Source organism: Arachis hypogaea, chromosome 2 (genome assembly GCF_003086295.3).
Source record: "Arachis hypogaea cultivar Tifrunner chromosome 2, arahy.Tifrunner.gnm2.J5K5, whole genome shotgun sequence".
Classification (NCBI taxonomy): domain Eukaryota; kingdom Viridiplantae; phylum Streptophyta; class Magnoliopsida; order Fabales; family Fabaceae; genus Arachis; species Arachis hypogaea.
In genome coordinates, this window is record NC_092037.1 from 2,634,097 (window position 1) to 2,769,900 (window position 135,804).

Here is a 135,804-nt window from a genome sequence, read left to right on the forward strand (position 1 = left end):
TGGTGTGTATAGGGACCAGATGTCTACTCGCGGACGCGGACGCGGGCGAGGTAGAGGCCGAATAGGCAATGCCATGCCTGAGGCATCAGGAAACACTCCTAATCCTATAGACTTCATGGCTGCATTAGGCAATATGGCAGCAGCAATGCAAGCAACAGCTGAAGCCCTGGGAAATCAAATTAATAATGGAAATAATGGCAATAATGGTGAGAATGGTCCTATGTCACTACATTCCTTCCTGAAGGTTCACCCTCCAACTTTCAGAGGGACCTCGAATCCGACTGATGCTGATAATTGGATACAGGCCATTGAGCGAGCATTACAGGCTCAACAGGTTCCGGATGAGCAGTGGGTTGAGTTTGGGACCTATCAGTTGCATGGTGAAGCTCAGCACTGGTGGCAGGGCATGAGGCGCATTCTGCAACCTGATGGGATTGTGATATCTTGGGAGTTGTTCCGAGATGAATTCTATAAAAAATATTTCCCCACTTCAGTTAGAAATGCCAGAGAACTCGAACTGCTTCAGCTTAAACAGGGACAGATGACCATCACTGAGTATACCAGTAAGTTTGAGGAATTGTGCCGCTTCTCACGCATCTGTCAGGGAGCTCCTGAGGACTTTGCTGAGTGGAAATGCATAAAGTATGAAGGAGGCCTTAGGAGTGACATTCAGAGCTTTGTGGCGCCTATGCAGATTCGGGTGTTTTCTGAGTTGGTAAATAGGAGCAGGGTGGCAGAGGATTGTGTTAGAAGGGCTGCAGCAGAAAAAGGGGGTCTGAGGATGCCATTCCAGAGGACCACAGGGAGAAATTTTGCACCCAGAGGCAGACAGTTCAAGCGTGGTAGCTTTGTTCCTCAGAATAATCAGGGGCAAGGCAACTCCAGGAGGCCTAATACCAATGCTAGTCAGGGAAGGAGACAGGGTAAGCAGCCACAACAGGATATGAGTTGCCACAGATGTGGAAAGTATCATTCAGGACAATGTAGGTTTGGGACTGGAGTCTGTTACTCCTGTGGGCAGCCGGGACACTTGGCTAGTGGTTGCCCCGAGAAGAAGAGATATGAGACAGGCAGGGTGCAGCAACCAGGAAGGGTATACACTACTTCTTCTATAGGCGCTGAGGGGTCAGAGGCATTGATCCGAGGTAAATGTGAGATGGCGGGTAAAACTTTGAATGCTTTGTTTGATTCTGGAGCTTCACATACTTTTATTGCATTTGAGAAGGCTGATAAGCTAGGATTGAAAATAGTAGTACTGGGGTATGATTTAAGGTATATAATGCTACCCACGAGGCTATGGTGACTAGATTAGGGTGCCCCCAAGTTCCTTTTCGAGTACAAGGGCGTGATTTCGTGCATAACTTAATTTGTTTGACGATGACTGGTCTTGATCTCATTCTAGGATTGGACTGGTTATCCAAGAACCGCGTTCTATTAGATTGCTCGGCGAAAACAGTGTATTTCATGCCTGAAGACACTGAAGGGCCGGTTGTAGTGAATAACTACTACTTGAATTCCATGATGGTGAACTGTTCTGGGGCTGAATGTCAGGGGATATTGTTGCTAGCTGCGGGTGTTTCGGGTGATGATCAAGATTTGGAACAAATCCCAGTTGTGTGTGAGTTTCCGGAGGTGTTCCCTGATGATATTAATGAATTTCCACCGAAACGGGAAGTTGAGTTTGCTATTGATTTAGTACCTGGGGCCGGACCAATCTCGAGTGCTCCTTACAGGATGTCGCCTCTAGAAATGGCCGAATTGAAGTCTCAACTGGAGGATCTGTTGGGTAAGAATTTTATCCGACCAAGTGTATCTCCGTGGGGTGCGCCAGTATTATTGGTGAAGAAGAAAGATGGAACCATGCGCTTATGTGTTGACTATAGGCAGCTGAATAAGGTTACAGTGAAGAATAAATATCCGCTGCCAAGGATTGATGACCTGATGGACCAATTACAGGGAGCTGGCGTGTTCTCCAAGATTGATCTACGATCCGGATACCACCAGATAAGGGTTAGAGATGAGGATATCCCAAAGACTGCCTTCAGAACGCGCTATGGCCACTATGAATATACCGTGATGTCCTTCGGACTAACCAACGCTCCGGCGATATTCATGGATTACATGAACAGAATTTTCCATCCATATCTGGATAAGTTTGTTGTTGTGTTTATTGACGACATTCTTATCTATTCTAAGACTGAGGATGAGCATGCTGGACACTTGCGAACAGTGCTACAAATTCTGAAGGATAGGAAGTTGTATGCCAAGCTATCCAAGTGTGAGTTCTGGAAGTCTGAGGTGAAATTTCTTGGTCATGTGGTAAGTAAACAAGGAATAGCAGTGGATCCCGCTAAGGTTGAGGCGGTGATGAATTGGGAGCGGCCAACTTCAGTGACGGAAATCAGGAGTTTCTTAGGCTTGGCGGGTTATTATCGAAGGTTCATTAAAGGGTTTTCACAGCTCGCTTTACCCTTAACGAAGCTGACCAGGAAGGATGTTCCTTTTGTGTGGACTCCCGAGTGTGAGGAGAGTTTCCTTGCCTTAAAGCAGATATTGACTACCGCCCCTGTATTAGTGTTGCCTGAGCCGAGAGAACCATTCGAGGTGTACTGTGATGCATCCTTGAAAGGTTTAGGATGCGTGTTGATGCAGCATCATAAGGTTGTAGCTTATGCCTCACGTCAATTAAGACCTCATGAAAGAAACTATCCGACTCATGATTTGGAACTTGCAGCCGTTGTCTTTGCCTTGAAGATTTGGAGGCATTATCTCTATGGAGTGAAATTTCAAGTCTTCTCGGACCATAAGAGTCTGAAGTACCTGTTTGAACAAAAAGAATTGAATATGCGTCAGAGGAGGTGGATGGAACTTCTGAAGGATTATGACTTCGAGCTAAACTATCATCCGGGAAAGGCGAATGTAGTGGCGGATGCCTTGAGTAGAAAATCCCTATGTGCTGCTTGGATGATGCTGAGAGAGGAAGAGTTGTTGAGAGCCTTCGAAGGATTGAAATTGGGAATCAGAGAAGAGTTTGGGACTTTATGCTTAAGCCAATTACAGATCTCAAGCGAATTCAAGGCTGAACTGATAAAGGCTCATCAAAACGACCAAGAATTGTATAAGATTTTGCCGGCGATTGAGAAAGGCAAGCAATGGAGAGTGTCAGAAGATAGAGATGGATTGTGGAGGTTCAAGGGCCGGATAATTGTGCCAGATGTTGGGGATTTGCGACATAACATATTGAAGGAAGCTCATAAGAGCGGGTTCTCCATTCATCCTGGAAGCACTAAGATGTACCAAGACTTAAAAACGATGTTCTGGTGGCCAGGAATGAAAAATGATGTAGCGTTACATGTTTCTAAATGCCTAACTTGTCAGAAAGTTAAGATCGAACACCAAAAGCCAGCAGGAACCCTTCAACCTTTGGAGATTCCACAGTGGAAATGGGAGAGCATTGCTATGGATTTTGTTTTGGGCTTACCAAGGACTCGGACCGGTTGTGATGCTATTTGGGTGGTTATAGACCGATTGACCAAATCAGCTCATTTTCTGCCTATTCGGATAAGTTGTTCTATGGAGGAGTTGGCGCGCTTATATATAAAGGAGATTGTGAGGTTACATGGCGTACCTTCCACCATTGTATCGGATAGAGATCCTCGCTTTACATCACGGTTCTGGGGTGCATTTCAGCGAGCTTTTGGCACTCAATTGAGCTTAAGCACTGCCTATCATCCTCAGACGGATGGCCAATCAGAAAGAACAATCCAAACCTTGGAAGACATGTTAAGAGCTTGTGTTTTGGATCAACCGGCGAGCTGGGATCGATATATGCCTTTGGTAGAATTTGCTTATACAATAGCTATCATGCAAGTATTGGAATGGCTCCATATGAGGCTTTGTATGGAAGAAAATGCCAGTCTCCATTATGTTGGTACGAAGCAGGAGAAAAGAGCTTGATAGGACCTGAAATGGTAAGTGAAACCACTGAGCAAATAAAGAGAATTCGGAGTCGAATGCTTGAAGCTCAAAGCCGTCAGAAGAGCTATGCAGACCGAAGACGGAAGCCTCTAGAATTTGAGGAAGGAGAGTACGTCTTCTTGAAGGTTACTCCAACCACTGGAATAGGGAGGTCCATCAAAACCAAGAAGTTAAATCCCCGTTACATTGGGCCGTTTGAAATCCTGAAGAGAATTGGACCAGTGGCGTATAGGATCGCGTTACCACCACATCTTTCGAACCTGCATGACGTGTTCCATGTATCGCAGCTTCGTAAATACACTTTTGATCCTAGTCATGTCCTAGAACCGGAATCAGTCCAAGTGAGAGAAGACCTGACGCTTCCAGTAACTCCGGTTAGGATTGATGATACCAGCACCAAACGTCTCCGCGGAAAGGAAGTTTCTTTGGTGAAAGTAGCTTGGAGTCGGGCAGGTATTGAAGAACATACCTGGGAGCTTGAATCAGAGATGCGAAAGGACTACCCACACCTCTTTTCAGGTAACTCCCTCTGAATTTTGAGGACAAAATTCCTAATTAGGTGGGTAGGATGTAAACCCCGCTAAAATCGGTAAATTATTAGTTAATATATTGAATTTTAATTAGGAAAGTTAAAAATACAAAACTAATATTAAAATAGGATAGAGCTCATCGAAACGAAAATTTTGATACCAATTTCGATAATTTGGCCCAAAATCGGACCGGAAGGGCCGAACCGGTTGAACCGAGGCCCAAACCGGACCCATGGGTTCAACCGGGCCCCTAACATAAATGAAGCAGCAGCTTCATCTTCTCCATTTCACCACAGCAACGAAAAACACAGCAAGGGGGAGAAGAGAAGAAACCTAACCCTCACCATTCCTTCCAACTACCATAACTTCCTCATCCGGGCTCCGATTGCCGCACCGTTCGCGGCCACGCGCTCAGCGCGTCGAGCTCTACCTTTCTATCCAAACAATTTCTCTGGTAAGCCTTCTATTGAGTTCAGAATCTCTATCCCTCTTTCTTTGGTAAACTTGAAAACCTATAGTGAATCTTGTCCAATTTTTGTGTTCTAGGTTCAAGTTAGATTCCGGAACTTGTGGGCTCAAGCTATTGAGCATATGGGTATGGTAAGAACACCCTAACCCTAGCTCAATCTTGTTTTTGGTAATAGAGAACTGAATTGGAACATATATATGTGTATTAGGTGTAGTTTAAGAGGGTGTTTATGCATTGAACTTGAATTTGGATTACTTGGAGCTTTGTTGGTGACAAGGCTTGCTTTGGGGCTGTTTGATTGAGCTTGAAGGGGCTGTGATTTTATGTTGAGAAGCTGCCTTGGGTGAATTAAGTGATCGGCCAAGGTATGGTTTAAGTTTCGCACGTTTAATATTTACGGTGTTGTGAAAACTTAGGTTAGAGGAACCATAGAATAAGTTGGATTGTTTGTTGTATTTAATGATTAGCCTTGTAATGTTGTTAGAATAGATTTGTTAGTGAATTTATATATTAGAATTATGAGGTGTGAAAGCTATTAATGGTGTGCTCTTATATTTATTTATGATGGATTAGAATTGGTGTTTGTTAATAAGGATGTAGAGTTGTGTTGTGGTGGTATTGTATATGCTGTAACTAATTATGTAATGATCGGAATTGCATGAGACCAAGTTTGGGCTAAACTTGGGAATATAAGGAACTAAACTGGAAATTTTGGGACCTTTTTGTTAAATATACAATTTATGGCAAATTTTTAAAGTTAGGTTGTTAAATCTGTCCAGCAGCAGAAAAGATCAAACAGGCAGCAACTTGTTTGTCTTGCTGCGACTTTTACGAGTTGAGTTTTGGAGCGAAACCAATTTTGTTATAAAATTTGATTAACTTTCTTTAGTTCTCTAAAATTTCAGAATTTCAAGAGTTGAGGATTGGGAGCTGTGAATTTTTGAATATTGGTGGTCAAAACTAAAAAGAAACAGATTTCAGCAAGCTATGCATCAACTTCCAATGCTTGTAACTCTTAGAATTAAATAGAAATTGGGTTGCAACCAAGACACACTTGTTTTTAGATGAGCTAGGGGTTCTCAAATCAAAATTTAGCTTAATTGGAGTTTTGTAATAAAAGTTATTCCAATTGAAAGGTACTAAGCTTGTTGGTTTTTAAAACAGATTTTGTCTCATTTTTACTTAACTTCCAGGTAATGTAACTTTTTCATTAAAAATGGTATTGACTCAGAACCAATTGAGAAAGAAACCTGGATGAGTAAATTTTAACTAAATTAATTTTCAAAGTCATTGGATTTAACTTGGATTTTATATTGAATTTTGAATATCACATGCTGCTGCTGTTTTTCTGGTTTTATGCACTGCAGAGCAGTCACAGATTTTCCTTTATTCCTGAGGCTAGAAAAATCAGAAAATTATGATATTTAGTTTGTTAGAAAGCTTATTTCAATATGAACGCCTGGACATAAAGTTTGTGCAATTCCGAGTTCATTTGCTATATTAAAAACAGAAAAGAAAATAGAGTGTCGAGGATGTCTTAGTGATAGTCATGAGTTCGAGAAGTTAAAGTTCAATCCTCGTGTGATGTGATTGATTTAATGTTAGAGTTGGATTGATTTTAAGATTATTCGATATTAAGAAGGATGATAAGAGTTTGATAAAAAGTTTGGTCAGGACCCGGAAAGGGTAATCAAGTTGAATTATAAGGGAATGACGATGAAAAATGTGAAAGGGAGGTTGTTAATAAAGGAGTTAATATGCCATGGCTTGATGAATGATTAAATAATGATTATGACTATGAAATGGCTTATGAATAATGCTATCTGAGATACGAGTTCCCTGGGTAAGAGCCGTGGCTCGCCACCACGTGTTCCAGGTTGAATCTCGATACTCTGTTGACCCTACGTCGTAAGGGTGACCGGGCACGTATAAATTCCCGGGTATGGATAGCCCCCATTGAGTGATTATATGATGATTGAATGTGAACTCTATGCATAGACTCTTGGGGATGCGCGACGGGGGACAGTCTAAGGTTTTCGGACTTGTCGGGTTGGCTGGATAACCGACAGATGGGCCCCATCAGCCATAGGACAGGCATGCATCATATGCATTTGTTTGTATTGATTGCTATGCATTTTTGGGTATGCCTAATTGATATATATTACCTGCTATTTGTTATACTTGCTATTTGTACTATTTGATTATTACTTGTGCGTGAACTTGTTTGGTTGCTTGTTTCTGTTACATTCTGAATGATGAAAGGATGGAGAAAACGGAGGAAATGGTTTGATGTTAGGTTAAGCTTGAACTTGAGTAAGTTAGGCAGATTTAGAATACCTACCCCTGTTTATGGCTTCTGTTTAGTACTTAAGTTGGATAATTGAATAACGGAGTTCTAGGATTGCCTATGGCATTCTCAGGACCGTATTTCTTATACGCGTGGCACTTTTACCATGCTGAGAACCTCCGGTTCTCATTCCATATTGTATTGTTATTTTTCAGATGCAGGTCGAGAGGCTCCTCGCTAGGCGTCTGGATTCTGGAAAGCGAAGTAGTCCTTGGGTATATTTTGGTTTCTATTTGTATATATGTATGTATATGTGTAGCTTACTCTCCAAGTAACTTATGTATGCTGCTCCTCTTAGAGGTTGAGGGAGAGATAGGAGTTTACTTTGGTATTTTGGTATATTTTGGGGACACTTATGTATGTTTATATGTATATATGTATCCTTCGGCCAGCCTTAGCTTCGCAGGCTGAGTCAGAGGCTAGTTATGCTGTTCCTTGGCTTTTCTTTATCCCTTCGTTTATTGTTTTATCATGTTCCTATTAGGTTTCTTAGCACGCAAGTAATCCTATTCCTTGAGCGTTGCGCTTTTTATTTTGCGATTTTTGTTTACCCGCTCTGTTTCAAGGCTCCTAGTATATTATTTCTTTCAGTATTATATGTATATCCTTACTATTAAAGGTCTGTAATACCACACTACCTCTGTTCTATGACTTAAGCATAAAACACTGTGTAGTAGGGTGTTACAGCTGGGACGTAAGCTGTAGAAATTTCTTTTTTAACCTTGCTTTGTTACTGCCTCCAAAGAATGCCCCAGGACTTTGGTTTGAGTCTTGGGGTTTTCCTTTTCTGTTTGTTCGCCTGTACCATATTAGTCGAGTTGTTTTGCCCCTCATCTGAGATTTTTTTAGTAATCCTATCTTCTTTTCTTATTGTAGGATTAGTTGGCCTCATGTCTTCTCGCAATAACGTTGTAGAGATGTCTTCCCAGGTTCCTGAGGGCATGACCGATTGGGTGGACTCAATGGTTCTTATGTGTGTCTCTTTGGTTGATTCCGAGTTTTGTGCGCAGCTTAGGCAGTTTCTTAGAGTCTGTAGTAATGTTGGTGATGAAAAGAATTATGAACTAGTCCCTCCCTCTTCTGAAGAGAGAGTTTGTTTCTCTACTCGGGTTGTTAGAGATCGCCCTTTTTTCTATGCTTATGACTTCTTCTTTGGTCAGCTGGGTATCACCCTTCCTTTTACTGAATTTGAGACCAACCTGTTATGGTCCTGTAATGTTGCTCCCTCTCAACTTCACCCTAATTCCTGGGGTTTCATAAAAATTTTTCAATTGTTGTGTAATGGTTTTGGTATTCCCACCTCGCAATCTCTCTTCTTCTATCTATTTGTTTTGACGAAGTCTAGAGTAGTAAAAAAGAAGACAGCTTGGGTCTCCTTTCGATCTTCCTAGGGAAAGAAGGTCTTTTCCATGTTTGACGAATCATTTTGTGATTTTAAAAACTACTTTTTCAAAGTTCGAGCTATTGAAGGAGCTCGGCCCTTTTTTCTGGATGAAAATGATGAGCCCGCCTTTCCCTTAGAATGGCAAAAAGATGTAAGAGTGTCCAGATACACGTGGAAAATGTTGGATGAAGCTGAGCGAGCTTTTGTGACCGTCTTGGAAGAACACTGGGGTCAACCTCCCCATCTTAATACAAAGAAATTTTTAACCAATCCCTCTCTTCTTCAAACTGAGCTGGGTATTTTGCGTTCCTGATTTTTCCTTTATTATCCGTTTATATTGCTCGTAAATGCCTTTCCGACTTGCAGCGTAATTTCTTACTGTTGTGTTTTATTTGCAGAGGCAATGAAGAATAATGAATCCATGAAGGCTTTTAAAGGAGCACAGAAAGCGACTGCTACTAAAAACATCTCGGCCAAGGCGGCCGGGGAGGGATCTTCCCAAGTGCGCGTGAAGCCGTCCATGCCGAGTTCTCCTGGGCCGAGGAAGGTGATCCCCACTCCCCGAGTTCGTCTGGCTGACCCTCCCCCGACTTCTGCCGCTCCTTCTGGCGCTCCTCCCAATAAGAAACAAAAAATAGCTGAGCCTTTCAACCTTGATGCTCCCGACTTTAATGCAATTGAATTCGTGGATCAGCAAATCGGTCCCTATGGTGCCCTTCCCATGGACGATGTGTCCATCCTTCGCCATTTGGAATTTATGACCCGAAACAGCGTTAAGATGGCGTATTTGGGGGCTGTTCTGTACCGAACTGCTCAGAATCTTCCTCTCCATGCCACCAAAGAATTTATGGAGGAGGCAAAGCAAGAGTTTGACTGGATGAAGGGGCTGAAGGAGGAGCTCGAGGTAAAGGTGGCCAAGTTGGAGAAAGATCTAGAGAATGAAAAGGCGAGCTCCCTTTCTCTGGCATCTTATGCAAGGCTGGCCGAGGACACGACACTGATGCATAAGGATAGTTATGTTACGTCTTATCGGGAGGTGATGCGCCTGAGGGGGGAGCTGGAGAGTGCCCGGGAAGATTAATCTGAGCTTCAGGGTCATCTCGTTGGCAGTGTGACTGCTGCTTATGAGAACCTGAAGGAGCAAGTTCGGGTTATTGCTCCCGAGGCCGACCTTACCCTCTTCAGCCTGGATAACGTTGTCAGGGATGGCAAGATTGTCCCTGATGATGAGGATGATGATGATGTTGAACCTCCCCCTGTGTCCTCTGCCAAAGTGTCGACCTCTTCAAATCCTCCGGTTGTGTCTGATCCGGATTGCCAGATTCTGAACCAGGAGGATGGAACTGTAGATGCTGTGCCTATTCAGACTCGCCCTCCTTCTCCTTGTCCTGATGCTGCCAAGAAGGCTCCTGATATTTGCTGATTTCTCTCTGGATATTTATGTAGCTGGCCCGGCTTGTGGGCTCTTAAACTTTTATTGTTTTGTTAATTGCTGACACTTTCTAGTTGCTTGCCTAGCAACTTTTACTTTGAAAGACAAAAGTAGATTTGCTAGCTTTTTGAGGTAAATTTTGGTGGCCTCTGAAGCTTTATAAATTTGTAGATTATATCATGCTTTTTTGCACTTGACTTGGTATCTCTTCTGGTTTCTGAGAGTGTTGGAACCTTGCGGCTCGGCCTCTTTGGATTGCTTTGTACTTATTGTTTGTAGCTTGGGTCCTTTGAGGTTGTGGTTGTGTGGGTCCAACTTGTTTTTCGGTTTTCTCGCTTTTGCTTGTATTTTTAGCACTTCATAACCGATTTCTTTACGTTGGTGCTCTTTCCAGTTATTTTTGTAGTCCTCTTTTTGAATCTTTGCCAGATCTCTTTCTAAGGACTACTTTTATAACTTGGTTTTGTAGGAGGCCGACTTCTTTACGTCGTCCTCTTCTAAGTTATTTTTGTAATCCTCTTTCTTGGACTTTTGTCAGGTCTCTTTTAGGGATTACTTTTATAACTTGTTTTGTAGGAGGTCGACTTCATTACGTCGTCTTCTTCTAAGTTATTTTTGTAATCCTCTTTCTTGGACCTTTGTCAGGTCTCTTTCAGGGATTACTTTTATAACTTGTTTTGTAGGAGGTCGACTTCTTTACGTCGTCCTCTTCTAAGTTATTTTTGTAATCCTCTTTCTTGGATCTTTATCAGATCTCTTTCAGGGATTACTTTTATAACTTGTTTTGTAGGAGGTCGACTTCTTTACGTCGTCCTCTTCTAAGTTATTTTTGTAATCCTCTTTCTTGGATCTTTATCAGATCTCTTTCAGGGATTACTTTTATAACTTTTTCATTTTGGGCTGACTTTGTCATGTCAAGCCCTTCTAAGTTAAAGTAATCCTCTTTAATAGGGTTGGCCAGACCTCTTTCCAGGGTTTACTTATAACTTGGGTTGACTTGGTCCGACTTCTTAACGTCGGCCAGTCTTTAAGTTATTATTTAGCAATCCATAAGACCTCGTCAAGTTCTTTTTCCGGATCACTTTCGATAACTTCTTACATTATTCTGTGTTCATCTTTGCCAATTTGTAGAAGGTGGTTGTTATCTTTAGATCGTCTTTTAGGTGAATCGCGTTTTCACCTTTATCGGACAATTATCTTTTATCGTGATCGTGCAGTGAAATTGTTTTTCACTTTCTGCCAACCTGTTGCTTTATAATCGGACGATGAATGCTTCAGATTAATGCGTCTTGAAAACTTGTAGAATATCTAAAATATATTTTATTCAAAGAAAAGTGAAAGTATATACACGTGGGAATTTTCATCCCTTTGAATCTCAACTAGGTGCCTCATTAAAAAACCTTTTCAGGAAAAAGAGTGCATCCTATGATGAGATTCTTTCTAGCTATAGTACCTTCTTAGGTTGCAGGCGTGCCATGATCTGGGGAGCTCTCGTCCGTCGAGTTCGGACAGTCTGTAGGAGCCTCTCCCAAGTACCTCTATGACTCGGTAGGGTCCTTTCCAGTTTGCTGCCAGCTTTCCTTCTCCTGGTCGAGTTGTTCCAATATCATTTCGGATTAGGACGAGGTCGCTCTCAGCGAAACCTCTTGGTACTACCCTTTGATTATATCTGGAAGCCATTCGACGTTTGAGTGCTTCTTCCCTAATCCGAGCTCTTTCTTGGATTTCAGGGAGTAGATCGAGCTCTTCCTTTTAAAGTTGGGAGTTGGCTTCCTCGTTGTAATGAACCACTCTGGGCGATCCTTCTTCAATCTCTACTGGGATCATTGCATCCATTCCGTATGCCAACCGAAAGGGGGATTCCTTTGTGGTAGAATGTGGCGTCGTTCGATATGTCCATAGGACTTGTGGAAGCTCTTCTGCCCATGCTCCCTTCGCGTCTTGTAATCTTCGTTTTAACCCGGCCAATATGACTTTGTTGGCAGCTTCGGCCTGTCCATTGGCTTGCGGGTGTTCAACAGAGGTGAACTGGTGCTTTATGTTCAAGTTGGCTACTAATATTCTGAAGCCTGCATCTGTGAATTGAGTGCCATTGTCTGTGGTGATGGAGTGTGGAACCCCGAACCTTGTGACAATGTTTCTATATAGGAATTTCCGGCTTCTTTGAGCAGTGGTGTTGGCTAGGGGCTCTGCCTCGATCCACTTTGTAAAATAGTCTACCCCTACTATGAGGAATTTAACTTGTCCTGATCCCTGGGGGAAGGGTCCAAGATCAAGTCCCCATTTTGCAAACGGCCAAGGTGAAGTTACGCTGATGAGCTCTTCTGGCGGGGCGATGTGAAAGTTGGCATGTTTCTAACATGGTGGACACATCTTTACAAATTCTGTAGCTTCTTTCTGTAGAGTTGGCCAATAAAATCCCGCCCGGAGTACTTTTTTGGCGAGAACTCGTACTCCAAGATGATTGCCGCAAATGCCGGCGAGCACTTCTTCTAGCACTTCCCTTGTGTTGGAGGATGGCACACATTTTAGTTATGGTATTGAGATCCCTCTTTTGTACAGGATGTTGTTTAAGATAGTATAGTATTGTGCCTCTCTTTTTAACCTCTTTGCCTCCTTTTCTTCTGTGGGGAGTGCTTCTGTTTTGAGGTAGTTAATTATGGGCGTCATCCATCCTTGATCCCGACCTGTTATGGCTAGGACCTTTTCTTCTTCCGCGATTGACGGGTTCTGTAGCATTTCCTGGATGAGGCTTCTATTGTTGCCTCCTAGTTTGGTGCTGGCTAGTTTTGAGAGTGCGTCAGCTCGGGCATTTTGTTCGCGAGGTATGTGACAGGTCTTGTATTTCCCGAGTTGTCCGAGCTGTTTCTTGGTTTTATCCAAATACCTTTTCATGGTGGGATCTTTCGCTTGGTAGCTCCCTGTTATTTGTGAGGTGACTACTTGTGAATCACTGAAGATGTTGAGTTTTTGAGCTCCAACCTCCCTAGCCAGCTTTAAACCAGCTAGTAACGCTTCATATTCTGCCTGGTTGTTTGAGGCCGGGAATCCAAATTTGAGGGAGAGCTCAACCTGGGTTCCTTGGTTGCTTTCTATTATCACACCTGCGCCGCTTCCAGTCTTATTCGAAGAACTGTCCACGTAGAGATTCCACTCTGTGGGGGTTTCTATGGTATCTGTGAATTCTGCGATGAAGTCGGCCAAGTACTGTGACTTGATGGCTGTCCGAGCTTCATATTGGAGGTCGAATTCGGATAACTCGACTGCCCATTGCAGAATTCTGCCTGCTAGATCTGTTTTTTGTAGTATCCTTTTTATGGGCCGGTCGGTTCAAACCTTAATAGTGTGAGCCTGGAAATACGGGCGAAGTCGTCGAGATGTTAGTATGAGAGTATATGTAAACTTTTCTATTTTTTGGTAGTTCAGCTCGGATCCCTGTAGCGCTTTGCTAATAAAGTAGACGGGTTGTTGCCCACTTTCGTCTTCTCGAACTAGTGCTGAGGCTATTGCCCGACTTCCTACCACGAGGTATAATATGAATGGTTCTCCTTCTCGTGGCCGAGATAGGAAAGGTGGTCGTCCCAAGAATTCTTTGAAGTCTTGGAAAGCTTGCTCACATTCTGTTGTCCATTCGAACTGCTTTCCCTTCCTTAAAGTGGCATAGAAGGGGAGAGATCTTATCGCTGATCCTGCTAAGAATCTAGATAAGGTTGCCAATCTCCCGTTGAGTTGCTGCACTTCTTTGACATAGGTTGGGCTTTTCATGTTGAGTATGGCTTGACATTTATCCGGATTTGCTTCAATTCCTCTTTGGGTGAGCATAAAGCCCAAGAATTTTCCCGCTTCTACTGCGAAGGTGCACTTTGCAGGGTTCAGTCACATGTTATGCTTCTTTATAGTGTTGAATACTTGGGCCAGGTCAGTCAATAATGTCTCTTCACTTTGTGTTTTTATCAACATGTCGTCTACGTAAACTTCCATAACTTTTCCGATGTGATCTGAAAAGACTTTATTCATCAGCCTTTGATAAGTAGCTCCTGCATTCTTAAGACCGAAAGGCATCACTATGTAGCAGTAATTTGCTTTTGGTGTTAAAAACGAGGTCTTTTCTTGATCTGGCGGATACATGGGAATTTGATTATATCCGGAATATGTGTCCATAAACGAGAGGTATTTATATCCGAATGAGGCATCCACTAGGGCGTCGATACTTGGGAGTGGATAAAGATCTTTTGGGCAGGCTTTGTTGAGATCTGTATAATCAGTGCACATTCGCCAGTTCCCGTTTGATTTTTTCACCAAGACGACGTTAGCTAGTCATAGTGGGTACTTTACTTCTCTTATGAACCCTGCCTCCAGTAGTGCCTGTACCTGTTCTTCCACAGCTTGGGATCGTTCTGGCCTGAGTTTTCTTCATCTCTGCTGTACCAACTGAGATCCTGGGTAGACTACCAACTTGTGACACATTAGCTTGGGGTCTATGCCTGGCATGTCTGCGGCTTTCCATGCGAAGAGGTCGACATTATTTTGCAGGAATTGTACCAGTAATTCTTTTGTGTCTCCTCTCAGGATCGTGCCAATATTAGTTCTTTTGTCCGAGGTGTCTCCGATCTGAATTTTCTCTACTTCACCTTCGGGTTGTGGACGGAGTTCTTTTCGTCTCTGAACTCCCCCAAGATCAATTGTATGGAACTCTTCTCCTTTGCCTCCGAGGTTTAGACTTTCGTTATAACAGCGGCGCACCATCTTTTGATCTGCTTTTATTGTAGCTATCCTTTCTGTAGTTGGAAATTTCATGCATAGATGCGGAGTTGAGACTATTGCGCCAAGTTGATTTGGTGTTGTCCGACCTATTAGGGCATTGTAGGCTGAACTCACGTCGACCACGATGTAGTCTATCTTGAGTGTCCTGGATTGGTTCCCTTTTCCGAAGGTTGTGTGTAATGACACGTATCCCAGTGGTTGTACTGGGGTATCTCCCAGCCCGAATAGGCTGTTTGGGTATGCCTTAAGCTCCCTTTCTTCTAAACCGAGCTTGTCGAAGGCAGTTTTGAATAAGATGTCGGCGGAGCTCCCTTGGTCTATTAATGTACGGTGGAGATTGGCGTTTTCCAGTATTATGGTGATGACCATGGGATCGTCGTGTCCTGAGATAATACCAGATGCGTCTTCCTTAGTGAATGTGATTGCAGGGATGTCAGGTGCTTCCTCCTTTCCTTCGACATGATATATTTCTTTGAGATATCTTTTGCAAGATGATTTAGAAATTCCTCCCCCTGCAAATCCGCCGTGTATCATATGGACGTGTCTTTCTGGTGTACGAGGTGATCGCTCAGTTCGTCCGATATCTTCGTCCCTTCGTCTTTTTCTTTGGTCATCATCTCGGGTGGCCAGAAACCGATCTAATTTTCCTTCTCTCACCAATTTTTCTATGATGTTCTTTAAGTCGAAGCACTCGTTGGTGGAGTGCCCTCGGACTCGGTGTTATTCACAATATTCATTCCGGTTTCCTCCTCCTCTTTTGCCTTTGAGGGGCCGAGCTGGGGGTATTTTCTCCGTATGACAGACTTCCTTGTAGACATCGACCAGGGATACCCTGAGAGGGGTGTAATTATGGTATTTTTTTATTTTCTCCCCTTGTCGATCTTCCTTCTTTTTGGATTCTTTATCTTTATCTCGGTAGGGGGCTCCAGATTTTGAGAATTCTCCCAACCGAGCATTTTCTTCCATGTTGATGTATTTCTCCGCTCGTTCCTGTACTTCGTCTAGAGATGTAGGATATTTCTTTGATATAGATTGGCTAAAAGGCCTTTCCCGTAGGCCATTGATGAGACCCATGATGGCGGCCTCCGTTGGCAAGCTTTGTATGTCCAGGCATATTTTGTTGAATCTTTCCATGTAGTTGCCGAGACTCTCCCGATCTCCTTGCTTGATCCCTAGTAGACTGTGGGCGTGCTTAGCCTTGTCTTTTTAGATGGAGAATCTGGCCAGGAACTTTTTGGCCAGGTCGTCGAAGTTTGAGATGGACTTTGGAGGTAGGTTGTCGAACCATCTGATTGCTGTCTTCGTGAGAGTGGTTGGAAAAACTTTGCAGCGAACAGCGTCTGAGGCGTCGGTGAGGTACATTCTGCTTCTAAAGTTGCTGAGGTAGTGGTTGGGATCTATAGTGCCGTCATACAGAGTCATATCCGGGAGTTTGAAGTCTTTGGGAATTTTGGTTTTCATGATTTCCCTAGTGAAGGGATCTTGCTCTTTGCATGAATTCTCCTCAGGGGCGATCCGAGTAGCTTTTGCTTTGAGATCGGCTTCGAGTTGTAAAAGTTTATCTTCCAATTCTCGACGCCGCTGTACCTCTCTTTGTAGATCATTTCCGACTTCTCGTTGTTGCTGTGTTTCTTTTTCAAGTTACTTCAAACGATCTTGAAGTGCTTCTATTACCCCCGGATTGTATGAGTTTTTGTCCCCGTTCGATTCCGGAGTATCTTTTAGCGTAGTGTCTGCGTTCTTGTGCGGCATCCTATCTTCCAAACCTGAATCGTGGTCGTTGTCATGGTCGTCCGCCATGGTGATGGGATGACTTCCAGGTCCCCGCCAACGGCGCCAATGTTCCGACGGTTACCTGAAACTGGAGGTCGATCTCGGATGAGACCTTCTGTACTGGTCGGTACCGATGTGTCCGGCTGATAGGAGATGACCGGAGCAGTCGCGTCCGACTTGTTGGCTTGACTACCCTTCTGATCCACGGCCACCGGAGGGTGGGGGTACCTGCGAGAGACTCCGATGCTTAAGTTAGCACGGGTATTAAGCAGGTTTTTTAGTAGAATCAGAGTATGAGTTATACCTGGGTGCTCCAATGTATTTATAATGGTGTGGAGTGACCTTCTTTAGATAAGATAAGTTAGTTATCTTATCTTATCTTTACCTTTGAGCTGAGGTCAGCTTATCTTCAAGGAAACCGCCCTTTTCTCTGTAGTCTTAGGCTGCCTTTGGATTTGGGTCGTGTTCCTCTATTTGGGCCCTTCGTTGGGCTTCACTGTCGATTTGGTCGAGCTCTTTGAGAAGAGGTCGGATCGTCTGACCTGAAAAGGTCGGTCGGCTTGTCGCTAAACATCCCGGGTCGGACAGCTTGACCCAGGGTATGAACGGTAGTCATGAAACTAAAGGAATTAAAGCAAAGGTAATTAAACTACCCCTGTTGTCATCTTCGGCATTGCCATCAACAACAACTAGGTTCCAAACTACTCCACTCTCCATAACTGGTCAAGGATCTTTGGAACACCTCTTCTGGACCACCTTCCTTGGAGTTAAAAATCCGCCTGTTCTTCTCAAGCCATACATTCCAAATAACTACAAAGAAGCACATCATCCACCTATTTCACTCCTCCTTTCTGTTTATGACGCCTGTCCAGCTCTCAAAATGTTCCTTTAGTGAGCCCGAAATAGACCACGCTCTCCCAAAATCAGAAAGCCATCGACACCATACCTGCCAAGTAAACTCACAACCCAGGAACAAGTGCTAAACATGTTCAACATCTCTTTTACATAATACACATATGTTATCTCCATGCCTAAGTATTCCAAATCTATGTAGTCTTTCTTTAGTATTTACTCTTCCTACCAGAACAAACCAAATAAATAACTCCACTTGTGGTGGAGCCAAACCTTTCCATATGGTTCTGGTGAAGCTGAAGCTGGTGAAATCCTCTGGGAGAGTATCTGATTGCACCACCTACACAAAAGAGTTAGTTGAAAAAATTCCCTCCCTGCCAAACTTCCACACGACTCTGTCTTGCTTATCACTTGCTAGTTTAATAGGCCTTAAAGACTCATGCAAACTATCCAATAATTTCAACTCCCATTGATATAAACCTCGCCTCCACTGGAAGTTCCAAATCCACTCTATCCCATCCCAAAACCCACAATTCTCTATAACAGATCCTTGCTGGTTTGAAACAGAGAAAAGTCTCGGGAACCTCAACTTGAGAGAACCGCCCTGTAGCCAGACATCTTCCCAGAATCGAGTCCTCCTGCCATCACCCACCTCCATAGACAACCCAATAACCATCTTCTCCCTAATATTACTATCCTTTAGCTGCAACTGACATATGTCCTTCCATGGTCCCCCTCTAGTGGGCAATGGCTGAGTTGATAACAGCATATTAGGATTCAAGTCGTAGTAGGAGCATACAACCTTCTTCCATAAAGGACACTCCTCCTGCGAAAAGTGCCACCACCACTTAAAGAGTAGAGCAGAGTTTCTAATCACTGCATCACCTACCCCCAAACCACCCTCCTTTTTAGGGGCCTGAACCACTTCCCACTTAACTAGTGCTATACCACTCCTACCTTCCTCCTTGCTCCATAGGAATCTTCTCTGTAATGATATCAACCTTTTTGCCACGGCCTTCGGCATCTTATACAGGCTCAGGTAGTACATTGGCAAGCTATTCAACATAGACTTTATAAGGACTAGCTTACCCGCTTTATTCAGCACCTTAGCCTTCCACAAATTGAGCTTTTCCTCAACCTTGTCAATTATCAGTTTCCATGTCTTGACCAGCCTCGGGTTTGCTCCTAGAGGAATGCCAAGATATCTGACTGGAAGGTTCGCCTCTTTACATCCCAATAAGCTGCACATGTTGCCAGTCCGATGCTGTTCACAATTGATTGGGATTAAACTGGATTTATCAAAGTTAATCGTTAACCCCAACATTATCTCAAAGCACCTTAACAATCTGGCATAATTCCTGATGGTCTCCTCCTCCGGTGGGCAGAATAAAATAATGTCATCTGCAAACTGGAGATGTGACAACTCTATGTTTTCCTTTCTAACCAGCAGCGGCAAAATTCGTCTGTTCCTCACTGCCTCCCCTATCATTCTGTGCAATACATCCACTACCAGAACAAACAAGAATGGGGACAGTGGGTCACCTTGTCTCAAGCCTCTCTCTATCTTGAACGGTTTGGATGGGGAACCATTTATCAGAATTGCCATGGACGCTATACCGACACACTCCCTAACCCATTCTCTCCATCTCCACCCAAATGTCATCTTCTGCAGCACAATATCCACAAAGTTCCACTTTACCCGATCATAGGCCTTCTGGAAGTCTAATTTTATAATTGCCGCCTTCTTCCTCCTCATCTTCAACCATTGCACTGTTTCACACGCAATCAGTGCCCCGTCGTGAATTTTCCGACCTTTCGCAAATGCACTTTGAGTCTCTCCTACTAGGTCTGGCATCACTGATCTCATCCTTTTGACCATCACCTTGGAAATTACTTTGTATATACAGCCTACCATGCTGATCGGCCGGAGGTCTTTGATCTCCTTTACTCCAGTGTACTAGTCCTCTTATGTAGCGCTTGTCCTCTTTTTTCTTTATTGGTTATTGTTAGAGTTGTTGTTTTCTACTTTATGTCGTAGCTAGGTCCTTGTGAAGGCATGTTCTTTATGAATTGTTGAGTTGTATGCACTTTCTACTGTGTTGTTTGTTCCATCTTTGCATGTATGTTCTTCTTCCGAAACTGTGTCTTGAATTTGTATGGTTTTCTTTCTCCTTAATCTCTTGATGTGCATTTAGTTTTCCAATGACATCTATAATAAAAAGAATAAAAATGTGTAGAAGTTTTTTTTTTGAATAAGTTATTTTTAATAAGAATAATTGAAATAGTATAAAGTGAAATTACCTGTTAATATTTCTCTTTAACCCACTCTGTCAGACAATGTCTCAAGTGATACAAATTCAAAATAATGTTGGAGAATGTTCAAAACCAAATCTTTAATTTTTTTTCACAACAGTTATGAATAAAAAGTTTGCTTTCATTGTACCTTTAATTGGTCTATACAAATCATTTGCATGTTCTATTTTCAAATTTTTATCGTATAAACTTTTCCTTCTTGTAACAAATGTTTGAATTTGTTCATCATATTTTTCTTCACAATTACATGAAGAGGTGTTCCCTACCGTATTAGTAAATCATAGTTAATAATTATCTAAAATATTGATTACGTTTTTTTAAGACATTAGAAAAGGAACAATGAATAGCATATTAAAAAAAAGTATAATTTTGACGATATTAAAATACAATTATATATAAAGTATTATAAAATAATATAAAAAGTATCAAAAGCAAAAATAATTAAAGTATTTTTTTGTAAATTCAATTTAAAAATACAATAAATACGTTTGTTTTGTACCTTTTTATCTAATATAATTATTTCTAAGCAAAGTAACTCCTCTTCATTTGTGGTTGTGGGTGTTAATGTTTTTCATAGACGAACAATGCGAACTTTGATAAACCAATTGTTTATTTGTTTGGTGATATTGTCCAAAAAATGATACTCCATTGAGTAAATTTGAGATGTTGTGTTGTTCGAAAATATTTTTTTGTGCTAAATTTGATGTTATTTGAAGGAATAGTAATAAGAGACTTATATAAGTAGTTCAAATAGTATGGAATTTGAATATTTGTAACGTGAAATTTATTATGATTAATAATATTATTATGACATTTGTAATATGGATATTTATTACATTTAATGATTTATTTATAGAAATGAATAAATTAATTATTAGGGTTATAAATTTTTTGTTATTGTTTATAACGGTAAGATATAATAAATATAGTAATATATCTTTGTAGGTTACAAATTTGGTTAGATACTATTAATTTCTAATTATTGTTATTGGTAATTTTGCACCCTAATTTGTATATATTTTTGTTACTTGTATATTCTTTTGTATTTTTTTTTTGTTGATTTGGAAATAATAGTTGATTTGACAAAAATTGAGTGGTTGATTCTAAAGTTTTGCCAAATAAGCAATATTGCTGACATGGCATTAGTAGGAGGAGAAAGATGTCTTAAAAATAATGTGGATAAACTTATTCATCTACTTTTATATATTAAGAATAGATAGATAGATGTTTATAACAGTAAGATATAATAAATATAGTGATATATCTTTGTAGGTTACAAATTTGGTTAGATACTATTAATTTCTAATTATTGTTATTGGTAATTTTGCACCCTAATTTGCACATATTTCTATTACTTGTATATTCTTTTTGTATATTTTTATTTCTTTGTTTGCTAATTTGGAAATAATAGTTGATTTGGCAAAAATTGAGTGGTTGATTCTAAAATTTTGTCAAATAAACAATATTGCTGACATAGCATTAGTAGGAGAATAAAGATGTTTTAAAAGTAATGTAAGTAAACTTATTAAGAATAGATTCTTTAATTTTGGAGAAAAAGATTTGATTCTAATTGAAATAATGAGAAAGTGACATGTGACACATTTTGATTATAAAATTAGATATATATAATAGATGTTTGGGTGTTATGCCTTTGACAGGTTTGAATATACCATATAACTTTCTTTCATTTTATCTGCTTTTTCTATCGCCTTTTTCTTTTCATTAAAAGAAAAAAACAAAGAATCAAGAAAAACTAAAAGCTAATTCGACCTTACTCAACTCAAGAATATTGAAAATAATGCAGCAACTATTTTTCGACGTAAAAGGTTTCCAACTTTCCATAGATATTAACTTACAACATAAAGCTTAGGATCATTTTTGTTATTTATGCTTGATATGTAATAACAATGACAAAGCAAGAAAGAAAGACCAAAATAGGAGAAATAAAGGGATAAGAGTTGGTGTTTGAAGTTCCACAATTGATTTTAAAAAAGTCAATATTCAACAGAGCTGAAATTTGGAGATTCTTCACTCACAGTTCTTCAATTTGAAGTGCCTTTTCCTATTAATTTAATCTTTTGGATGATCATTTTCTTATGTAGAATGGTTGTGCATGTGTGGTCAGTGCTTTCGAGTTCTGAAACTTCTTTATTTTGCTCCTTTGACTTGAATAATAACAAAACTTTATTTTTCTGCCTTCTCTTTAATATTTTGCTGCTATTATCTATTGCCATAGTGTGTCTATGTTATGCCTTGTGGAAAAAATAATTGTACAACGTTAGTGTAAATTAAGCATCTTGCCTCTGGAGTCTGGACCAAAAATATATAACATTATCACAAGAAGGAATCTTTATGATCAAAACAGAATAATTTTTGCTGATTCAACAAAAGGGAAGAATCACACGCTATTACCATGCATTATAAAGCTTCTAAGAAAAAGTTTTAACTGTGCAACATAATTTTCACAAAGATAACAACTCCATTGGTCACACATTAAGCTAGTCTGCTGTACCTTCCAAAGAAGAATTTTAACAGTTAGTTATAGCTTGTATATACCACTTTCTTTGGTAAATTCTCTCGGTTTTATCTGTATTTCTCTGACAAGAAGATAATGTTTACATCCAGCAATCCAATAAAAGAATCATCATGAGCGCCTAATTCTGTAATTACATATACTTCTATACATGATTAAATTTATTAGTCCCAAAGCATCACATATTTAACAGTGTACAGAGTTGTTTTTTAAAGCAACTTCATAGATAAGCTAGCTATCATCACGTGAAAGCGTGAAAGCCAATGTCTATTGCCAACATATTTTAACCTTATATTATTACCATAATACCATGATTGATATGCAGATTCATACTCCTTAGTTTTATATAATTCCCACAAAGACTAGTGTCCATTGGTCACAGTGAAACCACACCACTAATATTTTTGCTATTTAACAATGTGTTGGTTCCTTCAAACAAGAATTTAACTAATGGAGTTAATGCAGAGCCAGCTAAGCACTCCACTGATACCGAATTTTTTATAGTTACCTTGGAGACCGATACCACGTAATATCATGTAGGACACCTTCTTTGAAAACTTGTTTAAGAAAACCCCTCAATTGAGTTCACTACACCCTGCAACCATTGTTCTCTTACCTTTCTCTGCAAATCCATTCACTTTTCTGTTGTTGTTGAGATCATACCATGGCTGGTGCACTTGTTGGTGGAGCTTTTCTTTCTGGCTTCATTAACGTTGTCTTTGACCGGTTCCTTACAACTGATGCTGCCAACTTGGTCTTGGGCAAGAAACTTGGCCCTGACTTGGTTGAAAGGCTGAAGACTGCTCTGTTGGGTGCTGAAGCTCTTGTTGCTGATGCTGAGTTGAAGCAGTTCGGTAAGCCATTGGTGAGGAAGTGGCTCGATAGTCTCCGGGATGCTGTTTACTGTGCTGAGGACTTGCTGGATGCTGTCCTCCTCAAAGCCACCACTCAAAAAAATGCATGTTCTTCCTGGTCCCTTAGCTTCTTCAGCAACCGAGATAGAGATGACACGGTAGACAAGATGGAAGGGGTGGTTAGAAGAATTGAGGATCTTGGAAAACAAAAAGATTTCCTTGGTCTTGAAAAGATTCCCACTGGTAGCTCATCATGGAGGACTCCATCCACTTCTCTTGTAAAAGGGAGTGTGTATGGCAGGGAGGATGACGAGAAGGCCTTAGTCCAGATGCTGAATGACAACAATGAGCATGACTTGTCTGTGATTGCTATTGTTGGCATAGGTGGGGTTGGTAAAACAACTTTAGCCCAATGGCTGTACAACAATCAGGAGGAGTTCATGAAGGGATTTGATCTGAAAGCATGGGTTTGCGTTTCGGAGAAGTTTGAAGTTGTTGAGACTACAAGGAATGTCATAAAGCAGATCCATGGAGGTACTTGTAGTCTCGATGATTTCAATTCACTTCAAAATGCTTTGAAAGAAGAATTGTCGAATAAGAAGTTCCTTATTGTTCTGGATGATGTTTGGAGTGATGATGGTGACAAATGGAGTAATTTTACGACCCCTTTCCAATATGGGAAGAAGGGAAGTATTGTTCTTCTGACTACTCGTGGGAAAAATGTTGCTCTAGCAGTTCAGAACTGTCGCCCTTATTTTCTGAAAGGGTTGTCAGAAGACTATTGTTGGTCAGTGTTTGCTAACAATGCATCTTTTCCAGAATCAAATGGGAGTGCAGCACTTGAAGAAATAGGCAGAAAGATTGTCAAGAAGTGTGATGGCTTGCCATTAGCTGCAGAAACACTTGGTCGCTTGTTACGTACAAAGCATGATGTTCAGGAATGGGACAAGATACTAATAAGTGATATTTGGGGATTTTCTGTGGAGAAGAGTAAGATTATTCCAGCATTACTGATAAGTTATTTCCATCTTCCTCCATATTTAAAGCGTTGTTTTGTTTATTGTGCTTTATATCCCAAGGATTATGAATTTGAGAAAGATAAATTAATCCTTATGTGGATAGCAGAAGATCTTTTACCACCACCAAAGAGAGGAGAGAGTTTAGAAGAAGTTGGTTGTGAATGTTTTGATGAACTAACTTCCAGATTATTTTTCACGAAGAGTGGAGACTTTGGTGATTATTTTGTGATGCATGATCTGTTGCATGACTTAGTGTAACAACCCTGATTTTCGAGTACGCGAGATCTTTTCTGAAAGTACGGAGAACTCTGGAGGATCAGTAAGGGGAGAAGCTCTGATATATTATCAAGTATCTCAATCCTAATTGTCATTATGTCATCTTTAAGCTAGAACCTTTTATGAGGCAAGCTCGATAATGCAGTTACGAAGAACATAGTTTTTGAACCGTATCGGTTAGGAGTTTTGATCCGGTTTTTTTCGTAAATAGTCTCAGTTTGACGAACCGGACTCGATTCATGAGAGAAGAGAGATAATAGGGTAATATCATCATTATATGAGTATTAGAAGCTTCTTGAATGATATTATAAGGTTCCCTGGTCAGTTTTAGTTAAAAACAGAAAATCGGTTTAACTGGGTTCACAGTTTACTGGTGCAGCTTAGCACCAGCACTTTCTGATGACTTTGGCGATGCCAAGGCATCATTATTCATGTTTTATTCTTACAATAAATATGTTACTAGTGTCATTTATGCTAGTAGCTCAGAAAATAATTTTTAGAGATGTTTTTGCAAGTGTTCTGATACACCTAGTTTTAGTAGTTATACACCTGAGATATTTTAATATTATTTTAATCCACCTCCAAGCCAACCAATCACAACTCACCCTACACCCCCAAAACCCCCAAGGCTGGCTCATTTTCACTTTGTGGCCGAAAATAGGTAGAGAGAAAAAGAGAGAAAAGTTCTTAGTTCCAAATCTTCAAAGCTTGATTTCTTCTGAACTAAAACTCAAATCAAAACTCCGATTTCACCAAAATGATCCTCTCTTCTTTCTCTACATAACCATGTGACTTATCAAGGCTGGAAATAAGGTGAGATGGCTGTCTCCCTCCCTCTTCAATTCGGTTTTCAAGGAAAACCATGTAAACATGTGTTTTCTTGATGTGATTTAGGAGGAAAAAGTGCTAAAGGACCACCTGAAAGCCTAACTGAATTAGGAGCAGCAAAACCAGGTAGGGTGTCACGAAATTAATCTTGATTATTTGTGTTTGAGATGTGTGAATGTTGTATTATTTGGCTGTGCTAAAAATTGGTTGCATATATGATTTACTCTTGGTGAAAATTTGGTGAAATTTTGATGAAATTTGATGAAATTCAAGCTATGAATGTGTGTTCTTGTGGCTGCTGAAAAAACGAACCCTAGGCCCTAAATTGAGGTTCAATTTGTGTTGAAATCATGTGGAAAAGATGGGGTTTTAGTGGCTGGGAATTTATTATGAATTGTAGTAAAAATCGGTTGCTGAAAAGACTGAAAAACGGGTAAAAACAGAGAAAGAATCTGAAGAATTTATGAAGAACATGAAGAACACTTTGAGTGTGGTGAAGAACAATGAAGAACACCTTTTTGATTCATAAAAGGGCAAGGAAGTAATTATTTTGGTGTTTGAGGGGTTATTTTGTAATTTCTGAAAGTTAGGATGGTTAAAGTAGAAATATTAAAAGTTACGGGTGGTAAAAAGTGAATTTTAAAGGTTAAAGGTTAAAGTAAAGTTAATTTTCGAAAATATATTAATAAAATAATAAATAATAATAAAATATTAAATAATAATATTTAATTAAAAATAATATTTTAATAAAAATAATAAAATAATGCGAAAAAGGCAGTTTTCTGTAAAAGCTTTAGAAAGACAACTTTAAGTGCAGAATCTCATAGTTACCTTCATAAAACACTTAGGGAGTGGTAAAAACATATTAGCGAGGCAAAGATAAAAGAAAGATAAAAAGTTAAAGGAAAGATAAAAACCAAAGAAAAGTCTGTAAAGTCTTAATAACAGAAGAACAGACATAGACTAGCGAACGAACTAGGGCAACATAGTTAGTCCTTGAGTTGCGACTAGGGTTAGGTATTATATGAAAAGTTAAACTGTTTCAGTATAGACTTAATGAACCTATACTTGGGACAGGCAAACTATTCATACCGAGATTTACATAAGCTTTAAATACATACGTTAAGCAGAGAAAAGAGTAATCAGAGCAGAGTAAAGAAACACAGAGAACAGAGTTACTAGAGCAGAATAAAGGGATACAGAGAAAAGAGTAATCAGAGCAAAGTAAAAAGACAAAGAGAAAAGAGTAATGTGATAAAGAGAAATGGTTCGAGTTACGATGTTGTAAAAGTAAAAGCTGTAGAGTTTGTATAGCATGATTGAACAGAGAAAGAAAGAGGTACAGCATAAGAATGTGAAGGTGATGATGAATAATGAGAATGTTAATGAATGATGATAATGAGAATGATTATGTAAGAATCTGCTGCAGAGAGGCAGTCAGATAGATGGTGGTACGACCACTGAGAACGCTTTCCTGGGATACCTTGCTATAATGCTTTGCTGTAAGACAGAGGTTGCTTACAGAGGTATCAAGATGAATGTGCTCCTGTAAGACAAAGGTTGCTTACAGTGAGTGTGTTGTTGCTCCTGTAAGACAGAGGTTGCTTACAGTGAGTATGTTGTTGCTCCTGTAAGACAGAGGTTGCTTACAGTGAGTCTGTTGGGCGTATATCGGCTAATAAGTTTTGCCCTGCAAGACAAAGGTTGCTTGCAGTGGATACCCTGCAAGACAAAGGTTGCTTGCAGTGGATATTGCCAACAGGAAAGCCTTATCCAGACAGAGGTTGCTGGGTAACGTCGGGAGCGGGTATGTAACCGACAGATGAGCTCATTACCTGCACTAGGGCTAGACATGCATCATACTTGGTTGCACATTTACTCTGTTATGGTTGATTGTTTGAATGCATGTTTTCTTTGTTTGTATTCTATTCACTGTGTCTGTGTTTTATTTTCTTGTATTCTCTTGTTTGTGTTCTGCTTTCTATTTTCTCTATTTTCTCTAAGTTATCTGCTTCTTCCGTCCACTGCTTCTCGATATTCTGCTATTTATCTGCTAAACAACACGAAATTAATGAACTTAACTAATAACCCCGACCCTACTAAGAACTCCCCAGTTCTTACCCCTTCTCTCTCCCTTTCCCCTTCAGATGGAAGTAAGAGTACCTTACCGTAGTTCGCTGATGACCGTTCGCAAGAAGAGGATTCTGCTCTAGATAGTTTTCTGAGTCTAGGGTGAATATCGTTCTCTGCTTATATGTATATACTGTGAAACCAGCCAACGTCTACACCCCGTTCGTACGCGCACTTTAACCTAAATCCTGTGTACGAGATTCCTATTGTGTGGCTACTTCATGAGGTACCAGAGAGACGTCCTGTGGAAAAGTCTGATCGTGCAGAGGAGTAGCAGATGATGTTCTATCTTTTGATGACGTTCCTCCTGTCTTGAGTTGTGAGGACTTAGAACGTACTTTCCCTCGCTTTAGTAGTTTAGAGGGACTAGGCGAGTATAAAGTCTAGGCTAGCCTGGGTGCCAGCTTAGGGACTTCTTGAACAGGTCAGGACCTGGGATGTTGTATATATATATGTGTGTATATAGATATTATCTAGCTATATCTAGGGGTGTTCTAACTAAAAGTCTATACTCTAATAAAGGCTGGATCACTAAATGTTGTTAGCTGCTTGTGATGTAATTATGTGTGGTTGCTTATAACTGTTTTATCTGTTATTATTTGTGAATTGATTATAAATGATTATGTTTATTAATCCAAACGTTTTCAAAAAAAAAATATACACCTCGCAAATTAACTACGCTTTTAACAACGAATCAGGCTCATATGATAAATAATAGATAATAACTAGGAAGACAAATTGGTAGCGCTCAGTTTCTGGTGTGTCCTAGGCGTACTGAAAATTGGGTCGTTACACTTAGCAATATTCCTTGCTGGAGATTTCTATTGCAACTCAGAAGAACTTGGTAAAGAGGAGATAAAGATTCAGACTCGGCATTTGTGTGTAGATTTAAGTCATTGTAGCTCAAAACTTTATAATTCTATTTCTAAAGTAGAAACTTTGAGAACATTATTATTGTTTGGCGATTTCTCATCTCCCAACTTCAACATTGAAGCGGCAACATGTGAGATATTATCAAAGTGTAAATACTTGAGAGTTTTATCCTTTGATAAACTTGATGTGTTGCCTAATTCAATAGGAGAATTGATCCATCTACGCCACTTGGATCTCTCTTATACTCGTATAGAGACATTGCCTGAGTCTTTGTGCAGCTTGTGTAATTTGCAAACATTGAAGTTGCGCCATTGTTATGAGCTAACTACGCTGCCTAGTGGTTTTCATAATCTTTTGAGTTTGCAGCATCTTGATATTAGAGGAACTTCTTTGGAAGAAACGCCCAGAAAAATGAGCAAATTGAATCAGTTGCACGTTTTAAGTTTCTTTGTCGTCGGCAAGCACGAAGACAATGGAATCCAGGAGTTAGGAGGGCTAGTAAATCTTCATGGATCCGTTGAGATTAAGAAGTTGGAGAATATTGATGATGTGACAGAAGCAAAGAGTGCAAAGATAATGGATAAGAAGCACATTGATGAATTATGTTTGGAGTGGTCTTCAGGTGATGATTTGGTTTCAAGTACACAAAAAGAAAAAGACATCCTCGATAACTTGCAACCGACGAATGGGTTGAAAGAGTTGAAAATCAGGGGATACAAGGGTACAATATTTCCAGATTGGTTGGGGAACTGTTCTTACCAAAACATGACAAGTGTATATCTAGAGTCTTGCAAGAATTGCTGCATGCTGCCTTCACTTGGACAGCTGCCATCTCTTAAGTCCCTAAGCATTGAAGGTTTGGATCAGGTGAGGAGTATTGGCGAGGAGTTTTACAAGAATGAAGGAGATCATCATTCTTCGCATATTGCACCGTTTCCCTCACTGGAGAGTTTGCTATTTTATAACATGCCGTGTTGGGAGGAGTGGCACTTACCTGACTCAAAAGCTTTTCCTCAGCTTAAGAGTCTTGAAATATCAAATTGTCAAATGTTGAAGGAAGACATGCTTAATCAGGTATTCTTCAGAATAGTTTCTTCTTTGTCGAATGTTTCCAAAGTTCGCAAACTAAGGATAGACGACGACGACGACCTACGGCACATCGAGGCCATGTTTCTTGTTGGGGATAGTTTATCAATTACGGGACGTGAATCTGTGAAGGAGTCTGCATTTAAGGCAATGATCAGCATCAACCATCTACGTTGCCTCCAAGAAATACACATCCAGGGGTGTAGAAAACTAGAATTCCCCCAGCTACAGCAGCACAAGTATGATTTGGTAGACCTACAAATATATGAAAGCTGTGATTCACTAACCTCCTTGTCGTTGGATGTCTTTCCCAATCTCAAGAATCTCCAGATATCATGGTGTAGGAATCTGGAATCAGTGTCAATGTCAGAGGCACCACACGCTGCTCTTCAACGTGTCATCATCTATCAATGCAACAAATTAGTGTCATTAGCAGGAGAAGGACTGGCTGCACCCAACTTGACTCATCTTCAAGTCGCATGGTGCTCGAAGTTGGAGGCATTACCACATGACATGAAGAGTCTACTCCCAAGTCTACAGTCTCTCGAGATAGATGGTTGCTCAGACATGTGCAGGTTGGCAGACGGTGATTTGCCGCCTAACCTGAAAGAGCTTCATGTGCAAATTGGCGAGCAACAAATGAGGGATCCATCATGGATGCACAACTTGGACGCCCTCACTCATCTCACAATTAATGGTTATAAGTGCGACAACATAAAGTCATACCCAGAGGTGGGTTCGCTGCCTCACCTTCCCTCCCTTACCACTCTCAAGATACTTGGGTTCAATAATCTGGAGACATTGGAGTGCAACGAGCTTCTCCACCTCACCTCCCTTCAACAACTAAGCATTCATTGGTGTCCAAAGCTGGATAATATGGAAGGAGAAAAGCTGCCTCCCTCTCTCTTGCTACTCAAAATTCAAGACTGTCCTTTGCTGGGAGAACACTGCAAGAACAAGCATCAACTAATCTGGCCCAAAATTTCCCACATTCCCACCATTCAAGTGGACTTCAAACAAATTGTCTGAACAGAGATTTCTGAGCAGGTAATTCTCTAATCTTCATGATTCACACAAGCTACCACAACTAAATTCACACATGCACAAGTCATACCAAAAAAATGATAGCTTGATTTGTGGAAAGAAAACAGTTAAACAATGGTGTTTTTTCTTTGCCTAATCTTTATGTTTATGCTTAACCAAATTCATTGTACATATCAAATTAAATACGGCTATTAAAATCATTTCCGAGATTGAAAATGTACTTGTTTCTAATCCTTTTTTTTATCAGAGTTACCTATCGTGCTAGAAGAATCAAGGTAAAAGGAATCAGCATGAGGTATATAAGCTTTCAAAATAAAAGGATCAAATTATTGCTGTATAATCTTTTCTAACAGTAACTATTTCTTCCTTGTCTTGCTTGTATACAGAGATAGACTGTCCAACGTGCTATCTGAAATCATTGGTAACATATTGTACCATATCTAGCCTTATCATCAGCAAGAACTAGAAGAGTAAGTTGGGATTTATGCCTTCAACTGCTTGCTGGATTTGTAACTCTTAAGTTGAATAGATGGAGAGTTAGTCATATTATTATACACTCATCTAATGCCTTGTATAATTTCTTTTGAACACGCTATCGATAAACAGTTTCCCCAAGGTGAACTCGATTTAGCTAATGTCATTAAAAGGTCAAGTTGCGCATCAGACAACAATTTCATCTCTATCAACTTCACTTATTGGTGAGTATCAATCTTTTTTTTCTTGAAATTATTATTTTTAAATAAACTAGAATATAGGCATACCATGAATTTAGCCAATGGTCTTTATCCTGGTATGTGCAGTTTGGACATATATTAAGCTACTTAAGATTCTGTTCTAAAATGTCTATATTAAAAATCCTTTCTTTATAACTTGTAATATTATGGCAATCAAAATTATGCTTGTGATCACTTTATTTTCTATCGAACTGCACTTGACTTCCCCTTTGCAATCTCAATTTTTGGTGGCATTTATGTTTGTTAAATATCATTTCACTGCTGATCCTAAAATCAAAACAATGATCCAACATTACTGCAGTACTATGCATTTCAGAAAAATAGTGTAGAAAATAAAAACAACTGAAAGACTATAGAATGATAACTGTGTTTGGTTTTTGTGATGACAAATTCCTAGTCTTGAAATGTTATTAATTTGTGTATTAGTGTGTCAGGAGAAAGCCTCTGAGCTCTGCATGAGATACATTGAGGAATAAGCAGCAATACAGAAACATGGGAATACCCTTGCTGTCACTTGAGCAGAGAAGGTCAAATATTCTGAAACCGAAACAGTGTCAATTGCAGAAAAGGAGAGGGAAACTTGAAAGCTAAAATGTTGTGGATAGTTAGCTGCAATGGTCAATACAATGCATATATGAAGAGTCTTGATTGAGTATGATTAAGTTGTCCCTTTCAGCACATAATCTTTATATAAATTCAAACCATATTTACCTTACCTTCATTCAATCAAAAGAAGTGATTTCTGGTTTAGCTTCAGGTTGGTATAGTTACTCTATTCCTCTCTGCAATTTACTTCAGGTTGGAGAATATGGCAGGAGAAAAGCTTCCTTTTTCTGTTACTATTTCAAATTCAACACTGTCCTTTGCCCGGCAAACGCTACAAGAAGAAGAGTTATAGCTAAACTCTTCATGAAGGTAACATAAACTTGATGGTTCTAGAGGTATTGATCTTTGAAGCTGCTCTATCTCATATCGTTTCTTATGGGCATCAAGGGATAGATAACTGCTATGCTGGAGGATTTGCTTTCTTTCTGGTTTCAACCATTAAAATGCGCATTAGGCAGCTTTTGTGGCAATTGCAACTTGGTGAGCATGTAAGTACTTTTGTCAAAATTTTGCATTGCGGTATTATTATTTGGATGTCAATCTTTTTTCAAGCTGAATTTGTCCCTTTCGGTTCTGTTTTTGAAGCTAAAAAGGAATGCAACAATGTTGAACACATCATTGTGTATTTATCAAGCAGGTTCTTGTCATAGTCCTTCAACTTTGAGGTGTGATCGCTATCCGTGCTCTCTAGCCAAAAAGTTCGTAAACAACGGCTATCTATTGTATCATTGATTATGTTCTTGGACAAGAGTTCTGCATGTATGATTAGTATGTAGTGCTTGTAAGTTTTGAGACTTGTTTGTAGCTTTGATTTGGAAAATAGTGAATATTTTTACCTTCCCATGGGGTTTTTCCCTCTCACATTGAGAGGTGTTTTCCCACATTAAAATTTTATGTTGTGTTGTTCTGTCTTATCTTCAATAATTTGCTGGTATTAACTATTGCCAAAGTGTGCCTATATTATGTTTGGGTGCTTCAATATTATGCCTTTCACAGGTTTAATTTATTCCCACCATTCTTAGAGTGAAAAGTAAATTTACAATGTTACTGTAAAATACAATTAAGTCTATTGCCTAAGAACCATAAATATATAGGGTTCTCATAAGATTAGAAGACTACAAAAATTATATTAAGGTAGATGCTATATAAATAGTAGCTTAATGTTTCCAAAGGTGCACATGAGGAGGAAAAATCTTAGTTTCTAGCTTGGTTGAATATACCATATAACCGAAGGAAACCAAATTCAATTTGGTTGTTGTACTCAACTCAAGAATATTTATTAAGAACGCTGTTTATAACTAGAACTGAATATAATGCATCAACTGTTAATTACCTTGAAATGTTTGCAGCTTGCAGGGGTGTTTACAAGAACTAATAATCTCTTGGCATATACCCAATTTTCCTTGAATAAATGGAAGTTAAGAATCATGTTCTTCCAAAAGGAAATTCAGTTCATTAAGTACTTCCACGGCATTATCAGTTGTTAAAAATAAGAGTTGGCTTGGCTGATCAAGATCCAGGAATGTCACAAGTAGCGTTTCTTTTACTAGTAAATCATCATTAGAGGGTCACTAATGCTGTACTTAAACCATAGTAGCGTGTCCCAATTATAATCCAAGCAAAAATCAATATACCAAAAATAATAATGATGGTGATAATAATCAATATCTATAAACCACATTTCTCAACTTGGCTTCTTGTTGCGTTATGTTGCTGGAAACTTTTCTTTTATCATGTGTCTATTGCACAGAACATCGGAAGATGAAGATGTATATCAATAATCCTACCTAAAGATTAAACAAACAACTCCTAAGGTGAAATATATAAAGTAAGGAAAAAAAATACTATAAATGACAAAGTAGAAGTTATTTGGAAAATTGAATCGTTCAGTCTCAGAAAATTTTAATTCCATTGCTACATTGGAATCTCTGAGGACATCCTTGTATGTCAACGATTTGTTTAGCATGGAAAGCATAGCATCAAAGTTTAAATACTTGAGAGTTTTATCATTTGATAAACTTGATGTATTGCCTGATTCAATAGGTGAATTGATTCATCTACGCTATTTGGATCTCTCATGGACTAATATTAAGACATTGCCAGAGTCATTGTGCAACTTGTATAATCAACTTGTATAATCTAAAAACACTAATGTTGTATGAATGTACTAAGCTGACCATGTTGCCCAGTGGCATGCACAATCTTGTAATTTACTGCATCTTGATATTAGAAAAACTCCTTTGAAAGAAATGTCTGGAGGAATAAGCAAATTGAAAGAGTTGCAATTCTTAAGTGATTTTGTTGTGGGAAGACAAGAAGAGAATGGAATCCAAGAATTAGGAGGCCTTGTAAATCTTCATGGAACATTTGAGATTAAGAAGTTGGAAAATGTTGTTGAAGGCAAAGAAGCAAGGAATGCAAGGATAATAGATAAAAGGCACATTGACTACTTATTGTTGAAGTGGTGTTCAGATGATGGTATGGTTTCAAACACAAACAGAAAGAGATATCCTCGACAGCCTGCGACTGCACCATGGCTTGAAAGAGTTGGCAATTGATGGATACAAAGGTACAATATTTCCAGATTGGGTTGGGCATTCCTCTTACCAAAACATGACACGTGTATCCCTGGTGTATTGCAAGAATTGATGCATGCTGCCTTCACTTGGACAGATGCCATCTCTTAAGTCCCTGTGGATTCAAGGTTTTGATAAGCTCGAGCTTATTGGTGATGAGTTTTGATAATCTTTATCTTTCTCGTGCTACCACAATTTAAAGAGGAAGACAAGAATTAGTTGCCATGAAATAAAACTTCAAAGACAGGGAATATTATTTTTGTGTATCCAGAATTTTTGAGAATTTCTATAGATGTATTAAAAAATGGATGAATCAAATTTACTGTTTTTGCCATGTATGATTATGTGATGAGATATCAGCACATAATCTTGTACAATAGAAACCATATTTACATTACCTTCATTCAATCTACAAGTTCTTTCAATGTGGTAAACTGGACTAATATATAGGGATCAGAAGAGGAGATTTCTATTTTAACTTCAGGTTGGTATAGTTGCTCTATTTCTCTTTATAATTTACTTCAGGTTGGAGAATATGGAAGGAGAAAAGCTGCCTTCTTCTCTGTTACTACTTCAAATTCAAGACTGTCCTTCGCTCGGAGAATGCTGCAAGAAGAGTTGCAGATAAACTCTCTATGAAGGTAACTATAAACTTGATGGATCTATAGGTATTGATATTTTAAATTGCACTATCTCGTAGAGTCTCTTTTAGATACCAACTAAAAAAAATTTTCCAGGGGCCTGAGGAGATAGATGGATCTGTTTTCTTTATAGATTCAACCATGAAAATGTGTTAGACAGCTTCTATGCCATTGCAACTCGGTGAGCATGTAAGTACTTTTGTAAAATTTACCATTGTAGTATTATTATTTTGATGTCAAATTTTCCTAAAGCTGAATTTGTCTCTTTCAGTTCTGTTTTTGAAGCTAAAAAGGAAGGCAACAATGTTGAACACATCATTGTGTATTTATCAAGCAAGTTCTGATCATCTTCCTATGTGTGAGACCCAGGCAAAACAACTTTTGGAGTGTCTCTCTACATTCCCATTAGTATATTAACCTGATCAAGTGAATAATCAGATGGTCTAATCTATTCTCGATTAACTGGAGATTCTTAACTCATAGTTCTTCAATTCAGAGTTGTGATGGCAATCTGAGCTCTCTAGTGGAACTACCAGAAAGTTTGTAAACAGCAGCTGCTTTTCTGCTGAAGTTTTGCTCGTGTTTCATTGGTTTCATTTTGTTGATGTGTTCATATCCTTGTACAAAGAGTTGCGCATATAACCGAAGGAAACTAAATTCAAATTGGTTGTACTAAACTCAGAAATATTACTGAAAATAATGCATCAGCTATCAACCAGCTTTAAAATGTGGTACCAAAATATTCCTAGTTTTATATAGTGTCTGTCGGTGACACGAAAACAACACCATTTGCAAGAAAGGATTTAAAGAATGAGAAGTTAGAGCAAAGCCAAATAAGCACTCCACTGCTATGAATTTTCTAGGTTACTACCGATACTGTGTCTTGTTACTAAGGAATCAGTGATACCAGCAGAAGAAAAATTTTAAGAGTTAGTTATGTAACAATGTAGCATGCATATACCACTTTAATTTTGATGAGTTTGGAAAACTCTAAATTAATATTTGTGATGACTAAACATTATTAAAACAATTAATTACAAAATTATTAATTTGATCTTTATTTCATATATGCTTAATTAATAATTTTGTTGTGCAGATTTTATGCTGGGCCGAAACAAAAGAAAATCAACAAAGCCCAACTGTTGCATTATTGGTTCAGCTTTGTGTTTGTAATTAAAGCTAGTTATAATTGGGCCAGAATAAATATTATTTTTGCAAGCCCAAACAAATGCTTTCTTGTGTGCTTTCCATGCTTGATCCGAAATCAATTTATTAGGAAAGCAAATGTTATCCAAATGGGCCAGCTTTGATTATAATGTCACAAGGCCCAAATTCAATTTTGATGAATGTTTCCATGCTTTGACCGAACCCAAGAAGCAAAGAAAAATGGTTCAATGCTTCCAACGGATTCCATTCCTCACCTTGGATGGAATTCAAATTTAATTTAATGCATTGGAAACATAAGCAAGTGAGAGAAGATTGATTTGACTAAAGGCATCATTGCTACACGCCAACTAAGGGAAGTAAAAGCAAGCTATTTTCAATTAATTAGTTCAATCACTTTGAAATAGCTTTACTTCAGATTCTTTCTTCTCTCTCTCATCTCTTTCTCTCTTCGGTTATTGCACAGGAAATATTGGCAGCCATGGAAGCAAAAAAAGAGCTACCAAAAGGAGAGAAAGCAAGCCTAAAGACCATCAAAATGATGACAATAAAACATACCAAAATAAAAGTGAGCTGTGGCTAAGATATTCACCAAATGTGGATAGATTTGGTGAGATTATCTTGAGCCTATTATGCTCAAAAATGGAAGAAGAAGATTCGGCCAGCTAGAGGAGATTCTTGAAGCATGGCTTGTCTTTGATTCTGCTCAACCACCACAGGGAGTAGCTAAAGTGGCGAAGTGATGGTTGAAGGCAGAGATTAAAGCAGATGAAGTCATCATCATCATGAAGCATCAAGGGCCAGAAATCCATCTTGGAGAGGAAGCCAAGGATGGAGAGCCCGGATTGATGAAGGGTGATGATCAAGAAAAGACTAGAGGTAATTGCATGTTGGTTAATGCATGGTTATCTCTTCTCTCTCTGAGTGGCCGAACCGGTTCTGTGTTCGTTGAAGGAGGAAGAAGTTGGTTCGGTTTTGGCTTCAAGTGTGGAGGCTTTCCTCTTCTTTAAAAAGGGGGAACAACCACTGTTTGAAGCAAGGAGAAAATTTGAGAGTGCAAGGCACAGAGTTCTCAGAGCTACCTGAGCTAACAGTTTTCTCTTCTCCTTCAATGTATTCTGTATTGTATTTTTCTGTTTAATTTTGTCATGTCTTGAGTCTCATGGAAAAAAGGCAAACAAGTGAGGTTTGTATGAAAAAGCCATAGAGCGGAAAAAGACAGAGAGTGCAAAATTAAAAGAAAAAGCCATAGATGTCTTAGAGTTCCTTTGTTCATCTATGTTGTGTATCATGATTCTGTGGGAATCCCCTTGTAAGTTGGGTTAGCACTTTACAAGTTGTAATCAGATTGATTATAGTGAAATTCCATCATGTTTGTGATGGAGACTGGATGTAGGCTGCACTGCACTTAGCAGCCGAACCAGGATATATCTGGGTGCAATCTTCTTCTCTTTCTACTCCATTTCTGTTTTCTACTACACAGGAGCAAAAGCCAGAATTATCTCATGCCAAGTGACGAGACAAAACAAAGTTGCTCGTGTTAAGGGACGAGACAAAACAAAGTTGCTCATGTTAAGTGACGAGCAAAAACAGAAAAGTCTTCTCTGAAGTTCAGTAAGTGTTAGCACCGAAAAAGGGGGCTAAGATTCAACCCCCCCCTTCTCTTAGCCACTGAAACCATCAATTGGTATCAGAGCTTGGTCTCAAAGAGATCAAGCTTTGCAGCTTGGAGTAAAGATCCTCATGGCAGAAAACAGTGGCACAAATGTGTTGTCATACAATCTTGCTGAAGGTCAATCAAGCAACAGACCTCCCCTCTTCAATGGGAAAAATTATACCTATTGGAAGGAGAGAATGAAGATATTTGTACAAGCCGTGGATTACAGACTTTGGAAGATCATCTTGGAAGGTCCTAAATTTCCAACAACCACAAATGCTCAAGGAGTAATCTCTCTTAAACCAGAAGCAAGCTGGACCGAGGAAGATAGGAAGACGGTGGAGTTAAATGCCAAGGCAACCAATCTGCTCAACTGTGCTATCAGCTTTGAGGAATACCGACGAGTATCACGATGCACAACGGCAAAGGAAATCTGGGACAAGTTGCAAATCACTCATGAAGGAACTACCATTGTAAAGAAGACTCGGACAGACATGTTAAACAGGGAATATGAAATGTTTGCAATGAAGGAAGGAGAGTCCATTGATGAACTGTTCGAACGGTTCAATATCATCACTGTTGGCTTAAATGCTCTTGGAATCACACATTCAGAATCTGTGCTAGTGAGAAGAGTGTTGAGATGTCTCACAAAAGAGTGGGAAACAAAAGCTTTAATTATTTCTGAGAGTAGTAACTTAGATTCCATGACACTTGATGATTTGAGAGGAAATCTTCTTGCTTTTGAAAACTCTTATTTGAAAAAAGATTCAAAGAAGAAAGGAATTGCTTTTTCTTCTGTGACTAACCCTCTGGATGATGAATCCAGTGATAACTCTTCTGAAAATGAGTTTGTGTTGTTTGCAAAAAAATTCAAGAAAAAGGTGAAGAAGAAGGGACTGATGGCCACATGGGAAGATTTGGAAAATGACTCAGATGATGATGATGAAGAGTCAGAGACTAAATCACAGCCCTGTCTCATGGCAAATGAGATAGATCAGGTATCATTTCAAAACCCTGACACTAAAGACCTTCATCTTATGATAGACCATCTTTCTGGAAAAATAAGATGTTTTCTAACTGAGAATCAAGATCTTGAACAACAAAATTTCATTCTTAAAGCTGAAAATGACTTTCTCAAAGAAAAACTAAGAGAGGCCGAAACTGCTTGTGATCTTGTAGAAGAGAATAAGCAGTTAAAAGCCCAAGTTAGAAGCTGTGAAAGTGACCATTCTGTTCTTGCATATGTGAATTGTTTTAAGCAAAATGAAGAGTTGCTTAAAGAGGTTAAAAGACTTAAGGAAGACTTAGCCAAGTTCACCCAAAGTTCTAAAAATTTGAATCAAATCTTGGCTAGTCAAAAACCTCTTTATGATAAAGCTGGGTTGGATTTTTATAAATCTGAAAAATCACATTTTGAAAATATTGCTTCATCTTCGAATGATGTTAAGTATCAAGACCCAACTTCCTTTAACAAAACAGCAACTCCAAGATTTTGTAGACTATGTAACCGAAGTGGTCATTTTCCAGTTCAATGTTTCTTTGGAGAAAGAATGATAGGTGATAAAGTTTACAAGGTTGTTTTTGATTATAATGATCTGGGACACAAGAGATGGTTTAACGTGAAAGGATCCAAGAAAATTTGGATACCTAAGGTCACTTGAGTTTATTTTGTAGGTCTGCCTAGCATCCAAGAAAAAGGAAAATATGTGGTACATGGATAGCGGATGTTCTAGGCATATGACCGGAAAGACAACCTTCTTCATAAAGCTTGATGAATATGATGGAGGACTTGTTACCTTTGGTGATGATGCAAAAGGAAAAATAGTGGTTGTTGGGAAAGTTGGTAAAAACTTTTCTTCTTGTATAAATGATGTGCTTCTTGTAAATGGTTTGAAACATAACTTACTTAGTGTTAGTCAATTGTGTGATTTGGGTTTTGAAGTTATTTTTAAGAAGTTTGTTTGTTTAGTTGTTTGTGAAAAAACTGGGGATGTTTTATTTGAAGCTAAAAGATGCAATAATGTATATGGATTAACTCTTGAGGATTTAAAGGAACAAAATGTAACATGCTTTACCTCTCTTGAATCTGAAAAATGGCTTTGGCATAGAAAGTTGGGTCATGCTAGCATGTACCAAATTTCTAAGCTAGTCAAAAGGAATTTGGTTAGAGGAATTCCAAACATCAAGTTTGATAAGGATCTTACTTGTGATGCTTGTCAATTGGACAAACAAGTAAAATCCTCTTTTAAATTAAAAGATGGAATCTCAACCAAAAGGCCTTTGGAAATGTTACATATTGATCTTTTTGGTCCTACTAGAACTCAAAGTTTGGGAGGTAAATATTATATATGGTCTTGTTGTGGTTGATGATTACTCTAGATTCGGTTGGGTATTTTTCCTTGCTCATAAGAATGATGCGTTTTATGCTTTTTCTACCCTTTGCAAGAAAATTCAAAATGAAAAGGATTTGAAAATTGCCCATTTGAGAAGTGATCATGGAAGAGAATTTGAAAATCAAGATTTTGAAAAATTCTGTGATGACTTAGGGATTTCTCATAATTTCTCATGCCCTAGAACACCCCAACAAAATGGGGTGGTTGAAAGAAGGAATCGAAGCCTTCAAGAGATGACTAGGGCCATACTATGTGAGAATGAAATTCCTAAATTTTTATGGGCTGAAGCTGTGAACACAGCATGTTATATTTTGAATAGAACAATCATTAGAAAAGGGTTAAAGAAAACTCCTTATGAGCTATGGAAAGGAACCCCTCCAAATCTTAAGTACTTTCATGTTTTTGGATGCAAATGCTTTGTACTTAACAATAAGGAAAACCTTGGAAAATTTGATCCAAAATCCTATGAAGGAATGTTTGTTGGATATTCCACCACAAGCAAGGCTTATAGAATTTATCTCAAGGAGCATAGGACAATAGAGGAATCCATACATGTTACTTTCTGTGATTCTAACTTAATTCCCAGTATTGTGATAGATAATGATTCAGATGGAGAAGGAGCTGGAACAAGCAAAGAAAATCCCAAATCTGTCCAGAATGAAGAATCTGCCAGTCCAGTTTTGTCTCGTCAGATTGAAGGAGAAACTTCCGATTTGTCTCCTGAGCAGGGACGAGAAACTAAAACAGTGAGACCACCAGAAGTTCATCAAAGCTCAACACCTGTCCGAAAGCCTAGAGAATGGAAGTCCATGAGGGGCTATCCTCATGACTTCATCATTGGTGATCCCTCTCAAGGTGTAACCACAAGATCCTCCACCAAAAGGCAAACCGAACCTAGCAATCTTGCTCTCTTGTCACAAATAGAGCCCAACAATGTCAAACAAGCTTTTGAGGATCCATCATGGGTAAAAGCAATGCAAGAGGAGCTTGCTCAATTTGACAAGAATAAGGTTTGGACACTAGTACCTCATCCGAATGGTAAGAAGGTAACGGGTACTAAGTGGGTTTTTAAAAATAAACTTGGTGAGGATGGACAAGTTGTTCGTAACAAGGCTAGATTAGTGGCCCAAGGTTACGATCAAGAAGAGGGTATTGATTTTGATGAGTCTTTTGCTCCGGTAGCTAGAATGGAAGCAATTAGGTTGCTTCTTGCCTATGCTGCCCATAAGGGTTTCAAAATGTTTCAAATGGATGTTAAGTGTGCCTTCCTTAATGGTTTTATTGATAGAGAAGTGTATGTGGCTCAACCCCCGGTTTTGAACATAAAGAATTTCCAAATCATGTTTTGAAATTAACTAAGGCTCTTTATGGTCTTAGACAAGCTCCAAGAGCTTGGTATGAAAGGCTTAGTGCCTTCTTGTTGGAAAATAATTTTCAAAGGGGAACCACCGACACTACCTTATTCATTAAAGCATCTAATGATGATATTCTTCTTGTTCAAGTTTATGTTGATGACATTGTATTTGGTTCAGCCAATGTTTCCTTGTGTGAAGAGTTTGGAAAACTCATGACTAGTGAGTTTGAGATGAGTTTAATGGGAGAGCTTACTTTCTTTCTTGGCCTCCAAATTAAGCAAACTCCTAGTGGTACTTTTATTCACCAAAGAAAGTATGCAAAAGAACTTATCAAAAAGTTTGGCCTAGAAAATTCCAAATCAATGGGCACTCCTATGCATCCCAATACTAAACTTGAAAAGATGATGATGGCCAAGATGTGGACGAAACAAGGTATAGAGGAATGATAGGTTCACTCATGTACCTTACCTCCTCTAGACCGGATATAGTCCAAAGTGTGGGTGTATGTTCAAGGTTTCAATCTCATCCAAAAGAATCCCACCTTACGGCTGTTAAACGCATCATTAGATACATTAAGGGAACTTGTAATTATGGATTATGGTATCCTAAATCTGATGATTTTTGTGCAGTAGGTTTTTGTGATGCAGATTATGCGGGAGATCGAGTGGATAGGAGGAGCACCTCCGGCATGTGTTGCTTCCTTGGAAGCTCACTCAACATGTGGTCAAGCAAGAAACAAGCCACAGTGGCTCTATCCACTGCTGAAGCCGAATATGTTTCCGCATCTGCTTGTTGCTCACAATTAATTTGGTTAAAAACACAATTGGAAGATTACAAATTAAAAATCAATAGTATACCCTTATTTTGTGATAATATGAGTGCTATAAACATTTCAAAAAATCCTGTTCTGCACTCAAGAACTAAGCACATTGAGATAAAATATCATTTTATTAGGGAACATGTGCAAAAGGGTACTATTGATATTCAATTTGTAAAATCTGAAGACCAAATTGCTGATATTTTTACAAAACCTCTCTGTGAAGACAGATTCTGTACATTAAGAAAAAGTTTGGGAATGTTTGATTTAAGTTTCATTGAAAATCTGTGAATAGTTGACTCTGTTCAGTTTTTGCTCGTAGGATTGGACGAGATGAAAATAAATGGCACAATGGAAGAGCTGTGGTCAAGGGGGAGGCAACGCAGAATTCAAATTTTATGGGCCCCACCAAATTTCATGACCCCACCATAACAGTTTGTTAGTTATCTCTCTATGTACATAAGAATATTCCGCCTTGTGTCATCATATCTTCTTGGAAGTGGTTATTGTCAAATCAAATCCTTCTCTCCATCTAATCCCTTGATTTAAGGCAACCACTTTTCAGTTTTTGATTTCAAAAGTTAAAAGGGAATTCTTCGTTCTTAGAAACCATCAACGCCTCAAACCCACACTCATATCCACATTCATTCAACCTCATCATCTTCTCCTTCACCACCATCCAAACAAACAACCACCATGAGAAAGAAGGTGATTGCTCACAAGAGTTCAGGCCGAGGAAAGAACAAAAAACCCGCAGTTGAAGAAGAAGAGCAAGAATCTCATACTTCTCCTACTCCTTCACCTCCTCCCTCATCACCGAAGAAGACTACCCCCGGAAAAAGCTCAAAGAAGAATCAAGGGTTTGCACTAAATGACACAAATGAACCTCCAAACTTGGAATCCATGGAATTCCGAGACAAGTATGGCAAGTCTCACTCTCATTTTGATCCAAGCAGATTTAACTCCTGCACCTCTTTTGAGTTCCACAAAGAGGTTATGGAGAAACGTCATTTGTGCACTACCTATCTTGTTAGTCTCGAAAATCTCAAGAGCACCAACATTCCCTCTCTGTTTGAACTTCTCAACTGGAAGCCTCTGCTCCTTATCAAAAAACCAGTGTACCCAGGTCTTGTTCGAGAATTTTATGCTAATATGCGACTCATTGATGGCACTCTTCATTCCTATGTCAAAAGGGTTCAAATAGCCCTTGATGCTGAGACAATTGGAGCGGCCCTGGGCTTCAAGGATGAAGGTCCGCGAGCATATATGGTGGAGAAATGGGACACACAAGTTGGCGTTTCACATAATACTGTTCTCCAGCACATTTGCAAGAATCTCTCTGGATTGCATGGCACCATTCCAACCCACAAAGCCCTTGGACCGGTCAATTCCCTGCTTCACAGAATCATCACTCATATTCTGACTCCCCAAAGCGGATCACACAACCGAGTAACATTTTCTGACTGTCTCATATTGTTTGCTTTGGTTACCTCTACTCCTATTTCCTTTGGTTATATTATGATTAGACACATGTGGGATTCTGTTAGAAGCACCAGAAAGGCTAACCTGCCTTATGGTATGTTTTTAACTGGAATATTTGAGTACTTTAAAGTTGATTTGTTGAATGAGAAGGTAGAAAACGATGTGTCTACAATCCGAGGTGGAGGAGCAACTAAGGAAACCAAAGGGCAAAAATCGGACAGTGAGCATGAAGGAAGGCCAGAATCTTCCAAAACAATCAGATCCATTCAACAGATTTTGGGAGAATTTTCAAACATGGCAGACATGATGTTTTGATCTCATAAAGAAGCCCGGAAGCAAGCTTATAAGAATGAGAAAGCTTGGAAAAACTGCAAAGAAAGGGTCAACTTGATGCTGGAACACCTTAACAAGGATTTGGGAGATGATAGTGAAGGAGGCGCTAAGGAAGAGGATATTCAATTCTCTGATGATTAGTTTTTTTTTACTCTGTTTGATATTGGCTACATTAGGCTCAATCTTTTTTTTGTATAAGCATGACTTGATACTCACTGCTTTAGGATAATCTCTAGGATGCTTTGATACATTTCTGTTATTTTATCTTGAATTTTTTGTTATGTTTATCATGGTTTGTGCAGGTGCCCCTTTGATGACAAAAGGGGGAGAAAATTTAGGTTCCAAAATTGAAATTGGAACGAAACAGGGGCTGGAAAAACAGGGGAACAGGGGATGAAATTTTCATTTGAAAATTCATGATCACCCTTGTTCAAAGAATGCATGTTGTTATTGCATTTGTTTTACTATGATCATTACTGTTTGAACTGCAATTTTTTAGTTTATCATGATTAGTTTATTTGGCATTAGGTTTATAATGATTAATTTATTTTGAAGCCTGGCAGATTGATTCATCATTGATAAACTTGTTGGATTGAAAATTTATTTTTGGCAGTTCCTTTAAATTGTGTAAAATATCAAAACTGCCTTATTTTGTTCTTCAAATATTTTCTCATCATGTTGATTTGCTCTGATATTCTAAAAAGGAAAATATTTGAAAAATATTTGGATAGCTTTGTGTTGTATAAAAAAGTTTGAGCAGTAAATCAGTTTATGATATTAAATGAGTTTTGATTATCAATTAAAACTGCTCATAAATCAAGCATTTAGCATCATGTATAAATATGCTAAATAACATTGTTACTTTAAGCTTGATTTAAATGTTACAGATTAGTGCTTCCCTTGGAAAAAAAGCATACATTAAGGGGGAGCCATGTGACATTTAGAAAGGGGGAGAAATTCAAATTCAAAGGGAGTATTCTTTACTCAATCTCAAAATTTCTTTCCATTTCAATTTTAATAATGTTTGTCATCAATGGGGAGATTGATGAGTTTGGAAAACTCTAAATTAATATTTGTGATGACTAAACATTATTAAAACAATTAATTACAAAATTATTAATTTGATCTTTATTTCATATATGCTTAATTAATAATTTTGTTGTGCAGATTTTATGCTGGGCCGAAACAAAAGAAAATCAACAAAGCCCAACTGTTGCATTATTGGTTCAGCTTTGTGTTTGTAATTAAAGCTAGTTATAATTGGGCCAGAATAAATATTATTTTTGCAAGCCCAAACAAATGCTTTCTTGTGTGCTTTCCATGCTTGATCCGAAATCAATTTATCAGGAAAGCAAATGTTATCCAAATGGGCCAGCTTTGATTATAATGTCACAAGGCCCAAATTCAATTTTGATGAATGTTTCCATGCTTTGACCGAACCCAAGAAGTAAAGAAAAATGGTTCAATGCTTCCAACGGATTCCATTCCTCACCTTGGATGGAATTCAAATTTAATTTAATGCATTGGAAACATAAGTAAGTGAGAGAAGATTGATTTGACTAAAGGCATCATTGCTACACGCCAACTAAGGGAAGTAAAAGCAAGCTATTTTCAATTAATTAGTTCAATCACTTTGAAATAGCTTTACTTCAGATTCTTTCTTCTCTCTCTCATCTCTTTCTCTCTTCGGTTATTGCACAGGAAATATTGGCAGCCATGGAAGCAAAAAAAGAGCTACCAAAAGGAGAGAAAGCAAGCCTAAAGACCATCAAAATGATGACAAGAAAACATACCAAAATAAAAGTGAGCTGTGGCTAAGATATTCACCAAATGTGGATAGATTTGGTGAGATTATCTTGAGCCTATTATGCTCAAAAATGGAAGAAGAAGATTCGGTCAGCTAGAGGAGATTCTTGAAGCATGGCTTGTCTTTGATTCTGCTCAACCACCACAGGGAGTAGCTAGAGTGGCGAAGTGATGGTTGAAGGCAGAGATTAAAGCAGATGAAGTCATCATCATCATGAAGCATCAAGGGCCAGAAATCCATCTTGGAGAGGAAGCCAGGGATGGAGAGCCCGGATTGATGAAGGGTGATGATCAAGAAAAGACTAGAGGTAATTGCATGTTGGTTAATGCATGGTTATCTCTTCTCTCTCTGAGTGGCCGAACCGGTTCTGTGTTCGTTGAAGGAGGAAGAAGTTGGTTCGGTTTTGGCTTCAAGTGTGGAGGCTTTCCTCTTCTTTAAAAAGGGGGAACAACCACTGTTTGAAGCAAGGAGAAAATTTGAGAGTGCAAGGCACAGAGTTCTCAGAGCTACCTGAGCTAACAGTTTTCTCTTCTCCTTCAATGTATTCTGTTTTGTATTTTTCTGTTTAATTTTGTCATGTCTTGAGTCTCATGGAAAAAAGGCAAACAAGTGAGGTTTGTATGAAAAAGCCATAGAGCGGAAAAAGACAGAGAGTGCAAAATTAAAAGAAAAAGCCATAGATGTCTTAGAGTTCCTTTGTTCATCTATGTTGTGTATCATGATTCTGTGGGAATCCCCTTGTAAGTTGGGTTAGCACTTTACAAGTTGTAATCAGATTGATTATAGTGAAATTCCATCATGTTTGTGATGGAGACTGGATGTAGGCTGCACTGCACTTAGCAGCCGAACCAGGATATATCTAGGTGCAATCTTCTTCTCTTTCTACTCCATTTCTGTTTTCTACTACACAGGAGCAAAAGCCAGAATTATCTCGTGCCAAGTGACGAGACAAAACAAAGTTGCTCGTGTTAAGGGACGAGACAAAACAAAGTTGCTCGTGTTAAGTGACGAGCAAAAACAGAAAAGTCTTCTCTGAAGTTCAGCAAGTGTTAGCATCGAAAAAGAGGGCTAAGATTCAACCCCTCCTTCTCTTAGCCACTGAAACCATCAAATTTCGTTGGAATATACTCTTGGTTTTAAACTCCATAGAATTTCATGATAATGTATTTCTAAATATTCCAATAAAAGAATCATCATGAGCGCCTAATGCTGTAATTATCTATAGTTCTTTACAACATGCAAATGTCGAAATTTTGTTCGTGCAATAGTTAAAAGCTTCCTCAACTTGCAATTCTATAGCTGTAGGTCTTCTTTTTCTTTTAATTTCTGAATTGAACCAGTAATAACTGTAAGGGAATAGCTCAAACCTATTAAAACAGTACCTCAGAAAACAGAGAATAGGTCATGATATATTCTCTTCAAAATTTTACATTATGGAGGACTATATAGCTTCCAACACTCTTATTTAACAATTTAAAGTGCAGTTTATCTCTCAAAGAGATCCCCTTTTTTTGTGTAGAAAGAAATAAGAAGTAAAAAAGAAATAATCAGGAGTGTCTCAAACTCTCAATCAGTGATAAAAGTTGTAGAAAACCGTACTATTGCCTTGTTCGTGCAAAGTTGAAACCTTCCTCAACTTGCAATTTCCTTGAGTCTTTCATGAATTAAAAACACAAGTACGAGCCATTATTACAAAATTTAAGTGAGACCCGCGTAATGCGCGGAGAACTAAATTATTTATACTATATAGTATATTTTAATAAATGTTATATTAAAAATATTTTAGAGAACATATTATAAATAGATTTATATTAGAGTTATACAAAACTATATTTTTTTTCATTTTTCAATTTGCATCAATGGCTACTCTTTGTCTTTTCTGTGATTTTTTTGTTTGTAAATAATTAAAAGAATAAATGAATGAGAATGAAAAATATATAAAAATGTTACATTAAATTTAAGAAATTTTTGACAATTAGTATGAGAGATTAAGAAATGAAGAGTAGTAAGAATCTTAATATGTATAAGTTGTAGAATTTGAATATTTGTAACTGAAATTTTTTATAATTATTATTATGACACTTTTAATGTATGTTTGTTGCATTTAATTAGTACTTGATGTTTCAATTGAATAATAATAAATAAGATTTTTTTATTTTAATTTTTTTAAAACATTTTACTAAATAGTGATTAGTTGATTTTCATCTTTTGTACTAACTTGAGGTGGAAGGTAAATTGGCACTTTGTCTAAATTAGATAGATCTTAAGTGTTTCAAATAATTATGTTTCTACATTTTTAAAATAGGCATCAAAATCACCTTATGAATCAATTTACAATAAAATAAGAAAAGTGCAATAAAAATTATGTTAAACAAACAAAGCTGCATAATCATATGCTGGAGGCACATATCGTCTTGTCTTCTTTTTTTTTGACAGGATTGCTCAACAGAACAAAATATGTTATAAGACTCTTTTTGTACTAACCTGAAGTGGAAGCTAAATTGGCACTCTTCTTTGATCAAAGATATTGCTTTCTCCTCATCCTTACTTGTTTAAATTGGATAGATCTAAGTGTTTCAAATAATTATGTTTCTACATTTTCAAAATAGGCATCAAAATCACCTTATGAATTAATTTACAATAAAATAAGAAAGGTGCAATAAAAATTATGTTAAACAAACCAAGCTGCATAATCATATGTAGGAGGCACATATCTTCTTATCTTCCTTTCTTTGAAATAATTGCTCTCCGCCTCTTTAATCTAGCAATTTTGGGTATTAACTCTTTCCGTCTGTCATTACCCCTGCAAATCCTTCTACAACAAAGAGAATAAGACATGGTCAAAGAATGATAAAAAAAAAAGAGGAACATATAAATGTAAATTGTGGAAGCACATTAATTTTGGTTGTGACTGTTAGACAGAACCGTTTAAAAAAGAGGAATACATAAACCTGTGCTACTTGCATATTATTTATAACAAATAAATAGGACTATTGAAAATGATATTAAACATCAGAAATGAGAAGAGTAAACGGCAAAATTGAAAATCTTTAGGAAAATACCTGGGACGAATTTCCTACGTTGGCGGCGCCAAATGGTGACGTTGGTCTAAGACCCAGAATCGAACTCCAGCAGGAAACCGCAACAGGAGAAATGGAGTTTGCCCGGGTTTCTGCAATTTATGCAATGCGGGCTCCGTCAGGAATGGACATTGCGATGGACAATTTATTTTGAGGAAAAAACAATGGCTCATGGGACCGGAAGTGGATGGAGGAAATAGGATCTTGGTAAGGAAGAGGTGCCAAGAGGAAGAGGGTTTGGAGAAGTATGAGAAATATAATAAGCTCTTTGGTTTTTAGTGCTTTTTAGAAAAAGTTAAGTTGTTGGTTTTGTTTTTTGTGTTTTTTTTTATTTGAAAATAAAATTTGACTTGGCAAGATTTGAGTGGTGGATTCTAAAATTTTGTCAAATAAACGATAGTGCTGACATGGCGTAAGTAGAAAAAGAGAAATAACTTATAAGTAATGTGAGTAATCCTATGTACCTACTTTTATATATTAAAAATAGATTCTTAAAACCTTCTAATATTACAATTTTGGATAAGCCAATAAATTTTAAAATTTTTTATGAGGTCAAACGATTTTTTGATTTAAATCTACGGTTTTTCATTTTACATGTTTAATTTATTCTTCAATTTCAATCTCAACTACCTTGCTGTTCACTACAAATTCATTTCATTGCATGCATTATTAGCTTGTATAAGAAATAATTATTTTACACTTCTTTAGTTTGTTATGTTTCTTTCATCTTTGTATAAGAAATACATAACTCTTAATACAGTACTGATGGTGACTAGTAACCAATATTAGCATAACTACTTCGATTTGATGTATTTGAGAGAGATTAGTATGGTAGTACAATTGAACTCGGTCCCATAACATAACACGTCAGTTGAAAATTGAAAGTTACCCCAAGATGCATTTATGTTGCCTGCATGAAATAAAGTAGAATCAAGGACTAAAGTTAGTGTGAACCAGCTGGGACGACTTGAAGTCAATGTCCTCTAGCCTCAACCTGAATTATTGGAAGGAGCAGCTCTTCATCATATCACAAGGGTACAATATTTCCAGATTGGTTGGGGCGCTGTTCCTACAACAACATGACTGATGTATCTCTGCTGTCTTGCAAGAATTGCTGCATGCTGCCTTCACTTGGACAGCTGCCATCTCTTAAGTCCCTGTTGCATTGGAGGTTTGGATCGCATATTGCACCGTTTCCCTCACTTGAGACTTTGGTATTTCATCAATCTCTTGGGGGCCAAAGAAGAAGGAAGCTTGGGAGGGTTTGAAGGAGACAGTTTTGTTGTCATCAAGTGATAGTTGTTTGTATGGTGGATGAATGTGACTCTTGGTGGGTCTCTGGCACAAAGAAGCTCCCTATACCAAACTGATTTGGTTTTTTGTAGAACATTTTCAATACTATCCTTCATTTGTTGTCCAAATATGGACCTTAAATTTATTTATAGTGAAATAAAATGACTTTACCTTTGACAAAAAAAAGTTAAATAAATTATTTTATATAAAAAAAATTATTAATATTAACTATATAAAAATTTAGTCACAAAATGTTAAAAATTTTCTATATTTCTTATATAGATCATTTTTATACAAACCCTTAAAACCCTAGAAAGATACACTATTCAACGTAACATTTGGATCTGATGCAAGTAAACAAGAAATCTTACCTTAATGGATGAAAGGGAATATTAATATAATCACGAACATGCTTTATATATTGTACTTTTTCCATTGCATGTCGTTGTAAATTGATTAGATATGCGACATTTTCTTACAGTGATTAAATGATGGATTATTGTCCATAGTACGAACAGTTTTAAATTTTATTCTTACATAGTAAGTTTGAATTTCAATTAAAGATGGGGCATCCGAAAAATTGAGATAGGTCAATATGCAAAATGTGATCTTGTAAGGTTATCCCGACATATTCTTTTGTCTCAGCAAACTTCAGTACCATTAGCGGTCGCAACGGAACAATTAAATTGTTGAAACAAACCAAGTATCAGTATGCTAAATCAAAATTTTACAACTTCAAATATCAAACCTACAGGTAATGATGCATCTATCCTAAACAAAAGAAAATCCCATACTCATCCTATTCCCAACCAGTGGGAGCAACAGCTCCGGGTGCCGGAACAGAAGGCTGAGGAGCTGGAACCGGTTCCCAATCACCTGCAGCTGCAGCTATAAAAAGAACTTAGGTCAAACAAATTGTGATCTTATATTTTTTTAACAAGACTATGTTAAAGCTGCAAGAGTTTCTACCATTTCGAGGGAGAACCTTTGAAACACAAGAACACATTAAAAGCTTGATGCAGCAACTATTGCGCATCCAATTTATTAGGAAAAAGGAGGGAGAACAAATACGGGCGTAAAGAGAATGACAATACAACAAATCAAACTGAAATTAAATCACACAAATGACTAGCATATAACCACAGATCCAAAGTTGAATAAATTATTCTTACAAGTATCTGGGGCCCAATCAGCAGGCGCAGCTGCAATAGGTTGTTGTGGAACTGCCTCGGGCCAGGGTTGTTCTGTGACAGCCGCCCATTCACCATCAGCTGTGGGGAAACCGGCAATGCCAGCAGCACCAAAGTCTTGAATGGCATATTCTGGGGCAGCTGGTGCTTCCTCCTCCTCTTGTTGCTTGGCCTCTTCAGGTTCTCTATAGAAGAATAGATCCACCTACACATGAAAAGTTGACATAAATTATCTAATATTGGAAGGATACCAAAGAATAATATTACTATCTTACAAGAAAATATGAATTTCTAGACGCTTGCACGTACTGAAAGAAAACTTGTTCTGAATCAAGTGCAAAGTAACAATAGTTACATTCATAAGAGCAGAAATAAGTTTTTACCATCACATCCCATTTAAGCCCTGGACGAATAATACCCCTCATCTGCAAAACCATCCTTGCTAATAGCCAAAAAAGACAACCAATACTGTGCTTCCCCTTATTATTGGCAGGAATGCCAACATCAACATACCGCATTGGAGAATCAGTATCGCAAAAGGCAATTGTTGGAATATTTCCAAGAGCACCTTCCTTAATGGGCTGCACAAAAATGGAAAAACAAAAATGAGATCAACTGATAGCAGAATTTCAAAGCCCCATGAAAACATTGGTTGTTAAAAGTGAAAACATATTACATATACAACATTACATCCTCAACACAACCAAAAAACTCTTTGAACATCTAATGCGGTACCTGATGATCAGTCCTTGGATCAGTCAGAATAAGAAGGCGAGGCTCGTTATAGGATGTCTGCATCTGATTAGTGAATGTTCCAGGAGTGTGCCTTCCAGCAATTGCATTTGCACCGGTGTATTGGGCAAATTTCAAGACTGCCCTTTGACCATATGGCCTAGCAGACTGAACAATGATGTCCTGTGGATTCTCGATGGCGACAATAATCCTAGCAGCAAGTTGGAGCTTCTCCCATGTCTTGCCAAGGTTAATTATGTAAATACCTGGTAACAGGAAATACTAAAAATCAACAAAAAGATAAAATGCGTTCTTTGTTCAGTACAATGTACAAACGAAAGATGAGTAAATTGACAAAAGTACACATAAAAGAGTTTGGGATGGACAAAAATACCTACTAAAGATTCGTGAAAACAAAAGTATTCTTCAGATATTGTTTTCGATAGACAAAAGTGTCATACTGTTGGTAAGGTTTGATATTTACAAATCTTTAATGTGTACTTTTGTCCATGGAAAACAATCTTTGGTGTACTTTTATATTTATAAATCATAGCCTGTATTTTTATCCACCCCAAACTCTTTCATGTGTACTTTTGTATATATATTACTGAATTAGAATGATTATAGGCATCTTAAGGTTTGATCAATTTTGGAACAGAAGTTACAAAAGCACATAACAAAAAACAGAACCCTATAGACACAAAAAGATAAATAAATAAACCGAAAAGAAAATTCACAAATGAGCAAGGAATATATAGACACAATAAATAAATAAATTTCTACACAGATCTCTGTGTATTTAATATGAGCAAACGAATATCAGAATAAACCCAAGATATAACGTTACAAAATCAAAATGCCCTTCAAATTCACCACAATCGACACACGCTTCAATCATATTCATATTCACAACCAAAATGTAACCGAGAAAATAAGAAAAAATTATCAAAAGAAGAGTGTTTTACCATCATTGCGGCGTTTGAAGACATAGCGTTCCATCTGGAAGTCGCAGTTTTTGGTTCCCAAATGCACCTCAGCCGCAAGCATCATCTGGATGTCTTGCTCCTTCTGAGAGAGCTGGCGCGGCGCAGCGGCGGAAGTGGCCATAGTTGCGGTGGAGATTTGGTCTCTCGAGAAGATTTGGAAACGCTTGAAGGTCCAAGTAGTAGTAGTGGCAGCGGCGAGAGGAAGAAGGTTTGACGAGTTAGGGTTTTGAGGAGGCACTTCTTCTGTTTCTCTCACACCAATCAGTCGACAATAATTTATATATATAACTATTTAAACCCTTACTAAATTTAGTCAAAAAAAAACCTTTACTAAATTTTACAAACTAAACTCTTGTGAATTATTCAATTAAGGGACATATATTTGGTGGAAAAAGTATATTATTGAAGAGCTTAAAAAACCAATTTAAAATATTTTATTTTTGCAGCTATAATTCATTCTTGATTTAATTTTTATTGTTTGTTTTAATGATCATAAAAAAGTTAAATTAAAATTATGTTCCAAAATTTTTTTTGGTCTTTTTGAACTGAAGCAGAACATAAACAGAGAATTTTTTATTTTTAATATGATGAAAGGAAGACTGTATATTTGAGTTATGAGGGTGTATGATGATTCGCTGGTGTATGATGGTTGTCCAAGAGAAATCGGACCATCTGATTGGAGGTACTGAAAATTCTGGGTTCGATTTGTGTACTGTCAGAAAATCCTAGATCCGATTTCATAAAACTCTGTCGATTTGTGTACTGACAGAAAATCCTGGGTCCGATTTTAGAAAATCATGGGTCCGATTTGTGCCCACCTCTCTCTCTGCAATGAAATCGGACCCTCTAATTTGTGTACTTACACCAAAAATTACAATGTTAAAGTATATCATTACTCCTACTTCCATAACAAAAAAAAATTAGCCCAAACCCAAAAAGAGAGATGCAGTCTCATGAGTCAAGTCACTTGGTCTTATGTCAAGTCACTTGGTTTTCTTCTCAGCTTCCATGAAAATGCAACAATGGATGCCACCAGAGCCGCAATTCCACCGGTCGCCGCGGGTCATGCTGCTGAGTCCGCTCCCTGAAGCATCAACAATCTTTTCATCTTAAATGAAAAATCTGCTTCGTCGTCGCTCCACAGTTGCTTCTTATTGTCGTTTCAAAGTTCGAGTCCTAATTCATTTAAATAAAGTTCATGAAACATTATTTTTCAGATGTCTTTCTTGGCGGCAGAGAAGAAGCGCCAACTTCGTTGGCATATTTTGTGCCATTGATAAAGGACGATGGCAGAATCGATCTCCACTAACTCTCTTTTTTTATTTATAATTTTCAAAAATTGCTCAATGTAATTGAATTATTATTATTGTTATTGAAGAGTTTCAAAAATAATCCAAAAAATTTCAAATTTAAAATTGATAGATAGAGATCCATTAATTTAATTTCCATTCAACTCAAAATTAATGCAATTTGCTTCCTCTTCACTTGAGGTAGGAGAAAGAGGAGAAGTGGATGGTGTTGAAAAATGAGATGAAGAAGGAGCCGACAGTGATGAAGTGGAAAAAGATGTTCTCAAGTCATGTGCTAGAGGATGACGGCCATGCGACCGGCGTCGATATGCATTATATTCGAGCACCTGTCATCTTCAGTTCTTTGAATTAATTAAATTAACATTATAAATTTATCCCTATAATTTTTTATAATTTTAATCTATACCTAGAATTTGGAGGTCATGAATATACTTTTTTCACCAAATAGATTTCTATCCCTATCATTTCTTATGGATGCCAACTCAAATAGATTTTCCAGGGGCATCAAGGGATAGATATCTGCTATGCTGGAGGATTTGCTTTCTTTCTGGTTTCAACCATTAAAATGCGCACTAGGCAGCTTCTGTGGCAATTGCAACTTGGTGAGCATGTAAGTACATTTGTCAAAATTTTGCATTGCGGTTTATTATTTTGATGTCAATCTTTTCTCAAGCTGAATTTGTCCCTTTCGGTTCTGTTTCTGAAGCTAAAAAGGAATGCAACAATGTTGAACACATCATTGTGTATTTTTCAAGCAGGTTCTTATCATAGTCCTTCAACTTTGAGGTGTGATCGCTATCCGTGCTCTCTAGCCCAAAAGTTCGTAAACAACTCCATCTATTGTATCATTGATTTCACCATTTAGTTTATGTTGTTATGTTCTTGGACAAGAGTTCTGCACTTATAATTAGTAGTGCTTGTAAGTTTTGAGACTTGCTTGTAGCTTTATTTGGAAAATAGTGAATATTTTTACCTTCCCGTGGGTTTTTTTCCCTCTCACATTGAGAGGTTTTTTCCCACGTTAAAATTTGGTGTTCTGTCTTCTCTTCAATTATTTGCTGGTATTGATGCTTCCATATTATGCCTTTGACAGGTTTAGTTTATTCCCACCATGAATGATCATTTTACAACGTTAAATATCTTGCCTATGAAAATTATATTGAGGTGCATTCTATATAACTAGTACCTTAATGTTTCTCTCTCTCCTTTTTCTTATAAGAGAAAGAAAAGAATTAAAGAAAACTAAAAGCAATTCAATTTGACTGTACTAAACTCAGGAATATTGAAAATAATGCACCCACTATTAATTATCTTAAAAGGTTTTCATAGGTGTACACAGGAACTATTCTCTTGGCATTTACACAAGTTGCCTTGAATAAATGAAAGAGAAGAATCATCCTCTTCCAAAACAAAATTCAGTTCATTAGAAAAAACTATTTAAAATTCTTTAAACAAGAATTTAATTGGCTGATCAAGATCCAAGAGTGACAATAATGAGAAAAATATTTATTCTTGGATGCAGGAACAACCTTATTTTACAGATGCAAGGCAATTAATGTCAATCACCGGAGTGAAAAGCTGTATAAGACTAAAGAGAGTGGTTTAGACATTAAATCATAACTAACTAACTCAAAGTTGAAAAAGGCAGCAAGAGTCAAAGAAAAAGGATGTCCCAAAAAGACATTCATGATCAAGTGAAAAGCTGTATAAGACTAAAGAGAGTGGTTTAGACATTAAATCATAACTAACTAACTAAAAGTTGAAAAAGGCAGCAAGAGACAAAGAAAAAGGATGTCCCAAAAAGACATTCATGATCAAGCTACCAATTAGTGCCGATTGTCTAGCTTATAAGGACAAATTGGCAAATTCTGGAGTGGCAAGTTTTGCATTGATTGTGGATCCTAATTCTCTAAATGATCAAATAACGATCCACTTTCTTACTTAAATTGCTTGTTCCACCATTTGAGCAATCATAGCCAAAATGACATAAAAGTTACAGCTACATTTAATATTTGATTAGCCAGCAGCCAGCAAGACCAATTCCCACAAGCATCCAACTATGAATTAGGCAATGATGATGATGATGATGCAATGATATTTCTTCTATCAAGATAGCTGGATGGTAGGCCTAGCATTAATGATAGTGTATAATATTCATTTTTCTTGTTCTTCATGTGTATTTATTTACCACTCTTTCTGTATAAGATGACTCACATTCGATATTCGATCCAAGTTACAGAGCAATAGAATGATGAGTACATAATAAATACATAAAGAATTTATAAAGACAAAAAAACAAATCATACAAACGTTACTCTGGGTCTAATGCTCATAACAACTACACTCACAAAATGACAAGCACTTAATTTATGATGGGGCCATAAGTTATGATGGACCAGAATGAGACAAAGGTAGTTTGATACTACAGTTTGAACAACTTGAAAATATTAATACTTTTTATTCAACACTTGAGCTACTTTTGTCTTATAAAGCAGAAGGACATCAAAATTTTGATTTTTAGTAATAACGAATATGAGTATACAATGAATCCTAAATTGTGGTGGGAGAGGAAATTATGCAGCAAAAAATACACTCATTGCATGTTGTCCAGATTGAGGTAGAAATTAATATAGGCAAACTACTAAAACCAAAAATAATAAATACATAGCTACATTTACCATTTAACAACTATCATCTCAATCTAGTGGGATGGGCAAGATTTTACTACTACTATCATCTTCACTTTGATCAGTGATCTCTCCACCTATTCGCTTTCTATCTCTGCTAGAGTCCTTTTGCTCATGATGATGATGATAATTGCGATGGGATCGCGACGATTCTCCTCCGGTCCTCCGTTCCTACAAGAAAGAATCATAAAATAATGATAAATGAGAATCAGATTATAGCAATGCTGAATCATCTTGTTTTTGCTCTCCAGTTATGTATAATGCAGAGTTCAAGAAAGGGAAAGAACATACATCACGGAATAGAATGTCGTCGGCCTCAAGCATGTGGATTATGTGTCCGATTTTAGGTCTCTTTGTGGCATCAGGATCAACACATTTAAGAGCAACCAATAGAGCAAGCTTAAGAGCCTTTGAAGACGGCTTTTCAGGAAGGTTCGGATCGATGAGTTCCTCTGATTTTCTATTGCCAACCATAGTTTTCAACCACTCAATTAAATTAACCTGCAAATATACCAAATTCTAGTTAGGAAAACAGAAAAAGAGAGAAAATAATCAGCATAGAACAGTGTAAGAAGATTAAAACCAAAACTGTATACTATTATTGGTTATAGCCTCTAACCTCTCCTTGGGGTTTACTATAATCAACGGGACTTCTTCCGGTAATTATTTCCATAATAAGTATCCCAAAGCTATAAACATCACTCTTCTCAGTCAGCATTCCAGTGCATGCATACTCCGGTGCAACATAACTACAGAACAAGAAAAGAGAGAACATGAACTTTGAAGCGTAAAATATTTGAGTATAGAAAGTGAAACTAACTGATAAGAAAGGGAAAATGTTTGGTTAACTCATACTAACCCAAATGTCCCCATCACTCGGGTTGTGACATAGCTATGATCAGAACACAGAAGCTTAGCGAGCCCAAAGTCAGAAACCTTTGGGTTCCATTGGCGATCAAGGAGTATATTGCTTGATTTCACGTCTCGGTGGACAACTTTTGGTTCGAGCCCCTCATGAAGATAAGCCAATCTGAAAAACACACATTACTGTCAACAAAACATTTCATGCAACAACATGTAAAGCCCTTCAAGTAGATTAAGATCATGAGCCCTACCCTTTTGCCGTTCCCAAGATGATGTTCATCCGGATATCCCAAGTCAGAGGGCTTACAGAATCAACATCCCCATGCAGCCACTCGTCCAGATTTCCGTTGTCAACATATTCATACACAAGCATCCTGAGAAACATATCAAACTTCAAATCTTACTAGTCTTGAACTTTTTAGCTTTAATTTTTTTCAAATGAAATGTCAAGAGTTAATACCTGTATGCGCCCTCAACACAGTATCCAAGCAATCTAACAAGATTCTTGTGCCGCACACGACCAATAGCTTCTACCTCTACCCTAAATTCTCTCTCAGCTTGTCCCCTAAAATGAGTCAAACGTCAGGTAGTGCTTACTTATATACAAGAGTAAGACCAGAGAACCTTCATTATATTGAAAAGAGTAAACAATCAAGGGGAAAAAAATCCAAAACATGACACTGCAAAACTTTTGACAAGTAACAACAATAAAGAAACATAGTTGTGATTCTTTTCTTCACATCAGTGGTAAGTCATGCTACCTTGAAATCAAATTATTAAGAAAATAAGTCCAAAAGAAGAAAGAGAAACATTGTATTTCATGTCCCTTCCTCTTGATTCAAAATATCAAAGGCCTATAATTTCTTCACCATCTGCAACCAAATTGAAGAAACCCAAAGACGCTAAGTACACAAATTTACTACGGCCAACCATGAAACACACCAAGTGTATTGATGATTACGAAAGAGAATAAACCAACCAAGTGAATGAAACAGGATGGAGCAACTGCCAAAATTTGTTGCAGAATAAATTATACTAGAATCATTTGACCAATCCTCAGGTTAACTGATTCAAATTTCAACATCTTTATTAGACTCTAACCAAATTAGTTGAAAAAACACAAACTTTCACCATCAATTAAAGTAAGCAAGAACACAACACAACACAACATAACATAAAGAAGTCAATTTTGATTCACAATTTTGTGTCTACATCCAATTAATTATGTATTATCAAGTCATCAAAAATAACTACAAACATAATTGGACGAATGTGTAAACAGTTTTATTGTTTTCAGTACATTATAATTAAATTCTGATACTAATGAATAACATATATGAATTGAATTTGTGATGATCAAATGCAAAAATTAGCAGAGAGAGAGAGAGAGTACTTGTTATTCAAGAGATTCTTAACAGCAACATTGGTACCATCAGAGAGAACACCACGGTACACGATTCCATAGCCACCTTCACCGATCACATTCTCCTCACACATTCCTCCAGTCGCATCCTCCATTTCCCTCAGCGTAAACCACTTCCCCCAACCAAGATGCGAAACCTCTGGTCCCGCCGATACGCTTCCACTCCCAAACGACGACGTCGTTTCGCACACGCTTCCTCCTCCTCCTCCTCCTCCTCCGCCGCCGCCGCCGCCTTTGCTTTCTCCGCTTGAGAACGCCACAGCAGACACCACCGTGCGGTGCTGCTCCGCCGCCGCAGCTTTTCTGATGTCGAGGTGGAGTTCATGCGGTTGAGGATTGGGAGGAGTGGAAATGATTTCCTGGATTTCCTTGGAGACGAGAGGAGTGAGAGGCTTGTGGTTGCGGCGGTGGCGGCGGTTGCGGCGGGAGGTGAAGCAGAGAGAAAGGAGGAAGAGGGAGAAGACGATGAGAGCTCCGACGAGGATTCCGATGAGGACCCATAGACGGAGGCCGAAGATGGAAGTGCGCTTTGAGAGCTGTGTTTCTACGAATGCTGCGTCGTAGACTGACATTGTTACAAGTGAGAAGTGATGAGTGTGTGTGTCTCTGAGAGAGAGAGAGAGAGAGAGAGAGAGAATCAGAATCTGAGTGAGTTCAAGTGAGAGAGACGGAGAGAGTGTGCAATAGCAATATTTCAAAAGAAAAACTTTCAAATAAATTATAAAAAAAATATAAAAATACGATTATTATCAACTAATGTAAATTTGAAATTTTTTTATTTTTTATTTTTTTATTAAAGAGAGACTCGAATTCGCCCCTTCTAAGAAATACGGAGAGATTATAATTATTTTTTAATTGTAAAACAAAGAAAATATATACTTAATTATTAAAAAATACTAATGTCAAAATAATATTTATTATAAAAGATGTGTATATAATAAAATTGATAAAATATTTTATAAAATTCTAATCATTGTTCGTTATTTTTGTATATTTTAAAAAATATATTATATATACTAAAAATTATAATATTTTACTAAATCCTAATCTTTTTAAGTTTTTTCTCCTTATTTTGTATAGCACAATGAAAAATTAAAAATTGACAAAGGTAAGGAAAGTATTTTGTAGGCTAAAAATTTTTATTATGAAAGATAAATGTGTGCAATTTAATTTTGTTGGTGGTGCATTAGTTTTTATTTTGATATAGGAATCAGTAATCAGTATGTGATTATTTTGTAAGTTGGTTTTTAAAATTTTTTTAATATTAAATCGAAGAGTTTGGTTTGTTTGTTGTGACTTTAAAAAAAAGTCATAACTCAGAAGGTTTGATTTTTATTCTTAATAAACCTGATGGTTTAATTTTTATTCCCAAAAAAATCAGAAAATTTAATTTTTACATTTTAAATAAAAAAATTTTACATTTAAAAATAACACATTTATCATCCATAATTCTAAAGAAACTTTATTTCCACCCCCAATATCAAAATAATTTGCGTACTTTGTAGGTGAGAGGACAATAGTACATCCTTAATATCCGCAACAATCAAAGGAGTAATAAGGACTCAGATTTGGAGAAGGCTCTTCAAACGAAACTGAAACTGGGTTATCTTTCTGATAAGATATTTTTGTTCCCATAATCACATGAACAAAAGTCAAGATTCACATGCCACTTCCGAGTTCCGATCCTCCATATCAACCTTTAAATCTAAACTACTCTCTTTATAAAATGACCTTATATAATGTCATGCATGCTGCTTAAGATTAAAAAAAAAAAACATAAATAATCATAGAAGAAATTATTTCTAATTAATTTTCATATTATTAGTATGTATATAAACGAAAAAAATTAAAAATATCTTGAGGATAAACGTAAATGAATGGATAACGTTATTTTTATTAATTGTTTTAGATAAAGTTTTAACATATACAACATTTTCCTATCCTTCAATGCTGTATGATAATTGTCCAACGTGACTTAATAGAAAATTTATAATTCTACCTTTTTAATTAAATTTTATTATTTTTAATATCCTCGAAAGATATTCACGTTTTAACCTTATAATAGAGAGCAATATACCTAAGATTAAGGACTCATATCTTACTATACACACAACTCATTTTGATTATACCAAGAATAATAATTTTCTAAGCTTAACTGATTTGTTTGTTTCGTTTTCTGTACAAGGTTGCAATGATTAATGAATGATTTTAAAATCCTCGTTTCATTATTCCATCACTATTAAGTGAACAGACATGAAAAAATTGCATAATGTACGAAATGGATAATGTTACGTGGGACCTAAACATTTTTTTTCTGAAAATTTATTTTTTTGGTTTAAATACGTGAGACATAAACTATGATTTTGGTAGTAAGTAGTAACACTTCGATTTTTTTTTCTCTCTGGTTAGGCTTAGGATATGCAATAAGTTTCAAATTGAGTACAAAGAAAGTTAAGATTGATTACGTAGTTGTAATTTAGAAACAAGGTTCAATTTACAAATGAATAATTAATTCAATTATTTCATTTTTTTATTGTTCTACTTATACTACTAAGTTTCCGTGAAGGTATACATTTAAGAAATAAATGAGAGTTATCTCTAATAAACTAGTGAATATAGTATTCTAGTGAATCATGACAAATTTACAAAATGTAATTAAAAATAGTCGCCATTAATGGGTTGCCCCCATGGATTTAGACAGCATAATGCACCATGAAAGTTCGAAAAGGCATTTCTTAAAAAAAAAATATTATTTGTCTTGTGGTGGTTGTTTTTTATTTTCTTAAAGAATAGGATTACTTAGTCTTACACTCATGTTTAACTTTTTTATTTTTTAATCACTAAACAAAGTGAGCTCCATTTGGAGCTCTACGGCATTAATTACTGCTGATCAACTATGAAATTCTTTTAATACAATTTATTCATGTAATTTGATCAAGTTGCTCACTAGTCAATAAGGTATTTTTTTTAAGGTGCAAGTGGTTCAGTGCTAAAATCTCATGCATTATTATATCAAATAGTGTAGGCCACTAAAGTCTAGTGCTTTTTCAAGAATGCATTATATAGGAGGGAAAAAAAATAGAAATGTTTAGTTGACTAAATTTCTTTTATATTTATTGTATAATTTGTATTTTATTTAGCCTATTCCATCTAGTAGAATAAAGTTTTGTTGTTGTATTATATTGTTGGTATTTTATTATTATAGAATAAAATATAATTCTCATGTAATTATTGGATTTAGTACACCATGGGTACAAAAATATATGTAATGAGAATATGAGATAATGAAATAATAAACACATAACGAATATAAAATATCAAAAGCAACAAGTAAAAAACGATTAAAATAAAACAACTGAAAATATTTAAGAGTGTGGAACAAAGTGGGGTAGGTCACAAGAAATAACACTAAAAGTAATGGGATGCTACCAATTAAAGGCAGATATAGATAGCATCTAAGTAGGGCAGGTCATAAAAGACATGAAACAGATGTCTGGTGTTTTCTAAAAGCAAATTCCAAAAATTGAAAAGTGAAAAATATATTAAAAAAAAAGAAAAGAAGAAATATGACCCATTTTATGATTCTAGTTATCCCATCCAATCAATTTCTTTAGGATGTTGGAAGCCAATTAAGGACACATAAGGGATCATATAGGTGAAGTTCAAACCATTGCTTTGAATGAGAAAGGAGCATCACTTTATCCCTTGCTTGCCATTGAAATTTCTCTTATGAATTATTTATAACACATTAAGCTTTAGTTTGAGCATTATATGTCAAACATAAAGATTAAAGTAGCTAATAATGCATATTTTTGAAGTTCCTATGTTGTCTAGTGAAGACTTGAGGTTTAAGATAAGGTTTCTTTTTTGTCAATGCTTTACTATCATGCACTTAAAGGAGCTAGAATATTCAATAAATCAATTGAATTCACGACCAAAAAAAAATATCAATTGAGATTTAAAAATGAAATGTAAAGGTAATCTACTTTCATTAAATAATTTCATCAGAAACTCAAAAGTAGAGAATCTTATAGACTACTCAAAATTCAGAACGATGGATATCAAATAATCTTTTTTAGTTATTAAACAAACAAACTTATCTGATTCAACGCCTTGCTACTAAACAAACAAATTGTAGCACTCATTCATAGCAAGTTAGAGTACAATGAAGCTTTGAATCTCTTCACCTATAGTTTGTTTTTCCCTATTTTTCCTTCTTATCTGATTTGTCGATCGCAGCCAACCGTTCAACAAGAGGGGGATGAGAGTAGTGATATGCAGAGTACCATGGATCTGTGTTCATAGCTGATAGATTCTCCTCCTGAAAGTCACAATTAGAAAATCAATCAGATGCAGCAGTAAAGATTCAAGATTACTCCATCTTTTAGTAGGAACAAAACCCATGTACTGATTAATTTTGCATAATTTCAAGCAAAGAATAAAATGTTAGATATATCATGAATCAGATGTATCGCGGAAATTCATAAACATACAATTATATGAAACTAGAACATCAAATATATAGAATTACCTGTAGTTTCACAAGGGCGGCCCGTAGTTCAGCTGCGTATCCAAGCTTCTTGGCAAAAGCATCAGCCTGCATCGGATGATGATACACATAAGTAGAAGAGAGATTTAAACAGGAAAACAGAAAACAAGAACATCACCACTGTAACAAATGGCTGAATGAGGAAAGGGAGTAACCTGGAATTCAAATGATCGGCTCACGAGATTCAGACCAAAGCTCACAAGGTGCTGGATGGGGATTACAGTATACTGCCAATAAAGCCAGGTAAAAAAATGTCAAAGGCGTTCTAAGTAAATTTGAAACATTACAGTAAAGAAATGTCAACAAGGAGGTTCGAGTGAACGAGCTCTTGTAAACTAGCCGGAAAAAATGTACTAATGTGACCATCTTTTATAATGCTTCTTTACAACATGCTTCGTCTTTTCTGCGGCTTTAATGGACAGACAGAAACTAGTTATACTACTTTTCAACTCAACCATGATTTTGAAAAATACCTGAAATATGATTAGTCCAATGAGGACTGGCTGTGTATCAAATCCAAAACTTCGAAACAGGTCGCTTGAGTTCCTCACAAGAGTATATCCGCCAAATTGCAATAGTGTAAGAACCTGTACCAATCAGAAGAGTATATATCAGGCAAAATAGTCACCCAACTCAACGATGAATAGCTCAAAGCAATGAGATGGGAGAAGACTAAAGTATGTTGTATGAGAAAAAGAATGCTACTACACAGACCTGGAATAGAACAAACCCGTACAAAGTGTGGTTAAGCTTCCAATGCCCCAGTTCATGGGCAATAACAGCTACAACTTCATCATCATTTTTGTACTGTAAAACAACATTTGATAATGTGAACATCAACCATGACCAACTACCATACAACTAAGGATATGATATCAATAATATATTCCCCAAATGTTTGCAAACATTTGTTAGTTTATATGGCTTTTGTCACTACGAGTTGGCCTCCACAATTCTTTCACATTTGCCCCCCAAACATGACAAGAAAAGGAAACAGCACATTATTTTTTTAAAATAAGAGTTTCATTAAGATGGATAGAAAGAATTTCTTTTTTGGAGGGGAGGATGAGGGATAAGAGGCCCTCAATATGGTAGCCGAATACAAGGAAAAGAACCGTAATTTCCTACTATATCATATGATAAGTAAATCTGCATTTTGGTCCCCCAATGATAATGTCACATCATATGGTTCTTCAGTTTTTAAATATAGTAGTCCTCAAGCAATAAAAATTAGTGCTATAATCTTCAATATGCAAGCTTAAACTAGACTAACTTTCCCAAACCAAGTCAATAAGTAGAAGACAACCGTATGCATAGAAGGATTCTAGATTTATTAAATAAGTCACTGCTTGAAATAATGCAAGAAGGGTTTTCAAAGAAATAACTATATAAAGCCTCACAGGTACACAGAAGAAACTGTAACAATCACAAACATGAAAATAATTTTTAAAACAGTAATCTCAAACCTGCTGAATCAATGTGTCATATAAGACAATCCGCTTGTTCTTGAAGAATCCATACATATAGGCCTGCAATATTTGTAATCATATATTGAGGAAAATTTAATAATAGAATCCCAACAAAAATGAGAAAAAAAAGAATACACATCCTGTAGCCTATGCCACTACTGAGCTGTGGTGGTTCCATCCTCATGTAAATAAATAAATAAATAAAAAGGAAAAGGAAATGGAAATGGAGTAGTAGATTTCAAGGACTGCAATCCTTACATTGCTGTGGGTTGACCTTGTTGATCCATCAACAACAAACAACTTCTTTAATGGAAACTTGAGGGAGGCAGCAAGTTTCTCAATTTTCTCCCTGAGCGTACCTTCGGGAAGCTGGTCCCCAGCAAAACATGAAGAGGGTGGTGATTAAAAAAAATATTGCACATTAAAAAACTGTTCTCAAAAGATTATTTAATATTTTGAAATACTAACTGGGGTGAATTTGTTGAAAAGTGGAGCTATCAAGACTGGATAAATTGTCATCATCACAAGAGAAAGAACAAGAATGAATCCCCATAGATAGATAGCAAGGTAAGGACTTCCTTTCTGCAAAAATCATAGAAGATAGAATATAAGCACTCTAAAATTACAATAACAGTGATAACATATACAGTGTGACAGTAAATATTGCAACGAAAAGTTTACATGTGATGGTTGTTTCAACAGCGCTCAGGATCTTACCTGCATCATTACAATAACTGCAGCCACAATAGGTGGACCAATTACAATGGCTATCAACATTCCTTTGATCATGTCCCTAAAGAACAACCATATTGTTTGCTGTAATATATGAAAAAGGTAACAACATGAACCATTATGAAGATGAAATGTATAGAAGCTAGTCAATATTATCATTTAGCAAAATAAGACACTAAACAGAAATAATTTTCAAAAAAAAATAAAGAATACAAGAGGATCATTTAGTCAGTTCGGTTGATTTTTAGAACCATTTAACAAAAGACCGATTTAAAAATCGACTGAGTCAGTGGTTAACCGACAAATTGAACGAACCGGCCGGGTTTTTTCAAGTCTTGGTTCGCTGATCCAACAATCAAAACAGTGCCGTTTTGATTCCAGAGAAACACAAGTCCAGTGCTGAATTACACCCCCTCCCCTTTCTCTCTCACAAACACAGCCTCACCAACCCTAGATTCTCCTAAACCCTATCAGAGCCACCGTCACCATCTCCCCATTCTTTCATTCTGCTCTTCTCCTCGCGTCGCCAGAAGCTAAGGTCGGTTCGGGGCTGTTGTTGGCGTCGCCGTTTCCCTGTTCGAGCTCTCTCTGTCACGGCTTTTCTGCTCCTTCACCGTTGGTCGTCACCGCTTCTCCGCTCCTCGCCGTGAGTCGTCGCTGCTTCTCCCCTCCTTGTCGTGCGTCGTTTCTGCTTCTCCCATCCTCGCCGTTTTTGGCTGTGGCCCCTTCTCTGCTCCCCGCCAATCTTGTCGTCGCTGCTTCTCTTCTCCGCACCGTGTCTCACCGTCGTTGCTTCTCTGTTTCACGTTACTGAAGTTCCCTATTTGAATTTCTCTGTCTCTCTGCTCTCTGGCTTTATGCTATCATTTCCTCCCCTTTGCTGCCAATCCAGATAACGTAAAAACCTCCCCTTTATCCTCTTCAATAATGTTCAATTTGTTGTAATTGTATTATATTGTTTTCTTCTTCGTTTTGTTCTGAATATACATATGATGTATTATTGATGATTGAGAGATTAATTTTTTAAAATTTTATTTGAATTCAGTCAGTTGATGTTGAATTAATTCTGCTGAGATGGAGTTATAAATTATTTTTTTTTAAGTTTAATTTATTAATTATGCTGAGAATGATTTTAGCTGAGATTGATATGAATTAATTCTGCTGAGATTGAGTTATAAATCCAATCTGTTTTACTTGTTATTTTACTGTCATTGATTCAAAAGAGAAACATGGCTACAATTCTGCATTGGATTTACTATATGGCTTCAAAATAAGGGTTGGGTGAAGTTCAGACAAGGAGATGGTTTACTCATAGGAAAAGAGAATGAAATTAAGAAGCAAAAAACAAAAAGATTACCTAATTTATGAAAATGGAAAACTCAGGAATGGAAACCTAATTTATAAAGGATATTTATGCTTCTTTATTGTGTTTTTGTTTTGTTTAGTTAATTTAATTGTTCAGTTTTTTTATGTTTTGGGATTCTTACTGTGCTGTGGAATTGCTTCTTCCAGCTCAAATTGTAGATTATACTGATTTCTTTTCCACCTTGCAGCATACTAAAATTTGTGGCCTCAAATTTTGGTTGCCTATCTTCTGTTGTTATATCTGGAAATGATATTGTTTGACCAGGCTTAGAAGTCCTATTGGTAATGTGTTATATATACATGAAGATTGAGAAACTGATATTGTTTAATTCATAAAATGCTTTAATTGTTCTGCACCCTATCTCACAATATATGTCACTTTGAATTTTTAATAATTTTATGTTATATTTAATTAAACCGGTTTAACCACAGTTCGACCTCAGTGGAACCATTGAACCATTGAACTAGTTATTTGACCGGTCCGGTTTTTGCAACCTTGATATATTGATCTGTTTTGATGCTAGTGTTGTGAGTTGTGACTAAGGTTATGTGATTGTGCTTTATTATATATTAATCTGTAATTGGCAGTAGTTGCTGTCAATTGGATTTTTTTTAGTTATTGTATATTGATCTGTTTTGACTTTTGATGCTGGCGTTGTGAGTTGCGACTAAAGATATGTGATTGATGCTTTATTGGATATTGATCTACTTGATCTGTTTTGATGCTTTATTGATGCTTGGTTATGTTTATTTGGTGAATTTGATACTGAATTTGCTGAATTAGTTGCATGACTTATGAGTAGAAAATTGTTTAAATTGATTAGATTTTATAATTTATTACATATGCAATCCGCAATCAAAAACTATGTTTTTGATCAAATTGTGTATTGTGTGGTTACTTAGATTGTTGGTGAAACCTGCCTGTAAAATTAAGATAGGAAATGATTAAATATTTAACCATTATCACAACTTTCTAAAGTTTGTATGACAGTATAAATCATTCCGCTGTTGCAGGGATAGGAGCCTTGATGTTATCACACTTCCCATGCTTCTGTTTCACTGAAGGTGGAGAAAATATAAGATCATTATTCGGTGATGATGTTTTAGCTTCTTCCATGTACACAAACCCATCACAATGATCAGGGCAATAACATGTTCACATTCTCTTATTACACCCCTCCGCCGTAGCGCTCCCCAAACCTGTCAAACTCAATTCCGAAGCCTCACATTGGAGACCAAAGATGGGGATCATGCTGGCAACATCAACTCAAATGCCAAAGATCGTAACTTTGTTGATTTCGTCATCGAAATTTGCAGAGTCACGCGGACAACACCGCGTTGGGAGACTACCCTTCTTTCCCAATACCCATCTTTCAATTTCAAAGACCCTTCTTTCTTCCTACATTACCTGACCCACCAGCACAATGCGTTCCTCTCCCTTCGATTCTTTTACTGGCTTTGCTCTAGTTGTGGCTTTTCACCGGACCAATCTTCATGCAGCGCCCTCTTTGATGAACTTGTGAATGCTGGAGCATCTAAAGCTGCAAAGGCGTTGCTTGATTGGCCCGATTTTAACCCTGGGCCTCATTCATTGGAGGGTTACATAAGGAGCCTTAGCAGTGGTGGAATGGTTGAAGATGCACTCCATGTGTTTGATGAATTGCAGAAGGTTGGATTTTGTCCGTCAGCGGAAACTTGGAAGAAATCTCTATTGGGTTGTTTGAAGGTTGGGAGGACCGATCTGGTTTGGACATTGTATGGGCGTATGTTGGAATCTGGTGTTGCAGCTAACATTGATGTTGAGACTGTTGGATATCTGGTAAAGGCGCTATGTGTTGAAGGCAAGGTTTCGAAGGGATATGAACTTCTTAGGCAGGTTCTAGGGAATGGCTTGAGTCCTGACAATACTGTTTTTAACACACTTATTAGAGGGTTCTGTAAGAATGGAGAGTATGATAGGGTATCTGAGATCCTTCATATCATGATTGCCAAGAAGGGTAATCCAGATATCTTTACTTACCAAGAAGTCATCAATGGACTCTTGAAAGAGAACAATTCTGAGGGATTGCGGGTTTTCAATGATATCAAGGATAGAGCGTATTTCCCTGATAGAGTCATGTACACAACAGTGATCGAAGGCCTCTGCAAGAAGGGACAGCTTGGTGTCGCAAGGAAGTTGTGGTTTGAGATGATTCAAAAAGGGTTACTTCCTAATGAGTATACCTATAATGTAATGTTACATGGGTATTGTAAGGCTGGTGAACTTGTTGAGGCAAAGAAGCTCTTTAATGATATGCGTTCTAGAGGTTATGTAGGAAACACATTCAACTACACCACAATGATTTCGGGTTTGTGTTCACATGGTGAGGCACATAAAGCATGGGTCTTGTTTCAAAAAATGCCTCAAAGGGGTGTGGTTCGTGATTTGATCACTTACAATTCTTTGATTAATGGACTTTGCAATGAGGGGGATCTTGTTAAGGCAACAAAACTTTTTAATGAACTTCAGACACAGGGTTTACAGCCATCGGCTTTCACTTTTACTCCTCTTATAAAAGGACTTTGTAGATTTGGAGAAACGCAGGAGGCAATCAGGTTATGGAATGATATGCGCGATCGGCATTTAATACCACCCTCTATTACACACGACCATATTATTAAGGGGTTATGTAAAGAAGGCAATTCTGCAGAGGGAATGAAATGGCTGCGAAGAATGGTGAGATGGGAGCTAAAACCAGTGCGGAAGACTTTGGAGATCCTGATTTGCACTCTATCACAAGAGAAAAGGTTAGATGATGTTTTGATTGTCTTAGATTCAATGTTTAGATTGGGATATACACTTGAACATAGCACAATTCATTTTTTAGTGACGATATTTAACTGGAAAAATGATTGCTTTACTAGTTTATGTTTGGAGAAGATATTAGGAAATAAAAGATAAGTTGATGTTGTGTATATCTGACTTTGTAACATCTTTTTCCAATAGAATGAAGAAATTGAGTATCTCTTGTAAGCTTTTGAGACTATAATCCTGTTGACGCTTTCCATTGTTTCAATGTGTTCTTCTTGTCCAGTGAAATAAATACCTCTAAATGAAGCAAACGAAAATTATTACTATCGATTTGAGTTGAGTTAGCTTACATGTTATTATCATTAAACGAAATCGTATATTGCACAATTAGGATTGTGAATCACTTCATAAATGGTCGTGAGACTTCTAACTTCTAAGCTTCCTGTGAACATTCAATGGTAAAATGCTAGTGATTATAGCAAGCATACATCATATTTATTCTAGGAAAAAAATTGCATGATGTCCGAAATGGATAATGTTACGTGGGACCTAAGCATTTTTTTTTTCTGAAAATTTATTTTTTGTTTAAATACGTGAGACAAACTATGATTTTGGTAGTAACACTTCGATTAAATTTTTTTTTTTTCTGGTTAGGCTCAGGATATGCAATAAGTTTCAGAATTAGTACAAAGAAGGTTAAGATTGATTACGTAGTTGTAATTTAGAAACAAGGTTCAATTTATGAATGAATAATTAATTCAATTATTTCTTTTTTTTTATTGTTCTACTTATACTACTAAGTTTCCATGAAGGTATACATTTAAGAAAATAAAAATGAGATTTAACTCTAATAAACTAGTGAATATAGTATTCTAGTGATTCATGACAAATTTACAAAATGTAATTAAAAATAGTCGCCATTAATGGGTTGCCCCCATGGATTTAGACAGCATAATGCACCATGGAAGTTCGAAAAGGCATTTCTTACACAAAATTATTATTTGTCTTGTGTTGGTTGTTTTTTATTTCTTAAATAATAAGATTACTTAGTTTTACACACTCTTGTCTAACTTTTTTTATTTTTTAATCACTATCAGTTTATCTTATCTTTAAATCACTAGACAAAGTGAGCTCCATTTGGAGCTCGTTGCCACTAATTTTACTGCTGATCAACTATGAAATTTTTTTAATATAATTTATTCATGTAATTTGATTAAGTTGCTCACCAGTCATTAAGGTATTTTTGAGGTGCAAGTGGTTCAGTGTTAAAATCTCATGCATTATATCATATAATGTAGGCCACTAAAGTCTAGTGCTTTTTTAAGAATGCATTATATAGGAGGGGAAACAATAGAAATGTTTCGGTGACTAAATTTCTTTTATATTTATTGTATAATTGGTATTTTATTTAGCTGATTTCACTTAGTGGGATAAAATTTAGTGGGATAAAATTTTGTTGTTGGATTGTATTATTGGTATTTTATTATTATAGAATAAATATAATTCTCATTGAATTATTGGATTTAGTATACCATGGGTACAAAAATATATGTAATGAGAATATGAGATAGTGAAATAATAAACACACAACGAATATAAAATATCAAAAACACAAGTAAAAAACAATTAAAATAAAATAACTGAATATATTGAAGAGTGTGGAACAAAGTGGGGTAGGTCACAAGAAATAACACCAAAAGTAATGGAGTTAATACTCAAAATGGCCCCTAAAATTTGACTTCCGACTTAATTTAACCCTCAAATTTTCAATTGATCTAAATTGTACTCTGAAATTTTAACGCGTGCCTCAAGTTGGTTCTTCCATCCATTTTCGTTGCTGGAAAAATGATGTGGCAAATTTAGTTTCAAAAGCCCAATTCCCTGTTCCTTCATTATCTCAAATTTCCATGGCGCCAACAAGAAGCTCCTGCAACATCCTTCCACCATTGCGTATTCATAATTGTTGCCACCTCTTCCTGGGTCGTGCAACCTTAACCACTGCACTGACGTGCACCATTCGTCGCCCCTTCCTTCTCCTCCTCCTCCTTATACTGTATCTTCTTGTTCTTTCTCTTACCCATTGTCTTGGCCGGAATAATCAGCCTCTGAATCAGCCACTTCAATCAAATGAAAATAGAGCAGCATTCACGACGGTAGCGGCAAAATCGTATGTACCGAGGTCCGAGATGGGGTCGGCGATGTGGTCAATGGGGGAGGGGACAGTAGTTCTGGCATCGACGGCTTTGAGAATGTGGAGGGGAATCTCGATGAAGAAAGAGGGTGAGTTGAGGTTGTAGTGTTGCACCAGAACCCTATCCCCCATTCTGTATTTTCTTTTTCAATAATAATAATGATGATAATTAAGAATCAGTTTTAAGTGAAATGAAGTAGAAGTTGTGGTTGTTGTTGTGAATGAAGAAGTTGCTCATGCGTATGTAGATGAAGGTAGATGAAGGTGATGGTGATTACTTGATCACTGAAAATGGATTGAAGAGAAGCCATGAAAAAAAGGAGAATACGAGTGATGGATTTAACGACTATATGAAGAGAGAATGAAAACAGAAGAAGAGATGAGTCTAAAACTGAGAATGAGACCATAATTGAGGTTTCTGAAGCTCGAAGCAATACCCCAAGCCATGGCTGCTTGAGGAGGAGGAAGAAGAGGAAGAGTAAAACGACGTCGTTTTAGAACAAACAGCAAAACAACAGAAGGGCCAACTTGAAACATGCATTAAAATTTTAGGGTACAATTTAAGTCGATTGAATATTCAAGTGTTAAATTAAATCGGGAGTAAAATTTTAAGGGTCATTTTGAATATTAACTCAAAAGTAATGAGATGCTACCAATTAAAGGAAGACATAGATAGCATCTAAGTAGGGCAGGTCATAAAAGATATGATGCAAATGTCTGGTGTTTTCTTTGAAAAGTTGGAAGCCAATTAAGGACACATAAGGGATCATATAGGTGAAGTTCAAACCACTGCTTTGAATGAGAAAGGAGCATCACTTTTTGAAGTTCCTATGTTGTCTAGTGAAAGACTTGAGGTTTAAGATAAGGTTTCTTTTTTGTCAATGCTTTACTATCATCCACTTAAAAGAGCAAGAATATTCAATCAATCAATTGAGATTTAAAAATGAAATGTAAATGTAAATGTAAACTACTTTCATTAAATAATTTCATCAGAAACTGAAAAGTAGAGAATCTTATAGACTACTCAAAATTCAGAACTATAGAAATCAAATAATCTTTTTTAAGGCATGGTGTTAGTCATTAAAAAAATAGCATGCTAAGACATCAAAAGGGCCTTCAATTCAGTTTCATTTCACAGCCAAGGCATTTCTATTTTCCTCTCACTCTAATCTGAGCCTTAATCATTTAGATTCAACTTTGAACTCTGCATCAAAGCATTGCTATTGAAACCTATATACTACACAAACAAATTGTAGCACTCATCATTGCAAGTTAGAGTACAATGAAGCTTTGAATCTCTTCACCTATAGTTTGTTTTCCCTATTTTTCCTTCTTATCTGATTCGTCGATCGCAGCCAACCGTTCAACAAGAGGAGGATGAGAGTAGTGATATGCAGAGTACCATGGATCTGTGTTCATAGCTGATAGATTCTCCTCCTGAAAGTCACAATTAGAAAATCAATCAGATGCAGCACTAAAGATTCAAGATTACTCCATCTTTTACCAGGAACAAAACCCATGTACTGATTAATTTTGCATAATTTCAAGCAAAGAATAAAATGTTAAGTATATCATGAATCAGATGTATCGCCGAAATTCATAAACATACATTTATATGAAACTAGAACATCAAATAGATGGAATTACCTGTAGTTTCACAAGGCCGGCCCGTAGTTCAGCTGCGTATCCAAGCTTCTTGGCGAAAGCATCAGCCTGCATTGGATGATGATACACATAAGTACAAGAGAGAGATTTAAACTGGAAAACAGAAAACAAGAACATCACCACTGTAACACATGGCTGAATAAGGAAAGGGAGTAACCTGGAATTCAAATGATCGGCTCACGAGATTCAGACCAAAGCTCACAAGGTGCTGGATGGGGATTACAGTATGCTGCCAATTAAAGCCAGGTAAAAGAAAATGTCAAAGGCGTTCTAAGTAAATTTGGAACACTACAGTAAAGAAATGTCAACAAGGAGGTTCGAGTGACCGAGCTCTTGTAAACTAGCTGAAAAAAATGTATTAATGTGGCCATCTTTTATAGTGCTTCTTTATAACATGCTTCGTCTTTTTTCGGGTTTCAATGGACAGACAGAAAGTAGCTATACTATTCAACTCAACCATGATTTTTGAAAATTACCTGAAATATGATTAGTCCAATGAGGACTGGCTGTGTATCAAATCCAAAACTTCGAAACAGGTCGCTTGAGTTCCTCACAAGAGTATATCCGCCAAATTGCAATAGTGTAAGAACCTGTACCAATCAGAAGAGAATACATCAGGCAAAATAGTCAACTCGACGATGAATAGCTCAAAGCAATGTGATAGGAGAAGACTAAAGTAAATATGTTGCATGAGAAAAAGAATGCTACTACACAGACCTGCACTGCAACAAACGAATACACAGTGTGGTTAAGCTTCCAATGCCCCAGTTCATGGGCAATAACAGCTACAACTTCATCATCATTTTTGCACTGTAAAACAACATTTGATAATGTGAATCAACCATGACCAACTACTTTACAACTAAAGATATGAGATCAATAATATATTCCCGAAATTTTTGCAAACATTTGTTAGAGTTTCATCAAGATGGATAAAAAGAAATTTTTTTGTTGGAGGGGAGGATGAGGAATACGAGGCCCTCCATATGGTAGCCAAATACAAGGAAAAGAACTGTAATTTCCTACCATATCATATGATAAGTAAATCTGCATTTTGGTCCCCCAATGATAATGTCATGTCATATGGTTCTTCAGTTTTTAAATATAGTAGTTCTCAAACAATAAAAATTAGTGCTATAATCTTCAATATGCAAACTTAAACTAGACTAACTTTCCCAAACCAAGTCAATTAGTAGAAGACAACCGTATGCATAGAAGGATTCCAGATTTATTAAATATGTCACTGCTTGAAATAATGCAAGAAGGATTTTCAAAGAAATAACTACATAAAGCCTCACATGTACTCAGAAGAAAGTGTAACAATCACAAACATGAAAATAATTTTTAAAACAGTAATCTCAAACCTGCTGAATCAATGTGTCATATAAGACAATCCGCTTGTTCTTGAAGAATCCATACATATAGGCCTGCAATATATGTAATGATATATTGAGAAAAATTTAATAACAAAAGCCCAACAAAAATGAGGGGGAAAAAAACATCCTGTAGCCTATGCCAGTATTTAGCTGTGGTGGTTCCATCCTCATATAAATAAATAAACAAATAAAAAGGAAAAAGAAAAGGAAATGGAGTAGTAGATCTCAAGGAGTTCAATCATTACATTACTGTGGCTTGACCTAGTTGATCCATCAACAACGAACAACTTCTTTAATGGAAACTTGAGAGAGGCAGCAAGTTTCTCAATTTTCTCCCTGAGTGTACCTTCAGGAAGCTGGTCCCCAGCAAAACATGAAGGGAGTGGTGATCAAAAATCAAATATTGCACATTCCTAAACTGTTCTTAAAATATTTAATATTTTGAAATACTAACTGGGGTGAATTTGTTGAAAAGTGGAGCTATCAGGACTGGATAAATTGTCATCATCACAAGAGAAAGAACAAGCATGAATCCCCATAGATAGATAGCAAGGTAAGGACTTCCTTTCTGCAAATATCATAGAAGATAGAATATAAGCACTCTAAAATTACAATAACAGTAATAACATATACAGTATGACAGTAAATATTGCAACGAAAAGTTTACATGTGATGGTTGTTTCAACAGCGCTCAGGATCTTACCTGCACTATTACAATAATTGCAGCCACAATAGGTGGACCAATTACAATGGCTATCAACATTCCTTTGATCATGTCCCTAAAGAATAACCATATTGGTTGCTGTACAATAGATGAAAAAAGTAACAACATGAACCATTATGAAGATGAAATGTATAGAAGCTAGTCAATATTATCATTTAGAAAAATAAGACATTAAACAGAAATAAAATTTTTAAAAACAAATAAAGAATACAAGAGGATCAAAGGAAGAGCGTGAACCTTGTTAAAACCATGACGGGCCTCAATCACAAAAGTTGAGTACAGAGAGAAAGGCAAATCAGTTATCTGCAAAAACGAGTAGTAAAGCTTAGGTCATGCATTCGCATATAAGATGTGAATTGAACACTACAACAAAAGCGACAAGGCCTTCTCCAACTAAGGGCTGAATACATGGATCGAACAATAATATTGAGTCCTCTTGTGAATCGTGTTTGTAAAGAAGCCATTCAACCTTGGACATTCTTAAATGTCATCAATAATTTTTCCTTGCCTCCCTCTACCTCTAATTATTGAACAGCTTTTCGTTTTGTTGTACACCTTACTAAGGCTTCTACTAGTCTTATTCCTGGTCTTCTCTTGTCATTTGTGACCACCCTAAAAAAATAACTCTCATCTTTGCAACATTGAGGTTTTTCGCTTTTGGGTATGGTTGCCAACCATTCATTTAAATACAACAGTGCAACACAAATAGATTTGCTTTGAATATTGAGTGGCAATTTTCTATTGGAAGTAACACTCAACACACTGCCGTATCTCATTCCAACATCTCTCTTTATTTCCCATAATTTTGCAAGATGGACCAAGAAACTTAAATTGTAATGGAATATAAGACGTAAATATTGATATCAATAAAACTTATTTCTATCAAAGGTCTTGCAGCATTTTGTACATACCTGTGACCAGATCATGACACCAGCTAAAAAACCAAGGGTATGCAATATTTCATTTTCTGCATTCAGACCTACTAATGTCACCAAATGTTCTGATTTCTGCAATCAAGAATAGGATTAATTGGTCAAGACTCATGATATAGTTGCTATGTTGGGTTTCATAAGAATTAAACTTTTACCTTCCAAAACCAGGGCAACACCCGAAAGTACAAGATTGTGGAGTCCATCAGTATTGTTACAAACTCGTGAACAAAATGGAAGTAGCTGAAAAAAGTAAATAAACCTCCATGTATAAGAATGTTAACAAAACACATAAAACTATAGAAGCAAACTTCAGGAAGACCTACGAATATCAGATAAACAAAATGACAAACCTTTTATCAAGACTGTAGGCCCTGGATTTCAAAAATTTATCTTGGCTGATTACGCCTTCTAAAGTCTTTGGAAGAGTAGGAAGTTTGAGTGCCTTATGTTGTCGTATATCGAAGTAAGTTTCAAAGAAGTACATAAAGATCATAAACCCTGAAAATGGATCAGATGAAAAACATATATCAGGTATATCCTATATGTTTCTGACAAGTAATACTACCACAGTCATACACAACATTGGTTGATTTGGGGTAAATCCATACAGAATTAACACTTGATATGACATTGCCAACAAATTTTTCGTTTTCTAATTGATATTTTCCTGATTTATTCGAAGCTGCAGCCAGAAAACGCTGAAGATTGTCACGAGTGTATAATCAACATGTTCTATTTTGGTTTAAGATGCTTAAGGACTTCATCTTACTACCAAAGCCAGCTAATTTATAAGAAACACTCAAATGAGTAGCAATGCAATACAAGACAATGATGTTCGCATCGGAAAAATAATATTAAAAAAAGGCCACAATGTTATCAAACTCTCATTTACCAGTTTAGGTCCATAAATTGAGTCTTACAGTTTTACAAAATGAGCTTTATGATTCATGTTTATGTCAACTTTGAGTTTGATTACTTTGCAAGGAGTGGCTTTTGACCAATTCAGTTCACTCTAGCTAGAAGTTATAACTACTAGTCAACTATGCACTATTTAGCTCCCACAAAGATATGAACATATAGAATTATGAGTATATCGATCACAAGGTTTTGCCTTTTTTTTTTTTTTCATATCAATTATCCATAAAACTCAACACTTCTAACTCAAATGTTCCTAGAAATGCACGTAGCTCCTAGGTCCCATGAAATTGAAGGATTCATAATCCGCATAAGGTTAAAGAAAAAAAAAATAATTTTCACCTTATAGGGAGAAATTAAAAAAAAAAACCCTAAATTTTTATGATAACCCCTGAATTCAGAACAGAGAAAAGTTGAAGAAAAACCTAAGCTTCCCACAAGTCATTCACATGAAAACTCATCACAAATGGAAACTTTCTCATACCATGAAATAAATGAAACAAATTTCTATCAACAAAGCTAACAGCAGCTCATTGAAAACGATTCCTAGCTTGTAAGAAAGGAAATGGAAAATTACGACAGTGCCATTGCAGAGAGAGAAGAAGAAGAGGAAGGAAGAAGAAGAAGAAGGAGCTCACCGACAACAGCTTCCATATAAGGGAACGCCATGGCTGAAGTATCTGAAGAAGAAGAGGAGCAAAGGAAAGGTCTTTTTTCTTTTCAGCTGATACTAGTTTTCCAATCCGCTTATATATAATGGGTTTTGGGTTTAAGGTTTTGAGTTGGGTTGACCCGTTTGTGTTTTGGACTTTTGGGTCAACACACCATTCATCAGTTTTACTTAAGAGTTAAGACACACAACAGTTATACATACATTTATATATATATATATATATATATGGTAATTACATAAATAAATTAAATGGAATCAGATATTATTCATTTATAAAAAATTATATTTCAATCCTGTTTTATTTTTATATAATCCACTGTTGATTTCAGCAAGTTATAAAATAATACATAAATTATAGGATTTAAAAACGGTTTATATGCAAACAGAAAAGAAAATGTAAATTGTAAAATTTCGAAGTGGTTTGCATGAAAAAAAAAATAAACATAAGACATTCCATCGATTTACGAAAATTTATTATCATATAGTCAAAATATAACCTTTCTTCAAAAGTTGTAATTTGTAAATGAGTAATATTTAATTTATTCATGAAATTTGCCACAAGGCATCTTTGTTTGAAAAATCTAATAGGTTGTAGATTCGTGTCACTAAGTCATGAGAAGAACAAGAAAATTATTTTTAATAAATTTTTAGTATATAAAACTTAATATTATCACTCAGTCATGTATTTTTTTATTTTTTTTTACCAACAAGAATCTAGATAGTTGATGGTTTAGATGATTTCCTTTAAGTATTTGATAAGTTTTTCTAACTAATTAGCATTAGCATTAAAATCATCATTGGAGGATGAATTGAATGCATGATTTTGAATAAACTTTTTCTTTTGACTTTAGTTGTCTGATTTTGGAGTTTAAACAAACTTCCATACATGCTTTCAATTGATCTAAACAATGTAAATAAAACGATTTAAGTATTAACCTTGTCAAACTATTAAAAGTTTTCATGTCAAATACGGATAAGGGATTCAGGTCCCCTTAAGTTTTGATTTCCATTTCTAAACATTTCAATAGCAGATTTTTCAGCTCATAAAACAACTTGGGGAAAATATTGAGGATCCCCTTATATTATAACTAAGGCAATAGTTAATATTCCAAAGTCCGTGCTAGACAACTCTATTTATAGTAGTAACAACCTATAATAACAAACTGGTAATGACTAAGCTAGTGTTATTAGTGTAAAATTGTGGAACCAATTGAAAATGTGTCTGCATATCAATAAAATAATGTGGGCTTTAGTGTTCGGTTCTTGTTCTTTACTTGTTTTGTCCATAATATTGGTGAGAGTTCCATCACAACATAAAAAAAGAACATAAATTTTTATCAATGGATACACACAAAAAAAAGAGTACTTTAAGAGATGCTACTTGTGTAAAGGTTTCAATTTAAAGCTATGGTTTTGAGTATCTACATTATTCCCATCTCATGATAAGTACTTCAAGGCATCTTTCTTTGAATTGTTATCAACAGAAAAAATTTGCTCACTAGTTTGTTGAAGGTACAATGAAGATAGAGTAATACTCTTACACTGTGTTGTTCTTATAATCCAAAAGAACAATTTAAAACTCAATCAATATCTTAAAAGATAGAAGTTATTGAATGAAATGAAAATTTGACCTTGAATTATCATGATTCATGAGGCTCTAAAAAGCAAGGGAGAAAAAATGAAGAGAATCCAGACAAGCCCAGTACAATAATGTTGGAATATTCTTATGTGACTGGTGGAAATTGTTTCTCACTGTTATTGCACATGCTACAATCCTTACCAAAATTCTTAAATGCTAAAATGCTTAGCTACATGGTACTAAGGAATTTATGATCCTAGGACTTGGAATCATATTTCATTCTTCAACATCTAATGTTCTTTTCCAAGAAAAAAAGGTCTGTTCAGGTACATTTAATCTTTTAACCACCAATTTCTCATCAACAACTGGTAATTATAATAAATTTAAAACACTAAAAATTATAACCTAATAATAGTATAAGAATGTCTCCCCTCCTAACCTTTTTGTTCAGAAGTGCGAGTAGCTGCTTAATCAACTTCAGCAGAAATTTAGACCAGGCAACAAGACAAACTTTTATTATGTAAAATATATGTAAATGCATGAAACCATAAAGTAAAAGCTGCATGGCTTTATTGGTTTATATACACCACCATACACACAATCCTAAGTCCCTACTTGTATATACTACATTGTAGAAAGGAGAGCTTTCAAAGCATAACACACAAAACCTGAAAACCACTCAGCAGACTGTACATCATAGCCTCCAGAAGTTAACAAAGACACTCAAATTGTCCAAGGCATTCCAAGGATATAAATACAAGCCTAACAAGGATTCTTCCTTACCTAAGGTCCTAACCATATGCCTAAATAACTATATATACGGTATTATATACACGTTTGCATCTGCATCCTACATTTTTCTTCTTCTAGCAAAACCTTCTGTCGCTTTCCACCTTCTCAAATGTCTGATTTTGTATGCATCAGAAAATGTTCTCTCCGCCAACACCTTAAGCAGTTAGAACAGCACTCTCAGATTTGAGCAACTTGCTGCAAGGATTGACAAACTTTGCCTCTTCAGAGTTGGCTCCGTATGACGAAAGCAGCCTCTTCTGCATTGTTTAAAAAAAAAGGGAAACAAGAGAATAGCTCAGTACACCATATTATAGTACGCAGGATGAGAGTAAAAATGATGCTGGAAAAGTCTGGAAAATGACCGGACAAAACTCGACCATAGCATGGACAAAGTAATGCACTAAACTTCAGAATAGATTCATCTTTTATCAAATGATTGAAGAATACAATAAAAAATCGACATGCACAGTCACTCTGTTGAAGAAGTACCAAAGTGCCATTTATTGGAAAGGGGAAACAAAACTTACATGATCCTCAAATTCAGGACTCATTAGATTCATGGAGAGGTTTCTCATCAACAACAGTACCTGCAAAAGAGAGCCTTGTGAATAACTCAAGCAGAGGGGCCATGAATTTAAACCATAATATCAGACTTCCCTTGTAACCTTGAATCTTTACACGCTGCAGAAAAAAAGGAATGATATGGAGGCAAGGCAAGGGAAGGACTAGAGAATAATTACCGTTTCCATATTTATTGGGTCCATCTGTTTCAGCCTCTGGAGATGATTAGTCGAATTTGGATCAAATACACTGCCAATGAAGCTGTAGACTTGTGCAAAATCTGGCATAACTGCATAGAACAGATGAATTTGTCAACAGGGCAATCAACCATCATATAATATATAGTATGAAACAGATGCATAACAAATGACTACAATGCACAATTCAAACACTATAGCTGCAAAAACAAGAACCAAAAACCATTAGTTGCAGTTTAAATACCATCCCAACCTTTAATTGGCTTGGCCTGGTTTCTTTGTTCAAACCCATTGTTACTTGGCCAAGTTGGAGGGGTGTTCTCATTACTGCTGCTATAGCAACAAGTAAGAGGAACAGCTTGTCCAGCTCCAGCCAATCCTATATCATCTGTCAAAACAAAAAGTTCAGCAAAAGCCTCCTCATATTTTAATATTGAAATGTCAAAAGGTGGCATTGAGGTAAAATAAAGACCTTTAGTTGCTGGTGGCACATTGCTTGGGGGCACATTGCTTGGTGGCATGGTGTTATAATTCCAAGATGATAAAGGCACACTGGTTACTGGAGTTCCTAGCACAGATGATGAATCCGGGCTATAAATGTATGCAGGTTCAATGAAAGCTGAGGAAGATTGCAATGGCCCAGTGACATGGGATGCAGTAGGAGCTGATAAAATGCAGAAGTAGAAACCAGTGTTAATTTAAATACTACGCAACAGAAAGAAACAAGAAATGCATGAAATGTAGATAGATGCTAACCACTCTTGGGAGCTTTTTGAGGGTATGGATGAGAAGCTTTTCTCTTTGGCCGAGGGGGAGGTACATGTTCACTTGTTCCATTCTTCTGGACTTTAAGGAAATATTTTTGTGCATGACTCCGTATCTGCCAAGAAGTAGGAGAAGCAAAGTTGATTCTACATTTGTTCATGGAAGGATGAAGAGAGGATAGAAATAAGACCACACAATGAATGTTTAGACATTTCAAAAGAAGAAAATTGATGAAGCACGCACATACATTATATAATACAATATAATCTAATATACAGCATTTCCTCAGGTGACCGAGGAAACAAATTACAAGTGTGTATTCCTATTCCTGTAAATAGATTTGTTTTTAAGGGAAAACATAAGAAACAAAGTGAATAGCACCAATCATCACATATAACTGAATAAATTTAACAAAATACATTATTTGAAATTCAAAAATAAGCAATCATGTTAAATAATGAACAAAATATAAAGTCAATCATTCTCACTGTCTAGACAGAAACCAAAACTACCCAGCAATCATCAGTAACTACTTCTCTGCTCTTCTAAATTTTATTTTTCAGTAACACTAATAATTACCTGGATAACCGTTTTTGAGCCGACAAATGCTTCAATCTTCTTCCAATCACGATCAAATCTGAAACCAATCAAGAGAAATATAGAAGGAAATAAGCAAAACAAGACCATCAAGAAAATAACACATTATATAACAGGCACCAATTTTTTTTGGATAGCGTAATTCAATCTCATAAAGTGGTGAATCCCAATCCTATGGCTTCGCCTAAAACTCAAACCAATGACTAATTTTCTGATACTTGTATGAAATGAAAGAATCCATGACTTGTAAACCCTATTTCTTTCAATTCTTAATTTTAGCAGAATCTTATAGTTATTTAAATTATAAAGAACAAGAAAATAATTTTATGCTCCGTGTTTCAGAAGCAGATTTCGTGCATTCCCAGCTCACAAGAGGTGTGAGATTGAAAGCACCAATGGTTTTGGTAGTGATGTGGTAACAAAGGGGGACTTCTAGTACAAGGTACACTAACTCCATAAGCACACCTTTGCAGTGCTATGCTATGCATTCACAAGGGATGCATATCCTCTAAGGCTCACTACCAAACAGTTCCTACGGTTTAACCCTCAAAAACTAAAAAACCTATACTTTTTTTGGGGTGGGGGGACGGAACCCTAGCAACCAAACTGTGATAAACAATATAAGGAAGAAGGAAATAAGTAAAGGACTGAGACCCCAAATTGGTATACAGTGTTAACAATATAATCATTTTTACATGATCAATCAACCACGTGTTCCTTTTATCATTCAATGAGTTCAAAGTCATCACACGAGATATCAAACTCGCTAATCAACATGAAAAACACACATTTGGTTTAGATTTAGCTCACTTGCAGCTCAAAATATGATCTATTATCTAAAGTTTCCTGAGATAACTTTCAACAAGGGGGAGAAAATTTATTACTTCCCTGAAATCGGCTATATCAAACATAATTTTACTAAATTCAATAAAAAAAATTTTGAAATTCCAAAAACTCAATCACCAATCCACACAATCTTAATTATCCATAAAATTCAATAATTAGGGAAGTAGGAGGTGGTGGGGAAGAGATACTAAAGAAATAACCAATTCTCACCATTCATCTTCATCCTAATCCAAACATTTAACCAGTATCAAACTTTACCTAATACACAAACAAAATCAGATATCCCAAAACCATAAAAATCCAATTTTTATATTCAATTAAAACCGAAAATATAAAGAATTTCAAAAACTTACAATTGAAGAGCTTCTAGAAACTTGTCATGCTCCTGCTCGGTCCAGCTCTCCCTAGACTTAGTAATCGTGTAGGGTTTCCGGATCTTCTTACTCGGATCCTCCGCCACGTTAACGGCGGAAGACGCAGCTGATGGCACGGTTGCCGGAGCATGCTGCGGCGGAGGCGGCGGCGGCATCGGATTAACGCCGGGAAGTCCCATATTGGACGAAGAAGGATCGAAGAAGTAAAATCCTTGAGCTGGGTTCGGATTCACCGACACCATCAAGTAACCCTTAGAATTCAATCAGAACCAAAAATCGAAGTACAACTCCGATTGCGTTTCAGATTTTCCTTCTCTTCTTTTTAGGGTGTGTGACTGTGTCAGTGGGTTTTCCAACAAACTCTGCGTCTGCTTGTTTCTGATGTCCGTTATCGTTTTTGGATCGCAAATTTGTGTGTGTCGTAATCTTTCGTTTCTCTCGAATCGAAATGGGAGGCTCAGGTTTTATAGAGGAAAATGGCGGTGTGAAATGTCTATAATACCCTCAGCACATGGCTTCTATACATATAATGAGTGGCCGTGGCGGTTTCTCTTTTCGGGAATTTACGTACAAACTTTTAAATGAATGTTAGAATATTATATTATTTGAGTTATAATCCGTTAGTACATTATTATAATATTTATATTAAATAAAAATTAAAAAGTATATTATATATATACTAAGAGAAATCAAAAGTATTTTGGTAATGATAAGTCATTGATATAAAATATATATTAAAATATAAATAAATATTAAAAATAAATTAAAATATATATGTATTTATACATAAATATATTAGTGTTTAATTTTAGTGATTAATTTTAAATTACAAATAGTATTTTTGTAAAAATGATATGAGATGATAAAATTATTTTTATAGAAATTTTTTTACTTCAATTTCTTAAAACTATATCGTTATTTAAAAATAAAAGTGAATATGTGTAAATATTATTAATAATTTGGAAAATAAGTAAATAACAAATAAAAATATTACAATTATTATAAAATAATGAAGAGAATACTTTGTGTTTTAGTATTTATTTTTTATGAAACATAAATTTTCTCATAATAAAAAAAATAAAAATAAGAAGAAGAAGTATGGTCCTAATTTGTTATATTCATTAAAAGCATTATGAAATTGAGAGTCATAAGAAGAATTCCCCATGTCATATATTCTTAAGGCTAGTCACAAGCTTAGTTTATATTAATATAATAGGTTTTAATTTTTTTTTTTCATATGTTGTAAATGTAAAAGAATAAATATAAATTGATATTATGTAATCCTATTTGATTTAATCATTAATTATTTTAAAAATATAAGGCTATGTAATTTAATATGATGACATGCCTTACATTTGTGTTTATATTTAATTAGTGAATAATAATTACACATTTAAGAAATATATGCATTGATGCATGGTATTTAGCCTACAATTCTAAGAATTTGATAATGTTTCCTACTAAATAAACTATTTAGTGATTTGAATGCATTGTATCAATGCCTAACTTCCTAATTAGGACCTTCTCTTCTTATCCTTTATATTATAAACTTGGTATGTGTAAATTAGGCTCAAAACGTGTTAGGAATAGATAGGTAAGAGAAATATTCCATATCAATATATATAAAACTAATTTTTACTATGTTTTTATTTCCTTAGAGTTTAGGCTCTAGTTATATAAATAATTATAAAATGTTCAAGAGAGAAAAATATGATTGACTCATTTAAATATTTAATATTTTGGTTTACTCATTTAATATTTTGGATTGATTAGCTTTAATTTCTCATAAAATATTACGATGGTGTTATATGTATATTAAAAATTAATTATCAATTAATTACTGTATAATAAAATAAGTATTTGATATTTTATATTATTTTATTATCATAAACAAAATTAATTATCGTCCATTACAAGTATTTTAGTTAATTTTTGTTGTATATAAAATATTTTTATAAAACAAATTGTGAAAACTCAAGTGAAGTCGATTTCACGTGAAGTTGATATATATCTGAGAGCTGTTAGATGAAAATCTAGTCAAATTAGTTAAATTATCTAATTGTTCTCAACTATCAATTTCACGTGTAGTCACTGCACCTGAATTTCCACTAAAACAAATTACACAATTTGTATCAACTTAAGGGATATATATTAATATAATTAAGTACTAGTAATAACACAAAGTTTGCTCATAATTTAGTACGACAACTTGAAACTTAGAAACTAATACTGCTACCATGGCCGAAAACATTGTAATAGTGTAATAATATGAATGGAAGAGTAGCTTTAAAGATCCTAAGTTGACTAATTATATTTTGAATGAAAATGATATAATAATATTAATATCCAATAGTCTTTAACATAGTATATCCGAATTCTAAAGTGATAATTAAAATTGTGGGGTAATTGAAACGTAAGGAGAAATGCAATATCGAAAAGTATATTACTTTAGCTTTGAGAAGGTTTAACTTTAGGCTCCATAAATTTTAGCTTAAGAAACAACTTTTTTTCCATGTGTCAACAAAATAATCTATGTTGCAACTTGCTTTAATACAAGTATATCCATGATTAGTATTATTTTACTATTATCGTTATCATTAAAAATATTAAATAAACAAGGTGCTAAAGAAAAATTAAATAAAATTAAAAATTAATTTTTAAAGGTTAGAACGTGGAAGGTTTGGAACTTTGGATGCTTTTGAAGGCTACAATTTACAAGCCAATATATGCTACAAAGTCTATCTAAAACTATATATTAATTTTAAAATAGATCGAAAAAAAATTTTAAATAGTCCTGACAATTATTTTAAAAGATAATAAAATCTTTAATAAAAAAAACTCAACCTAGCCTCTAAATTTTATTTTTATGAGATTAATTAATTTCTGTATAAAAAAAAGTCAATGTTATTTTTTGTTTGTACAGGGACTAATCAATCTCAAAAAAAAAATCAAAGACCAAATTAAGTATTTTTTTTTTTCGAATTTCGTTATCCTTTCAAAATAATTATCAGAAATCAGATAAGATATTCATTCAAATAGATCATCTTATTAACAAATTCTTTAAGTATATATGGTCAACATAATTAATAAAAAAAATTCTCATTACAAATAGAAGCTTTTAATATATCTGAAATTTTTCATTTTTTATTTTCTTTTAATAAAAAAGAGTATTTTTTATATCTTAAAAACAATTATTAGCTAAATCATTTTAATATTAAATATATAAAAAAATGTTATTAAATACTCTAAAAAATTAATAATTCAATAATTTTAATTATTATTTTTTATTACAAAATATATATAATTAAATTAAAAACTAAATCTATTAAAACATTAATATTTCTAGAACACCTAATCATTTTTCAATTTATAGATGTAGGCATTATTGTCTCACACATAGAAGTTGTAGTGTTTGGAAATGTCATGTGGGTGAGATACTAAGATTCTGACAGCAAAATATAATATTGAAACAAGATAAATTTAGTGGTGACTGGTGAACATTGAGGACTCAGTGAGGTACGAAATTACCTTTATACCCCTATCCTTGTACTATTTATATATAGGAGTTACCGGACAAAGCTTAGTACCTTCACTTTGAAGTGTTCTAGACTTCTAGTTTTGTCTAGAAGTACAAAAGGATAACTAATCGTGTTGAAATAGGTATTGTCATAGAATCATAGCTCCAATTTTATATTCACAATTGATATAATAAGAGGGTTACACTTGAACTTGAGGGTTTTTTTTATAGGGAAGTAAAAGTAGTGATATACCTTAGCATTGTAATTTTTGTTGTTTTTTAAAAGTGTGAAAGATACATAAATTATAAATTGGAGGGTCTGATTTCTATATTTAAAAATTTTTAATTTTTTTTAATAAAATCTCTCAGTTCGATTTCTGTACTCTCACAAATTCTTCGCTCCGATTTTATAAATCTCTCAGTACAATTTCTGTATCCTCACAAATCGGATCCGATTTCTATATTTCTCACAAATAAGACAGTCCAATTTTTATTTATCTAATTAAACGATTCTATATTTGAGAATAACACTCCATCAACCCACATTTTAAAAAAACACCGTTATTACTCTAATATCAAAAACAAAATCTTCTGAACTTGATAGATTCTATAAATAAAAAATTTTAACCGTATTGACATATCAGTATTTAAGTCACTTCTAATGTAATTTTAGTTATAAAAAATATATATAATATATAATTAAAATTAACAGTAAAAAATATTGATATTTAGTATATTGATATATTTAAAAAAATTTAATTCTATATATTTCAATAATTTTATCTTTAATTATAATTCATTAGTTAGGTTTGTATTTGAGTTTGAAATTTTACAAATAACTCTTCTTCTTTTATACAAGTTTTAGGAATAATATTTTATTTTTATTATTTTTACTAAAATTTATAGAAGGCAAAGAAGGCCACTTAACAATTAGATAATAAGAGTGGGAAAGGTATTAATCGATTCACTTGGATTGAATTAATTTTCATTATTATTCATCTCTTGGAAATCATAAAAGTAAGACATGTCAATTGACAATTATAGCAACATTAAGTCCTACTATTGGTACAAACTTTTGATGATAAATATTAAAAGGTTTACAATTTAGAAAGATTTGCGTTTAGCTTATGAACATGCATGTTTAGATATTTTTTTGACTTATTATACAAAACAATGGCTAAGAAAAATTTAGGATTAATAATCAAAAGTTTGAATAGTTTGGTGGAATTTCTTTTTTTTTTTTCTGTTTTGGTGGGAGAGAGGGTATTCTAGAATTGAAAAAAATAAAGTGAAAAAATAAAAATTTAATTATTATTAAATTTATCATTTTTGTTATTTGTAAGTTTTATTATTTTGATTTAAAAATAATTAAAAACTCATTTTTTATTTTATTGAATTTTTATTTTAAAACAACTTATCATAAAAATAGTAGAATTTCTATTTTATTTTTTTTCAACAAGAATTTATTTGAGTTGACACTAGCAAATGGTATGTGGGCCCAAGGAAATGAGGATTCCATTGATTTGCACATGATATTATGGTCCAAAAAAGTCATATCAATCACGAGGTTACAACTTTGGGTGGCCCATAAAAATTAAGCCATATGCTTCATAATTACGCCTTCACTCTTTGCATTCAAGCAAAGTTTGTGTCCTTCCACTTTCATGTCCCATAAATTTGAACGTCTAAAGTTACTAACATATATATATGCTTTTGATCTGTCTCTCAGATTAATCTCATTCTTAATTTATTCATATAGTTAAAGTAAGTGTTCATTTTTCCTTTCCAGATTCACTAGTGTTCAGTTGATCTGATTCTAGTATTCATTCTTAATGGTTGTTATATGTACAAGGCAAAAAATTCTTGACACTTACTTAAATGGACAAATGAGCTGATTATTCGACTAATGTTTAGAATAACTTATTCAACCGAAATTTAAACCGCATTTGTACTTTAAAGAAGTGCTAAAAGCCTAAAACAATTGAGAGTGATATAAGCTTTTGAAAAAATTACTTTGAGAAGAATACAATTAACATTTACTTTTAAGTTTTAAAAAATTTAAGATTGAAATAACTAATTTTTTCCTTTCATTATTTCAAAAATCATATTTTAAATAAGAATAAAATATATTTTTTATCCTCGAAGTTCGATAAAAATGTTAAAAATTTTCCTAAATTTCATTTTATTTCAATTTTATTCCAAAAATTTTTAATTTGAGTTAAATATATTTTTGACCGCTAATTTTTCAAAATAATTAGGACCAATTCAACAATAATTTCACAAGAACAACCTTCAACGCAAGCAAATCAAGCATATTTTTCATGCATTTTTATTGGATTGATTTTAATTTTTTTGAAAAATTAACAGTTATGAGTATATTTCCTGCAAATCAAAAACTTTTGGAACAAAATTAAAAAAATAAAACTTAAGAGTATTTTTATAAATTTTACCAAATTTTAGAGATAAAAAATATACTTTACCCTTTAAACCATTGTTTTGGTTTTGATATAATAATAATAATAATAAATATATTCTTAATTACCATAGAGCACAATAAAGAAGGTGATGAAAAGTTGAGTTAGGTAGAAGTAAGAACTTTTATTTTTATTTTTATTTTTTACTATTAGTTTTTTTTTCAATTCAATGGTAAAAGGGAGATTGCAGACACTTAACCATATTTCTAGACTTCCCTTGAAAAGCCTTGTTAGTCATGTCTATGGAACAAAGGTATATGAAATTTCAAGGAAAATAAAATTTCCAATTCCAAAATCACTTCCTCATCTCATCACAATATTCAAATAAAACTAGAAAACTTGATTAAAAAAAAACCTTGTCCTATAGGCTATGATGAGGTATAAATGCAGAAAACCTATATTAATGTATAAAAAATGAGAATAAAAATGATCAAAATGGTTGAGACTCAAGAGTTTGATGAATAATTTTTTTCCAAACACTATAAATGCTTGCAAAAATTGAGCTCTAAAGACTAAAATTGTTTAAACAATATATAATATCTACAAGACTAATAAACAAATAAAATCTCGGATACATATGCTCAGTGTCAAAACTCAGTAACTCACACACACCACACCCTCAACAATCTTCTTGCATTTCTCTCTATTTTTTTCATATCTATTATGGTGGAGGATCAGATAGAATTTACAGCATACTGTAAAACCAACAGATCACAGCGATACATCAACATATACCAGCAAGACAAGGCTATAGAACAAAACCATTCACAAACTCCACTTATCTACAAAATTAACATTTTGTGCATTCAAGTATATCTTGCTTTCTTGGGGGTTCTACTTTTGACACTTTCATCTATAGGAAAGTCCTATTATCATCGATCGGAGCTACGAAGTATCCTCCTTTTGCTATTTTATTTTTCTTTTTTTGTGCTTATCTTGAAACTAGAACGATGGAATTTGTTGTTACCGGTCAGAAGAATCTCCTTCTAAAGTTCCTGGTTGTCGTTTGATAGGAACGCATGAGGAGACCAACGCCAATTCCAATCCCTACACACATCCCAAGGCCGATTCCAACACCAACTCTAACACCGGCATTAAACCACGAAAGTTGTCCGTCCTCACCAAGATACATCTCTTGAGGATAGAAACCATGGCCCATCATCTTACCATCAGGATCATAGTCATCGGCATCCGGCCCTGTTATCTGCACAAATATCATCCATGTTAATATTAATATCAGGAGTTCCAACTAGCTTGTCCAAAATCCATTACTGAAAATGTGGGAATTGCGCTCTAACCAAACACTAAAAACTAGTGGTGCATACCATCTTGACCAACGAAAAGCGAAAAAGCTTACTTTGATGATTAAGTGAGACAAATATAAACATTATGCTAGTTGTTGCTAAGGTACACCTATGGGAATGGTATTGGCATCCAAGGTGATTGGTCAAGATAGTACTGGTCGGTCGTTTACACCAAAAAAATGTTCAAAATTTATGACACCATAAGTAGAAAACAAAAATTCTTTATCATGGCACTAAAAGCATATGAACCAATGAGAAAAGGAGCTATTGCATTCAATCAAACATATGGCTTGAAATAGTGATCCCAGTTGATGGCAGAAACAGTCATAAAAAACACATACATATGGCTTGAAATCGACATATGCAATAACAAATCCTTTAAATTCCACGCGCATGAAAAAACACAAGCATGACTCCATGCAAAGGAACAAACAAAATCACTAAATAATCACACTAATGTTATTCCTAAACACTTTCAAGCAGTTAAGGAATCATGCGAAGAAGATTCAAATACTTACAGAAACATTGCTTATAAAATATAAAGAAACAGACACTCCTAATTGCAAAGCAAACCAACTAAATTAATCTGACAACCTACACAGAAAATCATCTGAGACGCCAGCACTTCCAATCACATCCATAATTCATCATCAAAAACAACCACCACCACCTAGCCTTTACTCCACTATGTGGAAATCAAACAACTTTTATATTGCACCATCATAAACCCTATCTTCAAACTATTAGAACCTAGAACCTTTCCAATGGTTTTTCCTCTAGAACTTTACCGTGTTAGCCTATTAGCTCCTCTCCATCGTTTCTGTATCCAAACCACCTAAGACACGATTCTACCATCTTCAAAACAAAACATCAACATTCCTCTCTAATGTCTATTGCATTAATTCCCAAATCCCTAATCCAATTTGGTATAATTTGTCAACTAACTATCCAATACATCATTCACAATTGAAAGATCTTAGAATAAAAATTGGCACACACAAAAACACACCAAAAAGTACCTGCAATTTCCCATTTGGTACCAATGCTTTAACACCCTTGTGCTCCTTCTCCATCACCTCTTCATCTTCAGGTATAGCATCTAAAGTGAAATGCCTTGGCACCCTCCTCCTTGGACTCATCTGAATCGTCTTGCTTAGAATCACCGGCATGCCGGAGCAACACCCTGCAACATAAACCTCGATCGAAGGCGCCGAAACCCCGAGTTTCGGCCTGAAAAAGGCCGAAGAACCCGACCCAACCGAACCAGCCGCCACGTGGCATTCAATGCTCCAACCTGAACCCGAACCAGAACCCGCAGGAGGAACCACACTTCCCCATTGACTCTCCACACGCTCCAAAGACCCGCATAGGAACAACAACCCTTCTTTCTCGTAAACCTCGAACTCCACGCTCCCCGTGGCGCGCACGCTATCGGTGCTGACGTATGTCACCTCGGCCGAGTCCCTATCGACGCGGTCACGGCGAAGAGTGAGCGGCGCCGCCTCCGACGCCGCCGGAACGGGAGAACCGTTGATCTGGAGGGATACGCCGATCTCGCGGTGCGGGTGGCGGAGTACGAGGTGGTCGGGGACGGCGTCGACGAGGCACGGCGAGATTCGGACGTAGAAGAGCCTGATCTCAAGCCACGCCGAATGGTTCAGCGACGGAAACGGAATCGAGTTCGCCGTTTTCGCAATTGCCTCGTCGTTTTGATCCATCTATATCGGAATCAGGAAATTCCGCTTTGAATGTGCAATCGAAGCCCCTTTGGTGAGAATCGAAGCCGGGTGTGTTCAATTTAGGGATTTAATTCAGTTTTCAGGTGCTATTATTATAAGGATCCCGTGAAGAATTTGGGGGAAAGAGAAAAAGTTATGGTTTTGAAGGTGAAATTGGAGACCCTTTTGAGGGAATTGAATCGAGAGCGAAGAAAAAGGGGATGGGTTTTAATTAACTAAAAAAACAAAAAACAAAAAGAAAGATCTTGAGAGAGAGAGAGACAGGGGAAAAGAATGATTATGTTGATGAATTTAGTTATATGATTTGATTATGAGGGTGATTTTTATACTAAAGAGGGTTTTTGTTTTGGTGTGTGAGAAGTGAGAAGATATTAATAGAATCATACGCAGTCAACTCAAGAAGAGAAAGAGAAGGAAGAGACGCGTGTTCTGTTGGGGTGTGATCGGAGAAGTTAGATTTTTCTGTTATGTCTTTGTTTTCTTTTGTGCCTCTCTCTCTCTCTCTCTCTGTCACTTCTTCTGTTTCTTGTGCTCAACTTCAAATTCTGTTTTTCTTTTTCTTATATAATATATTGAAAAATATTGTATACCTTTATTCCTATTTTTAGTAAATTTAATTTGATTATAAATATGCATATACCTTATATATATCTTAATATAAATAGAGATATATAGTCTAACTCTTAAATTAGGTTTAAAATTATATTTAATTCAACAAAAATATTTAATAACAAAAAATTAATTAAAAACAATCAAAATTTATCTTATTTAATATTTATTAATTATTATGTAATAATTAATAAAAATTAAATAAAATAAATTTTACTTTATTTTTTTGGGATATAATCTAAATCATAAGTGTATCTTGTATAGATTTATTTGGATTTTTAATTTATTTTTTAAACACTATAGATAAATATCTTACTACTTGCTTAAAAGTGTCAGAATCTCTCGATTAAAGTGTCAGAATCTCTTGTAATATACTTCTACTTCCTAAGAGATACCAACTCAGAGAAAGGAGATTCTTCCTTAAAAAATTGGATAGGGAGAGCTATGTTCTTTTCTACACTGGGATGACTTCAATTGTGGGCTGAATTTATTTGGGCTTTGTTGGTCCAGTTACTACACTAAGAATTGAAGCCTCTGCATCCAACTTGGACACTACTATCAATTTATCATCATAAATTGGGCCAAGACAAAAAACATGATGCCCAATTCATTTATATCAAACAAAGAAATCATAAGCTTAACCAACTTGGACTAATGAAAAAAAAGAAAACTGAAATTAATAGAGTAGTTAGATTATTTGTTCTTCACTTAAATAAATATGGAAAGATTTGAATTTTGAATTCGGATCCTCTAAATTTTAGATTTTTATTTTAGAGAATAAAGTGAGATTTTTTACTATTGAATGGTTTCTCTCTCATGTATTCTCTTAGTCTCATCTATAAAATAAATAATGATAGACCATACTTTATTTTTTAAAGTTAAATTCAAAATTTAGAGGATTCAAATCTTTAAATTTGCATTGTGTATGTAACAACTCATTAGTTCGTAACAAGCTCTTAAATAAAGCTAAAATTTGTGACGGATTAATCTTTATTTTGTCGAATGAAAGTTACCGTAAGAAGAAAAATGATCATTAACTTATACCAACAATAATATACTATTGGAAGCATTTCAAGTGCACCGGGAGTACCGGTGTACCAGTTGTTTTAACCGTTGATCTGAATTATAAAAAATATATATAATATATATTAATTAAAATCAACGGTTAAAACAACTGGTGCACCGGTGCTCCCTGGTGCACTTGAAATGTTTCCTATACTATTATACTACCAATATTGTGTTGAGTAAACTATATTATTATTGTATTAAAATTGGTATATCGTATGACATATCAAATATTATCATCAAAATTCAAATAAGGGGTTAATGTTCAAATTCGTTCCTAAAAGATTACGCGATTTTCATTTTCGTCTCCGAATGATTTTTTTAATAAAATTAGTCCCTAAAAGATAAACTGTTAGTCAAATTAGTCCTTCCGTCAATTGGATGATGACGTGTCACGTTAAGTGCCACGTGGCATGATGACGTGACACGCCATGTGGCAAGTTAGTAATACGTGGCACGCCACGTGACATGTCAGGCCACGTGTCACTTGACATATAAAAAAGTTTTTTATTAGTCAAAATAGTCCTTGAAAGTTCAGACGTAAGTCATTTTCATCCCTCAAATTTTAAAAATTAGTCAAACTAGTCTTTATATAATTTTTTTATAATATTAAATTTATAATTTTTTTTATACTACTAATTTTAATATTATTTTTTAAATCTTAATAAATAAAATTCTCTTTAAATAAAATAATAAAAATAATTAAAATTTTATAAAGTTATTTTGTCATTTGTATTTTAAAATTTTACATTTTTAAATTGTAATTTTTTATGTGAATTTTTTTATTTAAATGAGTTTATCAAATTATTGTTGATTATATATTAAAAAATTTAATATTTTAAATTTTACTAAATAATATAGTAATTATTTTAAATTTTAAATCTTTTAAATTTCTTAAAATTATAACTTTTATTATTATTTAATTTATATAGTAAAACTCAATAATTGAAAAACTGGTTTATGAAATCCCTTTTTGAATCTTAATATTCTAATATAATTTTTTAAATATTTAATTTAAAACAAAAGGAATTTTATTTTAATACAAAGCATATCTATTTATATAATGTACTAGTGCGGAGTAGCCTGTGTTATGCATAGGTATAATATTTCCTATTTCATTTTATCTCATTGATTTGTGAAATTAAAAGAAAAATTATATAATCTATCTCTAACATATGAAACACACAAAAATTTATTATGATGTTTGCACGTATTACACTTAAGAAGCAATTCGTTTATAATAATAATAATAATAATAATAATAATAATAATAATTAACCAACACATTTTTAATATTTTGTAAAGTTTGGAATTGAAGCAAAATTTGTGGATCTTCTTGAATTTTGACTCTAAGTATCACTACCATTACATCCTATATATAAGTAATATTGTAATGGAAAGAAAAAAGATGTAGTAGAAAAAAATAGTGGTGTAACTTTGTTTATGTTAACATACATAAATTTTGATTTTGAGCATATAACTTTGTTTAGGTTAATAAATACATATATTTTAATTTTGAGTATATATATATATATATTCTAGCAGGATGTAGTAATGTAAGAAAAAGGTTTTAGAATAAGAGAGATTTTAAGAAGAATTAAAGGAGAGAGATAATTTTATGAGAAAAAAATAAAAAAAAATTATATAAGGACTAGTTTGACTAATTTTTAAAATTTGAGGGATGAAAATAACTTACGTCCGGACTTTCAAGGACTATTTTGACTAATAAAAAACTTTTTTATATGTCAAGTGACACGTGTCACTGACCTGTCACGTGGCGTGCCACGTGTTACTGACCTGCCACGTGGCGTGTCACGTCATCATGCCACATGACATTTAATGTGACACGTCATCATCCAATTGACAGAAGGATTAATTTGACTACCAGTTAATCTTTCAGGACTAATTTGATTAAAAAAATTATTCGAAGACGAAAATAAAGATCGCGTGATCTTTTAGGAATGAATTTGAATATTAACCCTCCAAATAAACCTTAATTACAATATTACATAGTGTTGGATTCAAATTCAATTAACTTCGGGGTCATTTTTGTAGCTGATATGTATTGTATTAAGAATAAAATTTTTCAGATAAAATTATAGAAATCCATGTTAAAATGGGCAGGAAAAATAGATAAAAGTATAGAAGAATTAAACATCCAAATCCGTTGGTAACTCCCATAATTATTGTACATTATATGGTTATGCACACTATAAAATCTCACAAGACTATAAAATCTCAAAACTGGAAATTCATCCAAAATAAAAAGCCGAAAAATTAGTAGGAAAATGTTTGTAGGGACAAAGAAATGAGTGAGCATGACTCAGCTAACAGTCTGACACTGACTCATTGGGCTCCAAAACTTAACCTCACAAAGTATTTTTGCATGTTAAAAATAAATCAATGATTTGATATGATAAACTAACTATTTCACATAATATGTACTTATATTTTTCATCTTTACACAAAAATTAATTTAATTATCTTCATGTGAATAGCTAACAATAATAAATAGAGTTAATACTTGAATTAATTTTTAAAGTTATATTCGCACAAAATTTTAATTTACTCAATTTGATATTTTATTTTAGCGTTCTTGATTTATGTTAATCTTTAATTCTATTTTTTATCACAAAATTATTAATGATATAGAGAAATAAACCGATGATTATCACACTAAATAGTATAAAATTATCTGGTATGGCTATTAAAATTTTTTACTTTAATTTATTTTTTAGATTATATCTAAAACACTTTAAGTAAAATTAGAATCTTAGTTTAAAAATTTGATAAGGAAAAAATTGAGGTAATAAAATTTTAATACCACATCAAATAGTTGTTAACACTTAACAAGTTCAACGTGACAGCTCACAGCTGTTAGCATGTCATTAACGTGGTGAAAATTAAGTTAGAGAACAACATGGCTTTTTTTATTTAAATAAATAAAATAATTATAATAATTATCGAAATAAATAATTTAAAAAATATTTATTAAAATAAATACTTCTCTTATTTTATTTATAGCGTAAAAGAGATAAAAAAAATATTTATTTTGGTAAATATTTTTTAATTTATTTATTTCGTAATTATTATATTTATTTAATTTATAAAGATAAAAAATCCGAACAACATGAGTCATGAATATTCAATTGAAGATCAAATTGATTATATCAAAATTTTAAAAATTATAGTAAATTATAAATAGAATTTTATGAACTAATTTAAATATTAATTCTAATAAAGATAAGATTAGCTAAAATGATCAATATATTATATTATAATAAAAAAGTCTTAGATTTAGATTTTATAAATAATATACCTTATGAATTATATGTAATGAAGAGTATTTAAAAAAAATATACAATATATATTTTTTATATTATTATTATTATTATTATTATTATTATTATTATTATTATTATTATATTAAAAAAATATTATAATTGTTAATGAATAAATAAATATTTTGAACTCCACATAATGACTTTAATTAGCTAGTGGGACAAATGCCGATAAATTGAAAAACGAGTGATATGAGAATTAATGTCATTAATTAAAGGTAGAAAAACCATAAGCCATAGTCTATCCTCATAATAATAAATAGTTCAATGTGTGGCAGCATTGCATGCAATCCCAACCCAGCCGCCGGCAGTCAAAATCTCATTCTCACCGGCCTGTTCCTCTACTAAACTAAGGTTGTCTACTTGTGGTGGATTGCCTAAGCGTCGTTAATCAACTAGGATTGATCCGGTGATTAATTTATTTTTGTATTTAAATAAGCATTAAGAATTTAAATTTTATTTTATACACAATAATTTATTGGCTAATAATAAATTCTTAAATAAAATTTAGATCCATAACAGATAAATTCTTGATCTATCAAATTAAAGTTAAGTTTAAATAAATAACTTAATTAAGCCATTTTTAAAAAAATAGCTTAAACAATAAATGATTATATTAAAAGTAGCTTATAAATAAATTATTTTTGTGTTTAAATTTTTAGTTCTAAAAGTACTTATTCTATAAAAATATGATAAAAAGTAGTAGTATTATGAGAGAAGTTATTTTTTTTTTAACTTCTCTATAAATTTTTAAATAACTTCTTAAAAAACTGCAATTTGATTTTAAAAATTACATGAAATATTAATATTACTACTTTTCATAAGTTAAAAACTCAAAAAAAATTATTTTTAAAATTTTTCAAACAGAGCCTAAATATCTTGGACAAACAAAAAAAATATGTGGTGCTTAAGCAAACAATAACCAAAAAATAAAAATATCAATTATATTATATTAAATAACTTAATTAATTATATTAAATTATTTAAGTTATCAAACTCATATATAGTAAAAGAAAATATAATATACTACATCAAAATCAAATTTGTCTTGACCCGGAGCACAATTATCTTGATGTTGGAAAAGAACTCCATAACACTAACTCTATACCACTAATTACTCTTCTCAACTTATAAGACATAGTATTTCATACTAAAACCACTACCATAATATTCTCGTCTCGTCACTTTCTTTGACTCTTTCCTTCTCCAAACCTTTCTTCTTGTTCTTCTTCTTATATTTTTCAATTCTCATTTTCTTCTTTTCTCTATCTCTTCTTACATCACAACCACCTCTTCACTCTTCAGTTATATAACCCTTTTTCTCTTAATTCTTATTCTCTCAAACTTTTTCATCTTCAAAATAGTTTGATCCGCATATACTTTGATACCATACAAAAAGAGAAATGAAGGTATATGATTCCTAATTTCCTATGATCCTACTTTCTAATTTTATTGCCCTTTTTTTCTTTTTCTTTTTTTTTTTCAATTCCTCTGTTTTTTTCTCCTACCCTTTTGCTCCTTATTCAAAGATCTGAGGTGTTCTCAACTGAATTTTGATGTTTAAGTCATAAAAAATATTCCTTTATGATTTCTATTGAAAAATCTCTATGTGGGGTGCTTTAGATTTCATCTTTTTCCATTTTTTGGTTTGATGATATTTTTTTTGACACTTTTCTTTTTCTTTTTTTATTAACATATTCTCTATTCTCTCTGTTTTTGTTTATATTAAATATTTATATGATGTTTTGCTTACAGAAGTTGGTCCTCAAATTAGACTTGCATGATGACAAGGACAAACAAAAAGCCTTGAAAACAGTGTCAACACTTTCAGGTATAATCTTCTTCACTTTGGTTTGAATTTGTTCTTCCTCTATTATTATTAATTTCTAAGCTTAGCCATATTTTAATTAAAAAGTTGAATTAATGGATTAGTGAAAATAATAATAATAATAATAATAATAATAATAATAATAATAATAATAATAATAAAAAGAATTTGAGGGTTGCACGTATGTTATGGATCCACAATTTTCAAACATTATTGGATTAAAATTATGTGTCCTTGGTTCTTTATAGATAAGGCATACCTAATATATGATTATTAAAGTATAGCAATTTATTTTAATATTTGTGGCACACATATATGATTTGTTTCCATTTTAGTGTATATTTATAGGAGGTTGTCAAAATTGATGGTTAGTGAATTATCTTACAACAATATAGTAATAGTTCTACTATTGAATAAAATAGAAGTTACAAAAAATGATATCATAATTTTGATCAAAATTAGCAATTTTAGAAAAAAAAAAGGACATATATAAAAAATTATTTCTTATCTTGATGTAGCTCTTGTTTGACTTGTCATATTGAATTGGGCTCCATTAAATTTTAATTTTCTATAGCCGACATCTTTCTTCCAAAGTGATCTTCTAGTAATCTCTCTTATTAGTTTTAAAAAAATATTAGCATGATATTTTAGGATTTTGATCAAAATTAATTTTTAAATTATTATTTCGTTAGACAAATTAGTTTCTAAATCAAAATTATTTCTTTATATAAAAGAATTAATTTGAAAATTTAAAAAATTATTGACAATTTTATTATAATTACTAAACAATAATAGAGATGGGTCCGTCAAAACTTTTTACTAAAATTTAACATGAAAATTGATTTGTTTAATAAAGATTTAATTACTTTGTCAATTCTTATAATTTTATCGAATTTTTAATTAGTTTTTATATTTTTTTATTTTTTTAATTGAATTTCTATATTATATCAAATTTTATAACTAAGTTCTTATTGTAACAAAAACGTTGAAATTAATGGAAGATTCTATTTAAATATACAGAATATTCAGTTAAGTGTTAGACATATTCGTTTTGTTTAATGAAATATTCCGTTAATTCCAATATTTTTATCACGACAGTGACTTAATTACAAAATCTAATATGGTATAAAGATTCAATCGAAAAAAAATATAGACCTAATTAAAAATTTAATAAAACTATAGAGATCGACAAAGTAATTAAACCCTTAATAAAATTAACATATTAGAGATTGATTTGATGATTAAAATTCGTTGAAAATTAAAGTATTTGATTACAAATTCATAATTCCTTAAAGATTGAACCGAAGTATCACTCATGAATTTTTGTTCTCCATTATAATAACATTTCAAAGCAAGAGACTCCTAATATTAATAATAACAAAAACAAACTTTTTGGCACAACATTATTAGGTATTGATGCAATCTCAATGGACATGAAGGAGAAGAAATTAACAGTTATAGGGACAGTGGATCCAATAACTGTTGTAAGCAAATTGAGGAAGCATTGGCAAACAGATCTTGTGGTGGTTGGACCAGCCAAGGAGCCAGAGAAGAAAGATGATGGAAAGAAAGATGAAGGAAAAAAAGATGGAGAAAAGAAAGAAGAGGGTAAGAAAGATGGAGAAAAGAAAGAAGAAGAAAAGAAAGATGATAAGAAGAAAGATCAAGCACCACTTGACCCTGCTGTTTTGGAGATGGTTAAGGCTCAACAAAGGGCTTATTATTATTATAATAATCCCTACATGACAACACAATATCATACTCAAAGCATTGAAGAGAATCCCAATGCTTGTGTCATTTCTTAAAATAAAAGAGAAATGTTTGTTTGTTTGTTTATGTTGTGATTATTATCGTATTCTGATCCGACATATCATCTATTTATTATCGGATATTATGTTGGTTCGAATGTAAATAAGGTTGATGTGTTATATGTTTTGATAGTAAATTTGAGAGATAATATTTTTAAAAATATTTGTCTTTAAAAATATTTAAAAAATATATAATAATTTTTTTAGACACATCTATTCTTTGAACATGCTAATATTTTTTAAATATTGGGTGGTATCTAGATATGAAAATTGATGATTAATTTGTTCAAATTAAATTACACTAATTTTTTTTTATAAATTCAACATCAAAATATGTAAACATAAGGGAAATATGCAGGGGCGAAGCTAGGAGGTGGGAAAGGGGGGCGATGGCCCCCCCTAATTTTAATTTTTTACATGTAAGTTATATGTAAATTTTAGTTTAGCCCCCCTTAAAATTTTATTTTAGTCTTAGTTTATTGGATAAATATTTTTGGCCCCCTCTAATATTTTATCTAGCTCCGTCCCTGGAAATATGAAAATGATCTTTCATGGTATGTAGCTCCTTGTTTTCAGTTGTGTATTTCATATCTTTTGGAAAATCTAAAGATCATATCTAGCCAAATAAAAAAGACAGATTGTAGCTCCTTGTATATATAAAATATAATAAATTAATAATATGATGATGCCTTTTTCAATTTTGGAGGCATTATAGTAGTGTGTAGAGAATAGAGAGGAGGAATAAAACTTTTGTGCTGAATATGCTTTCATATATTATTTGTATATATATTTTTTCTCTATTTTTTATCATATCATATCACTTTCAAGTCTACTAATGTTGTATATATATTTATAAAAATATTATTCATACAAATAAATTATCTATTAAAATTAATTACTAATATATTTGTGTATAAATATATATATAATTTAATATATATTTATATTTTAATATATTTTTAATTTTATATTAATAATTAATTTTAATAGTTGATTTTAGTGTATATATAATATATTCAATATATTTATGTATATGTATATATCTTTTTTCCTCTAACAGTTGTTTTGATCTCATTACATCACTATCAACTACCTGGATCAGCATAAATCTATGTTTGTTTAGAAATTAATTGAAAAAGAAAAAAGAGATCAAATTAATGTGTAGCAACCTCCTCTTGGCTCTTGGCTCTTGGCTCTTGGCACATCCTCAACCACTATAATCCATAAATAAATTGATATATTTTATTTTTCAATATTTAAATTTTCACCACTTTGTTTTCCTTCTGAAAAGCATAGTACCCGTCACGAGGTTGAGATTTGATCTCATTTCAAACATTTGTCTTTATTTGCAATTTGTGTTGGTACATATTTTTCTTCAACAATAATTCATGGCTTAAAGAATCATGGTCCCAAGGGCAAAATTGACCTATCATATTTATATATGATTATTTCTTTTTCAATTGTTGTTGATTAGTTAATGGGTTTATATGAACAAAGAAATCATGTTAATTTTGATCCATGCCCATATATTAATTAATAGCTAGCTAGATCTATATTTTTTGTTTCATAATTACTTGAATAGTGGTGTACAATTAAAGTGATTGTGGTTCCACCTCACCTTCATTATCAATATCTTTTTGTTTCTTTCTTCATCTCTAAAGACAAAACAACCTATGATACCTTAAACTTAATTTTCATTCTTTTTATATATTAATGACTGATTTTATGGCATTTTAAAAATTAATATATATCTAATTATTTTTTTGCTTATAGTATTTTTCAATCTGATAGGTCAAGAATTAATTCATCGCAGATATGAGTTTCATTTAAGGTATGTCGTTGGTCAATAAGTTGTTGCATGCATAGGCGGAATTCAAACCTCCCGATATTTACTTAAATGGGCAAATAAACTGACCACTCGACCAATCCAAGTTAATTATTTTTAATTAAACTTTATTTAGAAAACATCATATCATCCTAGCTCAATCCCCACATGGTGGCCCAACAAACTATTTGTAGCCGTAGATTAAAATCTTAAATCATGTGAAGATATGATTTTCATATTAATTAAATATGATGATAGATTAGCATTTGAAATCTCAAATCTGTCTCTAGGCACATGCTCCATTTTGACATATTCTCTATATTATAACAATTTGGGACTAATATAATAATTAAACTTCTATTTCAGTTTAGATTATTTTGGGAGTTCAAGTCACATTTTTAAAGAGCAAAAAGTAAAATATTTTGAAAATGAAAAAAAAAAGTTTAGATTCTTAAAGAGCATCTTAAAAAACCATATAATAATTAAGTGTGGTCTAATGTTAAGTTCATTAGGTATCTTAACTAAATAATGGAGATTCATATATATCCCACCTTTTAAATATGAAAAACATGTTGTAACTAAACTCTTGCTTTAATTTGAAAGATAATTCCATAAGTAGGAGAAGTTTAGTCATTATTTTTTTTGTTGGATATCCTAATTATTTGATACCTTGAAAAAGAGCATCATAAAGATTTTTGTTATCAAAATTCCTAAATTTTATTTCTCCATGCAAAATGATCACCATGGGCCTTTTATACCTTGTTGATTTAAAAATAAAAAGGGACCCAAATCCTTTTAAGCTAATTTTAGTTTAAGGGTTTAATTGTTATATATTGAATATTGATGGAGTTTACACCATTTATTTAATCAGATATTTGTGTTTTAAACTTAAAATAATGCATGGTTAACTAATTCCTACTAATATTTTAATATATGCTTAAATTTTCGTATAAAAAATTTTAATATACATATTAAAAATATTTAATTTATATAAAATAAAATATTATTTTGATCCCTAATATTTGGAATAAGTCCTAATTTAGTACCTAACGTTTCAAATGTACTATTTGAATTTTAAGAGATTTTAAATTTTTATTTCAATTTCAAAAAGTTTTAAACGTGTTCAATATTATCCCATAATTAAATTTGATACGAATAGTTATCATATTAAAAAGTCAATAATATTGGATTTCGATACAAAAGTAAATTGATTCATCAACAATCACTAATGTAAAAGTTTTTCTTTTGATTTAGAGCGTTGATGATTTATTGATAGGGTTTGGAATTTTTTGACAAAAAGGAAATCGACAAAAAAAGTGTTACAAAATTTTTTTTTGTTATATTTTTTAACATATAGAAGAATAAATGATTTAACAATAACTTTATTAACGTCCACATCAGTTATTCTATTAAGAGGAAGTATAGGGAGCCAATGGAATATCTATACAATGTTTACAATGGAGTATTTATCTCTGGTACCTGGATGGTTATTTTGGATAGTTAGGTGTATTGTATTTGAGAAATTAATAGTATTTTATCCTGAATGTTCATTTTTTAACTCATATTTAGCCAAATAAATAGCCCATTATACACGTACAAATACTTCATTGGCTATTTAGCGGAATTCTTCTATTAATTATTCGTATTAAATTTAATGGTAGCACAATATTATTGAACCCATTAAAAATATTTTAAGATAGAAATAAGACGTTTAAAATGTTTAAGACTAAATTATGACTTGATTCAAACTTCAAACATTAAAATAGTATTTTATTCTCTTTCTATATATATGGGCGCGCACAAATACATAATAATTGGTTTTTTACGTGGATATACTATTTTTAAATAGAAAATATGAGTAGTTAATGGAATATTTGTACAATGTGTATAATGGAGGTTTATGAAATATTAGAAATATAACCATTAGTGTTATATTTTTTCATCAGTTAAAACTTTTGGGATGAGTGGTATCATAACATGGTATTAGAGCGCTATATCCAAAAGATCAAAAGTTTAATCTTTGATAAACCCCAAAATTAATTTCAATTTGTAAATCAATAGTCCATTATCTCTCTAGCGGGTCCATTTTTAAAACCTTTATATAATGGCCATATATACATAAACTGAACTAAATTAGAAACAATTAATTGGAATTTATTTTTTTTGTTTAAATCTAAACGATCACCTGTTAACCTTTATGATCAGGGGTGAAACCTTGGGTAACGTTATTGTGTGTGTAATATATATATTTTTTTCTTTTTTGTGGTTTCTCTAAATCTATTAATTTACATACAAACTTTACATAAAAATAGTATTGACCCTCCTTTTTAAATAAATAAATAAAACACAAAGATGATAAAATTTAATTTGAATCCATTCAGGTCACTGTTGATGTTAAGTGACAAAAAATCCAAGTAACTGTTGATGATATAAACCATTGACAATATGATTTGGTCGGCGAAGAAATGGAAATGGGTGATTAATCTTGTTTTGGACATCTTAATAATTATCATTTCAGTACTTACTTTATAAACAATGTCAAAAAGCAAATCCAGCGGCTAATTAATCACAACATTTTTGTGTGGCTGGGGAGATAATCCTATTAAGCAAAGTTCAAAATGATCACATGGTAATAGCAACTCATAATGGGGAAAAGAAAGACAATAATATTACTCTATATTTCTATGTTTCTTCAAACTTCTTAGAACTTTGAGTAATTAATTATAATAAATTAAAGATTAAATTGAAAAAGAAAAAAAAAAGTGAGATTCAACGTGAAATGTGTAAGGCTTACTTTTAATTTATAAATTATTAGAGTTGTTAAACAATTATTTCAAAGAGGAAAAAGTTATTCAATAGTTTTAAATAGTAAAATATAGCATTATTTGTCCTTAAAAAAATATGGATTTAAAGAAAGTTAGTAGAAAATTCTTTTTACAATTATATTATATCTGTACATTAAACATTACCTACTAAATTAACTACTACTATAGAATATTAGAATTTTTTATTGTAAACTTTTATTAATTGTTGATTTTTACTACTTGTCTCATCTGTAATCCCGATATATATTGTATTTAGTGTTTTAAATACCTAGGATTAGATCTGTAATATCTATTATAAAATGCATGAATATAAAATAGTAAAAGTCTACATTAAAAATATATAAAATAACATATATGTTAACTGTATTTTTACATATGGTAAAGTAATAAACACCAACATACTAATTAATCATAATATATATATATATATACGGTCTAAAATAATTTTATATGTATATTTATTGATATAATAATATATCAATAGAAATAACTCTTTTTTTTTACATTAATAAGATGAATAGTCGTTTAAAATAATAAATATAATTACATATTATTATATAAAATATTTTTATATTATTAATATATTAAAATTAATTTTTTATATATAAAATAAAGTACTATAATATTCTAATTTTAGTATTTAGAAAAAATCATAATTTAATAATAAAATAATATTAAATTTATTTAAAATTTGTTGAAATTAAAATAAAATATTTAAAATATAAAAATAAAATTAAAAATTAATTCAAAGGTTAAGAATTAAAATAGTCGAGTAATTTATGATATATAAATACGGCAAATTTAATAAGAAAAAGTATAGATAAATAATGAGAATATTAAATAATATGAATAATAGATATATTAGATGTTTAATTTAATAGGTATGCAGATAATTATATTCATTATTTTTAATTGAATTGTTATTTTTTTTATTTGATTTACTCATATACAGTTAATAATGATTAAATATTTAATTAATTAAGTATGTAGATAATTATCTTAATGTTAAAGTTTACAAAATAATTTGGAAATAGAATAATTTTTTACTTTATTGAGTCAATTCTAAAATTCATTATTCACATTATTTACAAAAGTTATTATTTACATAACAAAATTCATTTAGTAATGGTTTGTTAGCATAAAATATTTTTTTTGAGTGAATACCTACCCGCCCTCTAATAATTACCTCGAAAGAATAACGAGATTTTTCAAAAAGAAAAACATTCAATCTGATCCCTAATATTCTTTTGGAATTAATTAGTTCTTATACCAAAAAAATAATATTAATTTTTTTTAACACAAAATTAATTTGTCTCATAAAATTAAAGTTCAAGAGTCAAATTAATTTTTTTATTAAAGATCTCGTTATTTTTCGAATTAATTTTGAGGAACCGTTTAAATTTTTTTTTTCTCTTTACTGCTCCAGATTGAAATAAATGTTCTATATTCTATGTGGATTTGATTGTTATTCTTTTTAATTAGTAGATTTTAAGGAAATCATGTAACTACATAAGTATGTATTAGTCTTGAAATGGAAGTTGCATTGTCATCGTTGAATATACGTGCAAGATAGAAATGCAACTAAGTACTTAGTATTTCATACACACGTCAACAATAACCAAAGACACGTAGGATTCTTATCCTTAACAATGTTGCATGTGTAGCATCCCAACAATATTGTTGTTTGTGTCAACAGTTTAGATTGCACAATTTTCCACTCTGCATGGATCATGATGTTATTTTGGAATTTGGATTCGAATTTAAATTCCATCATATATATAAGAATCGGAACTTTTTAGAGGTGTATATATTTACATTATTGTAGAATAATGATTCTTCTGATGTGAATTGATTATCACGGGAAAATTTATATATGTATAATAAAGAAAATAATTATTTAGAAAAGAAAAAAAAAATACTAAATGATAAATATATGTTTCGAGTTGTAGTTATTTGGGCCTTCTCTTGGGTCTTTTTGGGCCATACAATAAGGGAATGGTTTCCAAAAAAAAACTGGGTAGAAAAAAAGATAACATTTTTTTTTAAATACTAGGCTTTGAAAAATAATTTAACTAGAAAATCAAATTAAGGGTAATGTTTTTTTTTAACTTATATAATAAATCACTTAAAGCACTGATATTAATTAAATCCATAAATTACTACGAATTAATAACAAATTTAATATTTTCACATTGACGAATAACTTGGTATATATATATATGAGAACAAAAATTAAAAAAAAAAGCAAATTAATTATAGATGAAGTTAGCAGCATTAGATATAAAATTAATTATATATCTTTATCTAACAATTTAAACTTTTACAAAACATTGGTAATGGTTAAAATTGCACGAAAACTTATTCTAAGTATTATTTTTCTAATAATCAATTGTTTATGAGTTAATTATTATTTTAAAAATATTACTAAAATTAATTATTATATATTTGTATATAAATATATATATATATTTTAATTTATTTTTAATATATATTTTATATTTTATTATATATCTTATATTAATAAATATTTTAATAATTAATTTGAGTGTGCATTATCTAATAGAATTGTTATTACTTATATGTCTCCAAATAGTATTAAAGAGAAGCCCTATAATAATAAGAAGCAGTTTATTAAGTTATGGGAAAGTATGAAGAGTTAATGGAATGTTTATATGTGTATAATAAAGGTTTATGGAGTATTAGAGATATAATTATTAGTGTTATTTTTTTTGAGTATAAATTCCAAAATAATACTCGAATAGTTATTCTAGATAGTATGAGAGATCTTCATTTTATAACTCAATAATTCATTGTATACATTATACAAATAGTCTATTATCTCTCTAGCAGAATCCGTAAGTTATTTATGAATGAATAATTAATCATTCACTAACTTATGCCATCATTACGTTATTTTCTGTTTCTCTCTTTTTCGTTTTCTATTTTTGTTATACCTTATGCAAAATGTGTAGCATTGCTGACTTTGATTAGTACCTAACGATTTTGTTATTATCTAATAATGACTTGGTTATTAGATTATTCAGAATTTATATTATATTGGGCCGCGGGCTATTGTAAATTCCATTAAAATATAGCTATTATATATATACATGTGACTTTATCTATTAATTCAAGTTTTTAGGATAAATATAATTTCTTGACACATCAAAAATCAATAAATGATCACAACTGTACTAATAATCAGAATTTAATTATTTAGTAGGATTATCCTATACCGAATAAGGACTTATTTTGATCAACTTTTAAAAAAAAAATTTAAGTTATTTTTTTTAAAAGATTTAATAAAAAATAAAAATAATTTTATATTTAGAACTCATACAAAAAAATTTTATTTATTAATATTTAGATATAACTATATAAAAATATTATTTATTTATTTATTATGTGAAAAAACATCTTTTTAAAAAAATTAAAAAATATGTAAATTATAACTTTTATTTTTTTAATATTTTTATTTTTATTACTAAAAATTTATTAAACACATTAAAAAAATAAAAAAAATTATTAAAAAATCTTTTTTTATCAACTTAATAGTATATAAATAAGAGAAAGTCTAGGGGCCAGCAATTCTATTGAATTTTGGCCAGCATGTAACCAGCAGAGAAATGTGAGCCATTGGATGAAATCTCATACCAATCTCACACCATCAAATCATCATTGATGGTTAGTTGATGGCTAACAATTACAAAAGTTGCTGTCCCCCTAGCATTGCTCTATAAATAAATACTAAATTAGAACACGTTTTTTTAATATAAATAAATGAGTCCATTAAATGAGACTTATTATATCAATCATTTGAATAAAGGTTATATAATATATTACCCAATGAAGCATAGCTGAAGTTCAACTCATACGCATGCAATAGCACTAGCTAACAATTTTTGTGGAGATATAATTTATTAAAGTCAAGGAATAGTAGTATATATATGTAATAGAAGAACAAATTAAAGATGTCCCAAACGGAAAGAAAAGCTCCCAAAATATACATGTCATGCTCCTAACAGATTGGAACAATCGGCTTCACATTTTGTTTGTCACTTAGCATCAAGTTGACTACTTTAACGATGATATTTTTACGTAAAAATGATATATATTATAAATGGTTAAATAATTTAATTAAATATATTTGAACAAATTCATTCTAACTATATTTGCAAACGGCATAAATCCATTTATCGATTGAAACAAGTCTTAGACAATAATTTATTAAACAATTCTGTTACGTTATCAACAATATTTCTGTCAACATCTGTCAATTCTTATCTATAATTGTGTTTAATAAAAGTATTTTTGTGAATATATTTAATAAAAATGTATTTTTTATAGCTGTGTTTAATAAAAATGTCTTTATAAATATATTTTTTAGAGGTGTCTCTTTATATATGTATTTAAAATATAATAATTAATCATTATTGACAATAAATTGACAGATAATATGTTGGTATTTTATACTTTTTCTTTATTAAATTTAGTACTACTCTACACTCTTTTGATTTTCACAACACCAAATCTGACACATCTTTATTTATTAAACACAATACTAGTTCATTCTGTTATCTCTATTTTTTGTGTTATGTGAATGACATTATTATTAGCATGGCAAACAGTTAGTGAAATAGAAATCAGTAAAAACCAAAAATCTGTTTCTACAGATCATTGATGAGGTTCTTAAATTTTGTTCTCTTGAATATCTTGATGTATAGTCTTAATAATTCTTCCGTATCAAATTGTTAAAAAAATTTATGTACTTCTTATCTACAAAAATCAGAAATAGACATATGATTGGTTACTCTAAAATCTACCTACACCAACAATTTTAGAATCAGAATCAGTAAAATAAGATAATTTTTTTGCAAATCTCTCCACACTCAAACCGTTAAAGTCTTAAATATCGAGTCACCAACAAAAGATTCTATCAAAATTAGTAACAAATATACGAATAACGGCCTAAAAGTAATTTAATATACACAGGTGACTCATACAGTCACAGGTACACAATTCATTCCATTTTACTTTGAACACTCACATACTCTTACTTATTTGAGTGTTAGAATTCCTTTGCAGGTATCCAACAATACCTTTATTACTGAAAGACGACGTTTTACACTCTTATTCTAAGAAAACTAATTCGAACGACAGCAAAACGAGCTATACATCGGAATATCCACATTTACACATAAATAACACATATTTTAATTAAATAAAAATTTTATTTTTTTATGATAAAAGAGTAGAAATTTATTTATTTTTTCTAAATATATAAAAAAATACAATTCATTTAAAAGTACAGAATGATATTGTTCTAGAAAACCCTAGATTCATATGAATGTGAATTATCACATAACTGTATACGTGTTAAGAGTCGGTTTGATTGACATAAGAGAATAGTTGAATTTGGATATACATGTAACCCAATGGAAACACAGAAAAATGTGTCCATGTGGGATGTGGGTCCCACCTATGTCCCCCTTCATTTTGTAGGAAGAATAATCAAGTAGTGAACCTTGTTGTTGCAATCCACAATTCACATGCTACCTAATAAACATAGAAAGCCAAAGAAAGATTGATCATATATATTGTAACACACTACACTATAATTGGAATTCCTTGATCACCCCGGAATTTTCAATAGCACATGGCTCATGCAATCACTTAGTTTTTAATTACTACAAAAATGGAAATCTGTGTTTGTAGCCGAAGAACAAACAGTGTGTGTATACTCTAATAATAGTTATAGGTTTAGATATACTTGAAGTTCTTAAAAAGGAAGGCCTTATTATTAATTAGGTTTGATGATTTGATTTTGATGTATAATAACTCCTCTTCTCTATTCTTTCTTTTTTTATTATTGTTTGGTTAGTCATTTAAAAATCTAGAGAGAAATATAAAGGATTTGGTTACGAAATTATTTATCTTAGAAATTTAAGTTGATAGAAAGAAATACATGAAAAATTTCTTTTTGTTAAGTTTGCATAAATTTTATTATTTTTTTATCTATTTTATGTTTTTTTTTTTGAGAAAACAATAATAAAATTTCAAATATTTAGATTATAAAATTATTTCTACCAAAATTTTAATAAATTGATAGGAAGAGACGTATAAATAATTATATCTCTAATAGATATAATAATAATTAGAACAAAGATAATGAAATAAAAAGTGGTTTAAATATATATGATGAGATAACCAAGTTGGGTTGGTTTAGTGGTTAGCTCACTAGTCCGCTTAAGCAAGTGTCGGGGATTCGAATCCCGCCTTGTGCATGCAGCAACCCATTGGCCAGCGGCAAACCTTTAAATGGAGCTCAGTACCGCGGCGGATTAGTCCTTGACCTGTCGGGTTGGGAAATACCGTAAATATATATATATATATATATATATATATATATATATATATATATATATATATATATATATATATATGATGAGATTTGATAGCTATTTGAAATAGTTCCTAATTAATATGTTACTACATATGCAATTACAATTCATATTAATTAAATTCTCATTTCTTTAATTTTACTTATAAAAGGTCTACAAAGTTTTTTTTAGTCTTTAGTATCTAATGCATCTAAATGTAATCAATTTGAGTTAGGCTAATGATTAGTTTAAATTTTTAGATAATTTAATACAATATCTACCAAACATCAGGCCAGAGGAGACCAAAGATTCCCAATGAATATCAATGATTTTCAATGAGTGATTATCTTAATCGTTTACTAAAATAAATATTAAAAATTTAAAATCTCATTTGTATATATAAAAATTTATTAATTAATAATAAATTTTTAAATAAAATTTATATGATAAATTATTTTTTAATTTGTCAGATCTAGTGATATTGCAAAATAATATATACATATTTAGACATTACTATATATGTGTGTGAAATTAATCATCGAGAATAATTATCTTCTCAATGTTTGAGCTTGAGTCAATCATTGTTGATAAAAAATTAAAAATAGATTAATGATACATTAACATACAGATCAAATTATGAGTCCCATAACCATAAGCTAGGAACAAATAAAGTAGGGTTTTATTAGTGTAGAGATCGAGAATATACTATTGGATGGAATAATGAGTACATATGCAGGCTGATTTTTTTTATATGGAAAAAATATTGGTGTTTTTTTAGGAAATGGGATTATTTGGTATAATTACATATGGGTGGATTTGTAGGTAAAAAGTCAACACGTAGGGGACGTGGTGCAACACGTGGGGGCGTATTGGACACGTGTCAGCATTCTGACCAACACGTGGGGGTGTGTTGGACACGTGACAGCGTATTGGCCAACACGTGAGGGCGTGGTGCAACACGTGGGGGCATGTTGAATGAGTTCCACAATACTGTAATACACTTCAAATATCAATATTCAACCAAAACACTATCTCCATTTCCATATTAAAAATAATTTTTGAGATATGCTCATCGATCTTCACGACATCATATACTATATTAATATCATATATATATACAACTAACTTGAGTTGGTCGAATGGTCAACTTACTCATCAGCTTAAATAAGAATTAAAGAGTTCAAATTTTGTCTTGAATAGTAATTTATTGACCAACAACAAACTTTTAAATAGAGTTCAGATTTGCGACAAATTAGTTTTTCACCTCTCAAATTAGAGAATACCGTAACAAAAAAATATCATATATATACATTTCACAAGCTAAGGATCAAAAGAATGACCTGGAATTTTCTATATAGATTGGTTAGTCATTATCATTATTATATATATAAGAATATATGAAGCTACTTGGCAAGCCATGAACCTAATATCATTGTTGTGTTCCTTGTCATGTTCCATGGAATTGAAGTATTCATGCCACGCACACACATGCACATGCATGATGTCACATAAAATTGGCAAATTTTTATCAATTCAAACAATCGTCAAACTCTATAACTAACCCAATAAGCATTGCATATAAATTTGGGTATCTTCTTTCATGATAAACTTTTACCAGATTCTGACATTTTCCTTTTTGGTTTCGCAAATGTCCTCATCAAAATTAAAGGAAATAACCGCATGGGTTAATGGACTTTCATAATATCAAACTCCAAAGACAACAAAATTTCATATCTGAGCGTAAGTTGAAGTATCCAAACTGTTCAAGTGTAGATATCTATTATAATCAAGATATGAGTTGGCACAAATAATAAAAATAATTTATAATATATACATTTTATAAGGGCACAAGTTTTACTTGTTTTTCTTCTTCAATGATTAATAAGAATAAATATATATAAAAAATTAGTTTTCAATTAAATAACATAGTCTAATTTTTTACTGTAAAACCATATATTTTTTATTTTAATTTTTTAAAAAATTTAACGTTTATGATTTAAAATTAGAATTTAAATTTTAAAATTTAAAATTAAAAAATTGAATAAAATTAACTAGAAGAACTCTCTAATTAAACTCATATAAAAGTGCTAGTTGAAACTTTAGGGTTTAAAATTTAGAGTATATAAATGGTGCATTATATATAGTATGTTTATACTACGGTATTTACAGTAGTTATGATATTTTAAAAAATATTATTAAAATTAAATTAAAATAATATTTTTTATTATTTAATAGCACTTTTTAAAAAGAATTGCAAAAAAAAAAATATTATCAAAATATTAAAAAAATATGATTTTATATAACTATTGTAACTACCGTAAGCATAAATATATTAGAATTATATATATATATATATATATATATATATATATATATATATATATATATATTGTAAACATAAAATAATTAATATAATATATAAAATCATGTCATACACTTCATCAATCAATTGTACATACAAACCACAGTTAGTTGTTTGTATACATAGGACAACCCAATACTCCTCTCAACTAACAATATCTTATAGTTATTATACCCTCTAGAGCATTTTAAAGCTCAAAAATTAAATTAAAAAAAAAACAAAATCATATATATGATGATGATACCTAATTCTTAACCAAAAACACAAACCTTAATTTCAAACCAACAACATTATTTTTTTCCCTTGATTAAATAATAATAATAATAATAATAATTAGATAGACATGATGCTACTACTCTTCATTATTGGTTAAGTTGAAATTGATGAACCACATGATAATGATTATGTTGCTTGAACAAGTGGTGATGAAGCTGGAATTGGTGAATGTGGAGACAAAATGTGAGGTGACATAACAGTTTCATGATGATCCAACAATCTTGATGAAGAGAAACTTAACCTAAGATTCTGTTGCCAACGTTTTTTCACTTCAACAACGTTGTTGTTTTTCTTTGCCCTATTATTATTCTTTGTTGTTTTCTCTTTCCCAATCACAAATGCTCTTATTCTATTCAGTGCAACTTCAACCGTTTCATCATCCATGTTTGCAAAACAAACCCTAAACCAACCTGGTTCCAAGCAATTGAAAGATGATCCCGGAGAAACATTGAGCTTCACTTCGTTGATGATCACGCGCCATAGCGCCATTTCGGCTTCAAAGCTTTGTTCTTTCAACAATGAACTCAGATTCATCCAATAGAATAATCCGGCATTGCTCGGAAACCTCTTGATGTTAACTTCTTCTAGCCCCTTTGAGAAGTATTCGTGCCGTTTCGCCAATCTTCTAGAACTTTCCTTAAGAAAATTATCCACAAATTCGTCGTCTGAAAGCATTGCGGCCAGCATATGTTGAGTCTGGGAAGAGACTAATCCGAAACTCGACATTTTGCGACCGCAATTCACGACTATATCGTTGTACGAATAAACTATCCCAACCCTAAATCCGGGGAATCCCATATCCTTGGATAGGCTATAAACTATGTGAATAAGTTCTTTTTTGCATGATGAGTCATCCATTTCTTCAATGATTTCGGCAACACTTACAAACCGTGGGGAATCAAAAACCGTGGCTGAATAGATTTCATCACACACCAAATGTATGTTGTTATCATTGGTGAAATTCACTAGGCTCTTCAATGTGTCACGGTCTAAAGATGTTCCCAAAGGGTTTGAAGGGTTTGTTATGATCAAACCCTTCACATTGATGTTATCATCTTTGGCTTTTTTGTATGATGATTCAAGAGCTTCTCTTGTGATCTTGAAATTGTTGGAGCTATCACAATGAACCGGAATCAACCGTAATCCGGTTCGCCAACACAAATCCCGCGGATATCTGTAATTAAATATCAAAATATTTTAATATCAGTAATGTTAGGGAAACAATAAAAAAATATTTCGTTAAATATATTAAAAAAAAAGTCTAGGAGCAGTAATTTTTATGTTTTTTGGCTAGCATTTAACCATCAAAATAAAAGTGAGTGATTTCTCACCATTAGATGTAATCTCACACTATTAAAAACACTATTAATAACCAATTAATAATTACAAAATACTAAAATTGCTGGTCCTAACATTTCTCTTAAAAAAAATTAAAATACATAATATATTATTAATATAACTATCAAAATATTCTTTTATTATTTATTTAATCACTGAACATTGCGTGATGAAACATTGGTGATGATAGGATATAGTATAAATTAATTTTTGCTACTTCTTATTCGTGTCATGTATCATGATATCATGCCTAATTACTCAACTAATTTAGTCAAATCTGTAAACAAATTAGTCAACGTTTATGCGAAAATGGGCCCCACTGAAAGATTTGTAAGAGGAAGGAGAGGTAATTGAACTTTCTGCATATAGTTATAAAAATTAATAATTAAATTAAAATAGAATAATAATAATTTGGAAAACATTACCAAAAAAGTTGAACATACATGATTGTGTTTATTAATTATTATCACTATTAAATATGATAATAACTTCGCTATCAATGTGTGAAGAAACTTGTTATTAATAAAATAATTAAATAATATGAATTTTTTTTTCCAAAATATACAGCTGTGTGTGTAAAATTATTTGGTTATGTGATGACGTTCCTGTTGAAAATATAAGGTGACCGTACAATGACGTTTTCATACGGTTTCAGTTTTTCAAAATATGAAAGAAATAAAGACAGAATAATATATAACATGGTTACTATCGAATTAGTTTTGAGTAATGAAGTGTCTAATTAACTTGGATTAACACATGTTGACTAATGAAACATGCTCGTTGACTAATAACACTAGTAGTACCATAATGTTTATATAATATATTATATATATAAAATTATTAAAAAAAAATTTAAATATATTAATATACCGGTATTTTAGTAATTTTTAATCGTTAATCTTAATTATAAAAAAATTATATAATATATAATTAAGATCGACGATTAAAAATGACTAAAATACTAATATATTAATATACTTAAATTTTTTTAAAATTATTATTGTTATTATTACTATTAATTTGGTGGTAGGTAGGTCTAATATATTTCAGAATGAGATTGATTGACCTAACTTATTTAGTCATGTTTGAAGTTAATATTCTTTTAAATTTTAAATCCTAAATTTTAGGGTTGACACATCATAACCTAGTTAGGAAAAAAGTAAGTTCATGTAGTAATTAATAACAACATTAGAACTCTTAATAAATTAAGCAACCGAAAAAAAAATTAATTAAGAAGAAGAATGGAAGTTTAAATAATGAGCCAATTATTTTAGTGATTTCTAGTTTGACATGCATGATTTTGATTGATACGAACGGAAGCTTTAATATTATCCAATTTGGTGTTTGCGAGTTGCAATGACAAAAAAATAATAAATAAATACAGAAACACGTCTCATAGATTTTCATCACTGAAATTTCAAACGTGGCACCATAGAATAACATCATAATAATATAATAATAATAATAATAAGCTAAAATTCTAAATTAATAATCTTCTACAGTGTTCTAATGGAATCAAAACCATATACTACTCTTAGGAACTTTATTTTGGTAACGTATTCAAGATTACTTTTCGTACCGGTCTATATGCTGGATTTATTTTCGTAAACAAATTAAAACCATTTCTTTCTTTTAATTTTTAGCATGATTCTTAACCAGGGACGGTTCTACATACATTGTTGTGGGGCAAGCGCCCCCACTACAATTTGGAATTTTTTTGAGTAGTATATGATAATAATATTTATTTGCCCCCATTAGATTATTAAATTTGACCCCACAATAAATTTTTACTCAATTTTTGGTACTTAATCGTCAATTTAAAAATTTTATATTAGAAATTCGTTAAAACTTAGAATGATCAATTCTCAAATTTAAACGAAATTAGTGTTCTTTTTTAAAAATCAACTTAAAAGAATATTATTTATCTTATTTTTAAATTAGCTTTAATTTTTTCATAACAACTGTATTAATTGAAAGAACTTTTTTAACTATAAATATAAATAAGAGTCGATTTCTAATTGTGTTAGGAAGTGAATTTTTAAATAATTATTTAGTAATATATATAAAAAGAGAGAAATTTTGATGGTAGTTAACAGAAAAATTATTTAATTTTTTAAAATATAAAACCTAAAATAATAGAAATTTAAATTATATATTATTATTTAAATTACTATTTTAGTATTGTAATTTATATATTAGATATTTTGAAGGCTAATCATATTTTACAATAATAAAATATAATCATAACAATAATTATGTTATATATACATAAAAAATAATTATTTGTATAAAATATATATTAAAATATAAAATACACATTAAAAATAAGTTAAACAATACATATTTATACACAGATATATAATAATTAATAAATAATTTAATATTTAATTTTTTATATACATATATTATTTTTATTATAAATAATTATAATGTTATATAAATTTTGCCCCCACTACTAAAATTTTCTGGATCCGTCACTGTTCTTAACCATAGAACTAGTTAACACGTTTAGTAGAAATAAAAATCTTGCTTTTATAAATTAAAGTGTATGTTGAGAATATTATAGTAAATTTATATATTGTTACAAAATGTTTTAAAAATATAATCTTGGTTTTATAAATTGAGTAGATGATTTTTTACGTTATTAATATAAAAAATAATTTATTTACGTTAACAGTACATTAGAATTAAACTCTTATAAATTATATAAAAAATATTAAAATTAACAGATAAAATTATTCGACTCTAAAATTAAACCGTAAATTTTTACAAATTTATCGATTTAATTTCAGAGTCGAATTTGACTATTTAAATTTACCTAAACTATCCAGAATCAAAACCCAGTATATGGTTATTAAACTTTATATATAGGTGCTTTTTTCCTTTCCACTTTAAACATTTGATGTAGTAGTGACATAGTAACATTCATTGAATGATATATGAAATGAAATATATAAATAAATGTATGAAAAAGAAAGAGGGTACATACGCTGCATAATAAGGGGTAGGAACAAGAAAAGCATCTCCAGGATCAGCTAAGCAGAACATGATTAATTCATTTGCACCTGTTGCCCCTCCACTCATCAATATACGGTTTGGATCAAACTTGACCCTACCACCTCTCACTTTTGACATAAACTTTGCCACAGCCTGAACACATTAATATCATTTTCATAATTAATTAGCAAATCCATTTCATTATTATATATTATCAACATTATACTAATTAATAAAAATTTAATTATTCTCTCAATCGATATCTATAATTTTACTAAATTTTTAATTAAATTTTTATATATTTTTTTTACTTATATCATATCAGATTTTGTAATTAAGTTACTAATGTGACAAAAATATTAGAATTAACGGAATATTTTGTTAAACAAAATGAATATGCCTAACACTTGATTGAATATTTTATATAATTTAACAGAATATTCTGTTAATTCTAACATTTTTATCACAGTAAAGACTTAGTACAAAATTTGATATAGTATAAGAATCTAATAAAAAATTCAGTAAAATTATAGGGACCGACAAAGTAATAAAATTATTATTTGTGAATTAATTATCAATTATTATCCTTTTTTTCCCTTACACTTGTGAACTGTGGTAATCCATGATAGTCTTGAAAGTTGGCAATATCTCTGAATTGATGAAGTCCTTCAGGAGTGCAAATGGAAGCCTTGGGATTCTTCTTTAACCACTCTTCAATGAGATCAAAGCATAGCTAAACAAAAAAAAGGAACATATATAAAATAAATAATGTTTTAATTTTACAATATATATATATATGACCATAAAACAAAAAAAAAATAATTATCAAATATATATCTGTAATAATTTCACATTATCTTGTGAAACAATAATTAATATAAATACATGCAATTATGCTAATTATATATAAAAATTATAAATATGTATATATATATGTACCTGATTTTCAGCAAGACCCATTTGAATAACACCTTGAGGGTTTCTTGTAGGGTGATATGGATCTCTATCATAAGCTTTCCATCCATCAAAGTAAGGAGAGTTCTCTCCATGTTTCTCATTTGTTGCAATCTTTGATAGAAGCTCATAGCTCTTAGAACTCAAACCCACCATGTTGAGTGTTAAGTTATTGGAATTAAAATGAAAAATCTAAGGTTTATAATATAATAATATAAGGTATAATTAAGGTGATCACACACTAGTATTTTATGAGTAGCTAGATAGTATGTAGTAGCAAAAGGCTTTTATTTGTGTGTGTGGAATTTGTTATTAGAGCTTAGAAAACATGCAAGAGTGTAAGGAAAATGGAAGAGAATGTGTGATATTTATAGGAAGAGAATAATGGATATGTGGGTTTATATTGAAATAATAAAAAAAATAAACTAGTTAGAAGCTTGAAGGAGGAAAAGTCTATATCGAACTTCAAAACTTATGAAGACTGAGAAGAAATAAAAAAGAAGGAATATTAATAAGCATGATGATGTGTACTTGTGTTGGTCAAATGCAAATTGCTTGCGTGTATTCGCATGAGTCTCATCACGTGTGGAAAGAGCGCTAAAATTATCGAAAGAAAATAAATTAAATTAATTATTAATATATTTATGTATAAATATATATTATTTATTTTATTTTTAAGGTATATTTATATTTTAATTTATAAAGTACGGATATTTTTTGATCATTTTGGATACAATACTCATCGACAGTCGTTTGATACGTGTGTTTTTTATGTCTAACTATATCTTAATAAAAAAAATATTTTTTTTGAACATATTTAAACACACCTAAATAGTAAATACTATCACGTGTCAATAAGTCTATCTTTATTCTTAACATATATTCTTAAAACAAGTTTATTAGAAATATTATATATTATTAATTATTAAAATAAAAAATATTTTAAATATTTTATATAATTAAAAAAACACTAAAAAATACTTTATATTTTATATATATGCTGTATTCCCATATTTTGTAAAAATTTTAAATTCGCGTGTCCTATGGCGGGTTGTGTTCGATATTTGTGTGCCAGTGTTCATATATCATAAATTTTAATATATATTTTATACTAGTGTCTAATTTTAGTGATTAACTTGAATGCACATCTACCATAATTGATTAATTATATATCAATGAATATTAATTAATTAAAAAATGAAAATTAAAAAATATATAGGATCAATTTTCATTGACGAAATAATAATTCTTCTCTTGTCCAATATTTTTATTTTTATTTTTTATTATTTGTTAACAATTAAACGCTTGATTTTGACAGCGGTAAAATTTTAAATTAACTTACTTTTTGTGTTAGTAATGTTACTATAATAAAAGTAGCTATATATATGTAGTAAGCGTGTGTTAGGTATTATAATTTGTGTATTCAACAAAATATATAGGAGGCATTATTGTTCTGCCAAAATTTCTTTAAAAAAATACATGTGCTTTTAAGAGATTATGGAAAATGCTACCATAAAAGGACACTAAAAAAGAAAAGATAGATAAAGAAATTCATATATGATAATTGACTATTCATTATTCATTATTCAAGTAGTTGATGTAAGAGTTAACTATTATACCTAATTGGATAATTTGTAGCTTTAGAAAACTTATAGTTTTAAATCATTTATAACCTATTTTGTTAAATAAATACTATTAATCAGTCCTTTAAGAATTTTAAAAGTTTTAATAAATAATGCATTGGTGAAGGATCACTATAGTTGTCTCTTGTCTATATTTTTATTAAAAATTAAATTTAAACTTAATTCAATAAATACTTCTTTCATTTTTTATATAATCCATACAAATTGTTCTAATTTGTAAGCAAATTGTCCTTAGTTACCTAGAAATTTTCTTTTCCTTTAAATTTAAACTTAATTCAATAAATACTTCTTTCATTTTTTAACCAAATATTCATTTTCCGAAAATCATTACAAATATATATATACCTAGAAATTTTCTTTTCCTTTAAATACTGGTAATATATATATGGATCTAATTCCAATTTTTTTAAGTATTTATGGATTTAATGATAACCTTTTAAAAATGTATATAGATTGTAGATAGAATTATATGGATCAGTTTAATTTTGATTTCACTTTTTGCTGTTGATGATGGTAATGCCAAAAGAAATAATAGGCAAAATTATGAATGGTTTAATTTGCAGATGGTGAACTATATCTTTTGTAATTATGAACAATACTATTTAGTAGTTTTTGTTATATAATTTTCATAAGAGTAAGTATAAGAAATTAATTTTTAACATTAGTAAATTTTTTATTATAATTTTTTAATTTTTATTTTTTGAAAATTTTAGAATTTACTGTTAAAATTTAGACTTTAGATTTTAGATTTTAGAGTATATAATTTAAAACTAAAAATAAAAAATAAAAAATTACTATTATTAGTTGAAAAATTTAGTTCTCCAATTAAACTTGTGTATGTAGAAGTTGATCTAATGTACCACTTTAATTAATATCTTGCTCATTTTACTTTGAGTTAATTAGATACTGATGAAAAAAAATGATGATAGAATTATAATTTCATAATAACTAGCTGAATCTCTAAATTAATGAAGTATAAAATAATATAATATTTAAATATATCTCATATTTTATATTCATTTAATTTAATGAATAATGTTTGTTAGAATATAATTAGGATCAATTAGGATATCTGAATATTTATTATAGGAGATTACGTCTTTATTATTATGATTCTCTTAGTACTTATAAATACCTTTTTATATTATATTATTCTAGACAATTTGAGGAGATAACTTGAATAGACAACTTAAATACATTCAATAATACACAAATCTTTTCTTCAGTTTAGTCTCTTGTTTCTAACAATGTTGATTAGGTTAATATTTGTTAGCTAGGTTTTCTACAGTTTCTCTCAATCCTAATAAAATTCAAACTCTCGACACTTATTTAAACGGATTAATAAACTAACTACTCAACCAACCTAACTTCTTGACTTTTGATTAGGATAATATGATTAGGTATATTCTATGTGCGTGTTTATATTCTGTGTGCGTGTATAATAATTGAATGAAACTTAGTAATAGGTTTCCGTTATGAAGATTGAAGACAGGTACTGAATTAGAATTTAGAAGAGAAGAAAGAATTCTTGGCCGGTAGTTTGACTATACTATGAAACGAGTGCCTTCTCATATTCTCTCATACGGTCATACCTAACCATGTTTATTACTCTGTGAAACATGCATGTCACATATTTGCAAGCCAAAATTTGAACGACAAAATATACACTTTGTCCATAGCGTTTGAACCAAATTTTTTTCTTTTAAATATTTTTTATTTATATAAAAAATTAATTACTTTTGTACGTTAATTTCATATAAAATATTAGAGATAAAATTAATAAAAATATTTAAAAATAGTATTGACACAGTACAAATTAAAATTATTAAGAAAAAATTGAATAAATTAAAAATGTTAAAAATAAAATAAAAATTAAGAATATTATTTTAAAAAAATTACAAACATTAAAAAATGGTATAATTTACCCTGATTTTAATTTATAAAATTTTAGCATATACTAAGATTCAATTTTAAATTAATTAACTAAAGTTGGTTGAGTGAAAGATGAAAAAAAAAAGACAATACATTCCACTTTAAATTTTTAAAATTTTAAAATTATGAATTTCTTTCATCTTATAAATTTTTTTTTCTTTGTATTCTTTTTGATGTGAGGCTATTCTTCATATATGATCACATTGATTATTCAATGCAATAATTTATCTTTTAGCATTAAATTTTTAAATAGAACTTATAATCACAATAAATTAATCTTTAACTTTCAAATAAAAATACGATAAAAAAACTAAATATATTTACAATTTTATAATAATATATTTAATTTTAGTACTTATTCAAATAAAGATATTAAAAATATTTTTTTATAAAAAATTTTGTGTTAAAAGTATATTTTATTTATTTAGCTATAATTTAAAAAAAATAATATTTTTATAATATATCAAAATCAAATCATACCATTCATGATATAATAATAAAAAAATATTTTTATATAAAAATAATTATAAAATTTTCATAGTAACAAGAGAAACAAGAAGAGAGTAGTGGGGTTGGGTAAGAAGGTAGAAACCCTTGTTGGGCGGCAACAAAAATTTGACAACGTGGCAGGGTTTGGCTCCGACTTTTTGATTTACACATTTTTCTCAATGTTACAACTTACAATAATTATATACAATATAGTGTTATAGGATGCTTCGAAGAACCTTGTTGCAAAAAAAAGTTAATAGCCTATGTTGCCATGTATAGTAAAATGACCATGAATCATGCATGAATAATATGGTTCCAATTTTCCTGGGGAATCTTATCTGTTTTCCCATTTTTATGGATTATATTATATGCGTGTATCACATTGAAATTGACATACAATGTTATAAATTTAATTTTAATGTATCATTAGTATAAAGTAGTTTTTTTATATATGTATTTAATTACGTAATAATTAATAAAAATAACTACTTTTTTTTATATTAACCACATAAATTATCATAAAAAAACAAAAGTAATTATACGATTATGTAAATACTTTACGCTATTAGTGTATCAAAATTAAACTCATAGTGTTGTAAGTCATATATGCATGTGTAGATGGTAATTAGGTCTTAGTAAAATTCAACTACCAAAAATGGAAAATAGAAGAATTCAACCCAAATGAGAATGGGACCTTGAATCAAACTTTTGGGCCTTCTTAATTAGTAATGATAGAAGTATTTTTCACGCAGTTAATGAGTTCAGTTTGAAATTATAAACCACCATGAGAAGCATGAGTTTCTTGCCAAACTTAAACCCTTCATAATTTAATTATTTTCTTATTATTTTATTAGTTTGTATACCCAATTTTTGTTTGCTATATATATATATATATCCAAGTAATTACTATCCGTTTTACTTTGCTTTACTATCTATTTTGAAAAGTGAGAATTATATTTTACCAGTTTTAATATATGTTAATTATTTTTCATATATTAACTAGTCCATTTTCATGCATTAATTGTCATTTTTTATTGTTAGATTAATTTAATTGAGTTCTTAGGTATATACATATTTTAAATTTTTTAACTTTCCTTTTATTTATTTTTTTAGTTCTTTGTGTTTGCTTTCTCAAATTTTATTTATAATTCAGTTTCGTCTTTTAAATTTCAATTCATCAAAATTAATTTAATTTCTGTGAGTAAATTTGGTTTCTTACTCTTAGTAGATCAAAATATAGTTTTTAAATTTGGCTTTATAACCTAATTTGGTCCTCCCAAATTTGACGATGTAAACGATGATCAAATATACTATAGTAGATTTGAGTTAAAACGTCAAATTTAAAGAGACCAAATAAACTAGATTAATTGAAGATTAAAGAATTAAGTGATAACTTAGTTACTAAAAAATTGTGTATTAAATAAACTCGCCTTTAAAAAATGAAAAGCATTAAAAAAATCTTTGACGTTTATTTTTATTGGATTCGTCAACTTCTTATATCAAATTTAAATCCTAAACTTTAAATTCTAAATGCTAAATTCTAAATCCTAAATCTTAAATTTTATATTCTAAATTGGTTTTACTTTGTTTGATTATTATATTTCAAATATTTTTATTTTACTTTTAGATGTTTTAATTGTTTTTAGCTTTAAATATTTTCAATTCTAAGTGATGAATATTGATTACAATGTTAGTTAAGAGACGTTAGCTCCACATACTTTCTTTAATAATAATAATAATAATAATAATAATAATAATAATAATCATAAATATTGTTTTGGTCTCTCATAGAGGATCGGAATCGAATTTGTCTTTGGTGTATATTTTGATTTAAAATCATCCTTAATGTTGTATTTGATTTTAAAATAGTCTTTTTAAATATTTTTTTAAATGACAAAAATACCCCTTTTTTCATCATTTTATTCTTCTTGTTCTTCTTTCTCTAGGAGAACAAATTATGTTTTTGTTCTTCTTTTTCCAGAAGAAAAAATTCTTCCATTAACAAACTCAAAACTTCAAATCTTAATACAGTTAACAAAATTCAATTACAAGAATTAAAAATACCCATTTTTTTCACTATTTTATTCTTCTTGCTCTTCTTCCTTTAAGAAAACAAATTCTGTTCTTGTTCTTCTTCTTCTAGAAGATAGAAGAAATTATTCTATTAACAAACTCAAAATTTTAAATCTTAATACAGTTAACAAAATTCAATTATAAGAATTAAAAATACTCAAATTCATCTCCAATTATAAAATAAAAAAATCTATCATTTTAATTACCAAGAATAATCAAATACAAGAAAAAAGAACAAAAATTAGAGAGAAACACAATTCAAAAACAAAAATACAACAGTAATCCAGAAATAAGAATAAAAACAAAACCAACAATAAAAATTAGAAAATTAGGGATTATGATGAACATCAAATTCTCCAAATCTAACAACAACAACATATTCAATTTCTTTTTAAAACAGAAAGAATGAAATTTTATCTTATAAAAAGTATGGAGGTCGCCGTTGTTGCTCTTGGAAATCACCATCGGGGTGGAAGTCGTCGTTGCCGCTGCTGCTCTTGGAGATCACTGCACCGTCGAGGTGAAGGTCATCGTTGGCCGCTGCTGTGCTTGGAGGTCGCCGCGCCGTCGGGTGGAGGTCGCCGCGCCGTCAGAGTGGAGCGCGGTGCCATTAGGGTGGAGGTCGCCGCCATCAGGGTGGAGGTCGCCGTCGAGGTGAAGTGTGTGTGGCGGTTGTGTGTGATAAAGAAGAAGAAGAAAGAGGAGGTGGTGTGTGATGGTTGTGTGTGAAGAAGAAAAAGAAGAGTGATTGTTGTATGTGAAGAAGAAGAAGGAGAAGGAGTTGCGCTGTGTATTTTGTGTTGTAACGGTGGAGTGAAGAATATAGGGTTTGAAGTTAGAGAGGTGAGAGAATACAAGGGTAAAATGGTCAAAAAAGACGATTTTAATACCAAATATAACATTAAGGATGATTTTAAATCAAAATATACACCAGTAACGGGTTCGATTCCATCCCTTAACGTGAGGGGCCAAAACAATACTTATTCCTAATAATAATAATAATAATAATAATCTCAGTACCCTAAATCCAATCTTTTTTTTTCTTTTAACTTCATCTTAATTTTTTCTTAAACTTATTATTGTTATGCTATCAATGGTGGCAAAATTGTGTACTAACACTTAGTACATAGAAAATAAGATTTATATTTTGAATAAATGTTTATCTCTGATCTTAACATTTTCTTATTACAATATCCTTAAAAAGTGTTGATATTTTTTATTTTGATGGATATATTCTATAAGGTGGCTAAGAATTAGGGTTGCTCAAATTAAAACACATTCACATTGATTTGCCACTAGCTATGGAGTGAAGGCATTGTCTAATTCATACTAGTGACTGCGCTGCCATACATGTTTTACTTTAACATTATTCTACATACCAACCCTAACCAAAAAAAACTCTAAAGAGTTTTAATTTTAATTTTCCTCTCTCTTGAATTGACCAACTTTTGTTCCTTTTTTCTAAAGAAAAATTGATTGATTCCCTTCAAATTTCAAATGTGTTTCTTCATAGCAAACAAATAAATAAAGGGTAAAATATATATTTTTTTGTCTTTAAAATTTGATATAAGTTTCAATAATAGCTCTAAGTTTTATTTTATTTTAATTTTGTCTCAAAAAAATTTTATTTGTATTAAATATATTTTTGACGACTAATTTTTTAAAAAATTTAGAATTAATTTAGTAATAATTTCAAAAAAACAATTTTCAGAATAATAAAATTAGACGTAATTGTTATGTATTATTACTGGATTGATGCTAAATTTTTTGAAAAATTAACTGTCACTTCTATTATGAGCATATTTGATACAAATCTAAAATTTTAAGATAAAATTAAAACAAAATAAAACTTAAAGATATTTTTAAAATTTTTAATAAATTTTAAGGATAAAAAATATATTTTACCCATAAATAAATAAATAATAACACTCACGTTCATGATTCATTAATCATCTTTAGTACCCTAAATCATTTAGGAAGAAAAAATGTGTTATTTTTTAATACTTCAATTGAATATATCCATGTGCATGTAGGAAACTATAGAATTTATATATTTAAATTTTATTAACAAGGTTTTTCTGATCTCTATTATCATATGATTAAGGGAAAAATGTTTTGTAAAATTAAAATAACATGTACTATTTAGTAGTGGACATTTTTTTCCAAAAAAAAAAAAAGAAAATGCGGAAAAATAATTTTTAGGTCCTTGATCGAATACACGAGTCAATAATGAATAATGATGCTCTAAGGTTTGGGATTTTCTGCATTTAAGTCATATCCTTCTATTTTTGCTCGTGTAAGTGTAGGTTTTTCTAAATAAAAGTCAACAAGTTTGAAAAAAAGAGTTCTATAAGAACAATTAAGGCAAAGAGTTTATATTATTCGAGGGACAATAATAATTTTTTAACATGTTTAATTGTTGTTCCCTTTGATCTAAACACATACTCAATTACTTTGAAATAAACTAATAAGCGACGATAATTATGGTAATAGGTACTCTATCTGCAGACAAAAGTCCAAGGTTATGTTTTTTTTTTTTTTTTTGTGACTCACGACCACATTAGTGTTAACTTGTTATACATCATCGATGTTCTTATGTAATAGCTTCGATAATAAAGATTAAACACTAAATATTTTTAGGGTAAACTATTTTTTTATTTCTAATATTTGTAATTTTTTAAAAATATTTTTAATGTTTAATTTTATTTAATTTTGTTTTTAGTATTTTTTTTTATATTAAAATTATTTCTGGATATTAACTCCATCTAAAATGTAAAGGACAAAATTAAAAATATTTAGTAATAATTTTAACATTAATAAAAAATATTAAAAATAAAATTAAATGAATCGAAAACGTTAGATACAAACTTGATAAATTAAACATTAAAATTTTTTTTAATTATAAATATTAAAAATAAAAAATATATTTTACCCATATTTTTATTTATAAAGATTTTAATATTATATCATGACTTAATCCAAAAATCTACACTGATAAAAAAATACGTGAATGATTATACAACTTACATTACTAAAATAGTTATCTAAACACATAAAAAATAATTATGCAGGAGACAATAAAAAATCTAGACAATATGAACAATAGACGGTAGATTTAGTCCAAATACTTATAAAAATTAAAAAATATTTCACAAATTACCTATCAAAAAATTCACTTAGTTATTTCAGAAAAATAATAATTTCAAACCTTAATTTATCAAAGCATTTCACTCTAATACCCTCTTCTTTCCCAACCAGCTACCACTCCACCTTCGTCAATAATCATTTCACTTCACTGTCACTGCTTGACTTGCCACACGCTGCCATCGGCGTCGCTCACCCATAGTGAAAATAACCATCCACTTACAGATAAAAATAATCATCCGCATACCTAATAAATTCAACATCCAATATATTCTAATTATATATAACTACATCCAATCCATCAAAATAATCATCAACATAACAATTAAAATAACTATCCGCGTACCTATTAAAATGACCATCCTAAATTAGCCATTAAATTAATATTAAATGGTTGAGAGGTATTGAATACACAGAATCTCTCCATGTGAATCAAGTGACCCGCATTTTTTATGCTTTCAAATGTTGTCTTATTTTCCGGCAGTAACTCCACAAGAGGATTGCGTAACACCGCAACAACGTGGCCAAGAGAGTGGCGCGAAAACAGCGGCAGTAGCATTGGGCTGAGCACCGGAGAGCAAGGTGCGTCGGGCTGATCGGCGGAGGTGGAGGTGGTGTCAGCAGGAGGTTACGGCAGCGTCAGTATGGCCAGCGAGAGTGCAGCGGCGCGAGGTGAGAACCAGAGAAGATGATGGTGAGTTTTAGACTTGTATTAAAGGTTATGGTGAGATTAGAAATAATCGTACGTAGTGTGAATTGGTTTAAATGCTAATCCTAATTTTTTAAATTTTAAAACTTAAAATAAAATAATTAATTAATGATCTAATTTTTAATTTTAATTTTATTTTTTTAATTCATTATTCACATTATTCATAATTATTATTATTTTCCATACTTTATCTATAAAAAAATATCGGCATGATGAATTTATTTGAACAAAAAATTATAAAGAAAATGTGCCCTAACATTTAGATTGAAAAATAAAACATTTAATTTACATTGTAATTGAATATAGTAATTTTGCAATTAATTATTCCTTATATATATTATTCAATAACGGGAAAATCTATTTTTTTTTAAATTATAAAATGAAGAAACTCAAAAATAGGCGGCATAATATTCGCATAATTAACTTGCATTCATATGTATCATTGGATATGTAATATTGGAACAAACCCTAATCATGCAATAATCTGAAAGAAAACTCACGCGTTCATGAATAATAATGTGTTTAATTAAATAAAAGTTTTTTTATGATATCAAAGATTAATTTATTGTAGATTAAAATTTTATTTAAAAATTTATTGTTTAATAAATTATTATATATACAAAACAAAATTCTAATTCTCAATATTTACTTAAACGAATTAGTGAAGTAGTTATTAGACCAACCCAATTTAATTTTATATGAATGACTTTATTGGAGACTCTTGAAATGTATGATACGAAGGAAATGCCAGCCTTGGAAGCCACCTTACACTTTTGTGTAAAAAGAATGATGACAACACTTAAGTCAGCATTTTGCAATGATAGAGTAAGGCAAATGGGAATAATAATAAAGTGCAATATGATTGGGACATATAACAAATGAAGATAAGTATTGAGTGAGTTTTGTCCTAAAGTCATATATGCAAAGATCTGTTTTCTTAAGAATTATGAAATCGAGTATCCAAATTTTATTAAGAGACATTATTATTGTATAAGATTTCACAAATTAAAGGGCGCTATATATAGTAGGCCCCATGAACAAGATAAGTGTTGGCCATGAAAATTAAAAAAAAAAATTATTAAAACAAAAGCTTAACACAAATAATGTCTATTAATTATAAATATTTTTAGGGTAAAGTATATTTTTTGTTTTTAAAATTTGACAAAAAGTTTAAAAATATTTTTAAATTTTATTTTGTTTCAATTTTATCCCAAAAATTTTCGATTTTCATCAAATATACTCTCGACAGCTAAATTTTCAAAAAAATTTAAGACTAACCTAACAATAATGTATGAAATTATGCTTGATTTGCTTGTATTGAGGGTTATTCTTATAAAATTATTATTGAATTGGTCTTAAATTTTTTGAAAAATTAGCCGTCAGAAATATATTTGATACAAATAAAAAAATTTTGGGACAAAATTGAACAAAATAAAATTTAGAGATATTTTTAAAATTGTTATCAAATTTCAAAGACAAAAAATATACTTTACCTATATTTTTTATTATAAAAATTCTAATAAAATAAATTTAATTCAACTCTAAAAACTAATTGGCAAAGAAAAAGTGATTATAATAATATGGATAAACAAAGTTAAATATTTTGTTTTAAAAATTATTTTATTAGGCCCTATTTTTGTCTTTATTTTTTATTTGCACCACAAATTTATTAGGTCGAAAATTCAATAACTAATTCTTTAAATATTGTAGAAACATAAAGTCTCATCCATCTGTATCAATTAATGTTAGTCTATTTTATCTTTGTAATTAAACAAATTTGTATAATTATTATTTCTATATTTACACTTATTTCTAAAGCACTATACAAATATGGACTAATAGTACATTACTATTTTAAGGTTCCTATTTTCAAAACCCTAAAATCTAAATCATGACCCTTTATTTAATTTATAAAAATTGGATATGAAAGATGCATGTAAGTACAAGTTGCATCATCACTTAAATTCGCTAAGCGCCATCACAAATTATTATACTTCTTTCAAATCAATTGGGGTCCATAGTTAATGATTTATAACTTTATAGAGAATATATGGGTCTATATGTTGCTTTACCAATATACATGTTCAGATGAATCCATATATTTCATCTGTTCACCTTTTTGAAGTCTTAGAGGTTGAAATTATTATAAAATAATTGACCATATCATCCTTAAAAAGAATAATAAAATACTAATTAAATAAAAGGGGGAAAGGGGGTATGCACATGTCAAATATTTTATGAACAAAAATTTCTATGTAATGTAGTGCCAATTAATTAGTATATACTTAAGTTAATTAAAACCAAGCAAAATTAGCTTCTAAGTTCTTATGTTAATAAGATATTGAGTTAAAAGCAAAGCCGAAATTTGCTCTTAAGTTTACTAAATATATGAAGTAAAAAAATGAAGCCAAAACTTATTGCACTTATTAAAAGCAATAAGTGGAATATATATAATATGAATCACTTTTTTGACCAATATACTATATAGTATTAATATATAAAACCAATTAAACCATATCATTCAAACTTCAAAGTGTGGGAACAAAAGAGGCCAATTAAAATGGTACCAAAACTCAAGTTGATTTAATTTCATAGCAAATAGACTTGGTGCTACTTTAATTTCTTAGTTTGATTGTCAATGGGGGATGTCCTTAACTTATTAGGTGGATTTTTACTCATCTATTGCTATTGCTAAGGCTTGATGAATCTATAAAATTTATAGGGTGTGATCTGTAATTTCCATAAATAACCATACACTTTAACAGAATGTACAAGACCAAAAAAAGAAAACCTTGAAATCAAATACCTTAATATTAAATTATGATGACAAACCTTTTTAGTTTCCACATGCAGCTTTGAAAAACGATGGGCTGTGAAGAGATTCATTCACAATATAGGGCTACATCTTGGTCTTGAATCTAACTTTACCTTTTGGATATTTTGGGTGCACTTGCTAACAAGTTTTTAAGACTAGAAAATTTGCAAATGCCTATTAAATTTTGGTTTAATTATTCTGTTGGTCTTATAGTTTTACAAAATTTTTAAGTAAGTCTCTATATATATTTTTTTTAATTGAGTTCTTACACCAATTTTTTTTAATTGGGTCCCTATACTTTTTTTTTCTTTTATTTAGGTTCCTATACCAATTCCTTTTTTTTAGTTGGGTCCCTATAAAATTAAGCCAATTACTACTAAAAAAGATTTAATTGAAAAAAAAAATTTAGTGTAGAGACTCAATTAAAAAGAAAAAAAGTATAAGAACCTAATTGAAAACTTTACGAAACTATAAGAATAACAGAGTAATTAAACCTTAAATTTTTGTAGAGGATAATCTAAAATTATGAGTTTATATATATATATATATATTGTATTCGTACACTAAAATCAGTCACTAATATATTTATATATAAATATATATATAATTTAATTTATTTTCAATATATATTTATATTATAACATATATTTTATACTGATAACTGAATTTAATAGTTGGTTTTAATTTACACATGACGTAATCATATATATATATATATATATTGTATTCTCGTTGATTGTTTATTAGTGCAATTACCCAGTAAAAAACTAAATATTTGTTGATAATAAATTTGTAAGACCAAAAGATTTGCAAGTAGCTACTACATTAATTACATGATCATAGGCATGATGCCATACAATCATAGAATAGACCAAATAATATTTAATGGTCAAACAATTTCGTTTTTAGTGGAAAGATACATATAATTTAATGAAAAATAAATAAAAGGTTATAACCAAGTTGTTGATTAGGCATATATAGTTATATACCCTAACTATATGGAACCTTGGTAAACGCCTAATGCAGTGTACACAACACATGCATTTCTTATCACTCTTGAGTAGTCCTCTAACCGTGTGTGTGAAAACACAATCCACTTTGCTATGACCTTTTTATTGTTTGAGTATTAAAATGGGTTTGAGTCTTTGAGATATAATGGTCAAAGAGACCAGGGTCAACGCTAACGGTGGTCGTGAAAGAGTTTCGGGTCAGCCCAACGAGGATTAGACTTTGCTTAGACGCCGTCTGGCTGCCTTCCATCATCACACGTGGGCAGCGAATGTAGCATCAAGCTTTTAAGATTTCCATTTATTTATGTATCCATCCATAACGAATCTTTTCAATTGAACTTGTAAAGTATAATTTTACACCAAATAAGACTTGAGAAGAACAATATATATATGAGAGACTGTTGGCCAACAATTTTAGTATTTTTTTATTGAATAATATTATATATCTAAATCTTTTTGTTAACTAAATTTAATTTAGTCTAATATAACAAAAATTAACAATTGACAAATATTATTTCAAATTTTATTGTTTAGTTTAGTCGGATTTAACTCATAAAAAAATTTGGATATATAACATTATTTTTTATTATTATTTAATCATTATAAATATTAAATTACTTTTAATAAATAAATTTTACT

The 135,804-nt window shown here is 32.6% G+C and overlaps 10 protein-coding genes across 12 annotated transcripts; 3 read left to right on the plus strand and 7 right to left on the minus strand.

Moving 5' to 3' along the window:
* Window positions 1-23,039: 23,039 nt before the first annotated feature.
* On the plus strand, window positions 23,040-56,873 carry LOC112717893 (putative disease resistance RPP13-like protein 1). Its single transcript, XM_072222530.1, has 7 exons — window positions 23,040-24,502; window positions 28,385-30,488; window positions 30,733-30,780; window positions 30,872-30,955; window positions 31,092-31,183; window positions 31,646-31,954; window positions 56,669-56,873. The coding sequence occupies exons 1-2, from the start codon at window positions 23,040-23,042 to the stop codon at window positions 30,468-30,470; spliced, it is 3,549 nt and encodes a 1,182-aa protein (XP_072078631.1). The 3' UTR covers window positions 30,471-30,488; window positions 30,733-30,780; window positions 30,872-30,955; window positions 31,092-31,183; window positions 31,646-31,954; window positions 56,669-56,873.
* Window positions 51,058-53,683, minus strand: LOC112732778 (small ribosomal subunit protein uS2). 2 transcript variants are annotated; one of them, XM_025781579.2, is made up of 5 exons: window positions 53,311-53,683; window positions 52,349-52,611; window positions 51,997-52,194; window positions 51,596-51,818; window positions 51,058-51,311 (listed from the first exon to the last, which is right to left on the minus strand). In XM_025781579.2, the coding sequence occupies exons 1-5, from the start codon at window positions 53,450-53,452 to the stop codon at window positions 51,223-51,225; spliced, it is 915 nt and encodes a 304-aa protein (XP_025637364.1). In that variant the 5' UTR covers window positions 53,453-53,683; the 3' UTR covers window positions 51,058-51,222. The 2 variants fall into 2 exon arrangements, with proteins under 2 accessions (XP_025637364.1, XP_025637371.1); XM_025781586.3 differs by having other exon boundaries at window positions 51,058-51,305; window positions 53,311-53,607.
* Window positions 56,874-57,069: 196 nt separating the features above from the next.
* Window positions 57,070-60,297, minus strand: LOC112732801 (probable serine/threonine-protein kinase At1g01540). Its single transcript, XM_025781603.2, has 7 exons — window positions 59,586-60,297; window positions 58,653-58,757; window positions 58,444-58,566; window positions 58,188-58,358; window positions 57,948-58,077; window positions 57,620-57,829; window positions 57,070-57,499 (listed from the first exon to the last, which is right to left on the minus strand). The coding sequence occupies exons 1-7, from the start codon at window positions 60,185-60,187 to the stop codon at window positions 57,338-57,340; spliced, it is 1,503 nt and encodes a 500-aa protein (XP_025637388.1). The 5' UTR covers window positions 60,188-60,297; the 3' UTR covers window positions 57,070-57,337.
* Window positions 60,298-63,580: 3,283 nt separating this feature from the next.
* Window positions 63,581-68,030, minus strand: LOC140172980 (CAAX prenyl protease 1 homolog). Of its 2 annotated transcripts, XM_072213202.1 has the most exons (10): window positions 67,853-68,030; window positions 66,351-66,449; window positions 66,102-66,215; window positions 65,892-66,002; window positions 65,631-65,693; window positions 64,879-64,971; window positions 64,638-64,751; window positions 64,320-64,391; window positions 64,147-64,212; window positions 63,581-63,936 (listed from the first exon to the last, which is right to left on the minus strand). In XM_072213202.1, exons 1-10 carry the CDS (start codon window positions 67,919-67,921, stop codon window positions 63,820-63,822), a joined length of 918 nt encoding a protein of 305 aa, XP_072069303.1. In that variant the 5' UTR covers window positions 67,922-68,030; the 3' UTR covers window positions 63,581-63,819. The 2 variants fall into 2 exon arrangements, with proteins under 2 accessions (XP_072069303.1, XP_072069302.1); XM_072213201.1 differs by lacking the exon at window positions 67,853-68,030 and having other exon boundaries at window positions 66,351-66,750.
* LOC112732791 (uncharacterized) lies at window positions 66,797-70,743 on the plus strand. Its single transcript, XM_025781594.3, has 2 exons — window positions 66,797-67,262; window positions 68,745-70,743. The coding sequence occupies exon 2, from the start codon at window positions 68,866-68,868 to the stop codon at window positions 70,669-70,671; it is 1,806 nt and encodes a 601-aa protein (XP_025637379.1). The 5' UTR covers window positions 66,797-67,262; window positions 68,745-68,865; the 3' UTR covers window positions 70,672-70,743.
* Window positions 70,744-73,750: 3,007 nt separating this feature from the next.
* Window positions 73,751-79,186, minus strand: LOC112732810 (CAAX prenyl protease 1 homolog). Its single transcript, XM_025781611.3, has 14 exons — window positions 78,963-79,186; window positions 77,760-77,907; window positions 77,565-77,649; window positions 77,389-77,484; window positions 76,715-76,780; window positions 76,457-76,555; window positions 76,208-76,321; window positions 75,999-76,109; window positions 75,742-75,804; window positions 75,095-75,187; window positions 74,854-74,967; window positions 74,535-74,606; window positions 74,360-74,425; window positions 73,751-74,149 (listed from the first exon to the last, which is right to left on the minus strand). Exons 1-14 carry the CDS (start codon window positions 78,991-78,993, stop codon window positions 74,033-74,035), a joined length of 1,275 nt encoding a protein of 424 aa, XP_025637396.1. The 5' UTR covers window positions 78,994-79,186; the 3' UTR covers window positions 73,751-74,032.
* Window positions 79,187-81,063: 1,877 nt separating this feature from the next.
* Window positions 81,064-85,206, minus strand: LOC112732824 (protein REVEILLE 5). Its single transcript, XM_025781640.3, has 8 exons — window positions 84,688-85,206; window positions 83,471-83,528; window positions 82,883-83,006; window positions 82,599-82,790; window positions 82,380-82,514; window positions 82,109-82,218; window positions 81,896-81,955; window positions 81,064-81,625 (listed from the first exon to the last, which is right to left on the minus strand). The coding sequence occupies exons 1-8, from the start codon at window positions 84,948-84,950 to the stop codon at window positions 81,524-81,526; spliced, it is 1,044 nt and encodes a 347-aa protein (XP_025637425.1). The 5' UTR covers window positions 84,951-85,206; the 3' UTR covers window positions 81,064-81,523.
* A 5,946-nt stretch (window positions 85,207-91,152) lies between these two features.
* LOC112732838 (uncharacterized protein At1g01500) lies at window positions 91,153-94,282 on the minus strand. The gene is made up of 2 exons (XM_025781648.2): window positions 93,023-94,282; window positions 91,153-91,903 (listed from the first exon to the last, which is right to left on the minus strand). The coding sequence occupies exons 1-2, from the start codon at window positions 93,719-93,721 to the stop codon at window positions 91,670-91,672; spliced, it is 933 nt and encodes a 310-aa protein (XP_025637433.1). The 5' UTR covers window positions 93,722-94,282; the 3' UTR covers window positions 91,153-91,669.
* Window positions 94,283-99,812: 5,530 nt separating this feature from the next.
* LOC112732846 (heavy metal-associated isoprenylated plant protein 39) lies at window positions 99,813-102,554 on the plus strand. The gene is made up of 3 exons (XM_025781657.2): window positions 99,813-100,166; window positions 100,513-100,588; window positions 101,996-102,554. The coding sequence occupies exons 1-3, from the start codon at window positions 100,161-100,163 to the stop codon at window positions 102,388-102,390; spliced, it is 477 nt and encodes a 158-aa protein (XP_025637442.1). The 5' UTR covers window positions 99,813-100,160; the 3' UTR covers window positions 102,391-102,554.
* Window positions 102,555-115,835: 13,281 nt separating this feature from the next.
* On the minus strand, window positions 115,836-121,690 carry LOC112732856 (1-aminocyclopropane-1-carboxylate synthase). Its single transcript, XM_025781666.2, has 4 exons — window positions 121,336-121,690; window positions 120,998-121,129; window positions 120,389-120,549; window positions 115,836-117,235 (listed from the first exon to the last, which is right to left on the minus strand). Exons 1-4 carry the CDS (start codon window positions 121,504-121,506, stop codon window positions 116,188-116,190), a joined length of 1,512 nt encoding a protein of 503 aa, XP_025637451.1. The 5' UTR covers window positions 121,507-121,690; the 3' UTR covers window positions 115,836-116,187.
* Between the last annotated feature and the right edge of the window lie 14,114 nt (window positions 121,691-135,804).

Bases quoted from the DNA above. Each gene is read 5' to 3' on its own strand.
- LOC112732824 (XM_025781640.3), bottom strand. From the start codon at position 84,950: ATGGTGTCGGTGAATCCGAACCCAGCTCAAGGATTTTACTTCTTCGAT. The intron at 82,791-82,882 runs GTTAGCATCTAT...GCATTTTATCAG, and splicing joins TCAAAAAGCTCCCAAGAGTG to CTCCTACTGCATCCCATGTC. The intron at 82,219-82,379 runs GTTGGGATGGTA...TGTTCTATGCAG, and splicing joins CCAGGCCAAGCCAATTAAAG to TTATGCCAGATTTTGCACAA.
- LOC112732778 (XM_025781579.2), bottom strand. From the start codon at position 53,452: ATGGCCACTTCCGCCGCTGCGCCGCGCCAGCTCTCTCAGAAGGAGCAA. The intron at 52,612-53,310 runs GTAAAACACTCT...TCCTGTTACCAG, and splicing joins CTTCAAACGCCGCAATGATG to GTATTTACATAATTAACCTT. The intron at 52,195-52,348 runs GTACCGCATTAG...ATTTTTGTGCAG, and splicing joins ATCCAAGGACTGATCATCAG to CCCATTAAGGAAGGTGCTCT.
- LOC112732791 (XM_025781594.3), top strand. From the start codon at position 68,866: ATGATCAGGGCAATAACATGTTCACATTCTCTTATTACACCCCTCCGC.
- LOC112732846 (XM_025781657.2), top strand. The intron at 100,589-101,995 runs GTATAATCTTCT...CAACATTATTAG, and splicing joins AACAGTGTCAACACTTTCAG to GTATTGATGCAATCTCAATG.
- LOC112732801 (XM_025781603.2), bottom strand. From the start codon at position 60,187: ATGTCAGTCTACGACGCAGCATTCGTAGAAACACAGCTCTCAAAGCGC. The intron at 58,359-58,443 runs GTAGGGCTCATG...TGTGTTTTTCAG, and splicing joins ATCTTGGGAACGGCAAAAGG to ATTGGCTTATCTTCATGAGG. The intron at 57,500-57,619 runs GTATGTTCTTTC...TCTTTCTTGTAG, and splicing joins ACGACATTCTATTCCGTGAT to GAACGGAGGACCGGAGGAGA.
- LOC112732838 (XM_025781648.2), bottom strand. From the start codon at position 93,721: ATGGATCAAAACGACGAGGCAATTGCGAAAACGGCGAACTCGATTCCG. The intron at 91,904-93,022 runs GTACTTTTTGGT...ATATTTGTGCAG, and splicing joins TACCAAATGGGAAATTGCAG to ATAACAGGGCCGGATGCCGA.
- LOC112717893 (XM_072222530.1), top strand. From the start codon at position 23,040: ATGGCTGGTGCACTTGTTGGTGGAGCTTTTCTTTCTGGCTTCATTAAC. The intron at 24,503-28,384 runs GTAACAACCCTG...AAGTCATTGTAG, and splicing joins GATCTGTTGCATGACTTAGT to CTCAAAACTTTATAATTCTA.
- LOC112732856 (XM_025781666.2), bottom strand. From the start codon at position 121,506: ATGGTGGGTTTGAGTTCTAAGAGCTATGAGCTTCTATCAAAGATTGCA. The intron at 121,130-121,335 runs GTACATATATAT...TTTTTTGTTTAG, and splicing joins TGGGTCTTGCTGAAAATCAG to CTATGCTTTGATCTCATTGA. The intron at 120,550-120,997 runs GTAAGGGAAAAA...TAATGTGTTCAG, and splicing joins GATTACCACAGTTCACAAGT to GCTGTGGCAAAGTTTATGTC.
- LOC112732810 (XM_025781611.3), bottom strand. From the start codon at position 78,993: ATGGCGTTCCCTTATATGGAAGCTGTTGTCG. The intron at 76,781-77,388 runs GTATGTACAAAA...TCGTTTTTGCAG, and splicing joins GTGTCATGATCTGGTCACAG to ATAACTGATTTGCCTTTCTC. The intron at 76,110-76,207 runs GTTAGTATTTCA...GCTGGGGACCAG, and splicing joins TTTTCAACAAATTCACCCCA to CTTCCTGAAGGTACACTCAG.
- LOC140172980 (XM_072213201.1), bottom strand. From the start codon at position 66,524: ATGATAATATTGACTAGCTTCTATACATTTCATCTTCATAATGGTTCA. The intron at 64,392-64,637 runs GTATTTTTCAAA...CTTTATTGGCAG, and splicing joins TTGGACTAATCATATTTCAG to TATACTGTAATCCCCATCCA. The intron at 63,937-64,146 runs GTAATTCTATAT...TGTGACTTTCAG, and splicing joins CCGCCCTTGTGAAACTACAG to GAGGAGAATCTATCAGCTAT.